This window comes from Pogona vitticeps, chromosome 6 (genome assembly GCF_051106095.1).
Source record: "Pogona vitticeps strain Pit_001003342236 chromosome 6, PviZW2.1, whole genome shotgun sequence".
NCBI lineage: Eukaryota > Metazoa > Chordata > Lepidosauria > Squamata > Agamidae > Pogona > Pogona vitticeps.
This window is the reverse complement of record NC_135788.1, coordinates 100,393,274-100,501,766: the sequence shown is the minus strand read 5'-3', so window position 1 is coordinate 100,501,766 and position 108,493 is coordinate 100,393,274. Positions and strand designations below refer to the sequence as shown.

The window sequence follows — 108,493 nt, the reverse complement described above, 5'->3', positions numbered from 1 at the left end:
GCGCGCTCATTCGCACGCGCCCCAGCCCCGCCTAGCCGTTTTCCTCCCCTGAATCTCTCCTCTGCCCCTCCGCCTCCCTCGCTCGCCCGTCTTTCCTGTCCGTTGCGAGAGCGCGAGAGAGCGCGAGCGCGCGCCGGCTGGCTGGCTAGCTAACTCGAGCTGACGAGGAAGAGGGCGGAGGCGCGTGAGGAGACAGAGACTGCCTCGCCCCTTCCTTCAGTCGGTTGCAGCCGTTGACGGGGCGGCTTCCTCCTCCCTTGCGTCGCTTTGCCTGCCTGCGAGTCGCTGCCTCCGCCGCGGGCGCCGTTTTTTCTAGGCAGCTAGGGACCCTATTTCTTCATATTTCTCGCCGCCGCCACCACCCTCCCGCTCGGGAATCGTTTCCCCCCCTTGCTTTTTTTTTCCTGAACCCGCGCGGATACCCCTCGTTTCCTCGCTTTGGCCGCCATGAACCCCAGTTGCGCCCGTTGTGGCAAGATCGTCTACCCGACCGAAAAGGTGAACTGCCTCGACAAGGTAAGGGGAAGAAGGCGGGGCGAGGGCCAGAAGCGTTTGAGGTGGTGACGGGGGTAGAACTGGGGAGGGAGGAGGTCAAGAAGGCGAGAAAGTGGGGAGGGGGCATGGAAAGGAAAAAGGCGGTTCTCGGGGCTGAAGAGGGGGGAGAGGAGCGGGGGGGGAAGATGCGTGACAGGGAGGGGGCGGTGGATAAAGCGGGAAGCTAATCGCCAGGGGCAAAACAAGGGGGTGGGGTGGTGGTCGTGGTTAATGGTGGCCGGGGGTGGGGAGGAGGTGAATGCAGGAACGAGGGTTAGTAGGTATGTGACCTAAAGGCAAAGGCGGCGGCGGCGGCGGGGGAGGGAGGCGGACAGATGGGTGAGTTGTAGGAGGAATGCAGGCCCCGAAGAGAGGACTTGCCGGAAGGAAAGTCCAAGATGTGGGTGGGGAGGAAGGAAAGTGTGTAGAAGGCACAAAGGGGAGAAAGGGGGGAGGCGTTGGAGAGTGATTGGGAGGGATCAGGGAGTGGAATGGGAGGTAAGGCGCAGAGCAGGTTGAATTTTTAAAAACCGGGGGTGGAGTTCCTAGAAAGGGACCTGTGGCAAGAGTGTGTGGCGAAAGCATAGTGCATATACCTGGAAGAAATGGGTGTGTGAACGAGTGGCAAGGCTTGAAAGGAGTTAAGGGATAGTTCGCTGAATGCACTCGAAGCACAGCTTGTTTGGAGATAGGTCCAATATGGGGTTGTCAGTACTTAAGATGTGGGTGTTTTGTTCTTTTTGCTGCCCAAGGAGCAAGTCTGAAGATACATGGAATGGGAGAGGGTTGTAGTGTGTGGTGTATCACTAAGGCAGGCTTTGCTGAAAAATGTTCTGCCTTAGGGTGTTGGGAGCACTAGAATGGGGAGGCTGTAGTGTGTGTGGAGTGCTGCTAGAGTTCAGATCTTATATGTCGATGTTGTGAACTGTACAGAAGATTGTAGTTTGGGCATTTGAGGGGAGCATGTATGGAGGAGAAGGTTGTGGATAGAAGGGTTGAAATGGGAAAGAAGTGTTTAGTCAGATAATGTGTTAGGTCAGTAGTGAGTCATACTTACAGCAGTCCCACTACAATCAGTGGGCCTTACTGTTAAGTTTGCCTGATTTGAAGTCCAGCCCATACCATTCAGAATGTACTTGAGAGATAATGGTGTCTGGTATGTGTCTGTCATGTCTTTGACAGATAGGCTTCCCCAAATAATAGAATGTGAACCAGACAGTGATTGGAAATTTGATGCATTGAATACCAAGAGTGTAATAATAATCATGTCCTATTAAGTCAGTTCTAACTTATGGCCAACCCTTTTCAGGGTTTTACAGGTAGAGAATACTCAGAAGTAGTTAACAGTTCTCTTCTTCTGGGGATATCCTGCGACTGTGCAGCTTGCCCAAGGCCACTCAGGCTAGCTGTACTTACAGGAGGCACATTGGAGACTCAAACTCCCAACCTCTGGCTTTGCAGCCAGATACCTAAACCACTGAGCTATCCAGCCAGAAGGAAGTCCAAATTTAAGTGACCAAACTGAGACAAGGCATAAGACATGTACTTTCAACAGGACATGATTATGATTTATATCATGATTCTGATACTTCATTTTTTTGTTTTGTAGTAAACAGTGGTTGCAAAGGCAGACTTTGCCCTTAAATACTAGTCTTCCCCTATTGCAGAAGAATATGATATCTGAGTTAATTTATACAAACAAAAAACAAGCTTCAGTCAACACTTAGTTTGTGTTTGTCTTTTCTGAATCTGCTATTGAGCTGTATAGATAGTAGAATTATTTTACTTGTTTGTAATATTTCTACCAAGTCATTTGTCCAGGAAGACAGATTTTTGCCCCTCAATTTCTTTAAAACATACAAACAAAACAGCCAAATTTGATGTGGATGTACAGTATTCAATTAAGTACAGTATTTGATTAAGGTAAAAAGACAAGAATTTAAGCCACATTGTCAGCCGTTTTTTGAGCCTGTTTAAAAAGCTGTGTAAATACCATAACTTCTTAAATTTTTCCTTAATGTTCTAAAACTGCAATTTGAAAAAAAGCCAGTAACAAAGAAGTTATCCACTGCGTTTTTTCTTCAGTAGTTACAATACAGCTGGTTGCCTTGACATACAGACAGAACCCTGTCATCTGCTTTCTATTAGATTCTGTTCCCCTACTTCCTCCTTTCAGATGTGTTGCAGTGTTTCAGATGGCTAAAACATTGTAATAATTGTTTAAATTTATTTAGAGGGTTGACTTTAAAGGGCTCTTATTTTAAAATCTTATCTGTAGACTTTAAAGATATTCTTCCATGACTGAGGAGAAAGCAAATTTGGTTTCAGGTATATTTTGTCAATAGCACAGTCACTTCATAATTTAATCATTGCTGTCTCAATGAACTCTTCAGTGTTCCCTTCTCTTTAGTTTGTATCTGGGCCCTCCCCATCTTCAGAAGATATAGGGTGACCAGATGTGATTTTAGCAAGGGAAGAATAGGTAGAGGTAAAGGTTCCCCTTGACATTTAGTCCAGTCGTGTCTGACTTTAGGGTGAGATGCTCATCTCCGTTTCCAAGCCATAGAGCCAGCGTTTGTCCGGAAAGCAGGTTCCATGGTCACGTGGCCAGCGCAACTAGATACTGAATGCAGTTACCTTCCCACTGAGGTAGTACCTATTTATCTACTTGCATTTGCATGCTATCAAACTGCTAGGTTGGCAGGAGCTGGGAGAAGTGACGGGAGCTTACTCTGTTGCGTGGATTCGATCTTACGACTGCTGGTCTTCTGACCTGTGGTTTTAACCCACAGCTTCACCACGTCCCTCAAGGGAAGGATAGGCTCCAATTGATGTTCACAAAGATAGGGTCATTATCTTTTCACCTCATTTTGACTCCTTTTAGGGTAATAGTGAATTTAGTTTTCGTTTGTTTTGAAGCACATTTGCGAAGATTGTTCCATGACTGGCATCTTAAAGATATATACGTACGTGTGTGTGTGTGTGTGTGTGTAAACTTGAACTTTGTTGCATTCTTTTTGCTACTAAATGTTTATAACTTGAATATGAATAGTTTCTTGTCTGGGAGCAATATCAGAATGGTAAGGCATTATTTCTAAAACCAGAAAGCATAAACATACTCCACGCGGGGCTTGAAGATTATGAAGGTGAAGAGGTGATCTCCAGAAATGAAAGATAACTTCCTGTTTAGGAAAAAGGTTGCTGCTAGAGGATGAACACAAGGGGTGGTGGCAACAGCAGGCAGCTTAATACAGCACAAAGAATCTATAACTTCATCTGCAGTTTTACACTGTCTTGGAGTGTAGACTTCAACTATACTTTATTTTCTTTTGCCATGTCAACACCCACAACAGGGGAGGCTGTAGTGGAGTGTAGAAGGGATCTGTGCTGGCTGCTAATTATACAATTTTGTCAGATCTTAAGCTCTTTACTTACTCTGAAACTCTGCCATGCTTAGGTGGGTTATGTAGAACTCGGATGTTTTGACAGGAGTTCTTAGAAAGGAATGTCCTTTGATCAGGCCATTATGAAATTCTTGAAAGAAGTTTTAGGTTCCAAAGGATCATAAAAGACATGAGACTGAAATTGAAGCTCATGTTTATGTATTTAAGATCATAATTGTGCATGTCTGATATATTTAATTTGATTACATCAGAGGCAGAGTGAACAACAGAGTTTTCCTGTTGACAGCTATTAGGGTTTGCTGAGTAAAGAATACGGAAATTCACTTCTACAAGAACTGGATCACAGCCACAGATAAAAGACCTAAATCTGTTACTCTGGGCAATCAAAGTGTGCCAGTCTCCCTCTGCTCCAATATTGAGTCATTATAGGTACTTGTCTTTTAGAGTGTGGCTATGTTTAAATATTGGGTGTGGTGTTCTCATTCTCATCAGAGTTTCCATAATACTTGTTGGCTTCAGGCTACTTTGCAACCACTGCTAAATGTGGGTGTTCTAGAAGAGTAGAAAACCTGGCCGTGGGTCTTAGTTAAACAGAAGTGTGACAGTTGCTAAATGATAGAGCTGTTAAAAAGCTGTAATTTTGCACATAATGAAGGAAACAGAGGTCCCTTGACTGAAACTGTTAACAGAGTAGTTCAGTGTGGTGCAGCCTCATCATTAAACACAATCTTTACACTGTATGGGAATAATTTTTACAGAATGATGAGAGTAAAAAATTGTCCTTTTGTTTCAAGTAAGTCTTAAGCTATCACAGAAAGTAAGCAAATATATAAGCTTACACAACAAATCAAGTTAATAAGACATTTCTGTGAGACTTTAATATTCTTAGTATTCTAAGATTATTTTTCTTGTAAGATATGTTTCTGAATCATTGATTTTTCCATTGAATGATAGTGAACATTCACAAATTGTTTATACTCTTACAACGTGGTTAATTTCTCAATACTTGTAAACGTCTCAGTACAAATCTAATTAATTCTCCAGTAATGTAGCTGTTTTGCTGCTCCTGAATAGTGCTCCACATTTCCCTTTGTGTCAGTACTGAATAACTTTCAGAGTCTCCCAAACAGGGTGGATTTGACTGAAATTATGATTTAGATTTTTGAAATTAGATTTTTTGGCAATTTTAATTTAAAAAGTCAATTTTTAAAATTTAAATCATGATTTAAATCAGTTTGATTTTTTTTTTAAAAAAAATTGGGTTTTATCCACTGTACTCCCAAAACAGTATATGGAATAGAAGGCAAACTAAATAGCCTTTTATTAATTTGCATAACTTGCACAACAAGGCTAGATAATTAGAACTTCCAGTTATGGAATTTGGAGGAAATTGGCACATTTTTCAGAACACAGTATTTAGCAGACAGGCAGGCATGTTATAACAAAACAGCTGTAATTGGCAATCCAGTGCTATCTGTTCCCATAGAATCATAGAAAAGTGAAGTTGGAAGGGGCCTACAAGGCCATCAAGTCCAACTCTGTGTTCACTGCAGGAATACAATCAAAGCATATTGTGGTAGTTTTCTTCTATATTTGTATTAGTAGAAGACATACCGTCCTCTCAGTGGTGTATTGTCTGGGAATCAAGGCTGCTTTTGCATCAGTCACACATGACAGTATCTTTAAAGACTAGATGGGAAGCATAGGTTTGTTTCACATTTACAGTGGAAGGAGAGCTCCTTCAGGTTATCAACACTTAATTAAGGTAACTTGCCATAGGGGTGGGTGCTTTTTCTGTGGCCAGATGGTGAGTTGCAAATATTTCATGTATGGTAACTGCACTAGTGTAACACAATTTTAATAGTGCTTCCTAAACTGTACAAGCTGATAATGCTTGTTTGTTAAAACAAACAGGTAGCTCACTGGCTGAATATAAAGAATGTTTTCCCTGTTCTTGCTTTTAAACACAGTGGCTGAAATCCAGTGGTAAGTTGCAACTGGAGTAGGCCCATTGAATCAGTGAGATTTTGATGAGTCAACACGTATGTGTGTTCCACTGATTCAGTGAGCCTACTCTCATTGTGACTTACTGCTGGCTTTCAGCCAAAGTGTTTTCAGTTGAGTAATTAGAATAGAAAGATGGTTGTATCTAATCTAATTTGACTGTCAGAAAGGTATCAAAGTTTTTTTGGGGTGTGTGCCAGGAACAGATTTGCTGCAGAAATCTTTGGAGTATAAGTTCTAAACACATGGCATCTGGCTACTGGAAACAACATCATTCAACAAAGAATTGCCACTAGAAACTTTTTATGTTTACAGTTGTTTCTCACATTTTCCCCAGTACTGGCATAAGGCATGTTTCCACTGTGAAGTCTGCAAGATGACCCTCAATATGAAGAACTACAAGGGCTATGAGAAGAAGCCGTACTGCAATGCGTAAGTTGTTTGTACTCCCTACATTTTGCTTCCTAGTTGTAGAGCTGGATGTGAGCAGTGTACATTGAAGGGACATTATATATCTTTAGATCTCAGTATGGTGGGGTTTTGGTTATCCATAGTTGTCAAGAGACATAATGAAAGAAGCTGAGCTAATATCTATAGACTTTGTTGTTGCTTAGTCGTTAGGTTGTGTCCAACTCCTCGTGACCCCATGGATCAGAACACATGAGGCCCTCCTGTCTTCCACTGCCTCCCCAAGTTTCATCAAATTCATGTTGGTAGCTTCGGTGACGCTGTCCAACCATTTCGTCTTCTGTCATCCCCTTCTCCTCTTGCCTTCACACTTTCCCAACATCAGGGTCTTTTCCAGGGAGTCTTCTCTTCTCATAAGATGGCCAAAGTATTGGAGCCTCAGCATCAGGATCTGTCCTTCCAGTGAGCAATCAGAGTTGATGTCCTTCAAAATGGATAGGTTTGTTCTCTTTGCAGTCCAGGGAACTCTCAAGAGTCTCCTCCAGCACCACAATTCAAAAGCATCAATTCTTCAGTGGTTAGCCTTCTTTATGGTCCAGCTCTCACTTCCATACATCGCTACTGGAAAGACCATAGCATTGACTATGTGGACCTTTGTCGGCAAGGTGATGTCTCTGCTTTTTTTATGTATAGTCTAGTACATTCTTAATCCTCTTCAGTCCATCAGTATACAGTATTTCTAAAGCTTGTCAGTTACTGTTGGAGTTAGAGTTTATCACTGAAGTTAGTGGCAATAGAAAGGTAGATGAAGTAGACCACAAAATGACATGTTTTATGCCAAAATGTTTGTAACTTTAAGTTTACATGGTTAATACAAAGTGCTGGAAATTTAAGGTGGGTTGTATGAGCGATTTGTGGCAGTAGAAAAGCTCTACAGTAATGGGTTTTCAAAATGGTTTAGAAAAAATACCAGAATGCATAGGACAAGACAAGATGATAAAAGTAATATATGCAATGCAAACAGCAAAAGAAGAGGATGATGAACATTTCAAAATTTGATTTGAAAATTATTTGGGAACAAGTGTGTGAGAGCCACTGTAGTGTAGCAAATAGAGTCTTGGAATAAAACTCAAGGGATTTGGCTTCAGGTCCCTGCTGGTCCATAGAAGCCTACTGGGGGTGGCAATGAAACTCCTCAGTGGGGCTCAGAAGGTTTATTGGGTGCAATGGATTCAGTAAAATGGAACTACAATCCAGGACAAGTAGTATAGATGAATTCTGTAAGCATGAGAGTCATAGTCTAGTATGTGCTTCATGTTGGCTTTCCATGCCTCCTTCCTGTTCTGTATCTTTCTTTTCTGAACTGAAAATTGAGCTTACTTCCAATATTTTATGCATTATTACAAAGTAAAAAATCTTTGGTAAGAAGGTTTCATAAAGCAGTAGTCCTGAAAATGTTGAGATGTGGTTTGTGTGCTCCTTAAATAAAAAGGTTGATTATTTAGTTTACATACAGCTTTTAATCCTTAGAGAATGTGTGCCTACTACTGCTTACCGTATTTTAATTTCTCTAAGCTCATAATATATAATATATGGAGACATAGAGCTACTCTTGAGATGAAAACAAGTTGAGAATAGTAATAAAATTGGAGTCACATGAAATGAGAGGCTAGATACACTTAGACCAAATATTTGTGTCTTGTGCAATCACATTAATACCAAACTCACAAGCAACAGGAGTTAGTTTGCTGTGTATTTCTCTAATGCCTCATAATATTCTAGTTATACAGTGGGGCATCTGATTAAGCACTACATTGGTGCCTGGCAAACTATGATAACTATGCTTTTATACAGGTAGTATACTGTATTACAGTTGAATTTTGAATATGGTTTACATGAAAATTTGCTAATATAAACAAAGTTTTGTATAAAGCCCATGAAAATGCTGATTTAAAGCCCATGAAAATGCTGATTGCCCATGACCGTAGGCCGTTTCTATTACTTAACTTTCTTGAGACGTAGAAATATCAATATTTCAGTATTTATGTAAATCTCTTTGTTCTGGCTCATCACATGGTCTAGTGGGAGGGCCTAGTAGTTTGAATCCTGATTTTACTGGAGCCTGTGTCCATTTTCCTTAAGGGTTTTGGCTGGGAAGGAGGCGAAAGGTAGGCTTTTTGTGGAGAAGTCTGTTTTTTCCTGTCTCTTTGTTCTGGCTCATCACATGGTCTAGTGGGAGGGCCCAGTAGTTTGAATCCTGATTTTACTGGAGCCTGTGTCCATTTTCCTTAAGGGTTTTGGCTGGGAAGGAGGCGAAAGGTAGGCTTTTTGTGGAGAAGTCTGTTTTTTCCTGTCTCTTTGTTCTGGCTCATCACATGGTCTAGTGGGAGGGCCCAGTAGTTTGAATCCTGATTTTACTGGAGCCTGTGTCCATTTTCCTTAAGGGTTTTGGCTGGGAAGGAGGCGAAAGGTAGGCTTTTTGTGGAGAAGTCTGTTTTTTCCTGTCTCTTTGTTCTGGCTCATCACATGGTCTAGTGGGAGGGCCCAGTAGTTTGAATCCTGATTTTACTGGAGCCTGTGTCCATTTTCCTTAAGGGTTTTGGCTGGGAAGGAGGCGAAAGGTAGGCTTTTTGTGGAGAAGTCTGTTTTTTCCTGTCTCTTTGTTCTGGCTCATCACATGGTCTAGTGGGAGGGCCTAGTAGTTTGAATCCTGATTTTACTGGAGCCTGTGTCCATTTTCCTTAAGGGTTTTGGCTGGGAAGGAGGCGAAAGGTAGGCTTTTTGTGGAGAAGTCTGTTTTTTCCTGTCTCTTTGTTCTGGCTCATCACATGGTCTAGTGGGAGGGCCTAGTAGTTTGAATCCTGATTTTACTGGAGCCTGTGTCCATTTTCCTTAAGGGTTTTGGCTGGGAAGGAGGCGAAAGGTAGGCTTTTTGTGGAGAAGTCTGTTTTTTCCTGTCTCTTTGTTCTGGCTCATCACATGGTCTAGTGGGAGGGCCTAGTAGTTTGAATCCTGATTTTACTGGAGCCTGTGTCCATTTTCCTTAAGGGTTTTGGCTGGGAAGGAGGCGAAAGGTAGGCTTTTTGTGGAGAAGTCTGTTTTTTCCTGTCTCTTTGTTCTGGCTCATCACATGGTCTAGTGGGAGGGCCCAGTAGTTTGAATCCTGATTTTACTGGAGCCTGTGTCCATTTTCCTTAAGGGTTTTGGCTGGGAAGGAGGCGAAAGGTAGGCTTTTTGTGGAGAAGTCTGTTTTTTCCTGTCTCTTTGTTCTGGCTCATCACATGGTCTAGTGGGAGGGCCCAGTAGTTTGAATCCTGATTTTACTGGAGCCTGTGTCCATTTTCCTTAAGGGTTTTGGCTGGGAAGGAGGCGAAAGGTAGGCTTTTTGTGGAGAAGTCTGTTTTTTCCTGTCTCTTTGTTCTGGCTCATCACATGGTCTAGTGGGAGGGCCTAGTAGTTTGAATCCTGATTTTACTGGAGCCTGTGTCCATTTTCCTTAAGGGTTTTGGCTGGGAAGGAGGCGAAAGGTAGGCTTTTTGTGGAGAAGTCTGTTTTTTTCCTGTCTCTTTGTTCTGGCTCATCACATGGTCTAGTGGGAGGGCCTAGTAGTTTGAATCCTGATTTTACTGGAGCCTGTGTCCATTTTCCTTAAGGGTTTTGGCTGGGAAGGAGGCGAAAGGTAGGCTTTTTGTGGAGAAGTCTGTTTTTTCCTGTCTCTTTGTTCTGGCTCATCACATGGTCTAGTGGGAGGGCCTAGTAGTTTGAATCCTGATTTTACTGGAGCCTGTGTCCATTTTCCTTAAGGGTTTTGGCTGGGAAGGAGGCGAAAGGTAGGCTTTTTGTGGAGAAGTCTGTTTTTTCCTGTCTCTTTGTTCTGGCTCATCACATGGTCTAGTGGGAGGGCCCAGTAGTTTGAATCCTGATTTTACTGGAGCCTGTGTCCATTTTCCTTAAGGGTTTTGGCTGGGAAGGAGGCGAAAGGTAGGCTTTTTGTGGAGAAGTCTGTTTTTTCCTGTCTCTTTGTTCTGGCTCATCACATGGTCTAGTGGGAGGGCCTAGTAGTTTGAATCCTGATTTTACTGGAGCCTGTGTCCATTTTCCTTAAGGGTTTTGGCTGGGAAGGAGGCGAAAGGTAGGCTTTTTGTGGAGAAGTCTGTTTTTTCCTGTCTCTTTGTTCTGGCTCATCACATGGTCTAGTGGGAGGGCCTAGTAGTTTGAATCCTGATTTTACTGGAGCCTGTGTCCATTTTCCTTAAGGGTTTTGGCTGGGAAGGAGGCGAAAGGTAGGCTTTTTGTGGAGAAGTCTGTTTTTTCCTGTCTCTTTGTTCTGGCTCATCACATGGTCTAGTGGGAGGGCCTAGTAGTTTGAATCCTGATTTTACTGGAGCCTGTGTCCATTTTCCTTAAGGGTTTTGGCTGGGAAGGAGGCGAAAGGTAGGCTTTTTGTGGAGAAGTCTGTTTTTTCCTGTCTCTTTGTTCTGGCTCATCACATGGTCTAGTGGGAGGGCCTAGTAGTTTGAATCCTGATTTTACTGGAGCCTGTGTCCATTTTCCTTAAGGGTTTTGGCTGGGAAGGAGGCGAAAGGTAGGCTTTTTGTGGAGAAGTCTGTTTTTTCCTGTCTCTTTGTTCTGGCTCATCACATGGTCTAGTGGGAGGGCCTAGTAGTTTGAATCCTGATTTTACTGGAGCCTGTGTCCATTTTCCTTAAGGGTTTTGGCTGGGAAGGAGGCGAAAGGTAGGCTTTTTGTGGAGAAGTCTGTTTTTTTCCTGTCTCTTTGTTCTGGCTCATCACATGGTCTAGTGGGAGGGCCTAGTAGTTTGAATCCTGATTTTACTGGAGCCTGTGTCCATTTTCCTTAAGGGTTTTGGCTGGGAAGGAGGCGAAAGGTAGGCTTTTTGTGGAGAAGTCTGTTTTTTTCCTGTCTCTTTGTTCTGGCTCATCACATGGTCTAGTGGGAGGGCCTAGTAGTTTGAATCCTGATTTTACTGGAGCCTGTGTCCATTTTCCTTAAGGGTTTTGGCTGGGAAGGAGGCGAAAGGTAGGCTTTTTGTGGAGAAGTCTGTTTTTTCCTGTCTCTTTGTTCTGGCTCATCACATGGTCTAGTGGGAGGGCCTAGTAGTTTGAATCCTGATTTTACTGGAGCCTGTGTCCATTTTCCTTAAGGGTTTTGGCTGGGAAGGAGGCGAAAGGTAGGCTTTTTGTGGAGAAGTCTGTTTTTTCCTGTCTCTTTGTTCTGGCTCATCACATGGTCTAGTGGGAGGGCCTAGTAGTTTGAATCCTGATTTTACTGGAGCCTGTGTCCATTTTCCTTAAGGGTTTTGGCTGGGAAGGAGGCGAAAGGTAGGCTTTTTGTGGAGAAGTCTGTTTTTTCCTGTCTCTTTGTTCTGGCTCATCACATGGTCTAGTGGGAGGGCCTAGTAGTTTGAATCCTGATTTTACTGGAGCCTGTGTCCATTTTCCTTAAGGGTTTTGGCTGGGAAGGAGGCGAAAGGTAGGCTTTTTGTGGAGAAGTCTGTTTTTTTCCTGTCTCTTTGTTCTGGCTCATCACATGGTCTAGTGGGAGGGCCTAGTAGTTTGAATCCTGATTTTACTGGAGCCTGTGTCCATTTTCCTTAAGGGTTTTGGCTGGGAAGGAGGCGAAAGGTAGGCTTTTTGTGGAGAAGTCTGTTTTTTCCTGTCTCTTTGTTCTGGCTCATCACATGGTCTAGTGGGAGGGCCTAGTAGTTTGAATCCTGATTTTACTGGAGCCTGTGTCCATTTTCCTTAAGGGTTTTGGCTGGGAAGGAGGCGAAAGGTAGGCTTTTTGTGGAGAAGTCTGTTTTTTCCTGTCTCTTTGTTCTGGCTCATCACATGGTCTAGTGGGAGGGCCTAGTAGTTTGAATCCTGATTTTACTGGAGCCTGTGTCCATTTTCCTTAAGGGTTTTGGCTGGGAAGGAGGCGAAAGGTAGGCTTTTTGTGGAGAAGTCTGTTTTTTCCTGTCTCTTTGTTCTGGCTCATCACATGGTCTAGTGGGAGGGCCTAGTAGTTTGAATCCTGATTTTACTGGAGCCTGTGTCCATTTTCCTTAAGGGTTTTGGCTGGGAAGGAGGCGAAAGGTAGGCTTTTTGTGGAGAAGTCTGTTTTTTCCTGTCTCTTTGTTCTGGCTCATCACATGGTCTAGTGGGAGGGCCTAGTAGTTTGAATCCTGATTTTACTGGAGCCTGTGTCCATTTTCCTTAAGGGTTTTGGCTGGGAAGGAGGCGAAAGGTAGGCTTTTTGTGGAGAAGTCTGTTTTTTCCTGTCTCTTTGTTCTGGCTCATCACATGGTCTAGTGGGAGGGCCTAGTAGTTTGAATCCTGATTTTACTGGAGCCTGTGTCCATTTTCCTTAAGGGTTTTGGCTGGGAAGGAGGCGAAAGGTAGGCTTTTTGTGGAGAAGTCTGTTTTTTCCTGTCTCTTTGTTCTGGCTCATCACATGGTCTAGTGGGAGGGCCTAGTAGTTTGAATCCTGATTTTACTGGAGCCTGTGTCCATTTTCCTTAAGGGTTTTGGCTGGGAAGGAGGCGAAAGGTAGGCTTTTTGTGGAGAAGTCTGTTTTTTCCTGTCTCTTTGTTCTGGCTCATCACATGGTCTAGTGGGAGGGCCTAGTAGTTTGAATCCTGATTTTACTGGAGCCTGTGTCCATTTTCCTTAAGGGTTTTGGCTGGGAAGGAGGCGAAAGGTAGGCTTTTTGTGGAGAAGTCTGTTTTTTCCTGTCTCTTTGTTCTGGCTCATCACATGGTCTAGTGGGAGGGCCTAGTAGTTTGAATCCTGATTTTACTGGAGCCTGTGTCCATTTTCCTTAAGGGTTTTGGCTGGGAAGGAGGCGAAAGGTAGGCTTTTTGTGGAGAAGTCTGTTTTTTTCCTGTCTCTTTGTTCTGGCTCATCACATGGTCTAGTGGGAGGGCCTAGTAGTTTGAATCCTGATTTTACTGGAGCCTGTGTCCATTTTCCTTAAGGGTTTTGGCTGGGAAGGAGGCGAAAGGTAGGCTTTTTGTGGAGAAGTCTGTTTTTTCCTGTCTCTTTGTTCTGGCTCATCACATGGTCTAGTGGGAGGGCCCAGTAGTTTGAATCCTGATTTTACTGGAGCCTGTGTCCATTTTCCTTAAGGGTTTTGGCTGGGAAGGAGGCGAAAGGTAGGCTTTTTGTGGAGAAGTCTGTTTTTTCCTGTCTCTTTGTTCTGGCTCATCACATGGTCTAGTGGGAGGGCCCAGTAGTTTGAATCCTGATTTTACTGGAGCCTGTGTCCATTTTCCTTAAGGGTTTTGGCTGGGAAGGAGGCGAAAGGTAGGCTTTTTGTGGAGAAGTCTGTTTTTTCCTGTCTCTTTGTTCTGGCTCATCACATGGTCTAGTGGGAGGGCCTAGTAGTTTGAATCCTGATTTTACTGGAGCCTGTGTCCATTTTCCTTAAGGGTTTTGGCTGGGAAGGAGGCGAAAGGTAGGCTTTTTGTGGAGAAGTCTGTTTTTTCCTGTCTCTTTGTTCTGGCTCATCACATGGTCTAGTGGGAGGGCCTAGTAGTTTGAATCCTGATTTTACTGGAGCCTGTGTCCATTTTCCTTAAGGGTTTTGGCTGGGAAGGAGGCGAAAGGTAGGCTTTTTGTGGAGAAGTCTGTTTTTTCCTGTCTCTTTGTTCTGGCTCATCACATGGTCTAGTGGGAGGGCCTAGTAGTTTGAATCCTGATTTTACTGGAGCCTGTGTCCATTTTCCTTAAGGGTTTTGGCTGGGAAGGAGGCGAAAGGTAGGCTTTTTGTGGAGAAGTCTGTTTTTTTCCTGTCTCTTTGTTCTGGCTCATCACATGGTCTAGTGGGAGGGCCTAGTAGTTTGAATCCTGATTTTACTGGAGCCTGTGTCCATTTTCCTTAAGGGTTTTGGCTGGGAAGGAGGCGAAAGGTAGGCTTTTTGTGGAGAAGTCTGTTTTTTCCTGTCTCTTTGTTCTGGCTCATCACATGGTCTAGTGGGAGGGCCCAGTAGTTTGAATCCTGATTTTACTGGAGCCTGTGTCCATTTTCCTTAAGGGTTTTGGCTGGGAAGGAGGCGAAAGGTAGGCTTTTTGTGGAGAAGTCTGTTTTTTCCTGTCTCTTTGTTCTGGCTCATCACATGGTCTAGTGGGAGGGCCCAGTAGTTTGAATCCTGATTTTACTGGAGCCTGTGTCCATTTTCCTTAAGGGTTTTGGCTGGGAAGGAGGCGAAAGGTAGGCTTTTTGTGGAGAAGTCTGTTTTTTCCTGTCTCTTTGTTCTGGCTCATCACATGGTCTAGTGGGAGGGCCTAGTAGTTTGAATCCTGATTTTACTGGAGCCTGTGTCCATTTTCCTTAAGGGTTTTGGCTGGGAAGGAGGCGAAAGGTAGGCTTTTTGTGGAGAAGTCTGTTTTTTCCTGTCTCTTTGTTCTGGCTCATCACATGGTCTAGTGGGAGGGCCTAGTAGTTTGAATCCTGATTTTACTGGAGCCTGTGTCCATTTTCCTTAAGGGTTTTGGCTGGGAAGGAGGCGAAAGGTAGGCTTTTTGTGGAGAAGTCTGTTTTTTCCTGTCTCTTTGTTCTGGCTCATCACATGGTCTAGTGGGAGGGCCTAGTAGTTTGAATCCTGATTTTACTGGAGCCTGTGTCCATTTTCCTTAAGGGTTTTGGCTGGGAAGGAGGCGAAAGGTAGGCTTTTTGTGGAGAAGTCTGTTTTTTCCTGTCTCTTTGTTCTGGCTCATCACATGGTCTAGTGGGAGGGCCTAGTAGTTTGAATCCTGATTTTACTGGAGCCTGTGTCCATTTTCCTTAAGGGTTTTGGCTGGGAAGGAGGCGAAAGGTAGGCTTTTTGTGGAGAAGTCTGTTTTTTCCTGTCTCTTTGTTCTGGCTCATCACATGGTCTAGTGGGAGGGCCTAGTAGTTTGAATCCTGATTTTACTGGAGCCTGTGTCCATTTTCCTTAAGGGTTTTGGCTGGGAAGGAGGCGAAAGGTAGGCTTTTTGTGGAGAAGTCTGTTTTTTCCTGTCTCTTTGTTCTGGCTCATCACATGGTCTAGTGGGAGGGCCTAGTAGTTTGAATCCTGATTTTACTGGAGCCTGTGTCCATTTTCCTTAAGGGTTTTGGCTGGGAAGGAGGCGAAAGGTAGGCTTTTTGTGGAGAAGTCTGTTTTTTCCTGTCTCTTTGTTCTGGCTCATCACATGGTCTAGTGGGAGGGCCCAGTAGTTTGAATCCTGATTTTACTGGAGCCTGTGTCCATTTTCCTTAAGGGTTTTGGCTGGGAAGGAGGCGAAAGGTAGGCTTTTTGTGGAGAAGTCTGTTTTTTCCTGTCTCTTTGTTCTGGCTCATCACATGGTCTAGTGGGAGGGCCCAGTAGTTTGAATCCTGATTTTACTGGAGCCTGTGTCCATTTTCCTTAAGGGTTTTGGCTGGGAAGGAGGCGAAAGGTAGGCTTTTTGTGGAGAAGTCTGTTTTTTCCTGTCTCTTTGTTCTGGCTCATCACATGGTCTAGTGGGAGGGCCTAGTAGTTTGAATCCTGATTTTACTGGAGCCTGTGTCCATTTTCCTTAAGGGTTTTGGCTGGGAAGGAGGCGAAAGGTAGGCTTTTTGTGGAGAAGTCTGTTTTTTCCTGTCTCTTTGTTCTGGCTCATCACATGGTCTAGTGGGAGGGCCTAGTAGTTTGAATCCTGATTTTACTGGAGCCTGTGTCCATTTTCCTTAAGGGTTTTGGCTGGGAAGGAGGCGAAAGGTAGGCTTTTTGTGGAGAAGTCTGTTTTTTCCTGTCTCTTTGTTCTGGCTCATCACATGGTCTAGTGGGAGGGCCTAGTAGTTTGAATCCTGATTTTACTGGAGCCTGTGTCCATTTTCCTTAAGGGTTTTGGCTGGGAAGGAGGCGAAAGGTAGGCTTTTTGTGGAGAAGTCTGTTTTTTCCTGTCTCTTTGTTCTGGCTCATCACATGGTCTAGTGGGAGGGCCTAGTAGTTTGAATCCTGATTTTACTGGAGCCTGTGTCCATTTTCCTTAAGGGTTTTGGCTGGGAAGGAGGCGAAAGGTAGGCTTTTTGTGGAGAAGTCTGTTTTTTCCTGTCTCTTTGTTCTGGCTCATCACATGGTCTAGTGGGAGGGCCTAGTAGTTTGAATCCTGATTTTACTGGAGCCTGTGTCCATTTTCCTTAAGGGTTTTGGCTGGGAAGGAGGCGAAAGGTAGGCTTTTTGTGGAGAAGTCTGTTTTTTCCTGTCTCTTTGTTCTGGCTCATCACATGGTCTAGTGGGAGGGCCTAGTAGTTTGAATCATGATTTTACTGGACCGCGCGCCTAACGGCGCGCGAAATACTCTAAGTCTATCTCCAACCCCAATATGCTGAATATGGATGTCCTGAAGGAGGGCAGAATTTCAGCTTTAAAAAGAGAATGAGGAGGAGAGTGTGTCACATGAAATTCCCTAATCCTATCTCTTACTTAATTTGGTAAAAGAGAGCAGGCCGGGTAGGTGGGACTCGTCAGCCCTGGAAGGCAGCCCATCTAGGAGAAGGAAAACTCCAAATTTTAACCTCCACTGCCTTGTGGCTATATCCACTTATGGAAAGGGCTTCAGGAGATAACCTCGAGGCAAAATCCGGAGCCGGAGTCCCGGAGGCATTTTCTTTCACTCTGCCAACTCCTGCGACATTGCTGGAACCAGTTGTATTGGCTCTTGCCTTTCCACTGGACCATTTCAGCGATGTGGAGAGGGGGGATTTGCTGCTTGGGTAACAGCCTATCCTCCATACTATTTTACCCAGGCTTCGTGCTCTGGAGAGGACACTCCAGCTTCGCATACAGCGTCGAAACAACACGGGAAGTAGCAGTTACCGGTTATAAGTCTCTGCTGAATTGGCGTAGAGCAGGACGCCAGGGGCTACTTCTGACGGTGGGAGAGGTCATTGCACCTCACTAGGTAGATACCGCCCGCCTTAAGCTGGGCAGCCCCCAGCCAGTAAGGTGCTACCTCGCCACGGTCTGTTAACCTCACGGGGTGCGTGGGGTTTAGGGTGAAACCCGACAAGCAGATCGACAACCGTGCACCATGCAACAATCATAAGAAAACTTCTGCCCTAAAGCTGGGCACCTGGAATGTACGGACAATGACCCCTGGCTTTCCTGACTACGGCTTTCCTAACGACCTGCAAGAAATAGACGATGTGCGCAAGACAGCTGTCATTGACATGGAACTGAGTAGACTGCAGATGGACATTGTTGCCCTGCAAGAGACAAGACTGCCAGACTCGGGATCTGTCAAAGAAAAAAACTTCTCATTCTTCTGGCAGGGAAAACCATCGAATGAGACCAGGGAATATGGTGTTGGCTTTGCAGTCAGAAACACTCTCCTGAGATACATTGTTCCACCCACTGTGGGGAGTGAAAGAATCCTGTCTCTGCAGCTCCACTCATCAGCAGGACCAGTAACCCTCATTAGTGCATATGCACCAACACTGTCATCCACTCCAGAAGTGAAAGACAAATTCTACGACGATCTGGCAGCTACTATCAAAAAAGTCCCTGAAAGAGAGTCACTGTTCATTCTTGGAGACTTTAATGCTAGAGTTGGTGCTGATCACAATTCTTGGCCCACTTGTCTAGGCCGTTTTGGCATTGGAAAGATGAACGAAAATGGCCAACGCTTACTGGAGTTTTGCTGTTACTATGGTCTCTGTGTCAGCAACACATTCTTTAATACGAAGCTGCAACACAGAGTTTCCTGGAGACATCCAAGATCCAAGCATTGGCATCAGCTCGATTTGATCCTCACTAGACGTTCTAGCCTTCCTAGTGTTACGATCACACGCAGCTACCAGAGTGCTGATTGCGATACTGATCACTCCCTGGTGTGTAGTAGAGTAAAACTGCGAACAAAGAAATTGTATCACATGAAAAAGGAAGGAAGACCACGTATTGACATCAACAAGACTCGCGATCAAAGAAAAGTGAAGGAATTTGCCCAAGCACTCGAGGAAACCCTTCCAGGTCCAGCTAATGTAAATGCACCTGAACGATGGGAATACTTCAAGAACACTGTCTACAACACCGCCTTGTCCACCTTCGGCAAGAAGACCAGAAAGATGGCTGACTGGTTCGAAGCCCATTCGGAGGAGTTAATGCCAGCCATTGAGGATAAGAGAAGAGCTCTAGCAGCATACAAAGCCTGTCCTAGCGAGTACAACCTGCAAGCTCTTCGAGCCGCTCGTAGCCAAGTCCAACAGGCTGCCAGGAGATGCTCCAATGACTATTGGCTTCAGCTTTGCTCTCAGATACAGATAGCAGCGGACACAGGTAACATCAAAGGAATGTATGATGGTATCAAGCAGGCCTTAGGTCCATTACAGAAGAAATCTGCTCCCTTAAAGTCTACTACAGGTGTGATCATCCAGGACCGAGCACAGCAGATGGAACGCTGGGTGCAGCACTACTCCGAGCTATATTCCAGAAAGAATGTAGTAACCGAAGAAGCATTAAATAACATTGAGTGCCTGCCTGTCTTGGAAGAGCTGGACAGCGAACCAACCCTAGCAGAAATAAATGCGGCCTTGGATTCCCTCACCTCTGGCAAGGCACCTGGAAGGGACAACATCCCTGTTGAAGTGCTGAAATGCGGTAAGGAGATCATCATCACCGAACTGTATGAAATCTTTTGTCTCTGCTGGAGGGAAGGTGGAGTACCACAGGACATGAAGGACGCAAACATTGTCACGTTGTACAAGAACAAAGGTGACAGGGGTGACTGCAATAACTACCGTGGTATCTCTCTTCTTAGCGTTGTAGGGAAGCTGCTGGCCCGTGTTGTGCTGAAGAGGCTCCAGGTGCTTGCAGACAGAGTCTATCCGGAATCACAGTGTGGATTTCGAGCAAATAGATCCACCACTGACATGGTATTCTCCCTCCGACAGTTGCAGGAGAAATGCAGGGAACAACAACAGCCACTCTTAGTGGCCTTCATAGACCTTACAAAAGCATTTGACTTGGTTAGCAGGGATGGCCTTTTCAAAATACTTCCCAAGATTGGATGTCCACCTCGTCTCCTTAACATCATCAGGTCCTTCCACGATGGAATGAAAGGCACTGTAGTTTTTGACGGCTCAACATCAGATCCCTTTGACATCCGAAGCGGAGTGAAACAGGGCTGTGTCCTCGCACCAACACTTTTTGGGATCTTTTTTGCTGTCATGCTGAAGCATGCCTTTGGAACTGCAACAGAAGGTGTCTATCTCCGGACTAGATCAGATGGAAAGCTCTTTAATCTCTCTAGATTGAGAGCGAAGACCAAAGTCCAACTGAAATGCATGAGGGACTTCCTCTTTGCAGACGATGCAGCCATTGTTGCCCACTCTGCTGAAGACCTCCAACAACTCATGAACCGTTTCAGCAAGGCCTGCCAAGACTTTGGACTAACAATCAGCCTGAAGAAAACACAAGTCATGGGCCAGGGTGTGGACTCACCTCCCTCTATTACCATCTCCACACAAGAATTGGAGGTTGTTCATGACTTTGTGTACCTTGGCTCAACCATCTCTGACACCCTCTCTCTAGATGTCGAGCTGGATAAACGCATTGGGAAAGCAGCCACCATGTTCTCTAGACTCACAAAGAGAGTATGGCTCAATAAGAAACTGACAACACATACCAAGATCCAGGTCTATAGAGCCTGTGTCCTGAGCACACTCCTGTACTGCAGCGAGTCCTGGACACTTTGTGCCCGGCAGGAGAGGAAGCTGAACACCTTCCATATGCGTTGCCTACGACGGATTTTTGGTATCACCTGGCAGGACAGAGTTCCAAATAGAGTAGTCCTAGAACGAGCTGGAATTTTCAGCATGCATACATTACTGAAACAGCGACGTCTACGCTGGCTTGGGCACGTTGTGAGAATGGCTGATGGTCGGATTCCAAAGGATCTCCTATATGGAGAATTAGTGCAGGGAAATCGCCCCAGAGGGAGACCACAGCTGCGATACAAGGACATCTGCAAGCGGGATCTGAAGGCCTTAGGAATAGACCTCAACAGATGGGAAACTCTGACATCTGATCGTTCAGCCTGGAGGCAGGCAGTACATCACGGCCTCTCCCAATTTGAAGAGACCCTTGTCCAGCAGGCTGAGGCAAAGAGGAAGTCACAAAGGAAGCAAAACCAGGGAGCTGGACAGGGGACAGATTGGATTTGTCTCCAGTGTGGAAGGGATTGTCACTCTCGAATTGGCCTCCTCAGCCACACTAGACGCTGTTCCAAGTCCTCCATACAGAGCACGATACCATAGTCTTTCGAGACTGAAGGATGCCTACTTCCACTATGTAAATCTGACTTGATGGTAATAAGGCAGCTAAGACTGTGTTCTTGTAGTAGGTCATGATAGATCTAGAAGTATCTGTATTATGGAAGTAGAAGCCTATGTTCCAGTGTTTGCACTTGCATTCCTCACTGGTGTTTTCTATTGAAGTTAACTGCTGAATAGTTCAGTGGTTTAGGTATCTAGCTGCAGAGCCAGAGGTTGAGAGTTTGTTTCCCCACTGATAGGGGCTGCACTGTATGATCCAAAGGTTCAAATTCCAAGATGATGGTGATGATTATATGGTTATATAATGGAATACTGGTCTATGCTAGACAGACAGTCTTCCCCCACGGTACTTCTTAGTGCTGAGGTGAATGTGGTCACTACTAACAGGAAGCAGGGCAGCTAGAATAGTAAGTAGTCAAGTTCACGTTCAAGTTTATTTACGTTTAATAATACACCATGGGAAGTTTTAAAACAGGCTTGTCCAACCTGTGGCCCAAGGGCCGCATGCAGCCCAGGTCGGCTCATAATGCGGTCCAGTGCAATTTTTTATTTTTAAAGAAATTCCAAAATTTCAAGTTACACTGCTGGTGCTTGCGGCCAGAATGTGGCTGGGGCACGTCACAATGGTAGGGGGGGAGAGAAGGAAGGAAGGAGGGGAGGGGAGAGGGGGGCTGTGTGACTGCATTGCGCCGTCCCCGTCAATAGGTGGACCCCCTCCAGGCCCCATAAAGCCACTGGAGTCGAAGCTGGCAGCCTCTGCTGTCTGAGATCGCAGCTGCCGGTAAGCACACTTGGAGCAGGGCTGCGGAGGATGGCTAGGGCTGCCCCCCCATGTGGCCCAAACCAAATTTATGTGCGGCCCAAACCAAATTTTCATCTCCTAATGTGGCCCAGGGAAGGTGAAAGGTTGGACACCCCTGTTTTAAAGTTTAAAATATGTTTGAACAGAACTTTGCCACATCTAGAACACAATTTTGGCAAAGGTTGCTCAAAAGTACTTTTAGTCTAATTCTTAGTTGATGATAGGTGACGTTGTTCCACAGTTAGTAGTTAGTTAATAAATTAGTTTATATATTAAATTTCTGTACCACCCACCTGACCAGTGGTTCACAGCAGTGATAATAACATGAAATGACATAAGCACAATTAAAGGGAAGTTAAAATTAAATGGACATTACATTACAGCCCATAGCCTCTCCAGGTCATCAACATTCTTCCCTCATCATGAAGTTTGGATTTTTCATTGAGTTTACCATGTCTGTAAATATGGTTTGGACTATCATGCAGTTTCTGACCTAATCCAGTTGTCTTCTATAAAAGACCATCAGCAGTGGCAGGCAAAATTAAGAATGGAATAGATCTTCAGACTCGGGGGTTATCTTTGGAATAAAAACTGACCAGGCAGAATGTAGCACTGGTAATCTCTAGGTAATATGTAGCAGATTAGCAAGAAATTAGGACATTTAGTAATTTAAGGATACCAGTAACACCTCTCTCACCTTAGTTACATTGGTGTAATGATTTAAATTTGTCATAATCAGTAGTGGATTTTTGTGTGGGAGAGCTCTTTCCAGTTTTGAAGCACAAAGTGAATATCTGGGCTCACAATTCTTTCATTGTATGTTTTTTGCATCAAACAAACTATGGTTAATTGGGTCCCAAGGTTCCTGTTTAAAAAAAAATCACAAGCCTAAAGTGTGTCCATGCATGGGATAGAACCAAGAATAGCAGGGGTGGGGTTCTGGGTTTTTTGTGCCTACCATATTTTTCCATGTATAAAACAACACATTTTCCTTAAATAATTTGAGAAAAAATTGAGGGTTGTTTTATACACAAAAGGCAGATCTTTACCACTGCCTTTTGTGAAGGCACGGAATTGTGACGTCCACCCTCATGCCCCTTGCTTGACCTTCAAGCCTCTGAGCACACAAAGGTAAACAAACCTCACTCTTTTACACTTGCTGCCACCAGGTGATCTCTAAATCACCAATTTCTGAAGACTCAGGTCCACACTTCAAATTCTTTTAAATAAAACTTTTGTTTATTGATTACATAGATTCATAAATATCTTCAGTAGTTAATCACATCTAAATTCCCCAAACTACACATTCTCTTGCATACCCTGACTCTACTCTCAGTGACTCAATCTGACTTAAACTCCTTTAATCCTCACACTCTGACTGAAATATTGACTCAGGCTCCGCCTCTTATAGCATCTGTCTCTGCTCCACCTCTCTGCAACATTAAGATTCATAAACCATTATATTACATAACAGATCAAATAAATAGAGAACGCTACAGACGATGTCACAACGGGGCTTAGCAAAAAGGAAGGGGAGGCATTGCTCCCTTCCTTTTTGTTAAGCTCCGTGCCTGCGCAAAAGGTGAGGGGCGTGGGGCTTTAGCAAAAAGGAAGGGGAGGCATTGCTCCCTTCCTTTTTGTTAAGCTCTGTGCCTTCTCAAAAGGCAAGGGGTGTGGGGCTTTAGCAAAAAGGGGAGGCGTTGCTCCCTTCCTTTTTGCTAAGCTCCGTGCCTTCGCAAAAAGCGAGGGGCTTTAGCAAAAAGGAAGCAGAGGCGTTGCTTCCTTCCTTTTTGCTAAGCTCTGTACCTTCTCAAAAGGCAAGGAAAAGCGGAAGTCACTTTGACAGTCACTTTCCTTCCTTTTGCCAAGTCATGGGGCTTAGCAAAAAGGAAGGGAGCAATGGCGTTTTTAGAATTTGTATTCCTGATGAGAGTGTACACCTCTTTTTAGGTGTCAACAGCTTTGATACATGCATACATAGTCTAAAATACTCTTTCTTCATCAGTTTTTTCTTATACATTTGCAGATTTATTTCAGTTTAATCAGTTCAGCCCTATTCATTGGGTAACATTTTCATCTGAACCCTCAAAAAAGCATGAGAACAAGGTGAAAATATAAAAGTAGTATCAAGCTCTCTAAATTGGAAGTAGTCAACTTGAACTGGTGTTTTTATTTCCTTAATCTTCCTCTCTTCCAAGTTCTATATTCTTTGTTGAAGGTGCAAAGTTCTAGAAGACCTCAAATGGTGGATTTAATATCTAGTGTATGGAATAAGTTAAGATGAACCCTCCTCAGCTTGTGTCCTTCAGCACAATATTTTGGGGATAGTAAAGGATTACAACTGTGATCAGTGTTGGCATGGTCTCATACTAGGAGCACCCAGCGTTTCTTACCAGGCCTCCTTTTCTAAACTACTTCCCATTAAAATGGGTACTGCACAATGAATGTCCAGTCATTTTCTATGGAGTGGGGAGGGGGAAAGGCCATGTTTATGCTGGCACAAGCAAGCTTGCTTCTTCAAACACGTCTAATATAGGCTTTCCTCTGTCTGTACATTGGCTTCCTGCCAAACTGTAAGCTTATTTCTTAGTTAGAGCAGTAAGAAGAAGACTGGGGCTCCGCCTTGCTCTCTTGATACAATATGGTATTCTGAACATACGTTTCCAGTGCAAGCTTTTGCTTTTTGATTGATCCCTCTGAGATTTTTCCTGCGTCAGTGAAGTGGGGTGAATAGGGCATGTTTGTTAAATTTCGAGAGGCTCAAAGAGGCTACCTGGTAGCCTCTTCTGTCAGTAGTGTGTTTCAAAATGAATTTGAGTGAATGATGATACCCCTTTAGATAGTAACTGGCATTGAATAGTAACTATCAGAAAACTCCTGATTTGAATGTTGCAACTTTCTGAACTCATGGAACTCCATGTCTGTAGGATGGGAGAACATTGATCTGTAATAAAGTAATTGTTACAACAGGAAGTTAAAATACAGTGATCAGAAGGGATGGCTACATATGCTGTGGACCAGGGGTCATCAACCCCCTGTCCATGGCCCGTTGCCAGTCCATGGGCTTCCTGGAACTGGGCCACGGACACGGCTCTCCGGCCCCCGTGGGCATGCTGCACTTCGCCCCAATTCCCCCTCCTCGGCCGGCTGCCTGCCTCGCTCACTCATTTCCCCCGTCTGCCTTCTCTTACGTGCTCCTAGGGCGATCAGAAGGAGGCCGAGCGAGCCAACAGGTGCTGGGTGGCCATCTCGGGGAGAAGCCATGGGCTCCGCAGGTGGGCGACAGGGTGATGGCCATCCGTGAGCGAGAGCCTCGGACCGCCCTCCTTCCTCAGGCCGCGAGGACTCTCCCGAACTCTCTCACTCTGGCTCCCCAGCAAAGTGTGTGGCAGCACAGGCGTGGCTACGGTCCCCCCAGCACACAAAGCACACGAGCACCCAGTGATCGCTGGCCAGAGGGGCAGCTGGGTGCGGGGCATGGGATGAGGTGTGGCCTGAGGCGGACAGGGCTCAGACTCTGGGAGGCCAGCCTAGAACCTTCGCCTCACGCCGGAGGAGCCGCGGCAGGGAAGGAGCCTGCGCCGGCTTGCGCCATCTTGCCTGGCCAGTGGTGGCGAGGGCAGCGGCACCATTGCTGGCTTTGGTGCGCTCTGGGCTACGGCTGTCCTGGCGTGCCTCTGATCCCTGGAGTGCCAGCACTGCTGCCTCCTCGCCCCTCTCCAACACAGGCATGCATGTACCCGCATACCCCTCCCTCCCTCCACACACACACACACACACACACACACACACACCACCGGGCGCACTGGCCAGCCAGCAGTGAGATACCCCTTTCCCCTCCCTCGCTCTCCTTCTCTTCCCGGGAGACCCCAGTGAAGGGGGTCACAAAAGGCAAGCCCAACGGCCAGCCAGGCCAGCAGTGGGCTCGCCAGGTGGGCTTTCTGACCCTGGCCCCCGCACCAAGCCATGATCCTTAGCCCTCCATCAGGGAGGGGGGGTTTGAACCCAGGACAAGTGGACGTTTTGGGTGGCAGCCTTCCACTTAATCAGCGTAGCCCAAGCACGGCTTGACTTGCCCTTCGTCGCTCGCTCCGGGCGGGAGGCAGTGTCGCTGTGGCTGAAGGTTGCCCAATCCGCTCGAAAGCTGTGCCGGGTGCCTTGGCCAGGTGAAGCCAGTGGGTCTCCCTGTGGTGGCGGGGGGGGGGATAGATCAGTCAAACGGGGAGACGGGCGCCCATTTGCAGCCGCCCCCTCCCAGCTTTTGTACACTTGCTTGTTTGGCTGTCGCTGCCAAGTTTTGCCTTTTACATTTACATGAATGAGTGCGACATGGCCACCTGAAAGCACGGGAGTGCCCCCACCTCACAACGAGTCCACGCACCCCCCACACAGTCCACAGTCCCAAAAAGGTTGGGGACTGCTGCTGTTGATTATGACTGCCAGTAATGGAATTTGAATCTGCAGAGGATGAAATGTGAATTCTCTGAAAATATTTTTATGTGCTATTTACCCATCATGCTTACAGTGTCATACAGAAATGCAGTTCATTCATCTTGTCTTCACAACTCCTTAAAGAATACAGTGGTGCCTCACACAACGATGTTAATTGGTTCAAAAAAATCAACGTTGTGTGAAACATCGTTCTGTGAAACACCATTTCACATAGGAATGCATTGAAAACCGGTTAATCCGTTCCAATTGGAACGGATTGCCATCGTTCAGTGAAAATCCCCATAGGAAACATCGTTGAGTGAAACAATGTTTCCTATATTGGAATGTATTGAAGCCGACTCAATACATTTCAATGCCTTTGCGAAGTCCTTTTTCGCTCCTGTAAAAGTGTCTTACAATGTTTGGACGCTGTTTTAAATGATTGCAATGGTTAGTCCACCTCCTGAAACCTATGCAAACTGATTTTGGTGTTGTTCTGACACTTCGTTAATTTATGATGATTTTTTGAATTTTCTCCATTGGAAACCATTGGATGGTCTGCCTAATGGTTTCCAATGGAAAAAACAAAAAATCATCATAAATTAACATAGTGTCAGAACAACACCAAAATCAGTTTGCATAGGTTTCAGGAGGTGGACTAACCATTGCAATCATTTAAAACAGCTTCCAAACATTGTAAGACACTTTTACAGGAGCGAAAAGGGAGATCGGGAAGAACTTTAAAAGGCAAACGGAGATCAAAGAGCCCTTTCCCGATCTCCCTTTTCGCTCCTGTAAAAGTGTCTTACAATGTTTGGAAGCTGTTTTAAATGATTGCAATGGTTAGTCCACCTCCTGAAACCTATGCAAACTGATTTTGGTGTTGTTCTGACACTTCGTTAATTTATGATGATTTTTTGTTTTTTCCATTGGAAACCATTAGACAGACCATCCAATGGTTTCCTATGGAGAAAAAACAAAAAATCATCATAAATTAACGAAGTGTCAGAACAACACCAAAATCAGTTTGCGTAGGTTTCAGGAGGTGGACTAACCATTGCAATCATTTAAAACAGTGTCCAAACATTGTAAGACACTTTTACAGGAGCGAAAAGGGAGATCGTTGTGTGAAAATCCCCCATAGGAAACATCGCTGTGTGAGGCAGCAAATTTAACAGAAAAAGGCATCGCTGTGTGAATTCATCGTTGTGTGAGGCACTCGTTGTGCGAGGCACCACTGTAATACGCTGTATGTCCTTACTTGGCCCAGGATCAACTAGTTAACTTCATGATTGAACAGGAATGTGAGCTCTGATCATCTTGGCCAAATGAAATGTTGCAAGTGGCTGTAAAATTTGTAACATCTTAGATTTCTCAGTTTGAAAACATTCCTCCACTTGAAGATTTTTTTAAAACCTAAGGAAGACTCAAATGTGCTATCAGGCAAAACATTCACAACCTATTATTATGTGCCATACTCTCTTATATCAGACTGCTGACCCTTAAAATAATTAAGAATCATATCCTAAGTGTTAATTATTAAACAATGAAGTGATGTTCTCAGACTTTTTTCAGTAATTGTGATCTGTGGCTTTATCTAGATTGCAATAAATAAATGAATAAATAAATAAAAATTTAAGTTTTCTAGCTGTTGTGGAGATGCATTATTATTGGATCATCTCCAGGTTTTAAGGGATATATATGTAAATATCACTTATCTTTAAAAACTTTTAATCATGGTTTGGGTTGTACATATATCAAATTCATGATGGGAGCTAATGTGAAAAAAACATGTTGAGTATACTTCATATAACTTCGATCTATTTTAGTTTATATACATTTGGATATGTTTCATATAATTCTGGCCTAATAAACAGAGTTCTGAACCCTGGAAATGCTAGACTTAACGTGTTTCCCCAAAAGTAAGACAGAGTCTTATATAAAATTTTGCTCCAAAAAACGCAGTAGGGCTTATTTTCAGGGGATGTTTTATTTTTTTCATGTACTGTACAACAATTTACATTTATTCAAAGTCAAAATTTGAATGTGCTCAGCATGTATGTGTAAGTATATATGCATAAATAAGCTGAGAGAGCATCTTAAGGTTCTGCAGTTGGAACAGTCAGTTGTTGTTCCACAACAAAAGAGTCAATACTAATAGTGCCGGGGATTTTCTAAGTGTACAGTTAGCTCTGGAGACTGTTTCTCCTGCACACATTCCACTGAGCAGGCCTCTTTATTTCTTGAAATGATGTAGAATAGTTGGCAGGAAGTGAGTGCCCTACTTGTACAGCTATTTCCTCTTCCCTCTCTTTCAACCTAGGTTGAAGATATTGTGCTTTTTTTGTGGAACAACTGCTTTAAAACAGTAATATGTTGGGGTGGGGGTGTAGTGGAGGAGCAATGCTCTTGGCTGAATAAAGTTCAGTGTTTTTTCCTATAGCCAAACTGCCCATAAAGGTAATGTAATAATGTGTATGTTGGTAGTACATAGGAAATCCACAACTTAATGTGGGTGTTTGCTGTTATAGTGTATTTTTGCCTTGGTACCTGCGGTTAACTGGTGTTAATTTATGAGGTAAGCCTGGTCCAGCCCAGCTTTACTTTCCACCTCCTGTATGCAGTGGCAAGATCATAACTGATAAGTTCTTTTTCATCACAGATGATGGGTTCCTGTAGAATTTTGTCTGCTTTAGCTGAAATAGAGCTGTAGGTTAAGCACAGGAATATATGTGGGTGTTTCTCCATTATAAATTAGGGGTCTCCAAACTTTTGAGCATAAGGGCCACATCATATATTTTTAACATTTTTGAGGGCCGAAGGAATGTGTGCTTGCACAGACGTCCACCCACACGCCCATCCCCATGCATGCATGCATGCACGCACCCCACACACATGTACAGGCTGAAGGGAACGGGTCAGATAAAACGGCAAAGTGGGCTGTAGTTTAGAGACCCCTGTTCTAAATAAATGCTAAAATAGTTCTGGAGTTGAAACATTCGAGATCTGTTCATCCCCGTAGATGGATTTTCCCCCCACTTAGGACTAAAATGCCTAAACAAGTTGCCTGCTTGGTTCCTCACGTTACTATTCTAATAGTTCATCATGCTGTCCTCATACACTGTTGCCATCACTTTTAGATTATTGGACTACATACAGAGCCTCCTTTACTGTTTCTTGTTCTTCTACTGTTCTGAGAGCAGAAATATGCAGAGGAGGTTTGGACAAGGATCAGCATATATTTTTTTGGTCTGTGTTCAAAGATTTTTTTTAAAAAAACCTTCGACATATCCAGTAGTGATTACCTGATCTGAGGAGCAGGTTGCCTTCTTAGTATGCATCCTTTTGCCTCATGAAACAGTAGATGTGCTCCAATGGCCATGCTGCCTATGGAATTCTGGCAGTTGTAGTTCAGAAACACAGATCTGCATATTTCTGTGCAAATGTTATTTGTCTTATTGCTGTAGTGCTGTTCTTGCTTAATCCTTAATTCAAAATCTGCATACAGTACCTCTAACTGAAATATATATTCCTTGCTAAATGAAGAATTGTTTATTTTTTAGCCTTTAAATTCCAGAACTTCTGCCTTCAATAGGAAAATATTCCTAGGATATATACTGTACAGTGGACCCTCTACTTACGGAATTAATCTGTATTGGAACGGTGGCTGCAAGTCGAAAAGTCTGTAGGTCGAATCTCCATTGACCTACAATGCATTGATAACCGATGAATCCCATAATAGGCAGGTTTTATTCTATTTTTGTTTCATTTTGGTTTTTTTCTGGTCTGTAGGTCGATTCTCTGGCTGCAAGTCAAATCTAAATTTTGCAGCCAGAGAAGTCTGTAACTTGAAAAGTCTGTAAGTCGAGCCGTCTGTAAGTCGAGGGTCCACTGTATGCATATTTTTCTTCTGGATACCTAACCTTAAATATGGTAAAGATTATTGTATTCCACATATATCTGTAGAGTACTGAAACAGCATTGTGTATTTGACTTTCATTGATTACCACTGGAGATCAATGAGACATTGCATATAGCTGTTGGTCATTGAAAGATGCTTCTGTTCTTGGCTTAAGGACATTAACAGTCATGATCCCAAATTGTTTTGGAGCTTGTAGCTGAGTTGCATGGAACTTGCAAGATAGGTCATCAAAAACCCTGTTCATGTGTTATGCCCGAGAACCTGTCTAGAGCTAAAAGGGATGTGTGGACTAGAGTGTGCATGTAAACTGTGTTCCTGCACCCCTCTCCACTTGGACGTTACTGAGACCTTTGTGTGAGGAATGTGAAGGAGACAATAAGTATGTTTGACTGAATGCTCTTAATTTCATGATCTGGTGTTCTATTTTACTAGTGCACCTAACTGTGCAGACATTGTGAGCACGTTGAGCCAAACATGCTTGTAGTGTCTGCTTCAGATTATGTTCCTCACACAAAAATCTCCGTGACTGCTGGGTGAAGAGAGGATATGTAAATGGCATTTACATGTATCTTCTCACCATTACCATGTTACAGATCCTGAGGGCCTGAAAATTTTTAGAATGTCTCACCAGTCAGCATGAACAGATTATAGCGTTGCAATTTATTGGGATTGGGAATCACTGATTTATACCCTCAGATTTGGGTTGCTTTAATACCTGTGTGCCTGTGGGATCATGAAGCTTGTATTTTGAATGCCTTTCTTTTGAATGTCTCCAGCATAAATATAAGTGAAAGCAAAAGCGCCTGGCCTCTTAAGGAGCCACTGTTCCCTCTCACTCCAGGATGTGTCCTCGTTCGGTTGAAATTGGAAGCAGGAAGTCTCCATATTCTCCAGCATGGGACTACTCTACATTCTCCTGCAGAGCTATATGTCTATGTACTGCTCGAACTCTCTTCTCGTGAGAAGAGGGCAGTTTTCCATTTGCAATGGGAGGGGGGAGGGGAGGACTGCAGAATTAGAGAGAGAGAGAGAGAGAGACAGGTGGAGGAGAAGAAGGCAGGAGGGAGGGAGCTGTGACTCGTCGAGCAGCATTTTTCACACGTCACAGACGAGTGGACGAGTGTATTTTTCAAGCCCTGCAGATCCTATACAGATTCAGGCTGTAACACCTGAATTGTACTATTTTGTGATTCCTACGCTACAGTATATAAATCCTCGGATAAATGCGGTGTTTGAATAGCATACTATACAGCAAAATCAGTGACATTCTGTCAGAAGTCTCTGGTATTTTCTCCAAGTTAGGAGTTCTTAACAGCTTAACATTTTCCTCTGGAATTGCTATCACCTAGTAGCAGTTTTCATTCCAATATCATTTTTTGCAGTGTGTGGGATGAATTGCTTCCTTTCAGTAGTGCAAAACCACAAACTAGTTTTAAATAGCTCTTTTGTATCTGTTGTGGCTATTACTGTAGAATTCAGAAGATAAACCCCTGAAATTTCTCATCTGCCCAGTACACTTTTGTTTGTATATTTTGACTTACCACTCAATGCTGCATTTATACCCTCAGAATTTTGCTTTGTAGCCTACCTCATGTCAAGAGATTAGGACATATGCTGCAGATTTAAAAGATTAATCAAAAGCACTTGCAGTGAAGATAAGTGGAAGTATGAAAAAACATACAGCCTATCACTTCAGAAGATTTCTGGAAAATACTTACCCAGTAGGAAGAAAGTTTTGGCGATGTATGAAATGTGACATTTGCAGAGGGGGGATGAAAAGTTGTTGCATTCACCTGTAGGACCCCACACACATACGCACAAAAAACCCCTATGTCCTCTAACCATTATCTCCAGATACATTTTATGCATTAATGAGTTTTGTTTGATTGTATCATTTTATAGTTAAATGTGGTTTTACTTATTTTTAATTCTATGTTGATTGTACTCTACCTTGAGTGCTATTTTTTGGGTGGAAATGTAATGAATATGTGCTATATTGATTACAACTCCCCCAGCAGTTCAGTGTTACTTTACTGTTTGGATTCAAGTAATGTCCCCAGGCATCCCAGTAGCACATGCATACCATATTTTTCTCTGTATAATACGTCCCCATGTATAAGACGCCCCCTCCCCACTTTTCTAACCCAGAATTTCTTTCTTTGCAAGAAAGTGGAGGGGGAAGGCAGGGATCAAAGCACTTTGATTGCTGCTCCCCCCCCACTTTCTTGCGAGGAAAGTGCTTTCCCCCTCCAGTTTCCTCGCAAGAAAGTGCTTTTCCCCTCCACTTTCTTCTGAAGAAAGTGGAGGGGAAAGCACTTTACTCACAAGAAACTTTCCCTCCCCCTTCCTTATGTGTATAAGACTACCCTAATTTTTTTATCTAAATATTTTAGAGAAGACGGTTTCTTGTGCCTTTTGAATTGTATGATCTAGTACAGTGGTCCCCAACCTTTTTGACACCGTGGACCAGTTGGGGGGATGGGGTCTGTGTGCAGGGGGCTCTTTCTAACCTTTGCTTCATTTTGCAACCCAACAAGTAAATTATTGTAACAATTAATTTCTCAATTTACCCAGAGTATGAATTCCTTACGTTTCCGCCACCTGATTAGTGTCTTAGCCTTGTATACTGTTTCTAGTTTCAACTAGAAAAAGCAATCATCTTCTAAGTTCCTAAAGCTTCTCTTGATCTGGCACTGGAGGTGATCTTCACAACAGGCAGGAGAATTTACTGTATGAGCTTTAATAGTTGGATAAACATTCAGCAGTCATATGGACAGAACTTAACCATGACAGTCAAATAAGAACAATAAAAACACATTAGATAGTCCCTTAATTTATACTTCTTTCAACCAATCAAATTAATGGTTTACATCAGGGTAGCTTATTTCACACAACTGTGTTCTACTAGTCACACAGGCAGTGACTAATTAACTCCACCTGTACTACCGTGTTTCCCCGAAAATAAAACAGGGTATTATATTAATTTTTGCTCCAAAAAACGCAGTAGAGCTTATTTTCAGGGGACTTCCCCCCCCCCCCCATGTACAACAATCTACATTTATTCAAATACAGTCATGTTATCTTCTGGTTGCTGCACAATGTTGCACAGTGTTTCATTTAACTAGGGCTTATATTTGGGGTAGGGCTTATATTACGAGCATTCTGAAAAGCATACTAGGTCTTATTTTCAGGTTAGGTCTTATTTTTGGGGAAACAGGGTAAGCAATTGCTAATTACAACATTTCTTCTTAAAGACCTAACAGGTGGTAGTAGACAAGCAGGCTGGGCAACTAGTCTAGGAAACTTAGCATTTGCTGGGCTTGGTGCATGGAAAATGCCACGAAAGGTTCCTTCAAGATTGTGAGCTAAACTATCTGATTATAGTGGTGCCTCGCTTGACAATGATAATCCGTTGCAGTGAAATCGCTGTAGAATGAAATTGTCGTCAAGCGAAATAAAAAAGCCCATTGAAATGCATTAAAACCCGGTTAATGCGTTCCAATGGGCGAAACTTCTGAGCATCCAGCGAAGATCCTCCATAGGGTGGCCATTTTCCAGTGCCTGTAATGCAAGGAATCAATCCCAAAGCACAGCAGGGAGCCATTTTACACAGCGGGCAGCCATTTTGAAAACCCGATGATCAGCTGTTTTGATCGTTGTAAAGCGAAAAATCGGTTCCTGAAGCAGGGAACCGATCATCATCAAGCGAAATTCCCCCATTCAGTTATTGTTTAGCAATTACAATAGCGATCGCAATAAACTAATTGGATTTAAATACTGTGATAGCAGATGTAGGAGCTGCAAGGTAATTCAAGGCATTAGTTTTCTCATTCTTGCAGGCAGGAGAGAACCTTCAAGCTGCTTTTTTGCTTCATCAGCCTTCACAATAGAACCAAATTACCAGAGAATTTAAGGCATTATCCTGTGTCTTCACCATTGTACTTTTGTCTCAAAAGAGGTATTCATGTCTCCTCCTTCATTTTATCCTCTCTAGGATGTGATACCTCTGTAAAACCATATTGAATAGTTGTCATTTGCCAAAGTTCTGCTTCTTTTCTTTCCGTCTTCATAATATCCAGGACATTGACCTAACAATCTCACTGGGTGGTCTTTTCTGTTTTCTTGTCTTAGTCACCCAGGGTATGCCACAACTGCACATCAGGTTATTCTTACCCACTCCTTTTCGCAGAGATAATGCCATGGCTATGGAGATTGCTTATTTTATGAGAGACTGCAAGTTGTGAGGAAGTGTGTGGTTGCTTGCTGCAATAATAGCTTTTCTCTTTATTTTTACTGAGCACATCTAAACAAACTTATTCTTGCTGGCCTTTCAGAGGAGGCACATCTAATTTTAACCTTAAGTTTCCTTCCTTTTTGCTAAATGTATTTCGTTTTTTTTCCTTCTCCCTGCTGTGGCTAGTGCTTCAGTTCTATGGGTACTACTAGATAGTACTCTCTGGTGGAGAAGTTAGAACAATGAATAGTTTGGCTACAAGAACTTGATAACTCTTGATAATTGATTTGTCATCACAACATTTTTCACATTCCCTCTTTTTTTTTAGCTTGTGGGGATTCAGATTGCACAGGATCCTGTCAGGGGGTGAGGCTACATTCAGATCCAGTGCCTTTTTAAAGAACCATTCATTGCCTCATTCACTGTTGCATTTATTAGTTCACACCCAGGATGAATAGTATTGGATTTCAAAGTGAACTTGAAATCTCACTTCTTGAGTTGTCCCTGATCCTGAGTATCTCCAGAATAACAGGTTTTTCATCCATCTAATGGAGGCTACTGTTCCTCAGGAGAAAGCAACGAATCTTCATACACTAAACAAGCAAATCTGACTTCACTGATATGACTTATGGAAAAAAAAGATTTCCTGATTCTGAAAAACGAAATCATTAGGCCAAGCAGCTCTGTGACTATCACATTTTGAGGGGGAAGCCCTCTGATTTTTCTTCCTGTAACTTAAAAATTATGCAGCTATGTATACATTTCTTTATATTTGCGAAGGCTTTCACGGCCGGGATCTAATGGTGGTTCTGGGTTTTTCGGGCTCTTTGGCCGTGTTCTGAAGGTTGTTCTTCCTCTGAAGATGCCGGCCACAGAGACTGGTGAAACCTCAGGAAGAACAACCTTCAGAACACGGCCAAAGAGCCCGAAAAACCCAGAACAACCATTATACATTTCTTTGTTTGGCTTTCAGTAGTTACATGGAAGGGCACTGAAGCACCTGCTAGGTGGTCATGGAGTCGTATTTATTTAGTCATAAATTCACTGAGCAGTGGCCTAATTCTCAAAGTTGCTCCTGCAGCTATAAGTGTCAGAAGGTTGTTATTCATTTCTGAAGTTAAAGCTTTGCTTTTGAAAAGTATTCTACATATGGTGACACTGCACATCTAAGCAATTACTGCTGTGCTCCTTAATCAAGAGAACCTTAATTTACTTATGTTGTCCAATAGTAGTAAGATTGGTAATCACTTATATAGAAATCAGGTAACTTGCATAAATTTTTCCAGAAAATATGGATCTCTGTGTTTGTGTTTCTTTATCTGCATTTAATTGGAGTACAGTGGGGCCTCGACTTATGAACGTCCCTACTTATGAAAACTTCGAGTTACGGAAAGCTCTGGCCGCAAAATTTTGCTTCAACTTGCGGCCAGAGCTTCCAATTACAAACAAAAAAGTACAAACAAAAAGGCGGGGAATTCAAACCGTTGGTGGTGAAGAGGCTGCTTCTTTGCCCCAACGGTTAGGCAAAGGGAGGCTCAGCCTTCCGGGCTTCCAACACCACCCAGACTACCACACTGGGTGCCGGCTTCCTGGGCATCCAAATTCCCTCCGCTGCCCTCTGCCTCCCGTCTCTGTTGCCCTCTGCCTCCTGTCCCTGCGGGGACAGAAGGCAGAGGGCAGCGGGTGCAGTTTTGGAAGCCCGGGAAGCCGAAAGCTGCCCCAACCTCCGCGCTGGTGCTGGCTTCCCAGGTGTCCAAAACCCCTTGGCTGCCTTCTGCCTCCCGTCCCCGTTGCCCTCTGCCTCCTGTCCCCATGGGGACAGGAGGGGAGAGGGCAGCGGGGACAGGAGGGGAGAGGGCAGCAGGTGCAGTTTTGGAAGCAGCTTTGGAGGCAGAGGGCAACAGGGACAGGAGGCAGAGGGCAGCAGAGGGGGTTTGGACTCCTGGGAAGCCAGTGCAGAAGTTGGGGTAGCTTTCGGCTTCCCAGGCTTCCAAAGCTGCACCCGCTGCCCTCTCCTGTCCCTGCTGCCCTCTCCCTCCTGTCCCCACGGGGACGGGAGGCAGAGGGCAGCGGGTGCAGCTTTGGAAGCTCGGATTTTTTTTTCCTTTGGCCGGAACGGATTAATCGGTTTTCAATCCATTCCTATGGGAAATGGTGCTTCGACTTACGAAATTTTCAAGTTACGGCCACCGGTCCAATACGGATTAATTTCGTAAGTCAAGGCACCACTGTATGTAGAGACTTTTGCATTGTATACATTCATGCAAAAGCTTTCTACTTCCAGTTAATTTCCACCTGAAGACTGCGTGGCTCTTTGCAACATAATGGAACAAGTGCACTGCCAAAAAAAAAGTTGCTGCTAGGAAAGGAAATCTTATGAACATTGCAGTTTTGGTGAAAATCATACTGGCAGAGTAACACATAGACAGTGCACTTAAAGATTATTTCTTTCTTGATTAAATGTGAAGTGGATTCCTTATTGGCCATGCAAACCTGATAAATGTGAGGCAGGGCCCTTTTTTGAGCTGTCTTTGTTGGCTTTTTTATTTTTCAGAAATGGACAGTGGATATTTTCATGCTTATGAAAGCAAAATTAACAATACTGGAGTAGAATCATGATACTCCTAATAGTTCTGCACATAAAGCTCCCTTCTTCCTCTCCACCTGAACCAGTGTACTGCTAAGCTTAGGGTTTTGTTGTTTTCAGTTGCTGATCTCAGTTGATGGCCAGCGACAGGGAAAGCAGGTATATGTTTTGGACTGATTTGACTTGCCTTTTGAGTAGCCTGGAGCGTCTGTAAGGTAACCAATAGCTTATGGCTTTTACATTTGAGTATGTTTTTAAGTCTGTTTTTAATTTCCTTTGGAAAATACAATTGAACAGGCAGTATTTGGTACATGCAACCAAAGTATACTATTCACAACACTATGTGTGACCAGGAGTACAGTGGTGCCTCACTTAACGACGATAATCCGTTCCAGGAAAATCGCTGTTAAGCGAAAACATCGTAAAGCGAAAATAAAAAGCCCATTGAAACGCATTGAAAACCTTTCAATGCATTCCAATGGGCTTAAAACTCACCGTCCAGCGAAGATCCTCCATACAGCGGCCATTTTCACTGCCTGTATAGCGAAGAATCCATCCCTAAACACAGCGGGGAGCCATTTTAGTTACCCGGTGACCATTTTGAAACTGCCAATCAGCTATTTAAAAATCATTGTTTTGCAACGAATCAGTTCCCGAAGCAGGGAACCGATCATCACAAAGCGAAATTCCCCCATTTAGATCATCGTTTTGTGATCGCAATTGCAAAAAGATCGTCCTAAAGCGGATTTGTCGTAATGCAGGGCAATCGTAAAGCGAGGCACCACTGTATATAAATGCTCTTCTCCCCATTTTACCAAATTTTGGCATATTGTAGCCAACATAATTAATTTGTCAGGTCAGCCTGAACATCTCCCTAAGAATCCTACAAAATTTGAAGACCTCCAGGGAAAAATCAGAACATGTGTTCGTCGCAGCTGACATGTATCCCAAAGCAGTTAAGTCAAGAATGAAATGAGAGAATAATTTCCAACCATATCAGAATTTGTGTGGGTATCAAGGTATAAGTCTTTTCATTGTTGCAATAATTCCGGACAACATCTGCTTATATAATCCTACAGGCTTTATCTACATTGCTTCTATGTTTCATAAGTACAAAAATTATTGGAAACATCCAAAAGTCTTAGTTACGGAAAAACTGTAATCATAAGTACTTAAACAGAAAGCAATTCAAAATACATGAACCTAAAAAGGGTGATAAAATATTAAAAATACTTTATTATATTCAAAAAATGCAGGAGCCTATAGCCTAAAAAGGCACATATAAAAAGCTCAAAATATATCTCTTAAAATATCAAAGTTCTTTAAAATACGAATATATTTTAAAATGACTTTCTTAGCCTCTAAATATATTAAGAACACACACCTGAGTCATGGAGGAGAAAAGCAAGAGGTATAAAAAGGTGTGGGAGGAGAACCAGGGAGGGAAGTGGGGGGGTTATTTAGGCTTGAGGGGGAGGGGCTCTTCATTGAGGCGGCTGTTTTGGATGGAGAGACATGAAGGGAGGGTTGTTTCCACAACCCAAAAGGGTAAATTAAACTGAAACTGTACTGAATTTTTTTCCTTCTCAAAGATTTACAGCCTCTCCTATAATTATTTATTATTACATTAACAGAAGTGTATTAGGCTAGAATTATATTCTGAAAAATTCAGCACAATTTTAATGTCTGTTCTTTACCCCATTAAAATGCCTTTTTATGCAAATATGGTGGGTGCCACGCCACATTTAGCTATTATAAAAGGGGTTGCAACTCAAAAAAACTTAGGAAACACTGTCCTAGAGGAATAAAAGGCTTGTAAAATAAAGGATCACTTACACCGGTACTGTAAAACCAAAGTATCGTAATTACAGAGGGTGCAGATTATAGGACCTGAAAACACCAACTCTGATCATATTAACACATTGCAGCATTTTACAAATTACAAATTATTTTAGTACACTGTTAGTTCTCTCCCTTGTTTTAGTTTCACACTGCACTGTTGGGTATGAATGAAATTGTTTTGCAAGGCAGTGTCTATGTATCTTGCTTCTGGACCTGGTTGGAGATCTGGCTGATTGTTTTGCAGCTACTTAAAACTGCTGTTCATACCTTATTTTTTAAAGGACAACAAACATTCTCAGAGCTTTTTCTGTACCCAGCTTAATTATTTTAACACTCTACACATGTAAAATTTAGTATCTTAACACATTGAGCTCACAGGGTGAGTGTAAGTGTTTTCATTTACATTTTTCTGTTATACTGCAGTCCCAAACAACTTTAACGGGAGAAAGCAAATAGATGGAGTTATTCTGTAGAGCTGATTAGTGCACTCAGGTATACTGTTTAGGAGTAGTTGATTTAGGAGCAGGTGGTATGGATAGCAGCTATGATAATATTGGCTTCCTGTATGGATTCTGTGGCTTTTTATTGACTAAACTGTATAAAGAGTGGTTATTTTTAACACAGCCTCATTTGTTCTGTTTGCAGACACTATCCAAAGCAGTCATTCACTATGGTGGCAGACACTCCAGAGAACCTGCGTCTGAAGCAGCAGAGTGAGCTTCAGAGTCAGGTAAGACTATTAATAATTGTTCAAATGCTTTCTGCTTTATAAATTGTAATTAGCCTTTTAACAAAAGCCATATAGGGTGCTATTAAAAATTCAGATTCTCTTAAAAATTTAATTCTGCGAAAGGAAAACTAAATATTGCCAAAGGAAGTGAAATTAACAAAGCTGAAATTAAATTAACAAGTTCTGACAAGTAACTACCCTACAAGCAGATGACATTTATTATACAATACATGAATTGCAACAATTCAAAGCAGCTAAAGAATCCAGAGAAATGCATGGCATTACATGTTAAAATACCCAGCAGACCTGCCTGAGGGGAAGCACAAGCTGTCAAGGATGCAGTAAACAACTGAGGAAATAACATAATGGTACATAAAGTACTGTGGAATATTATAGCAATAGTGGAGTATAAGACAAAAGTGGAACAATATAGGGAAGGATCTAGTAGCATCAACTAATAAAGTCAGCATGTGTCATACTCTGAGGGGAAAAACTGGCAGTTGCTTCCAACATTTAGCTCTGAGGACCAAATACATATGTTCTTTTTCCTCCAACACTGTCCAAGGTATGTCTGTCTTTCATATCTATTGTTTATCATGTGGCAGGGCTGGATCCATCACACTTGTTATTCTGTTCCTCATCCATAAATGAGTAGAATGATATTTTACTGTTTAGGATAATTTTAAGGATTGACAAATTATTTTAAAATTATTCGCATGCAGAAAATGCTAAAGGAGATTCGTTATGTAGTTTTCCACCTTTTTCCACCTTTGGCGGATTGCCCAGCTGCGACCCTACCTTGACATGAGGGCGCTCACTACCTTGGTACATGCGCTCGTAATCTCAAGATTAGACCACTGTAACGCGCTCTACGTGGGGCTGCCTTTGAGGCTGATGCGGAAACTTCAAGTGGTGCAGAATGCAGCGGCCAGACTCCTTACTGGAGTTGAGAAAACACCAACATATTTCTCCTGTTCTGACCATGCTGCACTGGCTGCCCATCCGTTTCCACATTGAATTCAAAATTCTAATGCTTACCTATAAGGCCCTAAACGGTTTAGAACCTCGATACTTGGCAGAGCGCCTGCTCCCACCAAGATCTACTCGGATCTCCCGCACGAGTCAGGAGGTGAGGCTGAGGAGCCTGATTCCGAAGGAGGCACTGATCCTTGTGAAACTTGAGTGGGAATTGCCATCACTTTCAACACGATTTACTTGGAGAGTTTCTCTGGTTTTAGAGATAACATGGAACCAGGAAAAGAACATTATGTTATGGAGAAGCTTTCTGCAAGATCCTTTTTGAACATAACATTTGATACATTGGGGATGGTGCAAGATTGTGGAGTCACATGCCCACCCAAATATTCTGACTTGGCTTTTGAAATATCTCTTTTTGTAAGACTTCTTGCCTAATTGCTTGCTGGTATACAGAAATGTGACAGCCTTTAAAAAAAAAAACTCTTTCAGTGGCATTCATTTTGAGCTCCTAGCAATTTGTATAATACTGTCACCTATGGCTTGTTAATCATTTGTCTGAGTAAATGAGAAGAGATTGTGGCATGGCTAAGTTATGTTATTCCATATCAACTTTTCCCCATCTCTCCTTTCTCCCATCCTAGGATCCATTGTGATTTGATACTTCTAATTCCACTCATCCCACTCCCTAACATGAACTCCAACTTTCAAGAACCCTATCCAACATAAGAGTGGTTAAGGATGATAAGAGTTGTAGTACAAACCATTCTGGGAACACATGGTAGCCACTTTGTCTAAAAGCAAGATCAGGAGTGTTACATATTCTTCATCATTGTGTCTAGTCAAAGGGACACACACCCATTTTTTGTTTTTTTCTTAAATGTTATGGCTCTTGGAAAGCTTCTTTGCTGAGCCAAGGCATTAATACTGCCTTATATTCTCCCTTCCAGGGATGGAAATTTATTTTGAAAGCATGTATACATAGCTGTGTCAGTGGGACAGCTTATGCAAAGGAAGCGCCCTTGGTAGATTTCTCCTCTTCTCCAATACTCTTAATGTTTAAGTTAGTGACAGGCAAGCAAGTTGTCAGCTTGATTGTAATATGGCCTGTTAACTTCCTGATAAGAGACTCTTCCTCTAGGTCTTAGTGGCATGCATTACTTTCCTTGGAAGTCTGTTATGCTCCCCTTCTGTCTTAATGTGCTGTCTGTAGAGGTTTTAGCATCTGTGCCCAGTTATAGTGACTTAGAGAGCAGAAAAGATTCAAGGTAGAGTATCAAGGTGTTGCCTTAGAGGGAGAATTCAAACAGGACGTGACCCAAAAACCTCTGTACCAGATGCCCAAAGCCAAGGCATAATGTGGCCAGATTCAGTGGTGTACTGACAGTTTGTTCTTCTGTTGCAGTCTTTTATCTAGAGGTGCCTCAGTTTTGGCAAATTCATGGAAACCCTCCTAGGATAGCAGTATGAAGGCTGTTAAAATCTTTCAGATAGGTACATAGCTTTGGTTTACAAAGCATCTCTCATATTTTGTGTACATTTCTTTGCTGCTCAGAATGAGATGCTTGGGACAGATGCTTCTAAGTTGGCTTCCTGCACTAAAATATTTTTCTTGGTAGAAATTGTGCTGAATGTTGAATTGACATAGTTCTTCTCCAGAACTTCAGAACAGAGGTGAGCGAAGAGTATATAAAAATATTTTTGAAGCCTGTTGTACTCCCCTGCTCCCTCTTTTTTTTTAAAGTCTTCTAATGAGTTTTCTAATGCCAGAAGCATTCAGAAATGGTAGTTCATATTTTAGATATCTCATAGTAACTCTGTATCATTTAAACTAAAAAAATAAGCATTTTCAAAACCAAAGATGAACATCTAGGCAGTTAAATGCTTTTGCTTTTTGGAGGGTGTTTGGCATTTTTGGCGACCTGTGAGACATTGGAAGATCCCAGGGGCATAGAATTAGCCCCTCAAACCCATCCAAGTTTTCCCGTTTTGAACCTAAGTGTTGTTGTCTACCTATTGTACTATTTCTAGTTTTTGGAGCTTCCGTCCAAGGGTATTTGGCACTGCAGTAGTCTCACTAAAGGTACTCCCACAGACCTCTCTGAGTTCTTATTTTGGGTAGCAGGAAAGGCGTAGCTAGTTCCAGTAGTTCACCAAAAGCACAAAATTATCCTATGTGCAAGTAAACAAGTTTTTAGTTGGATTAATTTTAACTCCAGCAGCCCACAAGTGACCATGGAATAAGAGAGCTTATTTCCTGTGGGTTTGCTTTCTCAAATTATGAAAATAGTAACTTGGGGGGGAATAAGGAATACTTTTGAGTCAGGCACCTGGAGCTTGCTGTGTTCCAGGGTAGGATGTTCTGTTTTAAGTTTCTGTTCATCCTTTACTAAAGTACACCTGAGACATTTCCAGATTGTAGGTTGGTAGTAAGTTACTGCACTGCTATATTTCCTAATTTTATTATCTTCTGTCATAATGAACATCCGCTTTTAAGCCCTGAACCACTAGTTTTTCAGAACAATAAGTCTGATTGTTTGTTGTAGGTTTTTCGGGCTGTTTGACCATGTCCTGAAGGTTTTCTTCCTAACATTTCACCAGTCTCGGTGGCTGGCATCTTCAGAGGACAGGAGTTAGAACTCTGTGTTCTGGTGTAGTGTGTGGGATAGTTGAGTATTTATAGCTGTGGGATCAGCTTTTTGTTCTTTTCAGGAGATTAGGTGATTTTTGTGATCAGGGTGTTTTTTTTGTTATGGGTGTATTGTTGTGATAAGGGGGGGAGATGATCTGTCACTGTGATAGATGGCGACTTGTGAGACATTGGAAGATCCAACTGTCGTTAGCTAGTCTCTTGTATGCAGTGATCACCAGACCTTGTGGCTGGGTAGATTCGTTGACCATTTGCAGGCTGTATTTTTCAGTGCCGGGAGCCAGGCTTTGTTGAGTTTTAGACTTTCTTTTTTGTTGAAGCTTGGCTGGAGTTTGTGGATTTCAGTGGCTTTCCTGTGTAGTCTAACATCATGATTGCTGGTGTTGTCCAGTACTTTTGTGTTTTGAAATAGACTTTCAAGTCCAGTTTGTTTCAGGGCATGTTCAGCTACTGCCAATTTTTCCAGTTGTTTTAGTCTGCAGTGTCTCTCATATTCTTTGATTCTGGTGTGGATGCTGCATTTTGTGGTCCCAGTATATACCTGGCCACAACTGTAAGGTATCCAGTATACTCGTGCAATGGTGAGGGGGTCCCTTTTGTCCTTTGCTGACTGTAACATTTGTTGTATTTTTGTGGTGGATCTGAATACTGTTTGTAGGCTGTGTTTTTTCAAAAGTTTCCCCATGTGGTCCATGGCCCTTTTAATGTATAGCAGAAATACTTTATTTGTGGGTGGCTGTTTTTCTTCAGTTTGGTGTCATTTTCTTGGTTTGATGGCTCTTGTGATTTCATTCTTGCAATAGCCATTTGCCTGTAGGGCCCAATTCCGATGATTGAGTTTGGTGCTGAGAAATTGAGCTTCACAGTTCCGATTTGCATTTGTATGACTCTGGTGGCAGCATATCTTCATACCCTCGGGATCTCGGTGTTCCCGTACATAGACTATTGGCTACTAGTAGCTCACTCCCAAGACCAAGCACTAAGGGACATCCACGTTACTCTGTCTCTTCTAAGGGATATTGGCCTCAAAGTCAATTTAAAAAAATCGGTGCTGACCACCTCACAAAGGGTAGTCTACATAGGTGCAGTGCTCAACTCTCGCCATGCCAGAGCCTTTCTCCCTCGGGCACGTTCAATCAAAATACCGACTCTAGTCGAGCATTTCCATCCGTAGGCGTTTGCTGTTGTCCACCAAGTACAACTTCTTCTGAACCTCATGGCCTCCACCACCTCTGTTATCCAGTATGCAAGTTTGAAGATGCGCTATTTGCAGGCCTGGTACCTCTCTCTGTTCGACCCTCTTCTCAACGCGCCCTCCATGCACCTACAGGTTACCTGCTAGCTTGCCTACTAGCTCAAGTGGTGGATCACACCTTCCAACCTATTCATGGGCCGAACCTTTGCAGCACTTTTGTTGACAACTCAGGTGACAACCGACGCCAGCCCTGTCAGTTGGGGGGCGCACTGCAGAGACCTTCATGTTCATGCAACATAGGTGCCACGAGAAAGGCTTCTCCACATCAACAACCTGGAGTCATTAGCCATTTTCAAGGCATTCCGTGCTTTCCTGTTAATCATCGCAGGCACTGGAGTCCAGGTCACCACGGACAATACTACAGCGCTAATATCGCGCTACAGCGCTATATTATGTGAACAAGCAGGGAGGCACACATTCACTCCCTCTTCTCTACCTCACTGTACAATTCTGTGACTGGTGCCTGGAGCACTACATCTTTCCGTCGGCAGTGCACATTGCCACTCAGGACAATTCCTGGGCAGATCATCTGAGCAGACAGGCTTTAAAGATGCACAAATAGTATCTCGATCACAGCGTGTTTCTCCAAATCTGCAGGCAGTGGGGCCATCCAGTTGTAGACACGTTTGCAACAGAGATGAACAGAAAGTCAGCAGCTACTTTTTAAGGGCGGGGATTGACCAGGGATCCCTGGGAGACACACTCATGGTATTTTTGAATACCCATCTCATTTATCTCTTTCCTCCAGTACCACTCATTTTGCGAACCACTGTCAAGATAAGGCAGGATCAGACCAACACGATCCTAATAGCTCCATACTGGCCGAGGCAACTGTGGTTCACAATGTTGACCTCAATAACATCCAGATCAATTCGGCTACCTTGTCTACTTCACCTCCTTACATAGCACCAAGGCCAGACCTTCCATCCCGACCTTCGGTCCCTACATCTGATGGCCTGGAGGATCTTACCTCCATAGACACTATTCTTGCTCACTCTAGGTCGACCTACTAATCGACACTACTCCCACAAGTGGCTGGCTTTCCAGATATTTGCAAGATCAAACAATCTTCCATCAGTGCCTACTACTCTAAGAGCAGTATTACTCTTTCTCGCTCACTTATTTGATCATCATCTATCATTGTCTACACTGAAGGTGTATATATCAGCTATCGTAGCACACCAAACCCAAGATTCTGAGGCCGTTTTGTTATTTTGACATCCTACTGTAAAGAGATTCCTTCAAGGAGTAGCCCACCTTAATCCTCCAAGACCATGTAGTGTTCAGATAGCACGGGTGTAGGCATATAACATATTTTAGGGTGTGTTTTTTTAAGAAAAGGAAAGCCCCCAAAATTTGCACCAAAAAAACTTTGGGGTACAATATACTTTAACCTGTGTAAATTTGTGCATATAATTATTTTGCAGAATTTTGCCTCTCCTGTGGGTAGATTATTCTACTGAAAATTCTACTCAGATCTTCCACCTTGCTTTCTCAGATTGCATCCACTGTTGTCCAGACATGTATGTGTTAGTTGCATCCTTAAGATCTAAAAAGTTGATTTTCATGTTTTAAATTTTTAAAAAATGTTTTAAATAAAGATCAAGTTTTTTCAATTGCTGAATTGTGGTCAGTATCCAACAGTGTGCTTGTGTAGAATGCACATGGATGCAAATGGCAAACCACATACTTTAGAACAGTCTTATTCTGGAATAAGCAGTTGTAGCCTTAGATTAGACTTTCATAGCAGCCTAACCAGGTGGCTCATGTGGAAAACCACTGCATATTTTTTTGTTTATCTGATTAATAGAATTGCTTCTTTCCTGAAGGGCAACAGCGGCAGCTCTTCCAACTTTCTCATTTTGTGCTGTTCTGCATTTTCTTGGACCTGCACCCCCACCATCCTTTTTCTACAAGGTCATAATAGCCCTACATTGAGCCGGACATGGGAAAGAACTAGCCGATTTGTCTGACTCACTCATGTCTGGCCTTCTGCAAGCATCAGAGCTGCGTTTATTCCAGCTGAGTGCCCATAAAAGGGCAGAAAAAAACTGAAAGCCAGCCTTGTCTGAGACTTCCTCTGCTTGCAGCACTCTGTTGCTTCAGCTTCTGGTGTGCAGGAGGAATGTCCCCTGTGCACACAGTCAATAGAAATCACATTCCTTGTTTAATTCTTCTCTGTTCTAAATTTCTATGCCAATCAATATTTTTTAGAGTTCCTCTCCATGCACTGGGTACTCAAAACTGTTCTGTAGTAAAATAATAACAAAAAAGACACATACTCTACAAAAAGTGAAACACCTTATATGGTGCATTTTAATTCTGTCCACAGTTTTCACACTTGTGGGGTGTCTGATTTTCTGTCTTACAGAAGAAAGTAATGTTTTCAGTGTACAGTTTTCCAAATGTTAATACAGTATGTTTGAGCTGTCATTTGAAGAGAGATGAAATGTAGAGATAGCAGGATATGGAGAAGGCTCAGAATAAAGCAGGTATTTGGAGTTAAAAAGAAGAAAAAAGACCTGTTGCTTGAGAAGTCTTCAGAGGGGTCCAGGAATAATCCTTACTAGGAATGTACATTTCTGAACTTTTTCTCAAGAAACATACGTGGTTCTTGTTGTTTTATTAGGATGCCAACTACGCATACCCTTCCTCTTTGTTCTAATGTTCCTTCTAGGCTGAAGACTCTGACGAGTACTAAAGAAAGCTTATGTTCAATCAGACAGTAACATACGTAGTAACATATTTAGAGGAATTTCAGGCATCGTTTTCTAATGCTTGTGCCAGAGGCAAATACTGATCATCATAGACATCCTTCAGTCTCGAGAGACTATGGTAACATGCTCTGTATCGAGAAGTGTCCTCTCCAGAGCATGAAGCCTGGGTAAAGTAGTATGGAGGATAGGCTGTTACCCAAGCAGCAAATCCCCCCTCTCCACGTTGCTGAAATGGTCCAATGGAAAGGCAAGAGCCAATACAACTGGTTCCAGCAACGTCACAGGAATTGGCAGAACGGCACAAACTACCTTCGGGACTCCAGCTCCGGATTTTGCCTCTAGGTTAACTCCTGAAGCCTTTTCCATGAGTGGATATAGCCACAAGGCAGTGGAGGTTTGAAATTGGAGTTTTCCTTCTCCTACATGGGCTGCCTTCCATGGCTGACAAGCCCCACCTACCCGGCCTGCTCTCTAATAGTGCGGAAGTATGATCGGACCCTGATTTTCTAGAAAATGAAGTATATTAATTAGATAGGGGCCACAAAAAGCTAAGATAGATGCACTTTTCAAACCAGAGTTTGGCAGTTGCTTTGTGTTCTACTGGGATGGAAATGCTCATATATAAAGTTTCTTCCTCTGTTTTACTTTTGTGAGGTTGAGTATAGGGAGCAAGTCTTCTGCATTAAGAAATTACATTTTGTCCACTCCTGTTCTAAAGAAACAATTTTCAGATATGCAGGGTCTGTACATATGGATCTCTGAACCTTGAAGGGCCCCTCTCACAACTCTTATCCTCAGTAAACAGATTGTTACATATTGCAGAAAACGCAATAAAAACAAAGTGCTGGGTATCTTGTGCTTGATGCAAAAACTCTGGTAGAAGAACAACCTTCAGAACACGGCCAAAGAGCCCGAAAAACCCACAACTACCAATTCTGGTAGGACTTGGAAAATCTTCAAGCGGCTGTCTTGACCAAAATCTTGTCAACTATACAAATCCCTCATCCACACTTATTTGTAGTAATACTTTATCTAAAAAAGGTAGGTGGCAGTCTACAAAGACTTATGCCAAATAAAACTTTTTAGTTTTAATGGTACCATAAGACTTACTGTTGCTTCTACTTATAAGATAATATGGTCTGTGCAAATATGAATATTGGTGTGAAACACCAGGGGTTCAGATAGTTTTGTACCAACTCAAGGCCTTTATGTATCCCACATATTCTACCTTTTGAGACAGCATGGCAGCCAATGTCTGCAGAGCCTCTAATGTCTGGTGCATTTAGAAACACATATACAGTTGTTCAGACATCCAACTCTAGGAAGTAATTTTCCCCAGGCAGCTTTCTAAGCGCCACATGGTAGGCATACCCTATCATATTCCCTAGAGTCCTCATTACTGGCTAAAATTGCAGTTGTGTGTATCTGTGTGTTCCTTAGTTCTTTGTATTGACTGTTGTTTACTTGAAAGCTCTCAACCATTCGAGATCCAGGAAGCTGCTTGCAGCTGTGACTGTCTCTCTATGATCTGTGAGAATAAGGCACCCTGTCTTCTGTTTTCCATGCTGGCTCCAACTGGGAGTGCTGGCAAAGCTGTTTGCATCCACCAGTAGATTATTTAAAGGCTTTTGTCCTAAGCTTGAAAAAGAGAGTACAATTCCTGTGTAAATATATCTTGAGTTGAAGTATACCATTTTCAGTTTCACAGAATTCTTCATCTTGCAGAAGTCTACAGCAAAACTGTTCTCACCAATCAAATTTATTCTGAGTATTTTGTGTAGTAGTTAGAATGACAGACCCAGACTCAGGAGACTTGGATTTGAATTCCTGCTCAGCCATGGAAATGCCTACCTCCATTCTTATACATTTAAAAATGATCCTGGGTATTGTATGTTCCCCACCTCTGTGTGAAATTAATGAACCTTGCTATAAAATGAATGTGTATGGATAAATACACTGAAATTAGTGCGATTTGAGTTAGTCATGAGTAACTTATGACTCAATTTTTGGTGTTTTTGTGCTATTGTTAAATTCGTTTCAGATCAAATATGTATAATTGACCTCTCTTCTTGCAGCCAATCCTTAGGATTATTTTAAAACGGCCGGGGGGTGTTTTCATTTGTTATATAAGTATGTGAGAGCAAACAGACATGCAGAAACTTCGGGGGGGGGGTTAGCCCTGTGAGTCTGTTGCATGGAAATCTACTAAGAGTTTTAGGGTGCCTTTGTTACTCAAAATGCAGAATCTCTCCAACACCTTAACACACATTAGACATGCAGAGATGAGTGTACAAGGAATTTATCTATTGAGGACCTCAGTGGTTTTGACTTCTCTGATTCCTGAAAATAATTCATGTGACTCTTAATTCTGTCTAATCAGAATGGAGTGACTCAGATCAAGGTTTAGAAGGGATCCATCTGGAAACACTCTTCATTCTGGGTTGGCTCAAAAATGATAGGCAACATATCTTCTGATTTTCAGGACTAGCCCTCACCATTGTGCAGCTAAAAAGAAAAGTCTGGGAAAGCACATCTGTTACGCAAAACCAAGAAATGTGTTCTGAGGTCAAGGAGCCAAGCCTGAGTATCTTCCCCTGATTTTTGCCTTCCTTTTTTGGATTCTCATTCCTGTCCTGATCCTCACACCCTTTGCTTTCTGTCCCTATCTTTGGGTTCTGCTGCTATATATTGCAAAGTACACAATCATAATTTCAGTCTAAGTTAATTTTATTTATTTATTTATTTATTTATTTATTTATTTATTTAACTTATATGCCGAAGACTTTTTACCCGAAGACTTTTTTATGATATAAAATTTTTCCCTGCTTTTGTTCTATATTTCATCAAATGCTTTTCTAATTGCAGTAACACAATACTGTATCAGCATTTAACACTCTTGCTTTGTCAGATAAGAGTTCTCTGTTTAAAAATGTCCGTGGATATTCACTGTTTAATGCTGGTGTCTTTTCACTTCAGTTTGTGCATATATTGGCCAAAATCCTGCTAGTGTTCATATAACGTTTGTGTTCACTTGCCCCAGCTAATTTATAAGGTCCTAGGGCATCTTGGTCACATATCTGATTGTACAACAGTCGCAGTTATCCATAGCAAGTTATATGAACCTTATGCAGACACCAATAGGATTACAGCCATTAATTGCACAGTAGTTTGAAAACTATGTTATCAAACAGAGGCTGAAAGGGGTTAGAGATCTAACTACCACAATGTCTTGACTGATTCTCGCCCATACCCGAAGTGGATTTTCTTGTCATGGTGACTTCCAGATCGCATCTTCTCCTTTTCAAGTTAGGACTTCTTTGTGCTGAAGGAAGAGATGAGGCTGGATAAATAATATGTGTATTTCCCCATTTTCATACACAGGTCCGCTATAAAGAAGAGTTTGAAAAGAATAAAGGGAAAGGCTTTAGTGTGGTGGCTGACACCCCTGAATTACAGCGAATCAAGAAGACTCAGGATCAGATCAGTAATGTAAGCAGCCCTTCATACTCCTTTTCCCATATGTTTTCTGGATATAAAGCTATTTAATTTTATTTGTCAGTTCGGAAGCTCAGTTCTGCTCTAAACGTGTAACCTGCAAATTCCTTAATTGTTTAATTGGAGCATTTTTTTATAAATCAGACAGTGTTTCAAGAAATTGGCTCCAATTAAACAATTAAGGAATTTGCAGATTCAGTCCTTTTTTTCAACAGAAAATGAAAGTTTATATTTATAGGTTCATATGCTTAAAGTACAAAATGCTGATTGTGAGTTCTTGTGTTACATGAAACTCCTTTTTCTTCCTTTGTATTGCAGAAATATTTTAAATATATACAAATAAGGTTTTGTAATCTAGGAAGAAATATATGTAGGAAGGAATTATGCATCTTAATTTATGTAATACGAAAACTTGTTTTAAAACTAATAGATTGTCTCTATACTTCCAGTTCAAGGAAAGGAAAGCCCTTGAAGCCTCAGATTGCAACCAAGAATTAATTAAATTGATTTATTTTTCCTATAAAGTAATAGAAATAAGGAGGGTTTAGGCAGGAAGGCTGTCCACCCTTGCTAAAAGGATGAGATTACATAACATATAATAAACTGCTGGGTAATATAAACTAGCATTTTGATTACAGCAACTTTATTTTGCTTAGAACGTCTTTTGGATAGTAGTCTAAGAGAATAATTTGGGTTTCTGGTATAGTAGACCAGGGGTCCCCAACCCCCCGGTCCATGGCCGGACAGGGCCATGGAGACAGATCTCACACACCCCGCATGCATGCACGGCCCGCTACCCACACTCACGGCTGCCCCTTGTGAGCGCACCCGGCCCCTCCATGAGCGTGCCCCACCCACCCATGAACATGGGGGTGCCCCCCACCAGTCCCCAGTTCAGAAAAGGTTGGGGACCACTGAAGTAGACAAGTCAGTTAACATTGCAAGGAACTGGATTCTTTTTCTGAGTCAGGTATTACTCACTGAAAAAACACAATGTCTCCCAGACTTCTTTCTTTGTACTCAAATTATTTGAAGGAAAACTGATTCTACTTTTTTTTTGTCATAACTGTTTGAAACTCCCACCCCCTTTACAAATGAAAGGGACATATCTTAAGAAGCCAACTGCATAGTGTGTAATTTTTTTTTTACTACTTACCGTGTCTCTCACACCTTATGGGACTGGTAAACTGTAGAATGAAGTGTTACCAAGGTTTTACTGACATCTTAGAAATGAACAGTAAAAAAAACAAAAAAAACCCAAAACTGAACTAAAATATTACGTCAGTGTGCAGAAACTGGTTCCAACACTGCTGCCTGGGGTGATGGAAGTTGTAGTCGAACAACCGTAAGCTGCCAAATTGGGGAAAGCAGACTTTTGGTAGTGAATGGCTTGATGATTAGGCCAGAGATATCTAAGAATCCTGTTTCTCTGATTACCCAGAGTAGCTGTTTAGGCATAACTTTGCTTTATATATCTTATCTGGAAATAGTAGCCGGGTTCCTGTGTATTTCTCCCTCCTATTCTTCAGAAACTGTCTCCTGTTATTGTCCATCTGTTTTCCCTATGAGCTTGCTCTCTTCCAGCTCCAACTGAACAAAGAGGGCCTCAGCCACCCTGGAACTGGTAGATTAGAACCAGCTGTTAGATCCTTCCTTCTGTGTATTCTATGCTTTGGATGGACTAGGACCCAGCCTTCACAGCACCTGCTTTCTTGAAGCTGTGAGAGAATGGTGCAACCAGACAAATGCTGTCCTGTAAGAACAGCTGGATAGTTCAGTGGTTTAGGTCTTTGGCTGTGGAGCCAGAGATTGGGAGTTCAATTTCCCACTGTGCCTCCTTCACAGAGGCTGGACTCAGTGATACATAGGGCCCCTTCCAGCTCTGCAGTTTTAAGATTATAACTCAACAGGAAGGAGAAACCTGCTTTATTTCCTCTTTTTGCAATTTGGTCATGTAGGAAAATAGCAAAAATAGTCCTATCTATGATCATCTTTGCCATGGATAATTTCCACAATTTTTAGTAAACAAAGCAGTCTGCAGTTCCTGTTCTTGCAGCTGGTTAACCTGGGTGAGAGAGAGTAGCTTATCCAAGACTATGCAGAGTTCATTGGATTCAGTAGGATTTAAGTACAGTACGGTACTGTGTATTGGGCCCAAACCCTACATTAGTCCTGGATTATTATTTTGAATTGGTTGTTTTAGTAGTGCAACTATACAAAGGACGACCAATTGGGATTGCGTCACAAACTTCACGTTCTTAAAGGACTGGAGAAGAGTAAATGCTTCTGTGACTAAGTTCCTTAGAATTAATCTTAAAAGTAATTGTGGTAGTTATTCAGTGTTGCTACAGCTCAATAAAGAGATTTTGTTCCCATGTTATTTGGGGGGGGGAGATGAACAGAAATTCTTGACTTGTTTATGACTGATCCAATGAGATAAAGTTTGAACCCCGGTTCCCACAGTGCCTACTGGGGTACCCTTTTATACTGGATCTATCTACTACTTACTTACCTACAATTATATGAAATATCAAGGCTTCAGTGGTTAAAATTAGTGGTTGATGATTGCTTGGTATCTTATCTGTATAATCCAAGCTGCAAAATACTTTTCTTCAGGCTGTTGACTAATCTGCCCTTAATAATTTGCTTTGGCCATCTGGTGTGAACTGGCGCTCTGCAAGTTAATTCAGGGGGAGCCCTGGAGGATGAGTGTAATCCCTCAGGGATTCCCTTCCCAGGCCCTCTGCTCCATAGTCTCTTTTTGCCACATACCCTTTGAGCTTTCAGATCGAGCAATAGCCTTTTTTTGTTTCGCTGTTCCCCTCTTCAGTTACTGACTTAATTCACTCCCTTATTGGCTGGAGACACCCAGATTCTGCATTTACATTTGTGTATCCTTTGAGTGTCATAGTACAGAAAAGGTTTCCCTGTCTTTCCTGTCATGTGTGCTTTTAAAAAAGAGATTTGTCGCTTCTTAATAACGAACATGATATGCAAAGTTGTCTTTATTATTACACAGCAGCAAAGATGGGCCTAAATATGTGAACAGTGCTTGACTGGCACTGAAACACCAAAAAAGCCAGTACAGTGGGTAATCATGGAAGTATCCATGAGGTTGTTAAGCAGAGTTGTGACAGCACATTATAGGAAATTGCCAGACTTTGCCCTGGCTGAGGACAACTGGAGATAGAGAGTGAATTGTATTTACTGCTTGCCAGTATAGCAATTTTTCTGCTATAACTGTGAACACGGGATATGGTTTATAGCGAGCTCTTAACGTATTAATCACATTCCTTCGGAATTACAATTTTTATAGAAATGAAAAAGCATTTTCTTGTCCCCAAGCTATTCAGCAGCAGCAGATGGCTTTACCTGCTATAGATACTGAAATAGCAAGATGTGGCAGGAGCTTCTAGTTACCAAAATCACTCTTCTCTATTCAGTTTTTTTTCCACCTCTGTTCTCCTGTAATCTGTTCACCTAGCCCACAAATCTTAAAACATTTCCTCTCATCCAGTTTTGATTTCCACCCTCTGTTTATCATGGCTCAGTCTTGGTTTCTTAGAATGCCAGTGCATGGCCCTGTGAAATTTAGTTATGATCATATGTTTAACCGTGTAGAGAGCACTGTGTTCTTACCACTGAATACTTGCAACCAGCACTATCTAATAGCATTTTTCCCAAAGACTAGGATTGTAGCAAATTATGTTCCATCTACTGACTAGAAAAGGGCAGTTCACATATCTGAACATGGGAGGAACTAGCTGGCATTAAACTGAGCAGTACTGTATATGCCAAACCATTCCATCATGTAGAAGCAAGGAAGTTGATGACAGCCCATAGTACGTGGCAGTCTAGTTCTCCACTGCCACCTTTTGGTTTAGATGCAATACTGCAGTAACTTCTCTACTGAGCCAAGAAGGTTGAAGGGAGCTGCTAGAAAGCACTTGTATTCAGGTTTGAGGACAATGCTTATTTCTGAGCTTTCCACACCAGGATTATCTGTTCATTTATATGCAACTTCTGGTGAGTGTTTGCACATCTGCCTCAATCATGGAGTTTCATCTAAAGCAATAGAGAGAAATGCAAAGGCAGTAAGAAGGGAGAAAGTGGCATGGTGATTCTGAAGATGGCTCACAGAGAATCTCCTACCAGTTTTGTTGGGAGTACACTATACTTACAAACAAGTTGAAGGGCTTCCTCTTCATCTCAGAATTATTTGGATGTCTTTCTGCATGCTACTCTAATACTTTTATCCTTCCTTTATAGATAAAATATCATGAAGAATTTGAGAAGAGCAGGATGGGCACACCTGGTGGAGAAGGAGGGGAACCTGAACGTCGCAATTCCCAGGAGGGTGCTAATTACAGGAGGCCAATGGAGCAGCAACCACCTCCACACCAGCAACCTCATCATGTCCAGCCAAGTACCCCTGGTAATGAGCTACCGTAGTATAATCTAGAGGCTTAAAGGGGAAACTCTAGCAGTTCAGCTATTATGCCCCTATATATTCCTGGGGAAAGACTGTAGGATAGAACATGCATGCACACACACACAAATCTAGCACTGTCCATTGTGTATGAAAGGCAGTGCCTTTGTAAGACTCTGCTGGAGTTGTCAAACAAAGATAGAGTGACAAGAGAAGCAGAAAGAGATGATTCTGGGCTATGCCAAATCAAATCTGTCCATCCACAATTTGTTCAGATTGTACACTGTGTATCTGTGAAGCTTTAGCCACGTATGAACAGAGTAGTTGACAACCAGCTCAAAGTAATTGGTTGCTAAAAGATGGAATGAAGAAAACCATTTGGACAAGGCTTGTCACTTTTTATCTGCAAAGGCTGAATGTGCAGCTATGTGAGAAAGTATTAGATGAAACATAAAGTAGAAGACTGCCGGAGAACATAGAAGTGCTGAAAATAACAATTAGAAATGAAAAACATATTGAGACTGCTTTCTTAGTCAACTTTGTGGTAAGTTTTTTTAAATTAACTAATACTCTGTTCATCTGTTACATGTAATAGTGTGAACTTATTTTATTCTGTTAACTTTGTTTGATGATATCTGATCTGATATACCTACCTTCAGACAAAATCCATGTTAGCTCCTTAATTATTTTCTAGGAACTGAAGGCCCCACGTAATGGTTATAACCATATAATCACTTAAAACAAGCCAAGAACCAATTTCCAACTTTGTGCGTTATGCAAAAAACAATGGCCCTGGTGCATCACATAGTAAATTACACTAGAGTAGGCCTATTGAAATCGTGGGGATTTGGTGAGTCAGCGTTACAATAAGTTAATTCAAATGGATCTACTGTAACTGAGTTCAAATGGATCTACTGTAACTGAGTTACAATAGACCTATTTGAATCAATGGAATTCACAGAGGAATTGGCTTACCAGATCCCCATTAATGTAGTGGGCATAACTTGAATGCAATTTATTATGCCAAAAGCAATATTTTGGCCAGTGAATTCTGTAACAAGGAAATATGAGACTGTTGTTGCTTTAAAATAAAATGCAGATAGGCCTTAAGAGAAGAGAAATCCAAAAGAGCTCACTGTTCCACCATAGACCTTGGAAAAAAAAAACATATTCACTTGGTTATGTAGCCACCAGAGGGTTAACCTGTGTCCTATTTCTGTTTTCTCAAGTTATCACTTCTCCCATTCCTTTTCTGAAAGACATACTGCTGTCATTGATTTGTGTATTTTCTTCATGAGAAACGGCTTTGTCCTCATTGTAGCTAATTAACTTGAACTGAATAACTGTAAGATCTCTTATTGAAATGGATCAGTCAAAGATAGATGGTTGTAGTTGGAGACTACAACTGCAAATGTCTTTTTCAAGTTATAATGTTGAAAAATAATTGGCTTTTCATAGTAGAATAGCTGGAGGGAGGAGAGAAACGGGATCCTTCTGGTTCCTTTAGAGTTTGTGGCCTGATTAGTGGTTGTGTAGGTTCAATTCTTGTGCATCTTGTGCTCACCTTAACTGTTGTCTCTTTGTCTCTCCCTCAGTTTATCACCACCAGCCGCCGCCACAACAGCCTGCCTCTCAGTCTTTTGGCTACAAGGAACCAGCGGCACCTGTCTCAATACAGCGTAATGCTCCATCTGGAGGAGGAGTAAGTATGGTCTGGGAAGGGAGTAAGAGAGACAGTTATGAGCTTGCTTCTATGGCAAAGGAAAACAAATTAAATGGATTTACTGATGAAAACTGACTTATTGCAGATGTCTCTTTGCATTGAAAAGTGCATGTGGTCAGTAGCTTTTCTTATAGCAGTATGCCCCCAGAATTGGATTTTCACTCTGAAATAAGCAGGCTAACTCTCGAACAACCTTGTAATGGTTACACATGCCATTTCTTCACAAATAGCACTGATAGAGGAGTTAATCCATCATAGCAGACTTCTAAGAAGACTGACAATTTATTGCTTACTTTTTTGTCAGCCACCAGGAAAATACAGAGTTGGTGTTCAAAGGTAGAGTGTAAAATCAGGAGTAAACTTGTAAGAAACAATGAATATTTTCCTTCCTCACAATCTCCCGCCATAGCCATCCCAATAGTGACTAACAGCTGCAGAAAAGGAGGAAGGGGTGAGAGAATACTACTGCTCATCTGAATGTAGGAACTTCATTGTTCCCTTTTCCTTGCTGCTCACCCGTTTCAGTTAAGTAAGTAATATGAAGCAATAGATTGTGGGGAGTTGTACATTCTCTGTGCCCACTCAGGCAAACAGTAGCTCAGGAGAAAAAGGTAATCTTGGGTTCGTATGGGAGATGCTGGTGGTCCAGGTAGGAAGACTCTGTGAGCAGCATCTGACCTATGAACTGGAAATTCCCCACTGTAGGGTGACACAGAATGTGGGAAATGCTGGGTTTATTTTGCAAAAACAGAGAATAGTATAAAACATAGTTGATAGGGTCCAGGAAGTCATTACAGTCTTGTAGAAAATTGGAGGTTTGAGGGAATGTGAACATCTGGTTTGCCAGATGTCTAGTAAGAAATGGTATTCAGTTGCCACATTAGGTGCATAAATAAATAAAGGAAATTTTCAAGAGCCAGTACATATAAGAATGGGAAGGATCATGCAGAGCAGTGACACCTTAGGTGCACTTGGTCATGGCTCCTAACTACTGTACTCTGCAAAGCCACACATTACTGAACATCTGAATCTGAGTGGCCAAGCTTACTATTAAATAAAAATTGACAGCCAATGCAGAGTCTTCCCCCAACACCTTTGCAGTCTCTGAGATCTGACCCATTGTTACTCTGTTCTCTCCCTGTTTCCTAGAAGCGGTTCCGTGCAGTCTATGATTACAATGCAGCTGACGAGGATGAAGTCTCTTTCCAGGATGGTGACACCATCATCAATGTGCAGCAGATTGATGACGGTTGGATGTATGGCACGGTTGAAAGGACCGGCGATACGGGCATGCTTCCAGCCAACTATGTGGAGGCTATATGAGCTCCACTCTGGTGCCACCCTGAAAGCAAGCAGGAGAGGGCTCTCGTGTGCTTCTTGTTCCATTCATTATCCCTTTTCTGCTGTTTCATCACACATTGGTTTATTATCTTCTGAACCTCTGATATGGCCATCTTTTACTCTTCTGCCAACATAGCCTTGTGAGGCATTTGAACTTGGGGTGGGTGTCTTTTTTCATTACTGTATAAGACTTTTCTCAAAGGCCAGCTGTCCTCCCATCCTCTTTCTTAGCTTTCATGGAACATGGCACTGTGTCTTCATTATCCCGAGATAGCTGCCCTTTGGTAAATTAATTGGATCCAGTATGAAGTAAATGCATCCTAATTAAACTGCTACAGGGAATCAAGAAATAGTGTAGAGAAATCCAGCCCAGGAACCAATGCCATGCTTATTTTGGGGGGGAATGTGCAGTTATGTGGTAACTTTGGGAGAACTTCAGATTCCATTGAAAATTTTATCCAGGACCTCAGTTTGCATGCTGACCCTTGCTCATGTATATTCTGTTAAATCTTCTTTTTCTATTAGCTTTAAATGTAAGTTTGGAGGAAATCACAGCATTTGTTTAAAAGCAGGAGAGCCTTGGGCAAAATCAAAACAACCAGCATATCTGTGAGATTAAAGCCAAAGTAGGTGCTGCTATAGAGGTGGAGAGAAATTTAGGAGAATAATGGTAATTCTAGTCAGTATACTCAAGTATTGGTTCTTGGGTACCATGGCTAAGAAGAGAAAATATCTACATAGGCTTGATGTGGGGCATGTGGTAAACATGCATTCTGTGTTTCTGGGGAGAAGGGGCTTGACATAAAATGGGCTCAGGAACTAAACCTGCTACCCAGGACTTTGCTGGTAATGAGTATCAACTCAGTTTTGGTGCTACCTCCCAGCCTCTAAGAATGTGAGTAGGGACATCATATTTGACATGCTTCCAGCCAGTTTTGCTGCTCTTTCTTCTACCCTAAAGTTTCAGAGTGAATTTTTGAAGCAGCCTATGCAAGACTATCTCAGCAAATGCCTGCATATAAAGCCTTCTAGGGGGGGAAAAAACCCTGATGTCAGTGTTCCCTTTTTCTATCAGTGTCCAAAATTTTGTTGGTAGTTAATGTGTGGGAAAATATGAATGATGGCAGACCTACACAAAAGCATCAAACAAGTGCTGTGGAGGTGCTAATATTGGGACCAGTTGCTGTTTTTAAATGGAGGGTATTCCTGGGGATCTACTGAAGGTTGATCCTGTGCGGAGTGCTTTTTCTCCTAAACCCAAGTCCCTGTTAGCCAAAGACAGAGTAGTAAATGCCTCCATCTCCCTGTCTTGTAGCTTTGAGCCAAGCAATGTTTACAGTTTTCTATCCTCTCTCCATTGCCCCCTAGCCAGCTAGGCGATTGGGTCAACAGGTCAGGGGAGCAAATGCCTTGCACTAGAAACATACCTCTTCCCCCTTTTCTGGTATCAAGCTGGCATACTGTTGTTGGCTTGGGATAGTATCATGGACCAAAAGCAAATTCCATGGACTGTTTTACAGTAAAAATAGCAGGGAACAACTATAACTGGAAATTTATGAGGCTGGGAATGCGTGATAGAAGAACAGGCCAGGCAGACAACCTTCAAAGCAGGAGTGAGAATTTTCAGTCACCATTAATTCATGCTCTGCACACTGACTGCTGCTTCTGCTACTTTTAAAGATCTGCAGTCATTTAAATGTTGGCAAAGAAGAGCAAACCCTGTTCAAATAATACGTACCCTGCTTCTCAGAACTGATATCTGTAACACATTTAGATGTGAGGTCATTAATTGCTTCAGATGGAAGTGATGCCTGGGAAGTACCCATAGTATGTAAAATGTGAAGTAGCTTTATGGTAATGGACTTTGTCCTGACCAGGACAGTTGAAACAGATTGATGAGCTGAACTTCTGGAGATACAGTTTTTAAACTTTTTACATACACACCCCAGTAATGCTTCTCTCTAGACACTTTTGTGAAGAGATGCTTGGTTACACTGAATCCCTTCCTGTTTTTTAGTTATTTTTCCAGTACATGGTATACATAAGGACCAGATTTTAAAAAGCTTGCATATATGTGTTCTTGATTCTCCCCCCCCCCCATTCCAGTCCCCTCCTCCTGTGCATAGCAGCAGCATATCAGAGACTAGCCTTCTCTCCACATTATTTCCACTCTTTCTGTGGACTTTGTGGTGCAGAGAAAGAATAAAGGATAGAATTTAAAATAATTTAAAAGCATCAGCTTAAGCACCACTCTTTACAAGAGATGCAAAATAGGCTTACGTTAAGCAAGAGGGTAAGGAGAACTTTCTCCCTCAGATGTTTAAATTGAAAACAGAGAGATGCTTCATTTTATAATTTCTTTGTACCCAGTAGAGTGCAAGATGCTAGTGTCTTTAGCTTAATCTCACAGGAGGATTTTAAATATCTTGGGGAGATGCCTGCCCCAGTTTTGATTTGACATTCTTGCATATCCCTCAGTTCAGAGGCAGAAATAGTGACCAAATGATCAGATCATTCTTTTAGAAAGGTAAGAGAAGCACAAATGTTTTTATGATTTTTTTCTCTTTAAAATATCCTGGTCACTACTTTTCCTTTGTACACTTGCACTAGTGAAAAAAGTGTTCAATGGAGGAGCGTTTCAGTCTTGTCTTCACCATTTCTATATCCCAAGGAGAACCGTTTGTAGAAATAGAATGGTCAGTGAGAATGATGGCAGCTTTTTCTTCAAGACTGTTTCTAGAGGGATGTAGAAGTTTAGGGGCCATCTGACATTGGGTGTGAGCTTTCAGATGGTGTCCCCAAGGGTGGCTGCTGTGCAGAGGTCACATTCTTCTTGGTGCTAACACAGAAGCACAAGTTTAGTAATGGCTGTTTTTCTAACAGATGAGAAAGGCAAAATCATGTACAGACAATCCTTAACAAGGACAGCGTTTTGTGAAGAAGATACAAAGTAACATAATGTGAATAATTATTTTTAGAGGACCAAATAAAAGTGCTCATTTTTTAATCTCCTAGCTTTTTCACCTTTGTCTTGGGAGAAAGGTTTCTCACTGCTAGATTTTTTTCTGCCTTCTTTGACTTATGCACTTTTGCCTTTGATTTTTTTCCATTAGCTGAAAAGCACCTAAACCTGTATTTAAATAAATAAAATTGTAAAACAAGAAAAACAGCTAAATTGCATCTGTGTAGCCATTTTTATTCATGTCTAGTCTTTTGTACATCTTAGCTTTTCAGGCTAGATCTCAGTGTCTGATATTAGAATGACTTTTTGTTTGTTTGTTTGGAGTATATTTTGGGGATTTCATCTGTTGTCTTTGTGTATTTCTTCTTTATGGGCATGCATGCCCTCTCCAAAAGTCATTTGGTCTTTTTCAATGGCACCGTAGAATCAAACATAGTACCAGTTATCTTCTGGTTTACACCAATTTGAAAATAAAAATATAATTTTTATCTACTGAGTGATGTTGGTCTTCATTTATTCTTTTATTTTTCCTCACTGAAGTACTATGCATAAATTAAATCTTCCAGAAATCATATTTGAGCATGCCAACACAGGAGGGGAAAAAGCAGTAAGATTGCTATTCTAGAGCAGCAATACAAATTGCACTCATCTTTATGAAACCCATAACTACTCTAGAGTAGTCTGGTAGACAGGAGTGGATTTGTTTGTGGAAGAACTCTGAACTCATTTCATTTCTGGTATTGAAAACAAATTCCTGGACTTGAATTAACCAATTCTCAGTATACCAGGCTGACATGGGTGAGTCTGGAGAAAGTGATTTCTGCAAGCTTAACATGAATCTACCCAAATGCACATATTGTAGCACTGAGGAACTTAAGACAAAATGGCATCACGTTCAGCCATCATAATTGGGCCATAATTTAGCTGTCCATCAAAAGCAAAAGTGCTGCTTAAGACAGCCAGGCCACACACATCCTCTTTGTGAACTTTAAATATATCCTGTATGTCTTTTTCCAGAAGCTATAGATTTCTGCCCAACCAGTACTAGAAACACAGTTGAAACTTTTTTTAAAATTCTGTACAAGCTAAGGTGTCTGTGTGTGTGTAACTGAAGAATCTGCCCTGGTCTCTTGTAATACTGTGTGACATGGCCAGATCTGTGACAGGCAACAAAAATTAGAATAATGTAAAGTGCCTTTAGCTAAACAGCAAGATGGATCTGCTTCCCTCAATTAAAGCAAAGAAAAAATAACAATCTGGTACAAGTTTGATAATTGTTGGAATGGCACATTAATAAAATCCCAGTAGCAATGACTTTCCAAGGAGTGACATATATCACCCTGTTGATTACTGAGCCACAATTAGCCTATGTGCACATATATCAAGAATAGAGAATGTGCTCCCCCTCCAATTATATTGCATTCCATCTTTTTGTTTGTCTTGAAAGAAGAAAATCCAGAACAGGGTGGGATGGGGTGGGTTTTCTGAAAAAAATTTGTACAGCCAAGAACATCGGACAGTTCTTGAGAAGAAAACCTAGGCCCTGGTCATATGAGGGAAATGTTCTTTAGTTATCTCTAACTTTAGTTTGTTGGGTTTTTTCCTGGTCAGACAATGCACAGTCAGCGTCAAAACATTTTCCCTGCCAATTGTATAACTACAAAATATCCCCTTGGACGCAAGGGTTGTGTTATTTTGTACCTCTGTTGTACCGATGCATTGATTGCCTGTGTACGTGACCTGCCCTGCTTTTTTTCAAAAACTCAAAGTTTTTGCCCCCTCCAGTTGCTCCTAGCCCCTTTTCAAACTACGTTGGTACCTTTTCTTCATCAATGGCATACCATCACAAATGATAGATGGGTTCTCTCCATCATTGCCCAAGACTACAGAATTGAATTTGACGATCTATCCCCCTTGGGGTTTATTTGCTCCACGCCATTCTTCCATACTCTCCAAGAGGAGGTCTCTACTCTCCTATCCAAACATGCTATTACTCCAGTTTCTCCCAATGATTATTATTATGGTTTCTATTCAAAATACTTCATGGTTCCAAAGAAGGACGGTGAACTATGTCCTATTCTAGATTTTAAACACCTTAATGATTTCATTTGACCCCATAAATTCTGAATTTACTATTATCTCTGCTTTCACAGGGAGATTAGTTTATCATAAGCGACTTACGAGACACCTACTTCCATATCTCCATACATCCTTCAACAATACCACAAGAAAAAAATTTAAAAATACGCAAAGCAATTGCTCCCTTTCAACCTCAAGGGAACGTGTCTGCCTGCCACACACAACATCTTCTCAGGCTCATGGCCTCAACTACGTCAGTGATACAGCATGCAAGGCTCAAGATGAGAGCACTTCAGGCTTAGCTCCTGTTTCTCTTCGACCCCATAGCAGACCCACCATCCATGAAACTAACTGTTACGCAAGAGCTAGCAGATCAACTCCAGTGGTGGACTTACCTCCGAAACCTACTTATCGGGTGACTTTTCTGCCCTCTTCAACCAATGGTTCAGGTCACAACCAATGCCAGCCCTTTGGGGTGGGGAGCACACTGCCTTTGTCAGAAGGTCCATGGCCTGTGGTCAAAACGAGAACAAACCATATCAACCACCTAGAACTTTTGGTGATCATCAGAGCATTCCATGCCTTCCGTCTCCTCTTCAAGGGTCAGGTCATGCAACTTGCAACAGACAACACGACAGCCCTATATTATGTCAACAAGCAGGAATGTACCCATTCCCCCTCTCTTTTGTACCTGGCTGTTGACCTATGGGAGTGGTGTTATCAAAACCACATCTTCCCCATAGCAGTACACATTTCGACAGAAGACAACTACATGGCAGATCATCTCAGCTGCCTACCATTAGGGACACACAAATGGTCCCTGAACGATGCCATATTCCGTCAACTGTGTCTCCATTGGGGCACTCTGACCATCGACCTCATCGCATCAACGACAAACAGCAAGTGTACAATCTTTTGCTCCCGAGCCAGAGCGGACACCAATTCCATAGGGGATGCATTCATAGTGGACTGGTCCAGGGACTTCCTCTACCTATTCCCTCCGATACCGCTCATTCAAAGAGTGATCATTGAGCTCTGACAATCCAGAGTGAACGCGATCCTCATAGCTCCGAAATGGCCCAGGCAACCGTGGTTTACTCACCTCACGTCAATGTCAACAGACTTGTTCCGTCTTCCCCTATGGCCGAACCTCCTCACACTCAACCAAGGGATGATCCACCATCCAGACCTGACGTCCCTGAGTCTCACGGCCTGGAGGATACTCCCGAGTTAAGGGCTATTCTGGACCAAGCCTGTAAACCATCCACCAGAGCCCTATACGAAAATAAATGGAAATCGGTAATCAAATATACAACGGAAAACAACTTACCCGCCATTCCTGTTTCCTTGAAGACTTTAATTTCCTTCCTTCTCCATCTCTTCCTTAAAGGTATAACATATCTGCCATTGTTGCCCATCAACCAGACAACTCTCCTTCTGCAAGGTTGTTTCTTAATCATAGGATGGGAAAACAATTCTGCTGTCTTCCTGTTCAGCTGGCCACTCAGCAGCCATGTAGGGAGACCCGTCCTCGCGCCCCCTGCCTGGAGTGGGCAGCCAAGCAGGAAGACAGCAGAGCCCCAGGTGCCGTTGGCAGGACAAGCGGGACCATCACTGCGGTGGGATGTGTGAGTGGATGATCCAGTCCTGGGGGCCAGACCCTGATTAGGGTCAGCTGGGACAGGGATATTCCGATATGAATACGAATATCCCCATCTCTATTATCCATCTCTAGTACAAACTTAATTTCTTCTGTGTAAATCTGTAGCTTTGGCTTCATCCTTGTTCTCACATCTGTTGATGGTTCACTAAATTTAACCAGTTTATTAATAAAATACAGTAATAGTGAATAAGACATTATAGCTTACTGTAGCTGAAGCTCTGATTCTTGTGTACCATCTTTAACTTCCAGATAGTGTTTCTAACCTGTAAAATGCTTTATAGCAGATAATGTGTTTAGCAGTCTAAGAATCACAACCCCTTTGACATCCAAAGTGGAGTGAAACAGGCCTATGTCCTCGCACCAACCCTTTTTGGGATCTGTTTTGCTGTCATGCTGAAGCATGCCTTTGGAAATGTAACAAAATGTGTCTATCTCCAGACTAGATCAGATGGAAAACTCTTTAATCTCTCTAGATTGAGAGCGAAGACCAAAGTCCAACTGAAATGCATGCGGGACTTCCTCTTCATCGATGATGCAGCCATTGTTGCCCACTGCTGAAGACCTCCAACAACTCATGAATCGTTTTAGCAAGGCTGCCAAGACTTTGGACTAACAGTCAGCCTGAAGAAAACACAAGCCATGGGGCAGGGCGTGGACTCACCTCCCTCTAGTACCATCTCCACACATGAATTGGAGATTGTTCATGACTTTGTGTACCTTGGCTCAACAATCTCTGACACTCTCTGCCTAGATGTCGAGCTGGGTAAACACATTGGCAAGGCAGCTACCATGTTCTCTAGACTCACAAAGAGAGTATGGCTTAATAAAAAGCTGACGGCATATACCAAGATCCAGGACTATAAAGTCTGTGTCCTGAGCACACTCCTGTACTGCAGTGAGTCCTGGACCCTTTGTGCACGGCAGGAGAGGAAGCTGAACACCTTCCATATGCATTGTCTCCGACGCATTTTTGGTGTCACCTGGCAGGATAAAGTTCCAAATAGAGTAGTCCTAGAACGAGCTGGAATTTTTATCATGTATATAAATTACTGAAACAGCAACATCTGCATTGGCTTGGGCATGTTGTGAGAATGGCTGATGGCTGGATTGCAAAAGATGTCCTGTATGGAGAATTAGTGCAGAGAAATCGCCCCAGAGGGAGACCACAGCTGCGATACAAGGACATCTGCAAGCGGGATCTGAAGGCCTTAGGAATGGACCTCAACAGATGGGAAATCCTGACATCTGAGTGTTTAGCCTGGAGGCAGGCATTGCATCACCGCCTCTCCCAATTTGAAGAGACACTCATCTAGCAGGCCGAGGCAAAAAGGCAGTCACGAAAGCAGCAAAATCAGGGAGCTGGACAGGGGACAGATTGTATTTGTCTTCAGTGTGGAAGGGATTGTCACTCTTGAATTGGCCTTCTCAGCCACACTAGACGCTGTTCCAAGTCTTCCATTCAGAGCGTGTTACCATAGTCTCTCGAGATTGAAGGATGACTAGTCTAGTCTAGTCTAACACATACATACAGTACTCTGTTCCATCTAAGTCCAAGGAATTGCTTCTGTTTCTAAAACAGCAGGTGTAAGGACGAAAAGGGCAAAGAAAATTCAAACAAAACAGAGATGCCCCTGATCACCTCAGAGATGCTCCTGCGTAGGCCATAGGGATTCAGTCTGTATGGGGCCACATTGCCCCAAGGCCCAGGAGCATATTTTGGGTGTATTCTAGAACCCTGCCATGAATCTGCAGACTCATTTTTGGACAATGGTCAGGAGTCTGTTTACAGTTTAGTGGACCAACTCACCCTGAGCTATCTCTGGAGGCAAAAATAATACTGAGGCTGTTGTACTTTGGGCATATAATGAGAAAGCAAAGTTATCTGGAAAGGACCTTAAGGCTGGGAAAGGTTGAAAGCAGTAGGAAAAGAGGAAATACAAATACCAGATGAATTGACCCTAAAAGAAGCCACAGGTTTGAGTTTGCAAGACCTGAGCAGGACATTTTGGAGGTCTCTCATTCCTAAGGTTGCCATACATCAGAGGTGACTTTGTGGCATGACAACAACATAGTAAGGGTGGAGAACCCATGGTCTTCAAAATGGTATTAGACTACAGTTCCTGTATGCTGATTATTGGCCATGCAGTCTCAAAGCTAATCTTGAATGAAAGTAAACCAATAACAGGGATGGGCTCGGGTAGACCACTACAGCTATGTAAGCGCATGGCTTAAATTTATGATACACAACATCCCAACCCTGATCTTCCAAAACTCTTATAAACTGTTAGGAGCCTGAGTTTGAGAATAATTCATTTATTCCACTTCCCTTCTACCCCATGCTTCACTAACATCCTGTGATTCTGTGTCTTAACTGATGCTAGCTATAGGAAAGGTTGAAGGCAGCATAAGGTCAAACTTAAATAAAAAATGAAAACAGGGATCACACTCTTGATGGGGGCCTAGTGTTGAGGTGCAGGGGGCTTTAAAAGCCTTGCTTCTTCCTGTAGACTTAATCCAGACAGGCACACACCTGCAAATCATCTTGCCAAATTTTAACCTACTAGGACAAAGTATTTGCACAATCCTCAGAGTTCTTAGCCAGTGAGCATCCATTGGCATGGATGCCACAAGCATAAGGACAGAAGATTCTTCTGTATTTGGTCACTGATAGGGATCTCGAATATGGGGTGGGCACATTTAAGCCTGAATTGTGTTATGCATGATGAGAAGACTCTGCTAATATACAGTACTCTGCTTATCCATGGCCTGCATAACTTACTGTGCATGTGTTCTATCAAACATGATGCAGGGATGGCGAACACGTTGCCTTGCTGATCTTTCATTCCCCCCCCATCCCCTGCTGTTTCTCTCTCTTCTTCGGCACTCTGCCCTGAAGAGAAAAGCACATCTGGAATCGTCCTTCTGCCCTATTAATCCGGTGCCCTGCTTGCACACAGGACTCTCTCCACCTTGGATGCAAATCCCTCCCTCTCCCCCCTCCCCACACCGCCACTCCTCTCCCCCCCTCCCCTCGGCGGACCATCTGTCTTGCGCTCTCTTCTCGCCTCGGATCCCAGACGCGACTGCCGTCGCTGTCCCCGTTTCCCTTTCCATCATCATCATGTTGGACATCTTCATCCTCATGTTTTTTGCCATCATAGGCCTGGTCGTCTTATCCTACATCATCTACATGCTGTAGCAGAGTCTCCAGCCGCCGCCAGCCAGCCAGCCAGCCAGCCAGCCGCCGAGGGAGGATGGCTACGCTTCTCGCCATTTAACGCAGCCGTGGTCCAGGTGGGCATCCTTGGCACTGCCAGTGAACAGGAGATGTAAAACTCCCGTTCTGGTTCCTTCTTTCTCCCAAGCCTGATCTTTTGAGGGGGGAGGGGACGGTCGCTTAGAGAAAGAGAGACTGCTGTTGTGACTCTGTGTCAAGCTCTCTCCTGTGGTCCTTCGTTGCTTTTTAATCTTTCTGAAAGAGCAGTTCCTTTGCAGAATGCATTTTGTTTAATATAACGCTAATGGTATTGCGCTAAGCAATGTCTTGTTTTTCCTTCCCCTCTTACATTTGGGAACCACTCTCTTTCATTTTTGATATTTTATATATCCAGAAAGAATATGTGCTGGCGATTGTATTACGTAGAAGAAAAGTACAAAAATGATGTTATAGGTGACACAGTTTATATTCCGGTTTTTAAGAACTGCCTGGGTGGGAGAGCTGGCTTTGCTTTAGAGGCCGATTGTCCATTTTATGTCCTTTCAAAGTCATGAATATTTATACCTCATCCCCCCATACATACTCATATAATATTTTTCTTCCTCCACTCCCCCCCCCCCGCCTTTGCCTTAAATTGTGGCATTTTCTGCAGACAGGAGACACCACCCTGGCTCAGGGCCATGTTTACATCTCAACAACCCAGTCTGGCAAAGCAGTTCCAGAGCTTTCTGGAGAAAGGTTAACCCTTTGCAGACCTGATGAGCAAAGAGAAGAATGATTCAGCGGAATGATGTGAAGCTGCGTCTCAAGCTGTTGAAAGACTGCGTTGGAAATGCCACTGGAAGAGCCGTCCACAAAAGCAGATAGCAAGAGTATGGAATAGGGTGGTTCTAAGGAGAGGGAGAAAGCTTTTGCCAATATTATCCTGGCACAGGGAGGGGGAAAAGAGGTTGATTTTCTGTGTCTTTGATATGTGACCACTGAATGGAGAAAGTATTTTCTGTCACTTTAAGTTCTACAATATAGATTAGTTAAAAAACCCATGGAAGAGGGGAAACCAGACTGATAAACCAGCTGCATTATATTTAGTTGCCACACTGAAATCCCAACAGAGATCATTTATGTGCCGAAAAATGAGTTCTTACACATAGACTGGCAGTACAAGGTGTGCAAAAGCCTGTGGGATGATAGACAGGGAGCTGCAGCTTCCAGCAGCATAGTAGTGTATTCAAAACATGATGCCTAATTAATTCTTATGTGGAAATGTATGCTAACACTACTGTACATAAGTTGAGGATGCTGCTACTGCTGTTGCCAGGTTCAGGATGTTTATTTTCCTCATTTTTTTTTTTAAAGAAACCTTTTCAGGAAGTATTTTTATACAGGAGTGCCCCAGTATCTTCAAAGCAGAAAAAATTATTGCAGTGACACCATGAAGTTCCTGCAAGATGTAAACAGAAAATTATTTTTGTCTGATATGAAAGCTAAGGATTTCTGCAAAAAGAGGGGGAGGGATATGGGAAGAATATGAAAAGCAAATGTGGTTTGATTATCACTGGGGAGGGGTGATTTCTTCAGCAGAAAATGTTTGTATAATGACTTGGAAACTTCCAGAGTAGGGAAGTATAGGGCAATTACTAACATAGAGAAGAACCTGACCTTGGAGAGAAGTACAGTATTGCAGTTTGTAACTTTTGCTTCTGTATTAGAAAGCAACACTGTTGTCTTTTCCATGGGCCAGGAGAGGGGTCCTCCCTTGGGTATTTTCCAAGAGGTAGCTGTTTGAGCAGAACAAAAACAAAACAAAAAAAAAGAAAAGAAAAGGAGTCTTTAAGGCTAACAGATTTATTTTGGCATGATATTTTCTGGGTTATAATCCACCTCCTCACAGGCTCCTTTGGTTAGTGGCAGAAAACTCCACTGTTGTTCTTTGTTCTGTCATTACAGCTCCAGAAGAAAAGGGAAATATAGACATAGGGGGACATATCAATGTTGTACTGGGGAGGGGAAGGTTTGGGATCTACCAGATCCAAATAATCTCCCTATTTTTCTAGTCACACCCTGAAATGAGGCAGGAGCCACACCAGCCTATAGCTGGCACAGTTGCTTTGTGCCCCCTGGAAACCATGAGAAGGGAGTAGTTAAAATCTATATGAATGAATGAATGAATGAATGAATGAATGAATGAATGAATGAATGAATGAAACAGAAAAGATGTAAACCATCTCTCAGTTTTTGCCCTAGTTAACACAAGCCTGGGAGGCCTTGGCAGTTCCTTCCACTCCATCCCCACATATTTCTGCTCTTTCAAATGTACATGGTCCAATATTTATGGCTCTAAAAGCAGTTTTTCCTGAAATGTGGAAAGTAAACAAAGAGAGTCTCATACACACATATTAATGCAGTTGGTTCTGAAAATTTTGAAATGTTGTGAAATAATTTCTTTAACATCAGTAAACTTCAAAGCACCTTGCTTTCTTGAGTTCTTATTTTTTTAAAAAACGCACACACATACACATGAGCATTCCCCTAACGGAACTTCCTTGCCTACATGCCATCTGAATGACTGCAGCTCCTGTTACTCACTGTAAGCATGGTCACTGTGGATGATGAAAGTTGTAGTCAAGTACCACTGGAGGATGTCAGGTTGTGGAAGCCTGCCCTAAAGGGGGCGGGGAAAGGTTATGAAAGATTTGAATGGCGGATATTAAAAAAGGTATATATATATATATATTTAAAATTTAAATCTCCTTTTTCTGAAATAGCCACCAACTATAGGTAAAACAATAACATATACAAGACTGAAAACACATCTACCAGCACTATTCCACCATCAGGCAAAAACAAATGGAAATTTTTTTTAAAAAAGAATACAAGAATATTGTGGCACCTTAAAAGTCCTTCAGACTGAGGAAGTGGTAGACTTGTCTATGAAAGCCCACATTAAAATATATCAATCAGTCTTTCAGATGCCACTATGCTCTTGTCTTCATTGGTTTTTTTATTTTTAATTTGTTTTGGCCTGATATGCTAGCACAGACTAACATGACTACCTTTATAAAACTATTACACCATTCATAACCAAGCTTTTGTGACACTTTTACAACTAACAGATTTAGTATTCATTTATTAAACGTGTTATCTTAAAGGTGCCACAACACTTTGCTTCTTATGATTGTTCTTATTATACTGTCAGAACTTTTCAACTATTCCTAAAATTTTAAAAGCCTAGATTACTGAGAATCTGTGTCTCCATAGGACCAGCGCAAGGCTGTAGCCCACTTATCAAAGTGTGTAGGGTGTAGGGATGATCGTAGAAGGCTTCTGTGTGGTTTTGAGTAATTACAGGTGCAGAAATTTGTTGTTCTGAAGGCTGAAGAGACTGGGGATTGGTTCTAAGTCCCCCACAGATACTGTACTGGAAAATACAGCTATTGAGCTCTATATATTACATGGTCTCTGTCTCTCTCTAGTGGCCACTTATGGTAAACACACCCTGGAAATACATTTGAATACGTATTTTAGGGGGGGCAGATATTTATTATTTGCAGGTAGCATATAAGTGAATTAGCAGAATGGTTCTACTCTACCAAATAATTGTTGTAGCAATTGATTCTGCTGTTTCTGAAACATAGTAACAAAAGGCACACCACAAGCACCTCTCCCTATCTATGCCAGGAAAAATACAATAGTAAAGTGCTGCCTGAGGTAGCCACCTGGCTCTGCCTCATCATAGGACCAAAGGTAGCATTGTCGTGTGACCCTTTGTTGAACCAGGAAACTCACCCATACAGCAAATGCTAAGAAATGAAGCGGAGGAAAGCATTCTCTCTCTTTGTTGGATGTGGTTCTATGATATAAAACTTGGCTTCAGCTTAGCCTAACTTGTCTAGCCATTTGTTGGGTTACAACTGGTAGAGAGGAATCTTTTCCCCATCACAAAGTTACAAGGCTGCATTGACAAGCAGAGCTGATGGGATGTTCATTGCAATGAATGGAATGTGCTTGCTGACATGCCAGAAATGGAGATTTCCTAGTTCTTTTCCCAAGTAATTTCAGTAAATGCCTTTAGAAAGTCAATGCAATGCCGTGGCTAGAATACTGGATTAGGAGTCCAGGAATAAGGAAATATAGATTTAAATTCTTAACTAAAAATTTACTGAGCAGCCTCGGATAAGTCACTATCTTTCAGCCTGATCTATTTCACAGAACTGCTATTAAAATAAAATGTGGTGGAAGCAAGCATCATATACAGTATATTGCAATTAGCTGTTTGGAAGAAAGACAGGGTGTATATGTACCATGTGAATAATATGAATAGTAGTGAAACAACAGCTTTTCACAATATTTAATTCTTCTATTCTTAGTGAGGAATCCCTGGCTCTCAGTTGTTGTTGGGCCAACTCCCATCAGCCCCAGCCAACACCAGATAGGATGTGAACCATAATCCAGCAAAAACATCAGGACCCGTATAATTTAAGTAATCTGAAAAAAAATCTACCACCACTGTTTCACCGTTAGTAACCAACCCATTTTCTAATTTGCAGAAATATTCAGAGAAAGCCTATATTAATGCTTGTCCTTTGTATTCTGAATATTAAATTCCTTGATGAAGTATAGATCAGTGAAAATAAGATATTTGCATAATTTCTAAATTAGGTTGATCCAATAGCGTTCTCCCAAGTCTTATCAACCACTCTATGGCGATCTTAAGCTTAGAATTTCTTTTGACTTCCCCTTTTTTCCTGAGAACTGACTGAAGCATAGACAAATTAACTGGAGTGGATTCAAATTTAACCCTAAAGATGATCAATCTATTAAAGTGGTCTTATTAAAGCAATTATTGATGAAACGACTGATTACTTTAAGCAACTGGATATCTTTCACTTGGAATACAATTATTTGACATCTTGGGACATAATGCTACAACAAAGAATATTTTGGGATGAAACAAAATCTACCCTTCAAACAATTTTAGAAATAGTGAGATCCCACAATGAAGAAGAAGTTAAGGATGGACTATATTCAACAGGAGACAAGGAATAATGAATAAGGAAATGTGAGGGTGGTGGATGATGTATGCCAACCAAAGAAGGGCTGGAGGAAATCAGAGGATAAAATTTAGGAGATTTAATTCCAATTCTGGAGATGAGGAGAGTCTTAGGTGTGCTAAGCAAAGATAAGGGGAGAGAACCAGCAGATTTAATTAAAAATTGCCTGGAAGATTTATTGGAGATAGATCAAGTGCATAAAATGATTTCAGACAATACAAGAGACGGCAGAATTTTTAGAGAGATAGGAATAAGAATTGGAAAAAGACAAACAAGAGAAGAAGTTACTTAGAAAGATGTAAAGGAAAAAAATATTAAGGTGGTCCTCAATGTTGAAAGCATGTATATACCTGACTTCTGGACTTCTAAGGGGACATATCTTTTAAAAGGAATTAAACTGAAATAAGGGATCACTAATCAGGGTAAATGCATAACATGGTGGGTCTTAAGGTGAGGTAAGGTGAATCTATTTAGATATTATTGGTATAAAATACAAACTTGGTTAAATTGCCTCAAAATTATATAGATTCAAAACTAGAATTGCTTTTATTAGGTATTTTACTAGACGATTTTGAGAATACTGTATACTATGAGAGCAATATTATGATAGCCAATACTGTACACTAAAATACACATAAGTGTAATTCAAAGTGCTTGTTTTGACGTATAAAGCCATAAACGCCTTGGGCCCTGGATACCAGAAGGACCGCCTCCTTCCATATAAACCTACCCAGCAATTAATAGCCAGGGTGCTCTCCTGAAAAAGCCATCCCTCAAAGAGGTAAGAGGGATGGTTTATAGACAAAGGGCCTCCTAGACTATGGAACGCCATCCCGAGTGAGATTCGTCTGATACTGATGTTGATGATGGCAGGTCAAAACCTTCTTGTTCCAGAAGATTTTTAATTGGTATAATATCAGCTGTAAGTCCTGATGGCAATTTTTAGAGTACTGCATTTTTAATTGTATTGTAATTGTTTTATCTTTTTATCTTTTTATTGTATTTAAATTGTTGTAAGCTGCCCAGAGACCTTTGTGAAGTGTGGGCGGCATACAAGTTAAATAAATAAATAAATAAATAAATAAATAAATAAATAAATAAATAAATAAATAAATAAATAAATAAATAAATAAATAAATAAATAAATAAATAAATAAATAAGGTTGGTTCAAATGCTTTAAAAATGTATAGATTTTGAAAGGACAGCTAAGACACCAAAATGCAAAACCAAATAATTATAAGCAACCCATGTAACACAACGTTTAACAAGCATAAACTAAATGTAGATATATTGAAAAATTAATAAAATGTTAATAAAAAAGGCATAGTGAAATTGGGGAAGGTGCAGAAGAGAATGACTAAAATGATGACTGGTTTGGGGCATCTCCCTTATGAGGAAAGGCTACAACAGTGTTTGGGGCTCTTTAGACTAGAGAAAAGGCACCTGAGGGGGGACATGATTAAGACATAGAAAATTATACAGGGGATGGATAAGATGGATAGAGGGAAGCAGTTTTACCCTCAGGCAATATTATAGCCAGGAGGCATGCACTCAAACTGAGTGTTGGGAGTGTGAGAACAGACCAAAGAAAATATTTATTGACCCACCGTGTGGAACTGACTAGGATGTGGTGATGGCATCTGGCGTAGGTGCCTTTAAAAGGGGATTGGGCAGATTTCTGGAGGAAAAGTCCATGACAGGTTAAAAGCCATAACTGGGATGTATAATCTCCAGGCTTAAAAGGAAGGTACCTCAAAATGCCAGATGCAGGGGAGGGGTATCGAGAGACAGGTATCTAGTTGTCTCATGTGTGCCCAGAGGCATCTGGTGGGGCCACTGTGAGATACAGGAAGCTGGACTAGATGGGCATTTGGCCTGATCCAGCAGGGCTCTTCTTATATAAACCTTCCGCTGTTGCTCTGGTTTTGTAGATTATGGCAAAGGTCTGTTTTAAATTATCTTTCTGCTGAACACAAGTACAGCCCACAAATTTAAATAATCTACAGTAGAGCATGTGTGTGTGAAAGGTTAGTGGCATAATGAATTTATGGAAAGTGTACAGAAAATTGACCAGGCTTCGTTAATTTTGCTGGCTTTCTCTTAATGATATTGCAATTACAGAGCCAGTACTAAAAGGTCAAATACTTCCCCCCACTTGGGCAGAAATAGATACATTCATCCTAATTCAGGGAATTATGGGAATGCCACTAGGGTGCTTCTGTGACACACACAGTAACAAGAATAGCTAGGGCACAGACTTGTAGGGCAAGAATCAGCAGTCAGCTGGGAGGGAAATTAAATACAGTATTACTGGAAGTTACAGTATTGCTGGGTGCAGTACGCAATTTCCTGCATAGTGTTTTTGCGTGCTTAATATTAGTTAAGGAAACCTGTTTCCACGCACAAATTCCATTCACCTGATAGGTCACCTAAATATTTGCCTAGGTCAGGAGATGTTTATATTAGGTAAGTCATACAGTGTATCTTAGCTGTAAACATGAACACCTACCAAGAATATGACTTCAGAGAATAAAGATGGAATGAATTCAGGTAGGATTTATCTTTCCAACAATTTGACACCACAAGACTTCTGAAAGAAGGTTCAAGTTGTTGTTGTTTAGTCGTTAAGTTGTGTCCGACTCCTCGTGACCCCAGAGCACGCCAGGCTATCCTGTCTTCCACTGCCTCCCAGAGTTTGGACAAATTCATGTTGGTAGTTTCGATGACACTGTCCAACCATCTCATCCTGCCTTCACAGTTTCCCAACATCAGGTTCTTTTCCAGGGAGTCTCCTCTTCTCATGAGATGGCCAAAGTATTGGAGCCTCAGCTTCAGGATCTGTCCTTCCAGTGAGCACTCAGGGTTGATTTCCTTCAGAATTGATAGGTTTGTTCTCTTTGCAATCCAGGGGACTCTCAAGAGTCTCCTCCAAAACCACAATTCAAAAATAACAATTCTTCAGCGGTCAGCCTTCTTTATGGTCCAGCTCCCACTTCCATACATCGCTACTGGAAAAAACATAGCTTTGACTATGCGGACCTTTCTAGGCAAGGTGATGTCTCTGCTTTTAAAAATGCTGTCTAGGTTTGTCATCACTTTCCTCCCAAGAAGCAGGAGTCTTTTAATTTCATGGTTGCTGTCACCATCTGCAGTGATCATGGAGCCCAAGAAAGTAAAATCTGTCACTGCCTCCATATCTTCCCCTTCTATTTGCCAGGAGGTGATGGGACCAGTGGCCAAGATCTTAGTTTCTGGTATTGAGCATCAGACCATTTTTGGTGCTCTCCTCTTTTACCCTCATTAAGAGGTTCTTTAATTCCTCCTCACTTTCTGCCATCAGAGTGGTATCATCTGCACATCTGAGGTTGTTGATATTTCTTCCAGCAATCTTAATTCTGGCTTGGGATTCCTCCAGTCCGGCCTTTTGCATGATGTATTCTGCATATAAGTTAAATAAGCAGGGAGACAATATACAGCCTTGTTGTACTCCTTTCCCAATTTTGAACCAATCAGTTGTTCCTTATCCAGTTCTAACTGTTGCTTCCTGTCCCACATATAGATTTCTCAGGAGACAGATAAGGTGGTCAGGCACTCCCATTTCTTTAAGAACTTGCCATAGTTTGTTGTGGTCCACACAGTCAAAGGCTTTTGCGTAGTCAATTAAGCAGAAGTAGATGTTTTTCTGGAACTCTCTGGCTTTCTCTATAATCCAGCGTATGGTGGCAATTTGGTCTCTAGTTCCTCGGCCCCTTCGAAACCCAGCTTGTAGTTCTGAGAGTTCTCGGTCCACATACTGCTGAAGCCTACCTTGTAGGATTTTGAGCATAACCTTGTTAGCGTGTGAAATGAGTGCAATTTTACGGTAGTTGGAGCATTCTTTGGCACTGCCCTTCTTTGGGATTGGGATGTAGACTGATCTTTTCCAGTCCTCTGGCCACTACGGAGTTTTCCAAACTTGCTAGTATATTGAGTGTAGCACCTTAACAGCGTCATCTTTTAAGATTTTAAATAGTTCAACTGGAATGTCATCACCTCCACTGGCCTTGTTGTTAGCCATGCTTTCTAAGGCCCACTTGACTTTACTCTCCAGGATTTTTGGCTCAAGGTCAGCAACCACACTATCTGGGTTGTCCGGGACCTCCAGATCTTTCTGGTATAATTCCTCTGTGTATTCTTGCCACCTCTTCTTGATGTCTTCTGCTTCTGTGAGGTCCCTACCATTTTTGTCCTTTATCATATCCATCTTTGCACAAAATGTTCCTTTAATATCTCCTGTTTTCTTGAACAGATCTCTGGTTTTTTCCTTTCTATTATTTTCCTCTATTTCTTTGCACTGTACATTTAAGAAAGCCCTCTTGTCTCTCCTTGCTATTCTTTGGAAGTCTGCATTTAATTTTCTGTAACTTTCCCTATCTCCTTTGCATTTTGTTTCCCTTCTCTTCTCTGCTATTTGTAAGGGCTCATTGGACAGTCACTTTGCTTTCTTGCATTTCCTTTTCTTTGGGATGGTTTTTGTTGATGCCTCCTGTACAATGTTACGATCCTCCATCCATAATTCTTCTGGCACTCTGTCCATCTATTATCTAGTTCCTTAAATCTGTTCTTCACTTCCACTGTGCATTCATAAAGGATTTGGTTTAGATTATACCTGACTAGCCCAATGGTTTTTCCTAATTTCTTCAATTTAAACTTGAGTTTTGCTATAAGAAGCTGATAATCAGTGCCACAATCAGCTCCAGGTCTTGTTTTTGCTGACTGTATAGAGCTTCTCCATCTTTGGAAGCAGAGAACATAATCTAATTTCGGCATTGTCCATCTGGTGATATCCATGTGTAGAGTCACCTCTTGTGTTGCTGGAAAAGAGTGTTTGTGGTGACCAGCTTGTTCTCTTGACAAAACTCTATTAGCTTTTGCCCCGCTGAATTTGAACTCCAAGGCCAAATTTACCTGTTGTTCCTTTTATCTTTTGACTCTCTACTTTAGCATTCCAGTCCTCTATAATAAGGACATCTTTCTTTGATGTCAGTTCTAGAAGGTGTTGTAAGTCTTCAAAGAATTGGTCAATTTCAGTCTCTTCAGCATTGGTGGTTGGTGCATAAACTTGGATGACTGTGATGTTGAAAGGTCTGCCTTGGATTCGTATTGAAATCATTCTATCATTTTTGAGATTGTATCTCAGTACAGCTTTTCCCACTCTTTTGTTGACTATGAGGGCTACTTCATTTTTTCTATGGGATTCTTGCCCACAATAGTAGATATGATAATCATCTGAATTGAATTTGCCCATTCCTGTCCATTTTAGTTCACTGATGCCCAGGATGTCAATGTTTATTCTTGCCATCTCCTGTTTGACCACATCCAGCTTACCAAGGTTCATAGATCTTACATTCCAGGTTCTTATGCAGTATTTTTCTTTGCAGCATCGGACTTTTCTTTCACTTCCAGGTGCATCCGCAGCTGAGTGTCCTTTTGGCTTTGGCCCAACCACTTCATTAGCACTGGAGCTACTTGTCCTTGTCCTCCACTCTTCCTCAGTAGCATGTTGGACACTTTCCAGTCTGAGGGGCTCATCTTCCAGCATCATATCTTTTAGCCTTTTGTTTCTGTCCATGGAGTTTTCTTGGCAAAAAGTGGCTTGCCAGTTCCTGCTCCAGGTGGATTGTGTTTAGTAGAACTCTCCACTATGACCTGTCCGTCTTGGGTGTCCCTGCACGGCATAGCCCATAGCTTCTCTGAATTACTCAAGCCCCTTTGCCACAACAAGGCAGCAATCCATGAAGGGGACAAGACAGCAATCCATGAAGGGGGAAGGTTCAAGGCAGTGGTGTAAATTTGTGAAATGGTGAAACGGACAAAAATGATAGGTATAGGAAATGTATGACTATTTCTCTATTTGTTGCTTGTTATAATGCTTAACTGAACCCAATGGGCATGTGGCTGTATGACACATAGGCTTTATTTCCAAGGAAAAGTGAATGTATGGTTTTCCAAAGTGTGTGTGTGTGTGTGTGTGTGTGTGTATCTTGAATCCATACTTAATGACTCTTACTGTAGACCCAATGAAATCAAGTTAGCCGTAAGTTCCTCATTTCTTTGATTATAAGTCGGTCTGTTTACTCTGTTACTAACATGCATATATATGGATCAAATGAGCCTACAGGTACACACAAATGTCTAATGTGCTTTAGTAAGATCAGAAATCTTTACTCTTAAAATTCAATTAGTCATACCCACTTAAATGCACATTTGAACTGCAGATAAGAATATGGACAACTACATGCAAAGATTTTTCTTTTAATGAGCAAGGAAGATTTGTTTTTCTGTTCAGGGTGCCATCCTCTCCAAAACATCAAGATTTAAAGAATTTTACATTCTGTTGTTCATGGTCAGATAAAGAATTTCCTTATGAAAATTTGCTTGTGCATTTACCAGATGAAACAGGTTTAAAAAGCTGCTGTCTTCCTCATCATGCTCTCCTAAGCAAAATAAATAAGGAGTTAAAAGAACAAATACTGGTTTGAAACCGATATTGTAGAACATGTTTAAAATGTACAAGCAAGAGGATTATGCTCAGAACTGCTCCATGTAAAAAGTGTAAACTAGCTCTCCTATTTCAAGGATCATTTTAATAGCATGAATCCTACCTGTCTTGGGTGAAGAGTCCACCCACCAAGATTTTATTTACATTTTGTTATATTCTGACTACAAAGGTTATATTTTTGTAAATGTTTAATAGGAACTCACAGCTCATGGTGCTACATATACAGTACGTATATGTAGCAGCAGAATTAATCTTTCATTTCTTTTTTCAGTTCTACAATGTGAAGTATGACATTTAGAGAATTGCAAATTTATAAGGAGTCTTGGCTACAACTCTCTGAATGTTTACTGGGCTTCATTTCATCTTGAGATTATTTTATTTTATTTTTAAAAGCTGCGTTTCTTAGGTTTAAGTATCTGGTTGCAGAGCCAAAGGTTAGGAGTTTAATTCCGCACTGTGTCTCCATGGAGAACAGCATGCCTATATAATCATGGGCAAGCTGCACAGTCCCAGGGTGCCTCGAGGAGGAGGAAATGGTAAACCACTTCTGCATATTCTCTATCTAGAAGCCCCTGGAAAGGGTTGCCATATGTTGGAACTGAACTGGTGGCTTATACAGTGGTGCCCCGCTTGACGACGATAATCCGTTCCAGGAAAATCACTGTTACGCAAAATTGTCATCAAGCAAAAAAACAAACAAACAAACATTGGAATGCATTAAAAACTGGTTAATGTGTTCCAATGGGGAAATAGTTTCTGTCCAGAAAACAGCCATTTTGCGAAGGGAGGGAAGCCATTTTGCAAAGGGAAGCCATTTTGTGGAGCCAGAAAAAACATCATTTTGCAAACAATCAAAGTAAAGCGAAAAAACCCCATAGGAACCATTGTATTGCGATCGCTATAGCAATCACAAAAAACTCGTCAAGAGATTTGGTCGTCAAGTGGGGTCACCGTCAAGCGGGGCACCACTGTACAGTAGTTATTATTATTCCCATGGACCCAGTGTTCAATTCCATATTTTCACTTGATTCTGGGTATGGAAAATTTTATATGATGGATAAAAGGAAGAAAGGCAAACAGAACAGCATAAGAAATCCAAGATGCAAGTTGTTTATGTTACAACTGTAGCGCTTAGAAAGGACACAAAGGATTATAAAGAACAACCTGCTCTTGAAGCAGGAAATTCACAGTTAAAGATAAGCAGCTACAGGCCTTAGTAGTTCCTATTGGAACAGGCAAAAAAAGCTTTTACATTTGAAGAAAGCTTTTTTTTTGGTTTTTGGAACTTGAAGCATCCACCTAAATTGTTTCCTGCATCTACAGTATTTAGAACACTGTTTGTTTGTTTTTTAATGGAGAAGGAGAATCCACTCAAGCTGCCAGTTTCAGATCATAAAGACTAAGACACTGAATAGGATCAATGATTCTAACATGGAACTCTTACCAGATATCACTGACTGAAGTGCTTCCATGATAATATGTGCAAAGGCATTCTCTACACTTTGCAGGAAGTTATTCCTTTCTCCCAGTGTTCTGAAAACCTTGCAGACCTTCTGCATCATTTTGACAGCCCAGTCCATGCAATAGAGGTCCTTCTCACATACCTGATGCAACAAAAGCAGGAAACATCCACAAAACAAAGTTTCGCCTTTATTTCTTGCTGTTCATACCCATAAATGTATTTGTTGGGTCTCAAAGACTCATTGTTAATAAAACTTAATTTCTGACAAGGCCAGAAGATCCCACTGAATATTATGTTGTTTAAAGAACATTTGTATTTGTTTTTAAACTAGATAAATGACTAAAAGTGTATTTGTCCCCCTGTTTGTGCTGTGTTTCTTACTCTTCCTCCTTATGCCAATAAAGATTTTATCTATCACTCTTCCTTTAGATCAGTGGTTCCCAACCATGGGTCCCCAGATGTTGTTGGACTACAACTCCCAGAAATCCTGGCCAGCCCAGCTAGTGGTGAAGACTTCTGGGAGTTTTAGTCCAAGAACATCTGGGGACCCAAAGCTGGGAACTACTGCTGTAGGTATTTACTGCATCAACTAGATGATGTTAGCACTAATCACAAATAGGCATGAGTATGTGGTATATTTTGTTCAGCCAGCAAGGTTATATTTATTTGTAGCATTTCCACTCAAACTATTTTGTCTTGATTTTCATTTGTGTGATTCCTTATGTTGGTTCTATAGACCCATTGCTGGGCATGTCCAGATATCATAACTGATTATGCACAGTGGGTCATGGTGTATGGTGAACTCTACTCCTTTTGCCTGTCTTCTGCTCTCACTTGTTAAGGACTGAACTAACTGCAGAGTAATTTGTGAATTATATCTTTTAAAAAACTTTTTTCTTCTAGTTTAGTGCTACAACTGTAGTGTTAGTTCCCTTATTAAATATTGACCAAAAAGGGGGAGGGAATCTGAATGCCTACAAAATGAGTAGATAAGAAGGTGGTGATACTGGCAGAATGTGGGAGAAGGGGAGTTGTGTGATATGTGGACACTTGAAATGGAACTTTCCATGAGCATTAAAACTTTCTGTGTGATCTGCACAGTGATTTAAATGCCAGGGTGAGATACAGTTTGCATCACCTCAGGACAAATAACTGTGTGATAACACCCTACAGTTATCCAATGAGGGCATGATGGAGTTGAGCTCAAGGCTTCCAGATTCATAGATTTAAAACAGTCTTCTCCTAGTGACAGAAATTTTCATCACCATCAGCCGTTGCCAATAATGGCTTGGAATCATGGGATTTTAATTTGACACATCTGGAGGGTGTCAGTTAGGAAAATATAGGTCTCACCAAGGATAGGTTTGTTGTACAAAACTGTAAACAAAACAGTTCTCCACATTTAGAGCAAAACATGCCACCAGCTATGCTGTCATAGATATATTTTAATGCAGAATAATTAACATCTCAGACATGATATTAAAATTTCCCTCCTTAATTTTTTTCTGTAATTTAGGCAACTTGCCTGAAAACAGATGTGAGATCAAAGCTGTAATTGTATTTAACGTGCTTACTCTCCTTTCCATACTATACAGTGGACCCTTGACTTACAGACGGCTTGACTTACAGACTTTTTGAGTTACAGACTTCTCTGGCTGCAAAATTTAGGTTTGACTTGCAGACTGAGATTTGACTTACAGACCAGAAAAAAACCAAAATGGAACAAAAATGGCCTGTTACGGGATTAATCGGTTTTCAATGCACTGTAGGTCAATGGAGACTTGACTTACAGACTTTTTGACTTGAGAACCGCCTTCCAATACGGATTAAGTTCTCAAGTCAAGACCCCACTGTATAAGAACTAAAAGCAGATGTATGTGTGAGGATTTGGACTGCAGTCTGAGGAGGAAGTTACCTGTCCCCAGCATTGCTATTGTGTGATACAAATGTCCTGGCCCTGCAAAGCACTTATTAGCCCTGGGAAGTGGGAGGGAAGAGCTTCCCTTAGTGTGCCAATGGTAGTTTCCTCTTATGCTAAACAGAAACTTGGGAAGGGGAGGTCAATGAAATCACAGTGGAGAGGGAGGATGAATACTCTTTCTCTACATGCCATCATCCTGATTCTGGCTGCAGAGTTGTTATCTAAAACCATCTAATGTTATATCGAGTCTTAATATTGATAGACATTAATATTGGGAAGAAGAAGATATTAAATGAAAAGGAATCTTGCGTGTTCATTAACACTTACCAAAGCTAGAAAAACTGTAAGTCTTGCTAGTTCAACAGCTCTGCCATTCACTGCCTTACTAGCCATAAATGTGAAGCAGATATTGTTTCCACACAAGATAAGAAGACGGGCACTGTTTTCCAGTAGCCATTCCCTGGGAACTACTATAAAAATATGAAAGACTGTGTGTTTATGTACACATAATTTAATTTTTTGTTAATTTTTATTTGCTGCTATTGCAAGCTGTATTCTTTCAAAGTGTTTGCAGTAGAACACCAATAAAATACAGTATATCAATTTAATGAAATAAACAATAACATGTCTAACAGCCAACACCATTGCAAAGAATGCAATGCCTTATAATTTAAACTTTAGCCGAAAGTCCATTTGTTGCTTGCAGATTGCAATTAAACACCTAAGTTTTATCATGAATTCAAAAAAACAGGTACTGCTGGATTACTTTACTACAGTCCTACTTATCTAAAAGGAAGGCCTATTGAACAACAGGTCTGAAATCTGAGCAGCTCAATGGGCATAAAAGTTAGCAAAGGAAGGAGTGCCCCCTTGTGTCTTCTTTCACATCTCCAAAGGTTCTCTACAAAACTAGAAGTTGATTTCTGGTTACCTCTGGTTTTAGGGTGGGGGCCTGGATGGATTTTTCCACACCACGAATAACCTCCCCCTTCTTCAGCAATCTTGAAGCACAGGGGGCACATCTGGATTTCTATATAGATCTTATAGTATATATGTGCACATGTGTAAGTTTGGTCCTGCCACTTGACCCTCATGGCCCACAAGGATGTTCACTCTACAGTATATGCTAACAAGAAAAAGATGTGCCACATGTCCATATTTGCTGGTGGATTGCAACAGCCAGATATTCCCAAATAACTCCTCTGCTAGTCCTAAACTACCATCATTGTTTAAAACTTGTTTGATTTGTAACATGTAACACATTTCCTCTCCCTTTCCCTCCACTCAGATCTTCTGCCAAAGTCTTCCTACTTCTAACAGTCTTTTACTAACAAAGACTAGAGTAACATAAGAAAAAGAATAGTGCTATAAAATGCATTACTAACTCTCAAATTGTAGAAAACTAGATCCTGCAAAGAAAGAATGCATTGAATCTCATGTTTACCTTCAAAGCTGTACGCTGCAAAAGTGTATGAAGAAATATTGCATTGTGCTCCTTCAGAAACATTTGATGGTGGATCAAAATCAGTTCACATAGCCAGGAACATTCTTTCTGAATTGTGAACAATGTGTATCTATATGTATCTTGGATAAATTTTTGCAGCAGAGAGCAAGATTGCTGTGGAATACTGTGGAATTGCCTTATGGTCTCACAACAGGTTTTCCTAAAACAATGCAAAATCTTGTAGCTCCTTAAAGATACATTTATTTTGGCACAAGCTTTTGTGACTGCAGTCCATGAAAGCTTGTGCCATAAATAAATTTGTTGTTTATTATGATGCCACAAGACTCTTTGTTGCTTTTATTGGAGCAAACTAAAGTGAATACTTGGACTATAGCTTCTAATTTACTGTTCCGCTGCTGCCAACAAACTAGGTGGGTAGTAAAATGGGATAATCAGCCTCGGCATGCACTGAAAGAATGAGTGAACGAATCCTGTGCAATGGAGGATATAATTAATAATCTAGTACTCCACCTGAGCCTCAGGTTGTCTGAACGTATTCTAGGTTTAATGGCTACCTGATCGTATCTTGGATTCTGAGGAAAGAAAGAACATTCTCTAAGGTGCAGAATAAAGGCAAAACTGTACCTGAAAGTTCATCCAACAGACTGATTACATCATCTGCTGTCCACTCCTTTGCCTCTGTGTCATAAAGCAACTTAATGGCATCTGCCAGCCCTTTCAAACTGGTTTCATCTGTTGGATTGTCAGTCATTTTCTGCCAAACCACATGCCCTGCATTACATTATTCACAAGGGTCACTATGGAAGTGATTAACTTTGGACAAAAGTTGGCATTACCCCTTTAACTCAAAAGAGAACAATTTGTGTTAGACTTTTCCCAGGTGGGTGACTCCTAGCACTATTCAAGTCACTGCTCTTCTGCTGTAAGCTTTAAATAGAATTGCAGTTGCTTTTACACACTTTCAGAAGTATTGCAAATTTCATCCCAGTAAATTCTGTTCATGCCAATGTGTGTGGCATAGACGTTTTAGGGAGTTCCATATCAGCAAAAGTGGCCATTTGAAAAAAACATTATGAATACTCTTCTATGTTTGTTTGGCCATATGAGATAATCTAATTGTTAGCCCCAACTAACAGAAGACTAACTGCTGTTAAATCAGTGTTGACTTAACAGAGACCTGCTCATTTCCAGCTGTAGCTGGGACAAGCAATTGGGTTTTGCCCTAAATATTTATTTATTTAATTTAAAATAGTTTTAACATGCCTTTCTCCTTAAAAGGACCCAATAATGATTGTCCATTACAACCTATGAACTATAAGAAAAGAAAAGAAATATATAGATAAGAAATGTTTAGTAAAGAGATAAAATGTTGCTAAACATTTCCTATCTATATATTTCTTTTCTGGCTCCACTCCTGTTGCAGGGCAAACTCTTGTCTCGGCTTTCTGTACTGGGCAGGAAGGTAGTGATCTGGGTGTGGAAGAACTCTCAGTAGATTGTTGTCATGGACGGAGAAAACTCTGAGCCTCTGCAGTGGTGGGGTGGGAGCAATTAAAATGGTCTGCCCTAGGAGACTAATGGTTCCAAATGGTTCCCTAACACTTTTGGGGAGTTCCCTGCTGTTTCGTCAGAGGATCCTGTCAAGGCCCTTTTCAGTGGTTGCTCTCAGGCTTTGTAATGTGCTACCCCAAGAAATCAGACTGACCTCTCCCTCTTGTCCTTCCATCATCAGACAAATCCCTTCCTTTTTCATGAAGGCTTTTAAACAATAAGTGTCTTGGGAATACTTTATTACAGATTTTAATTTTAAAAAATATTTTAAAATAGTTTTTATCCTTGGTTTTAATCTTGATATATGTTTGTTTAGAATATTATACGTATTTATTTGATATTTTAAAACTGTTGATTCTTTTATCGTTTCAGTTGTGAACTGCCTTGGGTCCCCTAGAAAGGCGGTGTATAAATATCAATTGACCAACCAACCAACCAATATCTAGGCTTCAGTTATTAAAACAACTTACCATCCAGAGTAGAGATAGGCCCAAATATAATATATAGTAGTCGGGCTTGATTTACCATCGGCCAAGGTTTTAAAATACGTGTTAGCCAAAATGCAGAATCACTTTGATTAATCCAGTGATTTAACAGGACACTGCGGCAAAATATTCTTATCCTCAGCTCCAGCTTTCGAGCACTTCCTAGGATAATTCATAAAAATGTATAGAAATAAATAAGGCTGGAAAGTATGCTGCTGTTACCGTGTTACAATCTATAGTTGGCAATAGTTGCTTGGTGGTGTTTCTAGAAACCCAGAGGCAAATCCCTCTTGACTGTACACTTCCTTGGTTCAATACAAAAGATTACAGAACCCAAAGACCCAAATTTACCCTCTCTGTACATGGAACTTTTACCAGGCTTGCCGCTGACAACTGTGTGGACTCTCCGGGGTAAACTAGTCAGGTCACAGAGGAAGTTATAAACACGATGACATTCTAATTCATCCCAGCCAGCTGTTAACATCTGAAGAAATGTAGAAAAATACATTAAAATAAAAATAAAGTCAATGAAATCATTAAATAACCAGGTTATTCAGCCAGCATGTGTGTATCTGTGTATGTAAATATAAGAAATGTATTTTCTATCTGATGTACATGCATTGCACATGCTATGTAAACTGTCTTCACTACCACAAGACATAGTGATGGCTGCCAAAATGAATAGCCTTAAAGGAGGATTGGATGAATTTAGGCATGTTAGAGCCATCAGTGAATACTAGCTGGAAAACCATGTATCATTTTCATATATCAGAAGAATTATGCCTCAGTATATCAGTTGCCGAGGAACATAAAACAGAAGGTATAGTTGCACCCATGCCCTCTTCTGGTGGACTGCCAAAAAGCAACTGGTGGCCCACTATACTGTATAAACTAAAAGTTGGCTGAGATAGGCCTTTGATCTGATCTAACATGGCTCTTCTTATATGCTCTATATTAGCTGCACTTTTTGGAGGAGATCCAAAGCTGAGCTCCAACAGTCTACCTCTATCTCTACTGTCTCTTTGTGAGAGGGAGGCAATAGATTAAATGAAGATGCAAAGCAAAAGCATCAAGTACCATATCAGCCAACAGGGCAACGAATCTCCGATGCACTGGTAAAAGATTTGAGAGTTTTTGGGAGAGAGAAACCAGTCTTCCAAAGACCAGTAACTGCACTGAACACCTCAAAAGTTATGATTAACCCCCCCCCCCAAATCATAGGGCCGAACTATAAAGCAGAAGAGTTAATTTTTCAACTGCTGGAAGATGTGTGGTTGTCACTATAGAAGGTTTCATGGCTTGTGTAGCCTGCAGTTTGCATTTTAACTTATTTTGTGATTTTTCTTTTGCATGTAAACAAGAGGTTTGTTTGAAAGACTGACTGCTCCATCATAAAGGTATGCTTAAATCACATTTATTTGGGATAAAGATTTCAGCTTCTGATAATGAGCTACAGTATTTGTAACTGCAACATACAGTTTGGCCCTTACAGTCTGACTGTGCCAGCATTAGCAGTTACAAGTCTCATATTTTAGCATTATAGAAACACAGAGGGCAGTTTTGATTGCAGGGAACAAATAAACCTGAAAAAGCTGAAACTCCCAAATAATTTGAGAAGACATTATGGAGGAAACTAGTGTTAGATATAGGAGATGATTCTGTTCCTATCTCATAATGGCTAAAAACCTGTTAGCATAATACGTTGCACTAGAAGAAGCCCATTGAACCATATAGGATGTTGTGAGTATGCTCCTCTGTAAGTTCTATTGGTTCAAATGGGCCTACTCCAGCTGCAACCAACTTTGGAGTTGTAAGGTTAGGGAAACAGGTTGAGTAATAGCTCCTATTGATTATTATTTCTAGAGCATTTTTGTGCATTTTGCAAAATAAATATTCTGGACTATAACCAGATTTGGATGGTGCAACTCACTTCATAGAAGTAGACGTCCTGCCCCATCCTCCTCAAGGGAACCCCTCCAACATCTTGAGATATACAGGGTCAGGATATCTTACAAAATTGTGTTTCTATGGTACCAGGAACGATTGGATCTACCCCAAATCAGGCAGAACCAACTTCATGCATGTCGACAGAAGCCAGAGGGGTTTCCTCTGATTTCAGAGTGGAGGTGAGTTCTGAAATGGTGGGATGAGGTGCCCACACATGGAGCATTAAGCTCTACTAGAAACAAGAGACTGGGGATTCTGTTTAATTTGTAGCATGTATTTGTATCCTAAGAGCTGGTCAGAAGCATGCAGAGAACCCCCTCACTAGCTCATTTCTTTCCTGTTGTGAAAAAAAAAATCATTTAAAAAGTCATCAGATAGAAACTATATTTTCCATCACACAAATAGATGACTTTCCCTTTTTCCTCCCAAAAAGTATCCTGCAATAAGTACTGTCATCTGTCAGCAATGTCCTTCTGCAGCCTACACAAGACAAACAAACCAGTCACCTCAGTGACTCACAAAGAAATAAATTGACATAAATCTGACATCAGAAAAGGCAATATTCATAAACTAGTAGGGAACATTTCCATCTCCCATAACATTCTGTCACTGATCTTAAGATGGTTATTTTGAACTGAAAGTGCTCCCCCACATCACAATATAATACATCAAGAAGTTCATCTCTACATCCTGTGGCTTGAACAGGGACAATTACACTGCATATGTTAATTAATTGACCAGATGAAACATGTCTGCATTTATCATGTCCCAATCTGTTTTGTGAATGGTTAGATTAGATAATAAATGTTTGTATTTTATGGATTCATTTGACTTCGGCCTCACTGAAGAACATGCCATGCATTTGATGAAATGGACTCCAGTCCACAAGGATGTCCTAATAAACTGGTAGTATTTCAGATGCTGTAATTTACCTGTAAAAAGACCCCATAACATTGTAGTCCAGAACAGTGCAAAGGATCCAAGCAACCATTAAGTTTAAAGCAGGAAATCTATAAAGATTAAAGAGAACCAAACAAGCTTATTTCAATTAACTTATTTTAGATACCACAAAAAATGTAACAGTTTAATAGATTCAACTTTAAAAAAACTGTCATGCTTACTTCTGAAAGTATGTTGTGTATGTATTTCAACCTCTCCTTTGTGGGCAGCAATAAAGTACACCTTTTTAGCAACAGAGCTGCAAAGAGACAGAAGCATGCAAAAACATTTGAAATTCAATAATCTCAATGTGAAATAATCTGAAATCATTTGGGGGGAATTATGAGCAGAAGTGAATATATTTTAATCAGCTAAAATCAGGATATAATTAGGAGCACCAAATAATACATTCTTTTCTTTCCAGTTCCTCAAGGCCTGTCTCTTGAACAAATACTGTTCTAGAAGTCTTAAAGCAGAAATTACAGGGCAATTTTGCTGAAGGTGATTAAAAAAACCTTACTGGAGGATAACTGAATATCCTCTATTTCTTAAGGCAGCTCTGATTCTAATTGTGAAGTTGTTGTTTTGTCTGTTTCTGTTCTACGCATACTTGCTCCGTCACTGCCAGTGCAACCTGACTTTCATATATCCTATCCTCCTACTTGCTGAAAATCCCAGTCCTTTGCTTCTCCTTTGTACAAAGAATGTAAGCATTCTGGCTGCAATCAATGTCACATCAATGTTCTGCACAACACTTATCAACCTTCAGGTAACTTAATAAATGTTTATTATGATCAGAGTTAGTTGTAAACTGAATTAGTATCATTTGCTTCAAATCAATGCTTTAAATTAAGCTGAGGCAGCTGAAAATTTTCCCCAGATTAATTGGTTAATTACATTAGTATAAAGCTGAAGTCCTCTAACACCTCAGAGAATTTTGGTTCCTTATGCTGAAGCTTGCACAACAAAGTCTGTCGATATAGTAGTTTTTAAAAGGCCCCATAGATAACACTTGAAGTCTTGCAAAAAATAATATGTCAGTTTTAGAATGACAGTTGCTAAGAGCATTCACATTTTAAAAAATAACACAATCAAACTTGAAAATAAACCAGGGCAACCCAGTTGATTCTTGTCCATCCTGAAAGAATTTTGAACATTTTTCCAAGCAGCATCAGAGGAAATTTTATTCCAAATGTTTTAACATAGCACATAATGAAGGAATGACAGGAGAGTTAGCATATTGTAGAATTTAGAACAGCTTTTGTGGTAGGAAAAAATATTCCTGCCAATGGAAAATTATTATTTAATGTTTTCTTCAAAACATTTGAATAAACACTGCCTTGTTCAGAACATCTGGTACTGAGGACACTGGAAATATATCCAGGTGACAAGCTAAAAAAGGCAAAGTAACAAAACCTGTCTACAGAGTTACTGTACTACTACAATGGCTAAAGGGTGGACTTGCAAGGAGGCAGGAATTCATATCCTCACAGACTGGAGTACTCACTGCATGGTCATGTTGCTCCTCCATCCCAGGGCAAGAAATTCTGCACATCTTGTATAGCTAGCTGTCCATTTAAAAGATGATAATGATCAACCCTCTGATGATACTGTCTGAATTTTATATGCCATTGTTTTGGCTATAGGAGCTTTTCCAGTGAGCTGGATTTAAGCTAATTTTATCTGGTTTAAATGCAGGAAAGTAATAGTGCATGTACAGGGAGAAAGGATAAATAACATTCACCAAAATAGTCTGCTGGTCACTGATAGAGCACATGCACTTCAGACAGAAGGTCTCACATCCAATCTGAGTAACATGATCACTTGGAAAGAGAAGAGAGAGTTTGATCAAAGAGTACAGTGGGGTTTTGACTTGAGAACTTAATCCATATTGGAAGGCGGTTCTCAAGTCAAAAAGTCTGTAGGTCAAGTCTCCATTGACCTACAGTGCATTGAAAACCGATTAATCCCGTAACAGGCCGTTTTTGTTCCATTTTGGTTTTTTTCTGGTCTGTAAGTCAATTCTCAGGCTGCAAGTCAAACCTAAATTTTGCGGCCAGAGAAGTCTGTAACTCAAAAAGTCTGTAAGTCAAGGGTCCACTGTAATATAGATGAAAGTTTTGGGCTGTTTAAGAAAGATAGAAGCATCATTGGTGCAGGAAAGGCTCTGTGAAGGTAGCAGAGCTGGATTTCTGGATGAAAAAGTGGACACAGGGCATAAACCTCTATATGCAAAAGAGTCAGGACAGATTGTTTATAAAGTAGCAGAAGTATGAAAGAAAAAGAAAAAAAATGTGTGTACCCAAGGGTATCATAGTATAAATGTGTGAGCAAAGGAAATATTTAACAGGCAAAAACTTTAAAAAGTATTACTCATAAGACACCCTTTACATTCACCAAGCTATAACATCAAGGGAGAGATCAAGTAATTATCCCCAGCACATTTATTGTGCCATAAGCTTGAAAGAATGCATGACGCTCTATCCGGAAATATAGTGGGGGCAAGATAGGAACAAATGCCACGTGAAAAGCTTATGCTATAATTGTCTTTTAAGGTGTCACAAATCACTACTGCTTTTGCTGCATGAGACTGACATGTCTATCATTTTGGAAGTTATAATATTTAAAATCTGTCTCTTAAATACATGACATGGTAAAGTTCCTTTTTTGATGGCAGAAGAAGAAGAAAGAGTAGGAGTAGGAGTAGGAGTAAAGGCTCCTTAAGGTTCCATTGTCCTGAATACTACAAATGCTGAAAATTCAAAAGACTCCAACCTGTCCCCAACTGCATTGTTATCTGGAAGTGCTGAACTGCTTCAAAATCAGGGTGTCCAAGTATGCCTAAGTAATTTCATTGGACAGTGTGTGGAATCAGTGGGGAAAGTCTACAATTGATACAGAGAACTGATACACGAAGTTTACAACAGAAACCAAGCAGCCAGTTGGCATGAGCACAAGGACAACAATGAGAAAGATGATTTTGGCAGAAGGCATTATAAGTGTGTAAAAGAAACGGTTTCTCAGATTTCTGTTTCTTTAAAACAGGGTAGTTATAAACACATGTAACAAAAGCCCAATGGCTGTTTCTAATAGAGTTTCTCAATCCACTATTTTTTCCTTACATTCTGCTATTTTTCTTGCAAGATCCTAGACATATTTTAGAAGGTGCAATGAAGTCCATTGGAAAAAAAAAAAAGCAACAGAGCAAATCTTAAGCCAAAATTCCTCCATGCAGCTGGAGGAATTTAACCAAAAATTCTAAACTGTACAACAAAACCTTGTGTGCAGAAGTTCATCTTCTTAAAATATCCTGGATAATTCATTTTTGTATACTGCTGGGTTTATTTTTCTGAATTCAGATTAAATATTTTGTACTTATATTTTTCATATTTATATAGTTTTACAAGACAGCGAATGTTATGGAAGAGATAGTTAAAAGTTGTGAGGATTTTTGGCAGACAGTAAAGGCAGGTTCATAAGGGCAGTAAAGGCTGGGCATTGACTTACCACAGGCTAAACCTAGCAAACTCATTTCTGCCCTCCTTTTTTAATCAGAGTCAGAAAGAATGGCAAACCTGCAGCTCTCTGCTGCTAAAATTCCAGACACACACAGTGTATATGAGAGTGAAAGAAAAAGAGAGGGCAGTAGGAGAAGAAGGGAACATTGTCAGATGGGAATATTTCTAATATGGAGCAAAGTGTATTTTTGTTCCTTAGCTGAGTTGTACAGTTAATGAATGGAACACTTACCTCCATGTGTATGTATGAAAGTCTGCATGTGTGCATCAATGCTCACTTTGGACCTGGGTCTGCTCATCACCCTGGCTGTGCCTCCAATTGGCTCCCATACCTTCTACCTTACTAGCCACAACGAGTAAAAGACACCACTGCCCTGAGGAATAACACTATTTTGTGCTTTCACCAGTTTTGATTAAGCATCAAAATGAAATTTAGCTTAGAGATCCTGTGACAAAGACATCAACAACAATTCTCTCATGTTTATATGTGAGACTGAACCTACTGTGAATATGTACATAGGCCATGCTTTGTGGTTATTTATATCACTGTATCACTATATTAAATCAGTGCTGGTCAAAATCATGTTAGTTATGCCCACCAGTATAATGCAAATGGTATCATGTTTGGAGGCAAATTACCCTAAATTTAAAAATCACCATTGACATAATCATCTCAATATGATTTTACCTAATATTACCCCCACCCCCACCCCACATACACACTGTTTTTAATGTGTCATACTGACTAAATTTTCTGACAGATTCTGGGAAATCAGCATTGTCAATAAGAACATTTCACAATTCAGGAACATCATAGGAACAATTCAAGTCAGCTTTGGTCCCCTTTTTTTCTGACATTGTTAACAAAACTAAATATCACAAAAGGAATCTGAGACTTGCATTTGTAGCCATCGATTGAGAAGATAACCTTCGTTCATTATATGATTTTTAATCTAGATTTGGTTTGTACATTTTATTGCCATAGGAAAATACTTCTTTCATCTGCAATATTATCCTTTCCTGTCATTTAATAGGATACAATTTGTAGCATTGTTCTCTTCTCTCCAGTGAACCAAGGGTTTATATCATCTTTTTATTTAACTCTTTTGCATGAAAGAGGAATAAAAATGTGGCTGTTAAAATTTTTGTCACCTAAGGATCTGTAGTGCTCTAGAATGGAGAATCCTTTCCTACAGCCAAGTAGGCCAGGGTTATGAAAGTCACGTAGCAAAAGCCTTCTGTTTCCTGAAGGACTCGAGATGTAATTAATAAGGCGGTAGCTGATAGTCTTTGATACCATGCTTAGCATGCTTATATCCTTCACTGGAAGAAAAAGAGAGAGAAAAGGGGAGAAAACCCCACAACAGTTAGTCTTTTTTCTCTAACAAAACACTGGTGATTATCAGCCAAGAAGAATTCATTTTATCAGATAAAACGGTTGGCTTTGTGGATTCAATCTTGTAACTAAGGGCTTAGCATCTGGCCTTCTAGTACTACTTTCCCTTCATTATATACCTCAGCTGTTTTCTTCCATGTTCACACACTTAAAAAGTGCTCTTTTGTTCTCTCCTCCCACTCAAATGAGGATTAGTGGAAGACTTTGGCAGAACCCTCCACTCATTATGGATTTCAGCTATTGTGCATTATAAGTAGCAAATTCTGACAGACTCTACGGGTGTCTATATCTCACTTACCTTAAAAGCTCTATTGGGGTCATAATAAGTCACTTCCAACTTCATGACACATTAAAAAACATTTAAATACAACAATGCATGCAGAGCAATAATATGGGAAGTTAGAGGGTGAGAGTTCATTGTAGAATAACCACTATTTCCTGAAGTTTTGCATGGCTTCACACCCATGCTTGTTCAGATGGGAGGGAATACAATTATGGCAACTCCAGGGCTGGCATAGATTTTTTTAACCTTTGCTGGAGCTTTATTTCGTGGAGACATGGCTCAAAATGTTTTCCTGACTCCATGCCTTAGCATTATCAAAGTTGCAACAGTGGAATAGCTGTGGTGGTAGATTTTCCTTTCTCTTTGTCACAGCAGACCTCCCTCTGCACCTCCAGAATATAGATCCTGAGACACTCTCCCAGGAATAACTGGATTGTATCCCAAATGAGCACACTGATCCTGTAAATGCAATAGTTGTTGTTATGTGCCATCAGGCTGCATCCAACTTGTAGCAAACCTAATAGGGTTTTCAATATATATAATATATTTAAGGAATGATTTTACCATTGCCACTCACAGTTTCTGCAGCTAAGCAGGAATTTGAACCCAGATCTCCCAGGTTCTGATGCATAATTCTCTCCACTATGTCTCACTCAATAGTACTTTGCCATGTGTTTGGGCAATTGGTATGGCTGCAATATTTCGCAGGTGGGGTAAAGCTGTCTTAACAGATATACTACACACATACAAATACCTACCTGGCAAATATTCTAAAATCATGTGAAATATTTCTAAAGGAAGTGTTCTGAAATTCCCAAGGGTTGACAAAGATAGAGAATCTGTATCCGGGGTTTTGTTAAACTTGCGGGAACGGCGGTAGCTACGTCGGTATCTCTGGTTAGGAATTAGGGTATAGCTGGCTCTTAGAGGAGATGTCCTCCTTCTTTCTTGTTCCATAAATTTAGCCTGGAAGAAAGTCCACAGGGAAGATAAAATAAAAGAAATCACAAATTGAAGGACTACATAGTGGCATAGTTGACTATATAGTTGATATACAGTTGCTGTACTGTGTGTACATTTGAATTTTATAAGCACAGTTCAAAATGAAGCATTCTTTCAAATCTATATCAGTAATTTCCTAAACAATATGTGATCTGTAAATATGGCTGTTTTGGTGTACTGCCAGCATTCCCTTGTGACACAGATTGAAAGTAACTGTTCTGCAAAGAGGAGAACATCAATTTCCTGCTTTTTGTCTACCCATTGCAGGAACTAGGTGGAAATGATCACAGACGTTATCTGAGGCTCCATCGATAGCACTGAGTCCAGTAGTACACCCAAGCTGCAAACCTCATCCTTAGTGGAGTGAGTAATCCCTCAAAGAAGAAGGAGGCACCCAATCCACAAACACTGCCCAGCTGTGTCCCTACCTTGACACTGGGTCCCTCATCATGCTGGTTCATGCAGTGGTAGTCTTGAGAACAGACTAATGTAATGCTCTCTACTTGGGGCTGCCCATGAGGATGTTACGGAGACTTCAGCAGATCCAGACCACAGCAGCCAGATTATTGGGTGGCATCAAGAAACATCAACATATTTCTCCCATCCTGGCCAACCTGCATTGGTTACCCATCCATTTCTATGCCAGCTTCAAGGTGATGGTGTTAACTTATAAAGCCCTAAAAAGTTTAGGACCTCAATAGCTGGCAGAACGCCTCCTCCCAACGAAATCTGCCCCTCCCATATGATCTTCCTAGGCTGGGCAATTAAGAATATTGATTCCAAGAGAGGCCCAGAAAGAGAAAAACAGAAATCAAGTCTTCTTGGCAGTTGTAGTCAGCTTTGGAATAACCTCCCACCCAAAATCCATCTGGTCCCTTCACTGAGAATTTTTAAGCAACTGTAAAAAATGTGGCTTTTCCAACAGGCCTTCCCAGACCTTACAACACCTTAATTACAACTCCTAATTACAGTGACTGGTAATTTACACTATCAGTCCTGCTAACTCCTGCGACGTTGCTGGAATCAGTTGTATTGGATCTTGCCTTTCCATTGGACCATTTCAGCAACGTGGAGAGGGGGGATCTGCTGCTTGGGTATCAGCCTGTCCTCCACATTACTTTACCCAGGCTTCATGCTCTGGAGAGGACACTCCTCGATACAGAGCATGTTACCATAGTCTCTCGAGACTGAAGGATGCCTATGCATGCATTCCTGCTATCTTGTTCTTTATTATTATTATTATTGTTGTTGTTGTTGTTGTTGTTGTTGTTTTTAATTGTTGGTTGTTTTATCTTTATTTTGATTTTATATTATGTTTATTGTTTGGAATTGTATATGCTTTATTTGTTTAATGTGTAAACTGCCCAGAGTGGCCTAGTAGCCAGATGGGCAGTACAGATGCCAAATGAACAAACAAATAAACAAACACACATGTGAAGGCAATAGTGCCAAGAGAAAAGCCTCTAACTGATGAACTTAACACCCAAGCATACTTATGTGGTAAACAAGGTGCTGGCAACAACTTGGACACAAGCCATTAATTAAGAGCTTTATAGGTTTAAACCAACACTTCAAATCCCTCTGAAGATCTACGGATCATCAGCCAGTAGATCTTCAGAGGGATTGCGTGATCCCTGTAACCAACCTCGTTAGCAAACTGGCTGCCATGTTTTGGATTCACTGAAGGTTCCAGACACTATCCAGAGGCAGCCCCATGTACAGAATGTTATAGTAATCCAGCTAGGATGTAACTAAGGTATGTGCCACTGTGGCCAGATCAGACCTCTCCAGGAATGGATGCAGCTGGTAAACTAGTTTTAATTGTGCATCTACACATTTCTAAACATCATAGGCAATTTGTGATCAGAGCAGGGGTATGTACCACTGACTGAAATGGCAGAGTGAACCATGCCCCCTTTGGAAAGTAAGCCATTGGTATCACGTATCTGACCTACCTACCATGAACAGGTTGGTCTTGAGTGGAATGAACTTCTTCTTATTGGTCTTCATACAACTCATCACTGACTCTAGAAAGTTGATTAGAAGTTCTTCCACCTTGTCAAGATATGAGAAAGGAACAGCTCAGTCTCATTATCAACTCTACTGATGACCCTGAACTTGAAATCCTCAACTCACCATGGGCATGACAAATAATATGGAAAATAAGATGGAAATGTGAAGCTCCACACAGATCACCTCCCATAAGTCTGAGTAAAAATCTTTCAAACCCCGCCCCCCTTATGTAGAATCTACATGGTTCATAAGAGTGGAGGCATTGCCTTGTGTCACCTTAAAGACTAGTAAATTTTATGTGTTATAAGCTTTATGGATGGTACCTTTCAGAAGAAGGGAATGGTCAAGCAGTTGGTCAAGTACAGTACTTTGTATGGTCAAGTACAGTACTTTGTACCTAGAAAATCTTGGAAATGGTCGATATAAGTCCTATATGACTTGACAGTATGTTGTTATTATTATTATTTGTGAACTATAGCCCATCTCTTCAGATCTGCTAATATTGCATGAGGAAGAGGTCTATAGTCCACAAAAGCATATGCTAGGGAAAACATATTAGTCTGTAAGGTGTCAAAAAAGGCTTTGTTGAAAATAAATTTGTATCTTAAGTTTTTCAAAGATCACGCACAGAAGAGCAATCTGAACTTGCATCATGTATGCTGAGATCTGGTACCCTAGCTCTCAGATAAGCAAATAAAAAGAAAGAAAGATCTATTAGAATTAAAGCTGCTTTTCATCACTGTGGCGCAAAATGTGAACTTTTAGTTTTGCATGAGGCAAAATGTATGGATAGGTCACAGGGAGGAGACAGAGCTACTCCACCAGTTTAAAATGGCAACCATATTGGAATAATTTACTTCAAATTTGTCCAGGGCAATTTTTAAAGATAAATATTTCAATCTAGATTAATAGTTTAATGGTACTGTGATGGCACCAGTTTTTTTTTTTTTTGCATATATAATTTCTGAAGTAAATTTTTGAATCACTGATAAAATATGTTCACTCCTATTTACATATTGCCAGTCACATATCCATTAACGTGTATAAAATATAGGTTTGTTATGGCAGTAAACTCCTTATGTTCAGAATTAAAATGTAGCTATTTTTGTTAACAACAAAATACTTCAGCAGTTAAATTGATTTCACATATCAAACTAAACAAGAACTGATACTCCTTATAATTAACATCACACTATTTGAGATTCCCCCTTCCATTCTGAATATTTATTTAAATAAGATAAATAGTCAAAATGTCAATAAATCCATACAGAATTCAAATATATTCCCTGTCTTTGTGATTTTAAATGTATACACATTTCCAAAGATTTCAGGCATATATGAGCTACAGTCACAAACATTTAAATAGCACTTATTACCAATTAATAAGGCTATCCTTATTTCTCTTATGCAGGGAATGTTTGCCTATAAAGTAATTTTAATTTTTCTAGCTATACAGAAACCAGAGGGATTAATATATTCCTACTTCACCGAGGACAACTCTGGGAGAGAGAAAGTCTCTGCGTATCCACGCAGTGCGGGAGACTGAATTTACCACAGGATTGTTATTTTTCACGGTAACTGTTCCTCTGAACTAGTTAAACACCCGATTCTCTCTCTCTCTCTCTCTCTCGGAATGCACTGTTTTAAAGTTCCCGCCTCCCCGCTTCCTCCCTCTTCTACTCGAGAAGCCACCTTGCGGCTTAGAAATCTCCCGCCCTCCCGGTAAGGAATACAGTACAGTACTGTACTTTAAAACCCCTGCTCCTCCGGAGGGATATCCCGCCCTGCTAACGAGCAAGGACGTTCACAGGACGGGACGTCCCTCAGGACGAGCAGAGGTTTTAAAATATTGATTATCGGGAAGGCAGGAGAAAAGGCTCCGGACAAAAGGAATAAAAGAATAAAAAAACAAAAACAAATAAAAAGATAGAAACATGGTGGCACCTTAGGTTTATATTTCTTATCTAACTTTATATTTCTTTATATTTCTTTATAAAAGATAAAGACGAACGTTACATATTTTTAATGTGAGCGTTCATGGACAAGTCCTCTTCCTCAGACATAAGAGAAAAAGACATAAGGGAAAGTCTCTCTCTCTCTCTCTCTCTCTCACACACACACACACACACACACAGACACACACACAGACACACACACACACACACACACACACACAAAAACCAAAATTGAAGCAGAACTTTTCCCATGTGGCTGAACTCCAGGCTTATGACAGTCATAGTATATTATTTATAGATTTATTTTTATTATTTGCTGTATACACTGCTTTTCTCCTCACGGGCTATAGATTGTACAAGGGGAAAGGGCTTCCTAAATTAGACACAAACAATGGTTAAGAGGTTATTGTTTCCTTTCTGACAATTAAACATAGTCACACCCCATAATACTAAAATGCCCTCTAGCCAGCTGTGAATAAAGACCACGTCAGACACAGAAGAGAGGTCCCCATATTTCCCTTGTTGAATGATCACAGTCCTGTATGCTCAGCTCACGTGTGTACGTAGATAGATAACAGGCATTTGTACCTGCTGTCTCTTCTGCCTGGCTTATATTCATTCAGCCTGAATAGAAGCTATGGCTAAATAAATGGTCAATTATTATCTTATTTGTGCATTAATTTTATTTATTTTATTTCATTTTATTTAATATATTCTGTTACAGCAGCTCCACTGGTTGCCAATCAGTTTCTGAATAAAGTTCAAAGTGTTGGTTCTTCTAACCTATAAGGCGCTAAATGACTGGGTCCAAGCTAACTCAAAGACTGTGTCTCCCATTATGAGACTGCTTGGATGTTGAGCTCATCAGGCCAGCCTTTCTCTCAGTCCCACCACCTTCACAGGTTCAATTGGTGAGGACACAGGAGAGCTCCTCCTCTGTTATTTGTCCCAGACTTTTTGACTCCCTCTCACAGGAGGCCAGGCTGGCCCCATCTTTGCTGTCCTTCATCAAGCAGGCAAAGGTCTTTCTCTTTAGGCAAGGCTGTCTCTTAATGACTGGCTGCTTGAGTGGGTTCTTTTAATGGGAGTTTGAATGCTTTTGATATGTGGAGTTGGACAGGAGACACATGTGTGTGTGCAAAAAGAAAGTCTGGGAGAATGAGAGTCAGTGTGTTGTAGTGGACAAAGTATTGATCCAGACTTCTGGAGACCTGGGTTCAAATAATGATAGACCACCCCTTGAACATTTCAAATGCTTGAAAACCCTACTAGTGTCTCTGTAAGACAACAGCAGCTTGAGAGTGTATAACAATAAAAATAACAAGCACAGAATACTTTACAACCTCATTTGATAGTTGTATCAACTAGTTTGACAGTTGATGGCTTAGTTGTCAGTGTAAAGGAACAGAGCCCTTAATCCTTACCAGAGGTTGTCTTCCAAGGCCCCTTAGGTAGAAGCAATAAGAGTTTACATTTCTTTTTGTGATGTATACATAGTCCATTTCAACAACACTTTAAAAGAACCAACAATTTAAAGTGGATCTCTTTTTAAAAACCACTAGAGGTCCCTTCTAACTCAAAATTGTGTTTGATTGAGTCATCCTGATTATGGGAATAAAGTGCCCAAATATAGGAGTAAGTTTTGGAAATGAAATTATTTATATCTACACAGACCAGATGTCCCCTTTTGCTTCAGGTTCAATTAACAACCCCTTCGTATTTCCTAGAAGGTCTTCTGGGAGTGCAACACATACTTGACTTTGACCTGGAGATGCTCCAGTATTTATTTATGTATTTATTTGGCTTATTCTTAACAGTTCTGATCCTGGTGTCCTCAGTTGCCTCTCTCTCTCTCTCTCTCTCTCTCTCTCTCTCTCTCTCTCTCTCTCTGTATGAGGAGGCAGTGGTGGGTGGGAGAGGGGAAGAGCTGTCTGAGGCAGCTGCTTAGCAGCTCCCTAAGTAAGGATGAGCAAGAACTTTCTCTTCATTTCCTCCTAACACCAGATCTATGACTCATGACAATGTAAAACCTACCAGATGCTTTCAAAAGTGTCTTTTCCTCTCTACTTTTTTTGTTTGCTTGCTTGCTTTTCCTGGGTCTTGTGAGAATAAGAGGGGAGAGAGGGAGAGGCAGCTGTGGCTTTGCTGAGAGGTGCAAACAGACAGAGGGAAGATAGGCATGCAGTTTCTTCAAACAGAAAATAGCATACTTCAGGATTATATTGAGTGGTAAATCACTCCTTCCCCTCCTCTCTTCTGCTGTGGCTGCAGCATGTAGTTTCAAAGACTTTGAGTGAAACCCTTTGCTTAGAATAGTAGGTTGCAATAGTAGGTCCATTGACTCCATGGGGATTTGGTGAGTCAGCTCTTCTTTAAGTTCCATTGATTCAATGGACCTACTTAGTTGTAGCTTACTGTGTTAAGATTTCAACTGTTAGTGCATGATTTGAACAAAATAAGAAAACAGTAATGCAGATATGAGTACAGTATTCGAATCTTCTTTTGTATCCAGTTCTGTATTTTGGCTACTCGCAGGACAATGGATCTGGAGATACTGTGCCTTCTTGGGCTGTGAACTAGTAAGTTCCTATTGTGGGTGCTGCTTGTTAAATGTTGGTTGGTTGGCTGTGGTAACTAATTACCAACCAACTAATTACCAACCAACTAATGGTTGGTTGGTAATTTTTACTTCATTACACTCTTCAGTCCCATCAACTGCTAGGCAAATCAACAATCTAGCATTTAAAAGCGCTTTTCAAACAATTCCACAAAAATCACCAGTTTACAAACAATAGCTAAAAGGCAATGACAATGAATTGGGCCTTTTTGGTGGTGGCTCCAGTCTCTGGAACAAGTTACCCACTCAGTTTTGCCAGGCTCTTTCTCTCCTTATGTTCAGGAAACTGGCAAAAATGAAATGATTGAAAGCTGCGTTCAACAACTGGCTTCCAGAATGCTGTGTTTTTTTCCATTTCTTTTTTATTTTTGAATGAATATTAGACATTATAGTTGTGTATTTCCATATTGTTTGAATCCATGTTGTTATGTATTGTCCTGTGGGGTTTTTAATTAGAAATGGGGACAAACTGCCAGTTCAGTGTGGTTTATGCTGGTTTGGCCAATAGCCACACAGTCGTTTTGTGGTTCGATGCCACACCCCTTCCTTCAGGCACCCACTCTTCATATTTTCCCCCTTGATTGTTCCTCCCCTCTAAACTGTGCCCTGGGTCAAATCCCCACTCACTCTGCCCTAATTATAGCCTTTCCCAACACCTGGCAGTTCTAAGAGAAAGGGTTACAGAATGCTGGAACTGACTAGAATTAGGACAGAGACCAAATAATGGAGAGAAGTTATGACATGGTTGCCAGACAACTGTTTACCTCATGGGAGGGAGTGTTGGTTTACTATTTCCAGCAACTATTGCAAAAAAGAATGTGGAATTTTTCTTTTCTTTTAATTTTGTAAACAAGTTCAACAGATGTTTCCAGCTTTCAGTTGCAATGTAGATTTGTATCTGTTTTCCCCCCTCTAAAGCATATATTAATTAACCTCCAACCATTGCTAATACATAGGGTTCTTGCTTTGTAGTCTACACAGCACCCCCCAAATTAGGACACCGTTCCTAAACTATGGATTTTAGTAGTTAGGGCATTGGATCTTATTTGTACGGCATATTCAGAGACAGGTTTGGCCCCTGAACAACTGATATTGATAAATTTTCAGTAGTGCTCATACATTAAATACCCAAAAAGGTTGGTTGGTTCTAGGTCAAATGAGCTGGCCGCTATTACTCTCAGAGATTTTCCTTGCCAAACCTGAACCTTGGATGCTTTTCAACACAGAGTAGAAACACAACACAGATGCCTGAAAATGAAACTGTCTCATGGTAAGCACATACAGTATACCATTTACCATGTTTTTGCCCTAGAAGCTATGAGAAAGCACCAGCAAAACAGCCCTCTGTCTGAACATTTATTTTATGACAAGTTCATTAGTTATCACAGCTACTGCATGCAATAGCTGTGCTCGGCATATATTCATAGCAATATTATTCTTATTCCACACTTCATACATGATAATATTATTGGAGTTTTGTCTGCAGCCTGGCGTGCTACTTGTAATTTGTGTGACTGAGAGGGCCTTTCGTGGGCTGGGTGTGATCTTCTCTCAATCCAGCATTAACCAATTGTTCCTTCCCATCTCTGGATTCAAAGCGAGCCCCATCTTTCTGTTGAGTGTTTACTTTTCCTCTTTTTCCTCAGTTGGAAGCAGTTGTTTGTTTGCTGTTTATCTGTTCAGTTGGTTGCTAAGTATGAGTGCAGTAAAGAAAGTAGTATAAACAAGTCTGTAATTTCAAGCAACTGTAAGTAATTTGTTAAATTATTTCCCCTACAAATGTCTCAGATTGAATTATTGAGACCTTAAGTGTCAGTTAATGAGAAGGGAGTGGTCTCTGGGGAACCTGAAGTTATTCTTCTCTATGGATCTCTGTACTTGTACAGCAGCAAAAAGGAATTTTACTAGAATTCAGAACTCTGCAACAAATATACCTTCTGTTTTCTATTAAAGGAGTGTTCCCATGTAGGAGCAGTACTGTGTATCTCGGCCTAGACAGATGCATCAGCACAAACACCAGTTTTTGTTTGTCACCTAGAGAGAACAGAAGATTTATTTATCCATTACATTGCATAGACTATATATAGTGGGCAGAATCCACATTTAGGCACGTACAGAAATGGCCTTCCCCATGGTTATCCCTCCATCCTTCTGAAAAGGCAGAGGATGGTGAGCAGGATGGATCAAGCTGTAGTGAAGGGGAAACCTGCAAAAACTGAGTGAGGGTGCTCCTATAAGTATCAGTATTATCCACCCCAGTTAGATCCTCGATCCAAGCCATTATGTTTATATCCCTACTCTCTTCCTTCATTCTCCATTCAGTCAAGAATTCTGGCTTGGTAGAAATGAAGCCATTACAGTGACTCAGAGGAGCTAGGAGGACAAATGTGAGATTAAACCTCACCCTCTTAAACTCAGTTAAGGCATGAAACAGACTAAAGGCAGTTTTGCAATTAGGAGCTTCCTTAAGATGCAAAGAGCAGCTGATTACAAGTATCTTGCAGCAGTGTTTTGCAACTTTACAAGTTACAAATTAGCTTACTTTTTTAAATGATTGGTCAGTAGGAGTTGAACACTGGGCTGTTTCCATGCTGATTGTACAAACACAGCAGCTTTGAAGAATGTGTCCCTTTGAAGAATGTACTGAAGCCTTAGGTTGGGCAATATCTTTATTGGATCACTAAAAAGTTACAAATAAATTCTCCAGAACTTTCCATTGGGTATAAAACTTGGGGATAAGTCTAATATTTGCCCCATGAAGAGTTCTGGAGAACTCACTCATCTTTCTTGAAACTTTTTAGTGATACATAAGGTCATTGCCCAATTTCACACTTTGTTGCTTTGAATAGATCACAAGGCCATTCTTTGCATGTGAAGGGTGTGTTTAACCTCTCCAGTACCTTAGGATTCCCTATTCACAATGTATCTACTTGAGTCTTTATCTGGAAGAGGATCACAGGAATTTGGTGTCAAATGTATTTTTGCTCAAACTAAAGGGTGGTTAGGAAAAAAAGAGGAACAGTAAAGTAGATGTATTTCCCACCAATGATTGCTATGCAGAGCAAGAAAGAACTAAGGATACCTACAGGTATTTCAAATTCCAGGACTAGGAGCATTATTTCAGCACTTCTGAGCTTGAAGTTTTTAATGTATATTATCTACTTGAGCACTTTGTTTTGCTTTGTTTATTTGGTCTGCTGTTTGTGTTAGCTGTACTTCTTGGCAAGTATTTTCAACAAAATGGAGTAAATATCTTGATGTTGTTAAAAGAGAGTTTTCTACAGCAAGCACGTGAATTCCTCTGGAAAAGATACATGCTGATTTCATCAACAACCATTTCTGCTAGAGCACCTGAACGGGGTTTAAACATGTTATATGCTACAAGTCATTTATTAGAAAAGTTAGTATTTTGTACCACAGTTCTCAGAATTCCTCATTCAGAATGGCTAGCTTCTCTAATAACTGATTTGAATTCCAATCCTGGTTATTTTTCCCCATACCAAGTATGCAACTGTTTCTGTACTTCTGATTTCCAAGGTGATGAGAAAGATCCTTAGTTGCCTAAATATGTGAAATATGTAACAGTCAGTCACTGAGATATTACAAAATACATCAGAATAAATAAAATGCAAGACTAAACATTTGTGAAATTGGTCTAGTCTATCAATAGTGGGTGGAATGAAGATGAGAAACATATGGACATATGCAGATAATAGTTCCTTCCACTCTTGATTTGATTATTATGCGCTAAACATCTTGTAAAGTGCTTGCATGGACAATGCACTGCGCTCCTTTGGGAATAGCAAGCCGGCGTGTAGGCCTTGAAGCAGTGGTGGGATTCAAATAAATTAACAACCGGTTCTATGTCCTAATGATTGATTGATAAATAAATAAATAAATAAATAAATAAATAAATAAATAAGTAAGTAAGTAAGTAAGTAAGTAAGTAAGTAAGTAAATAAATGAATAAATGAATAAATAAATAAATAAATAAATAAATAAATAAATGCCCAGGACAGTGGGATCTGATGAGGGTTTCTTCCATAGTGGTCTCCCTACTGCCTATTATCACAACTACCTCTCACATGATTAAGACATCTGGATAACTGTACTGTATCTCTTTGGGCATACCACTGCTGTTACCCTCACCATGGGCTTGTGCCAAAAACGCACACACAAACACACACACCTCACAGTGAGTGCTTATGACCAAGTTTGACAGAGAACTGACACATCTTTCCTTTACCTCCAATTTCGCCCTATAGCTCACCAGTAAAAATTACTTCCCTCCCCTTTCCTGCTCCTGAAATGACTGATAGCTCAGTTTGTTGTTAACTGGAGGCCAGCTTTGCACACCTGCAGAAGTTGCTGCTGACAAATCCATTAAAGCTGTTAATCAAATTTCTATTCCAAAGAACTCGACCTCTCCATTTCTCCCCATATCAAAAATCAAGGAACTGTCATACCCTAGTGACAAACCCTGTCACATCTGCTCTGTGGATCTCTGTACTTCTACTGCAACACACAAAGGAATTTGACCAGAAATTTAAAACTTCAGAAGATTCCTGGTGAAAAGAATGTGAACAACTGCTCTTCCAGGTGTAGGGATTTACTTTTATTTTATTTATTTATTTATTTATTTATTCAATTTCTACCCCGCCCCTCTAGACAACGTCTACTCGGGGCGGCTTACAAACATTACCTTACAAAATATCTACAGGGCCCTTTGGCATTACTGAGCATGCGCGCGCGCACACACACACACACAAAATAAGTCTTTTTGAAAACCAGAATTAGAATTCTAGCTTCTTTGGGAAGAAGAAGGAGGTGGACTTTGCAACTTACAGACTTTGCGGCAAAAATTGAGACCAGGGGCAACAGACGTTGCTCACCCCTGCTGTACATAGATATTATATTTAAATTATTCAAGAGAATTATGCTTCTCATAAGTTTCCTTAAACTGCTGTTGTGCTACACAAAACTTTAATTTGCTAAAACCCAGTCTGTGTCTAAAATATAGAAAATTAGACACATTTTTCTCCCCATATCTGCACACATGGGAAAATAGTAAAAGCGCATAAGAACCTAAGAGGAGCCCTGCTGGATTAGGCCAAGGGCCCATCTCAGTCCAGCATCCTGGATCTCTCAGTGGCCCCATCAGATGCCTCTGGGAGCAAAGAGACAACTAGACGCCTGTCTCCTGATCCCCCTTCCCTGCATCTGGAATTTGAAGGGACCTTCCTTTTAAGCCTGGAGACCTCAGCAACCACTGCCTCAGGGTCAAGCCTGTAGTTATGCAGAGTGTGACAACTACCTCATGTCATGAAATGGCAGGAAATTATTAGTAACTTAGGGTTACTTGTTGTATTTTTACTGACAGAATTGGGGAGAGGTGCTTGCAGGATTTTCTGCTTCACACTACTTCACGAATTGTCTTTGGGTGGCCCTGAATGATTTCACATACCTTCATCAGTACATTATTATCTACTACAGCACTATCTAGTTATGGAAATATACAGATTGAACAAGGAACAAGACAGGGATGTAAAAGCATGTTGACTCAGCAGTAGGCTGCCAGACACTTCCTCCCCCCGCCCCCCACCCCCCAATTCACCAACAATGTGGTTGTCGAAGTTCCTCTGGCTTTTGTTCTCTTAACTGCAGTTTAACATTATCAATGACTTGTTTCCATAAATGTTTACTGGAAGCTACCTCTAGACTGCTCCTATTTCATGCCCCAAAGCTACCACATTTGTAACAAAATTGTAGGCTGGTAGTATTAATGATGACAGTGAAGTAGAATTCTCTCCAGAGAAATTTTTCAAGAGAAATCAAATTTTTCACAGAGACAAAATAGGACATGCTTATATGCTTGCAAATAATAACATCCTGCCTTTCACAACAACCCTTAACATTAAGTAATGCAATTCAGAGAGGGACAGACTGGGACTCCAGAGTCCTGCATTTGAATTCCCATTCAGGCGTGGAAACTCACTGAGGGCGTGGAACTGGTAAAACGTAAAGCCACTCCTTAGATATCTCAAATATCTTTAAATATCTCACTTGCCTTGAAAGGCCCATTAGGGTCATCTTGAATGGCACATAACACACATGTAAAGCAAAGATGAACTTGAGAATAACTCTCAAATTCTCTGACCCCTTCTGAAGAAAAAGTTCTTACCACAAAGCAACAGTAACAAAGCTTTTTCTGTAGCACAAGCAAGAGAGGGCTGCCACCCTGGGATTTGGAACTGGTCTCTGAACAACGTCACAATCATTTAATCCCTCCCCATTCCAGGTTCTGCAGAAAAGCTGGAGGCAACAGGAAAAGAGGAAAACCAAATGTGAGATGGATTGACACCATCAGAGAACCCACAGGGTTGAGTTTGCAGCAGCTGTGCAGGGCTGTTGAGGACAGCACAAAGGGGCAATGTTGATAGCATGTAACAACAACAGAAGCTTAAAACAGCTTGCTGACACAAAGAGGACTGTCCCAATTAACAAAATTACGATCATCTTTGCAGACACCCTTGGCCTGATCAGATCGTATGGCAGATACTCTGGACTGCCAAAAAAGATGAGTAAGTGGGTTCTCGATCCAATTAAGCCTAAATTATCTCCAGAGGCAAAAAGAAAAAAACACACAAACAAACAAACAAACC

At 41.3% G+C, this 108,493-nt stretch overlaps 2 protein-coding genes and 2 long non-coding RNA genes across 5 annotated transcripts; 2 read left to right on the top strand and 2 right to left on the bottom strand.

Moving 5' to 3' along the window:
- The first annotated feature begins 226 nt into the window (after positions 1-226).
- On the top strand, positions 227-61,213 carry LASP1 (LIM and SH3 protein 1). The gene is made up of 7 exons (XM_020793968.3): positions 227-516; positions 6,280-6,374; positions 39,094-39,178; positions 50,157-50,264; positions 54,540-54,705; positions 56,295-56,401; positions 57,572-61,213. The coding sequence occupies exons 1-7, from the start codon at positions 448-450 to the stop codon at positions 57,743-57,745; spliced, it is 804 nt and encodes a 267-aa protein (XP_020649627.1). The 5' UTR covers positions 227-447; the 3' UTR covers positions 57,746-61,213.
- Positions 61,214-67,484: 6,271 nt separating this feature from the next.
- On the top strand, positions 67,485-70,157 carry LOC110079154 (uncharacterized). The gene is made up of 2 exons (XR_002300572.3): positions 67,485-67,761; positions 68,337-70,157. It is a non-coding gene; the product is annotated as an uncharacterized LOC110079154 (long non-coding RNA).
- An 8,343-nt stretch (positions 70,158-78,500) lies between these two features.
- Positions 78,501-97,323, bottom strand: FBXO47 (F-box protein 47). 2 transcript variants are annotated; one of them, XM_078377974.1, is made up of 11 exons: positions 97,206-97,323; positions 95,003-95,210; positions 93,718-93,888; positions 89,230-89,306; positions 89,041-89,118; positions 86,513-86,645; positions 86,147-86,323; positions 84,750-84,896; positions 82,988-83,130; positions 80,722-80,881; positions 78,501-79,212 (listed from the first exon to the last, which is right to left on the bottom strand). In XM_078377974.1, exons 1-11 carry the CDS (start codon positions 97,263-97,265, stop codon positions 79,103-79,105), a joined length of 1,464 nt encoding a protein of 487 aa, XP_078234100.1. In that variant the 5' UTR covers positions 97,266-97,323; the 3' UTR covers positions 78,501-79,102. The 2 variants fall into 2 exon arrangements, with proteins under 2 accessions (XP_078234100.1, XP_020649675.3); XM_020794016.3 differs by having other exon boundaries at positions 86,537-86,645.
- Positions 97,324-103,131: 5,808 nt separating this feature from the next.
- LOC144583670 (uncharacterized) lies at positions 103,132-103,869 on the bottom strand. Its single transcript, XR_013537594.1, has 2 exons — positions 103,766-103,869; positions 103,132-103,521 (listed from the first exon to the last, which is right to left on the bottom strand). It is a non-coding gene; the product is annotated as an uncharacterized LOC144583670 (long non-coding RNA).
- Positions 103,870-108,493: the final 4,624 nt, after the last annotated feature.

Coding starts and splice junctions, on each gene's coding strand:
- FBXO47 (XM_078377974.1), bottom strand. CDS start 97,265: ATGAGTTGTATGAAGACCAATAAGAAGAAGTTCATTCCACTCAAGACC. Junction 95,211..97,205: donor TCAAGACCAACCTGTTCATG/GTAGGTAGGTCA, acceptor ACTTTCTTCCAG/GCTAAATTTATGGAACAAGA. Junction 84,897..86,146: donor GCCTATCTCTACTCTGGATG/GTAAGTTGTTTT, acceptor AATGTAATGCAG/GGCATGTGGTTTGGCAGAAA.
- LASP1 (XM_020793968.3), top strand. CDS start 448: ATGAACCCCAGTTGCGCCCGTTGTGGCAAGATCGTCTACCCGACCGAA. Junction 50,265..54,539: donor CTCAGGATCAGATCAGTAAT/GTAAGCAGCCCT, acceptor CTTCCTTTATAG/ATAAAATATCATGAAGAATT. Junction 56,402..57,571: donor ATGCTCCATCTGGAGGAGGA/GTAAGTATGGTC, acceptor CCTGTTTCCTAG/AAGCGGTTCCGTGCAGTCTA.